General features: G+C 46.2%; 1 protein-coding gene and 1 long non-coding RNA gene across 2 annotated transcripts; both read right to left on the reverse strand.

The window, feature by feature from the left end:
* Positions 1–845: 845 nt before the first annotated feature.
* On the reverse strand, positions 846–63,846 carry LOC116974691 (deleted in malignant brain tumors 1 protein-like). Its single transcript, XM_033023411.1, has 21 exons — positions 63,778–63,846; positions 62,848–63,062; positions 62,142–62,261; positions 58,631–58,776; positions 48,357–48,671; positions 41,750–42,064; positions 39,836–40,150; positions 36,141–36,455; positions 34,217–34,531; positions 33,633–33,947; positions 31,900–32,214; positions 23,567–23,881; positions 15,418–15,732; positions 14,330–14,644; positions 13,242–13,556; positions 8,476–8,790; positions 7,395–7,709; positions 5,115–5,429; positions 3,086–3,400; positions 902–1,023; positions 846–869 (listed from the first exon to the last, which is right to left on the reverse strand). Exons 1-21 carry the CDS (start codon positions 63,844–63,846, stop codon positions 846–848), a joined length of 5,421 nt encoding a protein of 1,806 aa, XP_032879302.1.
* A 24,826-nt stretch (positions 63,847–88,672) lies between these two features.
* Positions 88,673–94,644, reverse strand: LOC116973974. The gene is made up of 3 exons (XR_004412227.1): positions 94,369–94,644; positions 91,491–91,619; positions 88,673–88,910 (listed from the first exon to the last, which is right to left on the reverse strand). It is a non-coding gene; the product is annotated as an uncharacterized LOC116973974 (long non-coding RNA).
* Positions 94,645–144,179: the final 49,535 nt, after the last annotated feature.

Genomic DNA, 144,179 nt, shown 5'->3' on the forward strand with positions numbered 1-144,179 from the left:
AACTTCTACCGCAGCACCATCGAGAGCATCCTTACCAACTGCATCACAGTATGGTATGGCAACTGTTCTGTCTCCGACCGGAAGGCATTGCAGAGGGTGGTGAAAATTGCCCAACGCATCACCGGTTCCTCGCTCCCCTCCATTGAGTCTGTCCAAAGCAAGCGTTGTCTGCGGAGGGCGCTCAGCATCGCCAAGGGCTGCTCTCACCCCAACCATGGACTGTTTACCCTCCTACCATCCGGGAGGCGCTACAGGTCTCTCCGTTGCCGAACCAGCAGGTCCAGGAACAGCTTCTTCCCGGCGACTGTCACTCTACTCAACAACATATCTCGGTGACTGCCAATCACCCCCCCCCCCCCCGGACACTTATTATTATTGATTCAAATCATTTGCTATGTCGCTCTTCCAGGGAGATGCTAAATGCATTTCGTTGTCTCTGTACTGTACACTGACAATGACAATTAAAATTGAATCTGAATCACTTCGTTCTTGTACATTTAAGCTACATCTGCCATTTCTCTGCTCTAATACCCAACTAATCTATATCCCGCGGCATCCATTCACAACCTCCCTCACTGCCCACAACTTCATCTCATTTTCATGTTGTCTTTATTTATGGATAACATCACTTTCGGTTTCAATGTAAAATTCTTGACCCGAGCAATGAAACCCACTCCTCAAGGAGGGACCGTCCCCACCCACACTCACCTGAGCAGGAGACTTCAGCGTACTCTCCGTGTGTGCAGTTATTCACCCTCCATGGGCTGGCAGGACACTGGTCGAGGGCAGGCTCTGTCCCGTTACACGTCACTTCATTCAGCCAGATGTTCTCAGTGGCCTCTCCGTTAGAGACAGCTGCTGTTACTAACCTGGCCGGCCCACAGTTCAACACCCTGCAGACCACATTCCCCGCATTGAAATCCCAACTCCTGCCGCAGACGGTGACCCAGGTGGAGTTATGATAGACCTCCACTCTCCCGGAGCACATGTTGTTCCCATTCACCAGACGGACGGGCACCGGACCTGCAACAGAGGGGGGATGAGGTTAAATCTGCTGCAGGATTGCATGTGATTTTCAGCAGGGTAGCCAGCAGGTCACTTTCCGCTCCTCACAGCGCAAGTGACAGTAGGATGCTGCACAACCACTCGAGAGCAAGACCACCCTACAAAACCTGATTCTTCCACAAACCTCGATTCCCACTCTGTGTCACACTGCATAGGAGAAGGCCCTTCAGCTCAAGTCACCCAACCTGACCAAGATGCTCCCTCTACACGTAGAAACATAGAACCATAGAAAATAGGTGCAGGAGTAGGCCATTCGGCCCTTCGAGCTTGCACCGACATTCAATATGATCATGGTTGATCATCCAACTCAGTATCCTGTACCTGTCTTCTCTCCATACCCCATGATCCCTTTAGCCACAAGTGCCACATCTAACTCCCTCTTAAATATAGCCATTGAACTGGCCTCAACTACCTTGTGTGGCAGAGAATTCCACAGGTTCACCACTCTCTGAGTAAAAAATGATTTTCTCATCTCGGTCCTAAAAGACTTCCCTCTTATTCTTAAGCTGTGACCCCTAGTTCTGGACTTCCCCAACATCGGGAATAATCTTCCTGCATCTAGCCTGTCCAACCCCTTAAGAATTTTGTAAGTTTCTATAAGATCCCCCCTCAGTACATCAGTTCCCTTTCCTGCATTCTGTCCATATCCCTGCAAAGCTTTACTATTCATTTATCTGTTCAGATGTCTTTTAAATGTTGCACCTGCCTCAACCACTTCCTCTGGCAGCTCTGTCCATGCACCCACTGCCCTCTGTGTGTTACGTCTCAGGTTCCTATTAAATCTTTTCCCTTTCACCTTCAAATTATGTCGTCCCACTCTCATGCCCTGGGACATATATTGTGATCAACACAAAAAGCTAGAGCAACTCAACGCGCAGACAGCATCTCTGGTGAGAAGGAATAGGTGTTTTTTAAGGTCGAGACATTTTTAAGTCTGAAGACGGGTCACGAACCGAAGCCTATTCCTGTTCTCTGGAGAAGCTGTCTGATCCGCTGAGTTACACAAGTTTTTTGTGTCCATCTTCGGTTTAAATCAACATCTGCAGTCCCTTCCCACACATATTTGTGATGTCCACGTTATCTGAGCCCCTTGTGATTTTATGAACCTCTTTCAGACCCTGGTCCCTTCGCACCAGCTTATCTGGTCTTTCCACTCCCTCTGATCTGCATGAATTTCCCCTCGGATGCTCCAATTCTCTTTCATATCTCGAGTGTGTCAATAAGGGTGGGAGTCTAGGGAGTTTATGGGAATGTGTGGAGAGTGATCTGAGATTAGTATGAGTGAATGGGTGATGATCAATTCGGATTCTGTGGGCCGAAGGGCCAGTTTCCCTGCTCTATCCTCCTGTTTGCCATCTATTAACTTCTCTTATTTTATGCAGTGACTCCCTATAACTCAAACCTTTCACTCTTGGTAAAATCCTCCTGAATCTTACCTGGGCCAGATATAGAATGAGGTTATATTCAGAATCAAGTCAACAAAAGCTTCTGAGACTGGTGAAAGGGGAGGTGAGTCTCTGTAATATGATGTGGTGCCAGGAGTGAGAGGGGAGTGGATTAGACAGTGGGAAATTAATAGTTGAGGAAATTTCATATTCTTCCACCTAGTCACCCAACTGCATCAACGCTTCAGAGAAAACACTCCACATTCATCCCCAATCTCCATGTAACAAATACTCTTCATTGGAGGCAACATCCTCAACAAGCTCTTGTTAACCTACGCTATCCCTGTACATCAATGCTCCTGAGGGTCCTGCCATTTACAGTGTACTTTCCAGGTGCATTTGGTCTCTTGCAATGCATCACTTCATTCTTGTACATTTAAGCTCCATCTGCTATTTCTTTGCTCTCATACCCAACTAATCTATATCCCGCAGCACCCATTCACTGCCCACAACTTCATCTCATTTTCATGTTGTCTTTATTTATGGATAACATCACTTTCGGTTTCAAAGTAAAGTTCCTGACCCGAGCAATGAAACCCACTCCTCAAGGAGGGACCATCCCCACCCACACTCACCTGAGCAGGAGACTTCAGCGTACTCTCCGTGTGTGCAGTTATTCACCCTCCATGGGCTGGCAGGACACTGGTCGAGGGCAGGCTCTGTCCCGTTACACGTCACTTCATTCAGCCAGATGTTCCCAGTGGCCTCTCCGTTAGAGACAGCTGCTGTTACTAACCGGGCCGTCCCACAGTTCAACACCCTGCAGATCACGTTCCCCGCATTGATATCCCAGCTCGTGCCACAGACGGTGCCCCAGGTGGAGTTATGATAGACCTCCACTCTCCCGGAGCACATGTTGTTCCCATTCACCAGACGGACGGGCACCGGACCTGCAACAGTGGGGGGATGAGGTTAAATCTGCTGCAGGATTGCATGTGAATTTCAGCAGGGTACCCAGCAGGTCACTCTCCACTCCTCACAGCGCAGGTGACAGGAGGATGCTGCACAGCCACTCGAGAGCAAGACCACCCTACAAAACCTGATTCTTCCACAAACCTCGACTCCCACCCCAACAGACTCTGTGTCACACTGCACAGGAGAAGGCCCTTCAGCTCAAGTCACCCAACCCGACCAAGATGCTCCCTCTACACCAGTTCCTTTTCCTGCATTCTGTCCGTATCCCTGCAAAGCTTTACTATTCATTTATCTGTCCAGATGTCTTTTAAATGTTGTTTTTGTTGCACCTGCCTCAATCACTTCCTCTGGCAGCTTTGTCCATACACCCACTACCCTCTGTGTGTTACGTCTCAGGTTCCTATTAAATCTTTTCCCTTTCACCTTCAACCTGTGCCCTCTATGTCGTCCCACTCTCATGCCCAGGGACATATATTGTGACCGACACAAAAAGCCAGAGTAACTCAGCGGGCAGGCAGCATCTCTGGTGAGAAGGAATAGGTGATTTTTACGTCAAGACCCTTTTTCAGTCTGAAGACAGGTCACGAACCTAAGCCTATTCCTGTTCTCTGGAGAGGCTGTCTGATCCGCTGAGTTATACAAGCTTTTTGTGTCTATCTTCGGTTTAAATCAACATCTGCCGTTCCTTCCCACACATATGTTGTGATATCTGTGCCCCTTGTGATTTTATGAACCTCTTTCAGACCGTGGTCCCTTCGCTCCTGTTTATCCAGACTTTCCACTCCCTCTGATCTGCATGAATTTCGTCCCGGATGCTCCAATTCTCTCACATATCTCAGCTGATTGAGTTAATCGTCTGGCGTTAATTCCCCAAGTGTGTCAGTAAGGGTGGGAGTCTTGGGAGTTGACGGGGATGTGTGGAGAGTGATCTGAGATTAGTATGAGTGAATGGGTGATGATCAGTGCGGAGTCGGTGGGCTGAAGGGCCAGTTTCCCTGCTCTATCCTCCTGTTTGCCATCCATTAGCTTCTCTTATTTTATCCAGTGACTCCCTATAACTCAAACCCTTCACTCCTGGTAAAATCCTGCTGAATCCTACCTGGGCCACATATAGAATGAGGTTAGATTCAGAATCGTCAACAAAAGCTTCTGAGAGTGGTGAAAGGGGAGGTGAGACTGTAATATGACGTGGTGCCAGGAGAGGGGAGTGGATTAGACAGAGTGGGATATTAATAGTTGAGGAAATTTCATATTCTTCCACCTTGTCACCCAACAGCATCAAAGCTTCAGAGAAAAAACTCCGCATTCATCCACAATTTCCATGTAACAAATACTCTTCATTGGAGGCAACATCGTCAACAAGCTCTTGTTAGCCTACACTATCCCTGTACATCACTGCCCCTGAGTATCCTGCCATTTACTGAGTACTTCCCGAGTGCATTTTGTCTCTTGCAATGCATCACTTCGTTCTTGTGCATTTAAGCTCCATCTGCCATTTCTCTGCTCTAATACCCAACTAATCTATATCCCGCTGCATCGATTCACAACCTCCCTCACTGCCCACAACTTCATCTCATTTTCATGTTGTCTTTATCTATGGATAACATCACTTTCGGTTTCAATGTAAAATACCTGACCCGAGCATGGAAACCCACTCCTCAAGGAGGGACCATCCCCACCCACACTCACCTGAGCAGGAGACTTCAGCGTACTCTCCATGTGTGCAGTTATTCACCTTCCATGGGCTGGCAGGACACTGGTCGAGGGCACGGTCTGTCCCGTTACACTTCACCCCCTCTAGCCACATGTTCCCAGTGGCCACTCCGTTGGAGACAGCAGTTGTTACTAACCGGGCCGTCCCACAATTCAACACCCTGCAGACCACGTTCCCCGCATTGATATCCCAGCTCTTGCCGCAGACGGTGCTCCAGGTGGAGTTATGATAGACCTCAACTCTCCCGGAGCACATGTTGTTCCCATTCACCAGACGGACGGGCACCGGACCTGCAACAGAGGGGGGATGAAGTTAAATCTGCAGCAGGATTGCATGTGATTTTCAGCAGGGTAGCCAGCAGGTCGCTCTCCGCTCCTCACAGCGCAGGTGACAGTAGGATGCTGCACAGCCACTCGAGAGCAAGACCACCCTACAAAACCTGACTCTTCCACAAACCTCGACTCCCACTCCAACAGACTCTGTGTCACACTGCACAGGAGAAGGCCCTTCAGCTCAAGTCACCCAACCCGGCCAAGATGCTCCCTCTACACAAGTTCCTTTTCCTGCATTCTGTCCATATCCCTGCAAAGCTTTACTATTCATTTATCTGTCCAGATGTCTTTTAAATGTTGCTTTTGTTGCACCTGCCTCAATCACTTCCTCTGGCAGCTCTGTCCATGCACCCACTACCCTCTGTGTGTTACGTCTCAGGTTCCTATTAAATCTTTTCCCTTTCACCTTCAACCTGTGCCCTCTATGTCGTCCCACTCTCATGCCCTGGGACATATATTGTGACCGACACAAAAAGCTAGAGTAACTCAGCGGGCAGGCAGCATCTCTGGTGAGAAGGAATAGGTGATTTTTACGTCAAGACCCTTTTTCAGTCTGAAGACAGGTCACAAACCTAAGCCTATTCCTGTTCTCTGGAGAGGCTGTCTGATCCACTGAGTTACACAAGCTTTTTGTGTCTGTCTTCGGTTTAAATCAACATCTGCAGTTCCTTCCCACACATATGTTGTGATATCTGTGCCCCTTGTGATTTTATGAACCTCTTTCAGACCGTGGTCCCTTCGCTCCTGTTTATCCAGACTTTCCACTCTCTCGGATCTGCATGAATTTCGTCCCTGATGCTCCAATTCTCTCACATATCTCAGCTGATTGAGTTAATCGTCTGGCGTTAATTCCCCAAGGGTGTCAGTAAGGGTGGGAGTCTTGGGAGTTGACGGGGATGTGTGGAGAGTGATCTGAGATTAGTATGAGTGAATGGGTGATAATGCGTGCGGAGTCGGTGGGCTGAAGGGCCAGTTTCCCTGCTCTATCCTCCTGTTTGCCATCCATTAGCTTCTCTTATTTTATCCAGTGACTCCCTATAACTCAAACCCTTCACTCCTGGTAAAATCCTGCTGAATCTTACCTGGGCCACATATAGAATGAGGTTAGATTCAGAATCGTCAACAAAAGCTTCTGAGACTGGTGAAAGGGGAGGTGAGACTGTAGCGGTAGACAGATGGCACAATAGGCTAAGTGTTCGGCTGGCAACCGGAAGGTAGCTGGTTCGAATCCCGCTTGGAGTGCATACTGTCGTTGTGTCCTTGGGCAAGACACTTCACCCACCTTTGCCTGTGTGTGTCCTTGGGCAAGACACTTCACCCACCTTTGCCTGTGTGTGTGGATGTAATTATGTGAAGCACTTTGGGGTCAATGCAAGTTGACTAAAAATGTGCTATATAAATAAAGAAATGTAATGTAATATGACGTGGTGCCAGGAGTGAGAGGGGAGTGGATTAGACAGAGTGGGATATTAATAGTTGAGGAAATTTCATATTCTTCCACCTTGTCACCCAACAGCATCAAAGCTTCAGAGAAAAAACTCCACATTCATCCACAATTTCCATGTAACAAATACTCTTCATTGGAGGCAACATCGTCAACAAGCTCTTGTTAACCTACACTATCCCTGTACATCAATGACCCTGAGGATCCTGCCATTTACTGAGTACTTCCCGAGTGCTTTTGGTCTCTTGCAATGCATCACTTCGTTCTTGTACATTTAAGCTCCATGTGCCATTTCTCTGCTCTAATACCCAACTAATCTATATCCCGGTGCATCCATTCACAACCTCCCTCACTGCCCACAACTCATTTTCATGTTGTCTTTATTTATGGATAACATCACTTTCGGTTTCAATGTAAAATTCCTGACCCGAGCAATGAAACCCACTCCTCAAGGAGGGACCATCCCTACCCACACTCACCTGAGCAGGAGACTCCAGCGTACTCTCCGTGTGTGCAGTTATTCACCCTCCATGGGCTGGCAGGACACTGGTCGAGGGCAGGCTCTGTCCCGTTACAATTCACTCCATCCAGCCAGATGTTCCCAGTGGCCTCTCCGTAGAATGCACCTGTTGTTACTAACCTGGCCGTCCCACAGTTCAACACCCTGCAGACCACGTTCCCCGCATTGATATCCCAGCTCCTGCCACAGACAGTGCCCCAGGTGGAGTTATGATAGACCTCCACTCTCCCGGAGCACATGTTGTTCCCATTCACCAGACGGACGGGCACCGGACCTGCAACAGAGGGGCATGAGGTTGAAATTAGTCAAGTTCTCAAAACTCACCACATAACTCTCCTTTAAACCTTCTCCTTCTCACCTTAAACCTGTGAAATTTGACAAATCCATCCCAGGAATAAAGATCTGACTGCCTCATAAATCTCATTTAAACCTTCCCTGTCTTACCTGGGCCAGATATGGAGTGAGGTAAGATTCAGAATCAAGTCAACAAAAGCTTCTGAGACTGGTGAAAGGGGAGATGAGTGTGTAATATGACGTGGTGACAGGAGTGAGAGGGGAGTGGATTAGACAGGGTGAGATATTAATAGATGAGGAAATTTCATATTGTTCCACCTAGTCACCCATCAACATCTGCGCTTCGGAGAAAACACTCCACATTCATCCACAATCTACATGTAACAAATACTCTTCGTTGGAGGCAATATTCTCAACAACCTCTTGTTAACCTACGCTATCCCTGTACATCAATGCCCCTGAGGGGCCTGCCATTTACTGTGTACTTCCCGAGTGCATTTGGTCTCTTGCAATGGATCACTTCGTTCTTGTACATTTAAGCTCCATCTGCCATTTCTCTGCTCTAATACCCAACTAATCTATATCCCGCTGCATCCATTCACAACCTCCCTCACTGCCCACAACTTCATCTCATTTTCATGTTGTCTTTATCTATGGATAACATCACTTTCGGTTTCAATGTAAAATTCCTGACCCGAGCATGGAAACCCACTCCTCAAGGAGGGACCATCCCCACCCACACTCACCTGAGCAGGAGACTTCAGCGTACTCTCCATGTGTGCAGTTATTCACCTTCCATGGGCTGGCAGGACACTGGTCGAGGGCAGGCTCTGTCCCGTTACACTTCACCCCCTCTAGCCAGATGTTCCCAATGGCCACTCCGTTGGAGACAGCAGTTGTTACTAACCGGGCCGTCCCACAATTCAACACCCTGCAGACCACGTTCCCCGCATTGATATCCCAGCTCTTGCCGCAGACGGTGCTCCAGGTGGAGTTATGATAGACCTCCACTCTCCCGGTGCACATGTTGTTCCCATTCACCAGACGGACGGGCACCGGACCTGCAACAGAGGGGGGATGAAGTTAAATCTGCAGCAGGATTGCATGTGATTTTCAGCAGGGTAGCCAGCAGGTCGCAGCTACCCTGCTGGCCAAAGCTTTCTTATTCATTTATCTGTCCAGATGTCTTTTAAATGCTGCTTTTGCTGCACCTGCCTCAAACACTTCCTCTGGCAGCTCTGTCCATGCACCCACTACCCTCTGTGTGTTACGTCTCAGGTTCCTATTAAATCTTTGCATTTTCACCTTCAACCTGTGCCCTCTATATCGTCCCACTCTCATGCCCTGGGACATATAGTGTGACTGACACAAAAAGCTAGAGTAACTCAGCGGGCAGACAGCATCTCTGGTGAGAAGGAACAGGTGACTTTTAAGGTCGAGACCCTTTTTCAGTCGGAAGCCGGTTCACGAACTGAAGCCATTTCCTGTTCTCTAGAGAGGCTGTCTGATCCGCTGAGTTACACAAGCTTTTTGTGTCCATCTTCGGTCTAAATCAACATCTGCAGTTCCTTCCCACATATATGTTGTGATGTCCACGTTATCTGTGCCCCTTGTGATTTTATGAACCTCTTTCAGACCCTGGTCCCTTCGCTCCAGCTTATCTGGTCTTTCCACTCCCTCTGATCCGCATGAATTTCCCCCCCGGATGCTCCAATTCTCTCTCATATCTCAGCTAATTGAGTTAATCGTCTGGCGTTAATTCCCAGAGTGTGTCAATAAGCGTGGGAGTCTGGGGAGTTGACGGAAATGTGTGGAGAGTGATCTGAGATCTGAGATTAGTATGAGTGAATGGGTGATGATCAGTGCGGAGTCTGTGGGCTGAAGGGCCAGTTTCCCTGCTCTATCCTCCTGTTTACCTTCTATTAACTTCTCTTATTCTATCCAGTGACTCCCTATAACTCAAACCCTTCACTCCTGGTAAAATCCTCCTGAATCTTTTCAATAGACAATAGACAATAGACAATTGACAATAGGTGCGGGAGTAGGCCATTCAGCCCTTCGAGCCACCACCGCCATTCAATGTGATCATGGCTGATCATCCCCAATCAGTACCCCTTTCCTGCCTTCTCCCTATATCCCCTGACTCCGCTATCTTTAAGAGCCCTATCTAGCTCTCTCTTGAAAGCATCCAGAGAACCCGATTCCACCACAGGCTCACCACTCTGTGAGAAAAAGTGTTTCCTCGTCTCCGTTCTAAATGGCTGACTCCTTATTCTTAAACTGTGGCCCCTGGTTGTGGACTCCCCCAACATCGGGAACATATATCTCCTGCCTCTAGCGTGTCCAAACCCTTAACAATCTTATATGTTTCAATGAGATACCCTCTCATCCTTCTAAACTCCAGAGTGTACAAGCCCAGCTGCTCCATTCTCTCAGAATATGACAGTCCCGCTATCCTGGGAATTAACCTTGTAAACCTACGCTGCACTCCCTCAATAGCAAGAATATCCTTCCTCAAATTAGGCGATCAAAACTGTACACAATGCTCCAGGTGTGGTCTCACTAGGGCTCTGTACAACTGCAGAATGACCTCTTTGCTCCTATATTCGATTCCTCTTGTTATAAAGGCCAACATGCCACGGCCTGCTGTACCTGCATGCTTACTTTCATTGACTGATGTACAAGGACCACCAGATCCCGTTGTACTTCCGCTTTTCCCAACTTGATGCCATTTAGATAATAATCTGCCTTCCTGTTTTTGCTACCAAAGTGGATAACCTCACATTTATCCACATTAGACTTCATCTGCCATGCATCTGCCCACTCCCCCAACCTGTCCAATCACCCTGCATTCTCATAGCATCCTCCTCACAGTTCACACTGCCACCCAGCTTTGTGTCATCTGCAAATTTGCTAATGTTACTTTGAATCCCTTCATCCAAATCATTGATGTATATTGTAAATAGCTGCGGTCCCAGCACCGAGCCTTGCAGTACCCCACTAGTCACTGCCTGCCATTCTGAAAGGGACCTGTTAATCCCTACTCTTTGTTTCCTGTCTGCCAACCACTTCTCTATCCATGTCAGTATTCTACCCCCAACACCATGTGCCCAAATTCTGCCCATTAATCTCCTATGTGGGACCTTATGAAATCCTTTCTGAAAGTCCAGGTACACTACATCCACTGGCTCTCACTTGTCCATTTTCTTAATTACATCTTCATAAAATTCCAGAAGATTAGTCAAGCATGATTTCCCCTTCGTAAATCCATGCTGACTCGGACCAATCCTGTTACTGCTAACCAAATGTTCGGCTATCTCATCTTTTATAATTGACTCCAGCATCTTCCCCATCACTGATGTCAGGCTAACTGGTCTATAATTCACTGTTTTCTCTCTCCCATCATTCTTAAAAAGTGGGATAACATTAGCTACCCTCCAATCCAGGAACTGATCCTGAGTCAATAGAACATTGGAAAATTCTCACCAATGCTTCCACGATTTCTAGAGCCACTTCATTAACTACCCTGGGATGCAGATCAGCAGGCCCTGGGGATTTATCAGCCTTCAGTCCCATCAGTCCACCCAACACCATTTCCTGCCTAATGTGGATTTCCTTCAGTTCCTCCGTCACCCCAGACCCTTTGGCCACTACTATATCAGGAAGATTGTTTGTGTCCTCCTTAGTGAAGACAGATCCAAAGTACCTGTTCATCTGCCATTTCCTTGATCCCCATAATAAATTCACCTTTCTCGGTCTTTAAGGGTCCAACTTTGGTCTTAACTAATTGTTTTCTCTTCACATACCTAAAGAAGCTTTTACTATCCTGCTTTATATTCTTGGCTAGCTTACCTTCGTACCTCATCTTTTCTCCCCGTATTGTCTTTTTAGTTATCTTCTGTTGTTCTTTAAACATTACCCAATCCTCTTGCTTCCCGCTCATCTTTGCTACGTTATACTTCTTCGCTTTAATTTTTATACTGTCCCTGACGTCCCTTATCAGCCATGGTCGTCCCTTTCTCCCCTTGAAATCTTTATTCCTCCCAGGAATGACTGATCCGGCACCTTCTGTATTATTCCAAGAAATACCTGTCATTTTTGTTCCACTGTCATCCCTGCTAGTGTATCTTTCCGGTCAACTTTGGCTAGCTCCTCCCTCATGGCCCCATAGTCCCCTTTATTCAACTGTAACACTGACACCTCCAATGTACCCTTCTCCCTCTCCAATTGTAGATTAAACCTGACCATGTTATGGTCACTGCCTCCTAATGACTCATGAACCTCGAGGTCCTTTATCAAATCCGGTTCATTGCATATCACTAAATCCAGAATTGCCTTCTCCCTGGTAGGCTCCAATACAAGCTGAGGTCATCCAGCTGCTTCTCCAGTGCCCCAACACGGTCCTTTAGGAGCTGAAGCTGGATGCACTTGCCACAGATGTAGCAGCCAGAGGATTCATCTGTGTCCCTGGGCTCCCACATTCTGCAAGCCTCACACTGTTTCATCTGCCCTGACATGTGTTCACCACGCTCCGTCCTCTCGAGCTTTATGCGTAGCGTCCTCTCCTCAGCCTCCTCTCCTCAGCCTCCTCGCCGAAGACTCTCGAGCCAAAAACTCGCACTTTACTCACAAGGCCGCTCCCTCACTGCCGCTCCCTTAGATCCATCTTGCTTATATCCATGCTTATATGTTTTCTGCACCCTTCGAACTACCAGACTACACACAATACATGACGTACATCGGAACAGGTTCATCGGCCCACAATGCCTGTGCACAAATGTGATGTCAATATAAGCTATTCTCCTCTGCCTGCACATGGTCCATATTCTTATTCCCTCCATATCCATCTGCCTATCTAAAACCCTCTTGGTGAACTTCTGCTCCCTCTCCAAAGCTTCCACGTCCTTCCTGTAATGGAGCGAACCGGAATATAACAGAATACTACAAAAGTGGTCAAACTAAAGCCTTACAGAGCTACATTCAAACCTCCCACCTTTTCTAGTCAAAGCCCTGAACGATGAAGGCAATTGTGCCAAATGCTTTCTTCTCCACCCTGTCTGCATGTGTTGCTACTTTCAAGGAATCTAGTACTTGTAGCCCTAGGTCTCTCTGTCTACAAACTTTCCCAGGGCCCTGCAATTTACTCTGTAAATTGTTCTCTGCTTTAACTTCCCATAATGCATCAGTTTGCACTTGTCACAATTAAACTCCATCTGCCGGTCCTTGGCCCACTTTCCCAATGTAGTTTTAGCTTTTAGTTTTAGAGATACAGTGAGGAAAAAGTGTTCTTCTTCTTCATTCACTGATCTGAATCCATAAACATGCCTATATTTCATTCGAGGCGCACATGAAATAGACAAATATAATCCCCTGCATTCTGGAGTTCTATAGTCACAGCAAGACAGTGAACCAAGCTGTAAACCAAGATGATAAGACTGGAGGGATGAGAGCACAAATATACAACAAAAGTTCAGTAGAAGGTTTGCAACCTTGCCTCACCACCCTCACTCACCTGAACAGGAGACTCCAGCGTCCTCACTGTGGTTGCAGTTATTCACCCCCCATGGGCTGGCATAACACTGGTCGAGGGCAGGCTCTGTCCCGTTACACTTCAGCCCATTCAGCCAGATGTTCCCAGTAGACTCTCCGTAGAATGTACCAGTTGTTACTAACCGGGCCGTCCCGCAGTTCAACACCCTGCAGACCACGTTCCCCGCATTGATATCAAAGCTCCTGCTGCAGACGGTGCCCCAGGTGGAGTTATGATAGACCTCCACTCTCCCGGAGCACATGTTGTTCCCATTCACCAGACGGACGGGCACCGGACCTGCAACAGAGGGAGAATGAGGTTGAAATTAGAGTCAAGTTCTCAAAACTCACCTCATAAATCTCCATTAAACCTTCTCCTTCTCACCTTAAACCTGTGCCCTCTGGTATTGGACAAATCCATCCCTGGAATAAAGATCTGACTACCTCGTAAATCTCCTTTAAACATTCCCTGTCTTACCTGGGCCAGATAGGGAATGAGGTTAGATTCAGAATCAAGTCAACAAGTGTTTCTGAGACTGGTGAAAGGGGAGGGTGAGTGTGTAATATGACGTGGTGCGAGGAGTGAGACGGGAGTGTATTAGACAGGGTGGGATATTAATAGTTGTTGAAATGTCATATTCTTCCACCTAGTCTCCCATCAGCATCTGTGCTTCAGAGAAAACACTCCACATTCATCCACAATCTCCAGTTAACAAATACTCTTATTTGGAAGCAACATCCTCAACAAGCTCTTGTTAACCTACACTATCCCTGTACATTAATGCCCCTGAGGGTCCTGCCATTAACTGTGTACTTCCTGAGTGCATTTGGGCTTTTGCAATGCATCCCTTCGTTCTTGTACATTTAAGCTCCATCTGCCACTTCTCTGCTCTGATACCCAATCTATATCCCGCAGCATCCGTTCACAACCTCCCTCACTGCCCACAACTTCATCTCATTTTCATGTTGTCTTTATTTATGGATAACATCACTTTCGGTTTCAATGTAAAATTCCTGACCCGAGCAATGAAACCCACTCCTCAAGGAGGGACCATCCCCACCCACACTCACCTGAGCAGGAGACTTCAGCGTACTCTCCGTGTGTGTAATTATTCACCCTCCATGGTCTGGCAGGACACTGGTCGAGGGCAGGCTCTGTCCCGTTACACTTCACCCCATCCAGCCAGATGTTCCCAGTGGCCTCTCCATAGAATGCACCTGTTGTTACTAACTGGGCCGTCCCACAGTTCAACACCCTGCAGACCACGTTCCCCGCATTGATATCCCAGCTCCTGCTGCAGACGGTGCCCCAGGTGGAGTTATGATAGACCTCCACTCTCCCGGAGCACATGTTGTTCCCATTCACCAGACGGACAGGCACCGGACCTGCAACAGAGGGGGATGAGGTTGAAATTACAGTCAAGTTCTCAAAACTTACCTCATAACTCTCCTTTAAACCGTCTCCTTCTCACCTTAAACCTGTGCCCCCTGGAAATCGACAAATCCATCCCAGGAATAAAGTTCTGACTACCTCTTAAATCTCCTTTAAACCACCCATGTCTTACCTGGGCCAGATAGGGAATGAGGTTAGATTCAGAATCAAGTCAACAAAAGCTTCTGAGACTGGTGAAAGGCGAGGTGAGACTGTGTAATATGACGTGGTGCCAGGAGTGACAGGGGAATGGATTAGACAGGGTGGAAAATTAATAGTTGAGGAAATTTCATATTCTTCCACCTAGTCACCCATCAGCATCTGCGCTTCAGAGAAAAAACTCCACATTCATCCACAATTTCCATGTAACAAATACTCTTCATTGGAGGCAACATCCTCAACAAGCTCTTGTTAACCTACGCTATCACTGTACATCACTGCCCCTGAGGGTCCTGCCATTTACTGTGTACTTCCCGAGTGCATTTGGTCTCTTGCAATGCATCACTTCATTCTTGTACATTTAAGCTCCATCTGCCATTTCTCTGCTCTAAGACCCAACTAATCTATATCCCGCTGCATCCATTCACAACCTCCCTCACTGCCCACGACTTCATCCAATTTTCATGTTGTCTTTATTTATGGATAACATCACTTTCGGTTTTCAAGTAAATTTCCTGACCCTAGCATGGAAACCCACTCCTCAAGGACCATCCCCACCCACACTCACCTGAGCAGGAGACTTCAGCGTACTCTCCATGTGTGCAGTTATTCACCCCCCATGGGCTGGCAGGACACTGGTCAAGGGCAGGCTCTGTCCCGTTACACGTCACTTCATCCAGCCAGATGTTCCCAGTGGCCTCTCCGTAGGATGCAGCTGTTGGTACTGACCGGGCCGTCCCACAGTTCAACACCCTGCAGACCACATTCCCCGCATTGATATCCCAGCTCCTGTTGCAGACGGTGCCCCAGGTGGAGTTATGATAGACCTGCACTCTCCCGGAGCACATGTTGTTCCCATTCACCAGACGGACGGGCAGCAGATCTGCAACAGAGGGGGGATGAGGTTAAATCTGCTGCAAGATTGCATGTGAATTTCAGCAGGGTAGCCAGCAGGTCGCTCTCTGCTCCTCACAGCGCAGGTGACAGGAGGATGATGCACAGCCACTCGAGAGCAAGACCACCCTACAAAACCTGACTCTTCCACAAACCTCGACTCCCACCCCCAACAGACTCTGTGTCACACTGCACAGGAGAAGGCCCTTCAGCTTGTTGTGTTTGAGGGCTAAATAATTCACAATCTATACTTGGTGTACAGAACCCGAAGTGTGTTTATTACAAGCCTAACATGGTTGCTGCAAAGCCCCTGTAGATCTCCCAGGGAACCCCCTTAGGAAACTTTCAACTCGAGGCAGCGCCCTCTAGTGGTGACTCTAGGACACAACACATTTCCCTCCTTATAAATGAATGTTAACATGTAAGTCCCGTTACCCACCAAAATATGTCCATATGCAATCAGTCCAACATAACAGCTCTGTCCACATAACGTTTAAGGCTTCACAGCTGATAATCCTACAGATTTTGAGGTCTCCTCTGTCGCTGAGAGCGTCGAGTGGGAATAGACTGCTCTGCTGTGTGCTCTGCTGATCACTGTCTTGATTGGATATTGGGAAAGGAAAAGTGTCCAATTCGTCTTCTTCCTGTCCCTGTCTAGTTGCAATTAGACGCCTCGCGTTCCATCTGGTGTTATCTTGGAGGAGGTACGCGTTCTCGCCGAATCTCCGTTTCATCTGTATCGGCTTGGAGAGTGCGGTTGCAAGCTCATGTTGTCTGTTAGGCTGATTCGTACCCAGTCGCCGACCTTGTACCCCGGCACTCGTACTCTTCATTTAGCATCACAGTACGCTTTCCCTTTTGCTTGTCTGTGAGCTATCATTTCTGCCCTCGCTCTTGTGCTCTGCGGGCGTATTCCCAGTCAACGTATGTGGTGTGGATCTGTAGGATCGGAGGAGAATATGGATTGTTCGAACGTTTTCCCCTCTGACATGCTTGCTTTTATGCTTTCCTTAATGCGATTGAATCATTCAACCCCGCCGTTCCATTCGGGGTTGTATCTCGACGTCCACTGATGTTGAATGTCGTAGCTCGCGAGGAAAGTGGAGAACTGTTCAGATATGAACTGAGGGCCGTTGTCCATCGTTATGACCTTCGGCAGTCCCCACTTAGTGAACAGCTTTTTGAGAATCGTGATGATTGATCTTGTCGTGACTGAGAGAGTAGTTGCGATCTCAGGCCACTTGCTGTGGAGATCGTGTACTACAAGTAGAAACCGCTGGCTTCTTGGCGCAGCTTGCACCTCTCCGAAGATATCGAGTTGCAAGTGCCTCCATGGTTTGTCCGGCCATGGGATTGGCTGAAGAGGGGCAGGACATGGTCTTGTTGCTTTCTCACTAATTGTGCATGCTTCACAATTTTTAACGAAACCTTCTACGCGACGATCTATTGCTGGCCACCACACTGCCTGGCGACACCGTTGTTTCATCTTAACAATGCCCGGGTGTCCTTCGTGTGCCAGTTGTAACACGCGGTGTTGCAGTGATTTGGGTATAACCACTCGAGTTCCGCGCGTGACACATGTATCGTCAACCACAGCCACTTCGTGGCGTACCTGGTAGTATGGAACCAAGTCGTCTGCTATCTCCTTGGGCCAGTCTGTCCTGTGATACTGGCAGACGATTTGCAGTGTGCCGTCAGCTGTCGACTCTGCTTTCATCTCTCCCCGCATCACGAGATTAGCCATCGCGTGCAAAATTACCGTGAGAACGTATTCATCGATGTCGCTTGAAGCGTCGCTATCGCGTGTGCTTGCGGGTGTCGCCGTTGGGACGCGACTGAGCATGTCTGCGATGCGATTGTGTGAACCTGCGAGGTATTCTACTTTGAAGTTGTACTGGTGAAGGCGATCGGACCATCTGTCGATCCTGAGCGGACGGTGTCCTGAGCTTGACGTGTCCAACAACGTAGTTAGCGCTTGGTGATCTGTACGGAGAGTGAATGGTCTCCTGTATAGGTATACGTGCCAGTGTTCACACGCGTAGATGCACTCTAATGCTTCGCGTTCCCCGGTGGAGTACTTGCGCTCTGTGGCAGTCAAGGGACGGGACGCGAATGCGATCGTTCGTTCGCTTCCATCGATACTCTACAAGAACACTGCTCCGATCGCTATACCGGAAGCATCTGTTGTGACGTACGTTTCCGCACTTGGGTCGAATTGTGCGAGATGCTATTTTTTCTTTCAGCGTGTTGAACGCGAAGTCCAGCTCATCCGTCCATTCCCACTGTGTGTCCTTCGGTAGCAGCTTCTGTAGCGGTTCTGCAATCTGCGCGTACTGCAGCACAAACTTACGGTAGAAGTTGGTGGTGTGCAGAAATGAAGCTAGCTTTTTCACGTTAGTTTGAGCGGGGATCGTGCTGATGGCTTGGACATTGTCCTGAGTAGGCTCAACTCCAGATGCTGTCACTCTGTACCCGAGAAAGTAAATCTTGGATGCTGTAAATGTGCATTTTGCTGCGTTGAGCGTCAAGTTGTGTTGCGCAAGACGAGCTAACACTGCATGCAGTCGTCGATTGTGTTCCTCCTTGTCCCTTCCATGGACCACGACATCATCGAGGAGATTGAGTGCTCTGTCAATGCCTGTCAGAACTGACGACACGATTTTTTGAAATGCGCTGGGCGCTGAGCACAGTCCATACGGCATCCTACGGTACTGAAATACTCATTCATGTGTAATGAATGCTGACAAATGCCGACTGCGTTCTGCTAGTGGTACCTGAAGGTAGCTTTGGTGCATGTCCAGTTTTGTGAACACCGTTGAACCGTGGAACGACGCAGCTAGCTCTTGTATTGTTGGCAGAGGGTATTTGTCCGGAATGATGGCTTTGAGATCGATGCACAGCCTGAGTTCACCGTTCTGGCGTCGCACGATGACCAGATTCGATATCCAAGGGGATGAATCGATGCGCTCAATGATACCATCCTTTTCGAGTCGTTTCAGTTCTGTTGAGACTTCCGCGCGAACGGAAATTGGTAGACGCCATAGGCGTTGTGAAACCGGCCGGACTGATGTGTTTACACGACGTGCGTCGCAGTACCGTTTAACTATCCCAAAACCCGAGAAAAGAGAGGGCTACTCATGTCCTTAGTCCGCGTCGCTGATCACATTGATGTTCATGCTGGTTGAATCCTGAAGCTTGAACACTAGTTGATCAAACAAATTGACTCCCATCAGACTCTTTCCTTCTGCGACGTAGAATGTGAAGCTATCGAGCTTAACTCCTTTGTAGCAGACAGGAACTGTCACTAGCCCTCTCGTGGGTATGGTTGAACCATCATAAGCGTGAAGAGTGTCCCTCGGGGAAGTGGGTAATCCGAAAAGTACCTTTCGTAGAGGTCGAGGCTCAAAATTGAAACCTTCGCCCCCACATCTATGAGGAGCCATACCGAGGTCTCAGTGATCTCGACCTTGCAGTCTTTGAAAGTCCCTGTTGACCGAACATCCTGGTCAGCCTTGTCCTTTATGGAGTATACATCGTGTCCACCCGGAGATGCATCGTCTACTTGGCAGACCGATGACGCCTTCTCCTTTGATGACCGGCATACTTTCTCAAAATGATTTAGCTTTGAGCACGTGTTGCATCGTTTACCGTATGCTGGACATTCCCCGGGAGCGTGTGTCCGGCCACAATTCGGACACTGCTTGTTTGAGCGACCATGTCTTGATTGCCTCTGAATGCCCTGCACTGGTGCTGTGTTCATCTGATGGGATGCAGGACTAAATGATCCCTCTGAGCATGCCATCTGCTGTTGTTTGAGCACCTCGGCGTTATGCATGGCACTTTCAATTTGCACTGATAACGCTTGTGCCTTTTCGAGTGTGAGATCATCATCCCCCATGAGAAGGCGCTCTCTAATCCTAAGGACCAAAGTCTTTTCGATCAGCTGGTCGCCCACCAGCTCATCCGTCAGTGCTCCAAATTTAGCACATTGGTCTTTGGGATGAAATATTTGCCCAGTGCATTAACAGCAGTACTGTACTCATTCATTGCAGCACTGTCGAGCTGCGCGAAGATTCTCCGTCCCTCCGTTCCGAGGCAATGCAGCAGAATCGCTCAGCAGCTGATGTCCGAAATTGCCATCCCGTCCAGGCCACTTGCGATCAGGTAAGTCTTGAAACTTTCATACCAGCATATCCATGGTACCGGAGGCTCTCCTGGAGTTTCCAAGAATGGAGATGGGGCAGCGAGGGTTAAACCAGCCATCCTCGTCGCCAGATGTTGTGTTCGAGGGCTAAATAATTCACAATCTACACTTGGTGTACAGAACCCGAAGTGTGTTTATTACAAGCCTAACATGGCTGCTGCAAAACCCCTGCACATCTCCCAGGGACCCCCCTTAGGAAACATTCACCTCGAGGCAGACCCCTCTAGTGGTGACTCTAGGACACAACACAGCTCAAGTCACCCAAGCCGACCAAGATGCTCCCTCTACGCCAGTTCCTTTTCCTGCATTCTGTCCGTATCCCTGCAAACCTTTCCTATTCATTTATCTGTCCAGATGTCTTTTAACTGTTGCTTTTGTTGCACCTGCCTCAACCACTTCCTATGGCAGCTCTGTCCATACACCCACTACCCTCTGTGTGTTGCGTCTCAGGTTCCTATTAAATCTTTTCCCTTTCACCTTCAACCTGTGCCCTCTATGTCGTCCCACTCTCATGACCTGGGACATATATTGTGATCGACACAAAAAGCCAGAGTAACTCAGCGGGCAGACAGCATCTCTGGTGAGAAGGAACAGGTGATTTTTAAGGTCAAGACCCTTTTTCAGTCAGAAGACGGGTCACGAACCGAAGCCTATTCCTGTTCTCTGTAGACAGACTGTCTGATCCGCTGAGTTACACAAGCTTTTTGTGTCCATCTTCAGTTTAAATCAACATCTGCAGTTCCTTCCCACACATAGGTTGTGATGTCTACATTTCCTGTGCCCCTTGTGATTTTATGAACCTCTTTCAGACCCTGGTCCCTTCGCTCCAGCTTATCCGGTCTTTCCACTCCCTCTGATCTGCATGAATTTCCCCCCCGGATGCTCCAATTCTCTCTCATATCTCAGCTAATTGAGTTAAGCTTCTGCCGTTCATTTCCCGATTGTGTCAGTCTGAGGAGTTGACGGGAATGTGTGGAGAGTGATCTGAGATTAGTATGAGTGAATGGGTGATGATCGGTGCGGAGTCTGTGGGCTGAAGGGCCAGTTTCCCTGCTCTATCCTCCTGTTTGCCATCTATTAACTTCTCCTATTCTATCCATTGTCTCCCCATAACTCAAACTCTTAACTCCTGGTAAATTCCTCCTGAATCTTTTCTGCACACTTTGAACTACCAGACTACACACAATACATCACGTACATTAGAACAGGTCCCTCGGCCCACAATGCCTGTGCCCAAATGTGATGTCAAGATAAGCTATTCTCCGCTGCCTGCACATGGTCCATATTCTTATTCCCTCCATAGCCATCTGCCTATCTTGGTGAACTTCTGCTCCCTCTCCAAAGCTTCCACATCCTTCCTGTAATGGAGCAAACCAGAATATAACAAAATACTACAAAAGTGGTCAAACTAAAGCCTTATAGAGCTGCATTCAGACCTCCCACCTTCTCTAGTCAAAGCCCTGACTGATGAAGGCAATTGTGCCAAATGCTTTCTTCGCCACCCTGTCTGTCTGTGTTGCTACTTTCAAGGAATCGAGTACTTGTAGCCCTAGGTCTCACTGTCTACAAACTTTCCCAGGGCCCTGCAATTTACTCTGTAAATTGTTCTCTGCTTTAACTTCCCATAATACATCAGTTTGCACTTGTCACAATTAAACTCCGTCTGCCGATCCTTGGCCCACTTTCCCAATGTAGTTTTAGTTTTTAGTTTTTAGTTTTAGAGATACAGCGAGGAAAAAGGCCCTTCAGCCCACCGTCCACGCCAACCAGTGGTCGCCTATACAATAGTCCTGTTCTACACACTAAAAGCCAATTAACCTACAAACCTGCAGTCTTTGGAGTGTGTGAGGAAACCGGAGCACCCGGAAAAAACCAACGTGGTCACATGGAGAACGTGCAAACTCCGTACGGACAGCACTTGTAGTCATATCACTGAAAACAACAATGTACTGGGCTTGTTCTTTTTCACACACGCAATGCCAGATGTGGTGGTGAAGGCAGATGCTAAAGTGACATTTAAAAGACTTATAAACCGTTGCTTTTAAACTTTTTTTCTGATTTACTTTAATAAAGATAGCTGTTTGTAATCTGGTGTTCTTCTTCATTCACTGATCTGAATCCTTAAACATGTCTATATTTCATTAGAAGCGCACAAGAAATAGACAAATGTAATCCCCTGCATTCTGGAGTTCTATAGTCGCAGCAAGACAGTGAAACAAGCTGCAAACCAAGATGATAAGACTGGAGGGATGAGAGCACAAATATACAACCAAAGTTCAGTAGAAGGTTTGCAACCTTGCCTCACCACCCTCACTCACCTGAACAGGAGACTCTAGCGTTTAGACAGGTTGGGATATTAATAGTTGGGGAAATTTCATTTTTCTCCAAAAGTCCCCCCTCCCCCCACTGGCCAGCAATATTGGAGTTGGTGGAGAGGTGGAATATTGCGTTGGGGGACGAGCCCTCCCGTCTGAACATGGGACCCAACGGGTCCCACTTAGTCGAGTTAATATTATTATCATACCTTTAGATGAAGGGATTAAAAGTAACATGAGCAAATTTGCAGATGACACAAAGCTGGGTGGCAGTGTGAACTGGGAAGAGGATGCTAGGAGGTTGCCGGGAGACTTGGACAGGTTTAGTGAGTGGGCAGATGCATGATCTTCGATCTATCTGTACTTAACTAAAACTCTCATCTGTCCTCTTCTGTTTTTTTATGTTTTTTTTTTAATTTGCCCTAAAACGGCACCCGATATCGCTATGATTTTTCGGCATCTTACTCACCGTTTTCCTGTGCTCCCAAGCACATCAAATTTTGTTCCGATCAGTGCAATATTACAAAAGTTATGAAGGTTTAAAAATCATAAGATCAGCAGATTGGTCCTCTCTCCTGTCAGTCGCCAGGACGGCAACGCCCCTTCCGGCACCTGCTGTCAATCACTGGGGCGAAGAGAATAAAGCCCAGGAGGCCTGGCTGAGTCCGTGAGTGAGTCCAGAAGCCGTGAGTGAGTGAATCCAGTAGCCGGGAATGAGTGAGTCCAGAACGCGGGAGTGAGAGAGTCCAGAAGCCGGGTGAGTGAGTGAGTGAGTCCAGAAGCAGGGAGTGAGTGACTGAGTCCATAAGTGAGGAGTGAGAGCAGGGCGATTGAAGGAGCAGGGCTTTGGTGGGGCCTGGCTCTGGTGGGGTCGGGCACTGGCAGGGCCGGGTGCTAGCGGGGCACACCACCCCTGCCCACACAGCCCCAACCCCCCCCCCCCCCTCACACACCCTCCCCTCACCAGTTGCAGGCCAAGGCAGCAGTAGGCCATGGCAGCACTCCCCCCCCCCCCCAGCACCTGCCTGAAGCAGACCATCCTTCAGCTACAGAATGTTCTCTCCAGCCCCCACCTGAAGCCACCCCGTCCCCAGCTGCAGGACTAGCCCAAGAACAGTCCATTCTGCCCACAGTGTTCATACTAGCCCTCCAGAGGCCACAACACCCACATTAGCCCTCCAGAAAGACACCGCACTGTCCCCCACCTGAAGCCCTCCCCTTCCGCTGCTGCAGGCTGCTACCTCCCACCAATCCCCGCCTGAAGCCCACTCTGCTCAGAGAGTACCAGCCCCACCCACACTCACCTGAGCAGGAGACTACAGCGTACTCTCCGTGTGTGCAGTTATTCACCCCCCATGGGCTGGTAGGACACTGGTCGAGGGCAGGCTCTGTCCCGCTACACTTCACCCCATACAACCAGATGTTCCTAGTGGTCTCTCCATAGGACACAGCTGTTGTTACTGACCGGGCCGGCCCACAGTTCAACACCCTGCAGACCACATTCCCTGCATTGATATCCCAGCAACTGCTGCAGATGGTGCTCCAGGTGGAGTTATGATAGACCTCCACTCTCCCGGAGCACATGTTGTTCCCATTCACCAGACGGACGGGCACCGGACCTGCAACAGAGGGGGGATGGGGTTAAAATTAGACATAACTTCTCAAATGGTGCTGAGAATTAACAAAGTGACAGTTTCGACTGTGTAATATGACGATGCTGGCAGTGAGGTGAGTGGGACAGATAATGGTCGAGGAAACTTCATAAACTTCTATCTGGTAACCCCTCAGCCTCCAGTGATCTGGAGAAAAGACTCTGAATTTCCCCACAATATCCTAATAGCTAATATTCTCTATTCAAGGCAACATCTTGAAACTTTTGTTAACTTAACATACAACTCCCTATCTATCCTGTAATGGGACAAACTGCAGACAATTCTCCAAATGTCATCTCACCAAAGTTTTATACAACTGCCAATGATGTCCCATCATTCATATTCATTACCCTGACCCATGTAGGCAATCACACCGTATGCTTACAATGACATCCTATCTACTTCTGTGTCACTTTCAATGAAGTATGGACTTTCCGCCATGAATTATGAAAGGGAAAGATTCCCAGTGACCTCTCCGTAGGAGACAAATTGGAAAAATAAGGCTGGAGTTAACGGAATAAAGAGTAGAGGAAAAGTTGAGAAAGACACCAGAATTAAATGGACAGGAAGCTCACAAAGGGATAGGAGAGTATGGCCAAGAGAAATAGGAATCGATGTGAAAGGCAAGGTGTGTAATGGATTAAAAGTATTATATATGAATGCACAACATATAAGAAGTAAAGAGGGTGAGCTTGTGGCTCAGTTAGAGATTGGTAGATATGATATTGTGTGGATTACAGAAACATGGCTGTAGGAGGATCGGGCCTAGGAACTGAATATCCAGGGTTGTATGTCCTATAGAAAGGACTGGCAGGTGGGCAGAGTTGGGGTCGTTCTGTTGGTGAACGATGAAATTCAGTCCCTTGCGAGTGGTGACATAGGGATTGATGAGGTAGAGTCACTGTGGATAGACTTGAGGAATTGTAAAGGTAAGAAGAGACTAATGGGAGTTATCTACAGGCCCCCAAACAGTAGCCTGGATATGGGGTGCAAGTTGCAGCAGGAGATAAAATTGGCATGCAACAAAGGTAATGCCACTGTGGTTATGGAAGATTTCAAGTTGCAGGTTGACAGGGTAAATCTGGTTGGTTCTGGACCCCAAGAAAGGGAGTCTGTAGAGTGCCTCCGAGATGGATTCTTACTTAGAGCAGCTTATACTGGAGCCTACCAGAGAGAAGGCAATTCTGGATTTAGTGTTGTCTAATGAGCCGGATTTAATAAGGGAACTCAAGATAAAGTAACCGCTAGGAGGTAGTGACTATAATATGATAAATTTTAATCTGCAATTTGAGAGGGAGAAGATTGAATCAGAAGTGTCAGTATTGCAGCTGAACAAAGGGGCTATGAAGGCACGACGGTCGACTGGAAAAGGATCCCAGCAGGAATGACGTTGGAACAGAAATGGCAGGAATTTCTAGGCATAATCCAGAAGATACAGGATCATTTCATTCCAAAGAGGAAGAAAGATTCTAAAGGGAGTAAGAGGCAACCGTGGCTGACAATGGAAGTTAGGGATTGAATAAAACTAAAAAGGTGAAAACATTGCAAAGAGTAGCGGGAAGCCAGAGGATTGGGAAACTCTCAAAGGACAACAGAGGGTAACAAAAAGGGCACTACGGGGTAAAAGATGAAGTACGAAGGTAAGCTGGCCAAGAATATCAAGAAAGATAGTAAAAGCTTCTTTAGATATGTTACATAGAAACATAGAAACATAGAAAATAGGTGCAGGAGTAGGCCATTCGGCCCTACGAGCCTGCACCGCCATTCAATATGATCATGGCTGATCATCCAACTCAGTATCCCGTACCTGCCTTCTCTCCATACCCCCTGATCCCTTTAGCCACAAGGGCCACATCTAACTCCCTCTTAAATGTAGCCAATGAACTGGCCTCAACTACCTTCTGTGGCAGAGAGTTCCAGAGATTCACCATGTTAAGAGAAAAAGATTAGTAAAGACAAATGTGAGTCCCTTGAAGGCAGAAACAGGTGAAATTATTATGGGGAATAAGGAAATGGAAGAGGAGTTGAAAAGGTGCTTTGGTTCAGTTATCTCTGTGGAAGACACAAGCAATCTTCCAGATGTACTAGAGGACAGAGCGTCTCGGGACACAGAGGAACTGAAAGAAATTTGCATTAGGCGAGAAATAGTATTGGGTAGACTGATGGCACAAAAGGCTGATAAATCCCCAGGGCCTGATGGTCTGCATCCCAGGATACTCAAGGAGGTGGCTCTCGAAATCGTGGACGCATTGGTGATCATTTTCCAATGTTCTTTTGATTCAGGATCAGTTCCTGTGGATTGCAGGGTAGCTAATGTTATCCCACTTTTCAAGAAAGGAGCGAAAGAGAAAACGGGGAATTATAGACTTGTTATCCTGACTTTGGTGGTGGTGAAGAAGCTGGAGTCAATTATTAAAGAAGTAATAATGGCGCATTTGGAGAGCAGTAAAAGGATTGATCCAAGTCAGCATTGGCTTATGAAGGGGAAATCCTAATTGACTAATCTTCTGGGATTTTTTGTGGATGAAGGAGAGCCAATGGACGTCGGATATCTGGACTTTCAGAAAGCTTTTGATAAGATCCCACACAGGAGATTAGTGGGCAAAATTATTGCACATGGTATTGGGGTAGGGTATTGACATGGATAGAGAATTGGATGGCAGACATGAAACAAAGAGTAGGAATAAACAGGTCCCTGTTAGAATGGCAGGCAGTGGCGTGTGAAGTGCCGCAAGGCACGGGGCTACGGCCGCAACTATTTACAATATACTAGACCAAGTGCAGACCCATTGTGTCTGCTCCACCAACGCACCCGTTCCCTACCCGTAGCCCTCACCGGAGGCGTGGTCCTACAATTCAAACTGTTCCTGAATAAATATTCCAGCACTATCCTTGCCTCCCTCAGCAGTGCTCTTGAAAATAAATTCCATTGCATTTGGCTGCATGTTGCAATAGCAATTCGCCTTCCCCTGCTAGTCTATCCATGTGACATCATCAGTTGAAGCTGCCATTGTGACGTCATCAGTTGAAGCTGGTCGGTTTGAAATTCAAAGTCTTTTGACTTTGCTAGACATTTAATCAGTAGTGATTCGAGAATAAGTTGAGAAATAAAGCTTAAAATGTTCAGCTAAGGTGTTTCCAAACCATGACAGGAAATATATCGTTGCTGCGCAGTGTTTTGCGAAGATGTAAAGATAACCACATATACACGCACATATACACACACACATACACACACATATATACACTAACAAGATCAGACTTTTAATAAGTATGATATTATATAATTAAAAGTCTCATCTTGACCCTGTCTGAGCTGGTGTATTGATTTTAGAAAAAACGCTGCCATATATTGCAATGATAATTGGCCATCTAAAAGCCCTGTACCACTGTACCGAGTTCATTCAAAGAGTTCTCCCGCATTTTGCCCTGATTCGAACTCGAAGATTTACGGTAATGGCCACTCATCGGTACGCCTAGAGAGGGGGGGGGGGGGAGTGAGGGCAGAGAGAGAAGGGGGGGGAGAGGGAGGGGGAGAGAGAGGGGGAGAGAGAGGGTGGGGGGTGGGGAAGGAGAGGGGTTAGGGAGAGGGAGGGGAGGGGAGAGGAAGGCGGAGAGGGAGGGAGGAGGGGAGAGGGAGGGGAGCGTAGCGGGCGGGTTCAGGGGGAGAGTGAGGGAGAGGGAGGGGAGAAGGAGGGGGGGGGGAGAGGGAGGGAGGGGGGAGCGAAGCAGGGGAGACAGGGAGGGGGGGGGCCAGGGGGGGGGGGGAAACCGCCTTGCGGGGACGGACCCACTTCGATCGGCAAGGAAACGTATGGAGTTGTGTGGGGTTGACCCCGACATCGCGCAGGGGTCCAAAATCCACACACACACACACACACACACAGAGTTTAAAAGTAAACTCGACCAAGTGCAGACCAAATTGGGTCTGTTTCCCAACCGCGCTGTGGGCGGGGGGGGGGAGACGGGATGCGGGGAAGAGAGCGAGAGGGAGGGAGGGGAGAGGGGGAGGAGGAAAGGGGAGAGATTGGGAGGAGAGGAGAGCAGGCTGGGGGAGAGGGAGGGGGAGGAGAGTAGGGAGTGGGAGTGAGAGAGCGGGGAGGGCAGGAAGGGGGGGAGAGGGGTAGGGGGGTGGGAAGAGGTCGGGACGGGATGTTAGAGGTGGAGAGAGGAGGTGAGGGGAAGGGGAGAGAGGGGAAGGGAAGAGAGGGGGAGAGAGAGGGAGGGGGGCGGGAGAGAGGTGGGGGAGGGAGAGGGGAAGAGTGGGGAGTGAGGGGAGAGGGGGGGAGCGGGGAGTGCGTGCAAAGAGAGAGTGGAAGGGTGTGGGGGGAGAGATGGGGGGTGAAGAGGGGTGGGCAGAGAGGGGGAAGAGAGGAGGTGGGGAGGAGGAGGGAGAGGGGTGAGGAGAGAGGGAGGTGCAGATGAGGGAGAGAGGGGGGAAGGGGAGGAGGAGAGGGAGGTGGGGGAGGGGGTGAGAGGGAGGAGGGGGGAGGAGGAAGGAGGAGGGAGAGGGGGAAGGGACGAGAGGGGAAGAGTTGTGTGAGGGCGGGGGAGAGTGGGGAGGGGGAAAGTGGGGAGGGAGGGGGAGAGGTGCAGAGGGGGTGTGGGTGGAGAGAGAGAGGGGGAAGGGATGGGAGAGGAGGGGGTGAGGGGGAGGAGGGTGGGAGAAGGGTGGAGAGGAAGGGGGGTGAGGAAGGGGGAGAGGGGAGGAGAGAGAGGGGGAGGGGAGTGATCGGAGAAAAGGGGGGTGAGAGGGGGTAGGGAGAGGGGGGAGAGAGGGTGTATGGAGGGGGGAAGGGGGGAGAGAGAGGGGAGAAAGGGGGGAAGAATGGGGAGGGAGGGGGAGAGGGGTAGGGGGGAGAGAGGTGCAGAGGGGGAGTGAGTGGAGAGAGAGGGGGGGATGGGATGGGAGACGACGGGGTGAGCGGGAGAGGAAGGGTGGGAGGAGGGGGAGAGGAAGGGAGGAGAGGAAGGGGGGAGAGGAAGGGGAAGAGGGAGCGTGAGGGGCGGAGAGGGAGCGGATGGGGAGAGGGAGTGGGGAGAATTTGAGGAGGGTGCGCGTCGTCATAATCTGCCCACTGTGCCGGGGAGAGAGAGAGAAAAGGAGAGCGAGAACAGGGCCGGTCGATGGAGAGAAGGGGGGGGGAGAAGGGAGGGAGGAGAACTGTGCGCTTCAGACGCCGAGTACGGGGAGGGTTGGAGCGGGGTGGAGAGGGGGCGGAGTGGGGGCGAAGTGGGGGAGATGAGGGGGTGAGGAAGGAGAGGATGGGGGAGAGAGGTGGGGGGGGGGGGTTGGAGAGGGCCTGCAAGAATCGAGCCGCAGGCTGTGAACGCTCGTTCTCTCCAAAGATCCTATAGTCGCTTAGCCGCTATGGGATGTTTGGTTATTTCTGCGCAATTTGAACAGCGGGGAGGGTTGGAGCGGCCGATGGAGAGAAAGGGCAGTGAGAGAGGGGAGAGACAGAGAGAGGACAGAGGCATCGTTTGGAGAGCCCTGGTATACAGTCACCGGTTTGGCACCATTTCCGATTCCCAGTTGCAGAGGTGTTGACCTGACCATGAAGGTCTGTTTTCTGGGGGGGAGTGCGAGGGCAGAGAGAGGGGCAGAGAGAGAGAGAGAGAGAGGGGGGAGAGACAGAGAGGGCAGAGACAGAGAGAGGGGTGAGACAGAGAGACAGCTGGCGTGCGTGGGGCGGCTTCTTTTTGGCCCCGGTCACGGCCCCATCCCAAACCCTGGGTTTGGACACCACTCCAGCTGGTTAGAGAGTGTGAGGCCTCGCATCGTCGGCCAAGCGAGGATGTGGACGGGTGTGGACCCCGAGCAAGCCCGCGGCGGGCGAGGTTCTGCAGAACTTTCTCAATATTTCTGAGCTCCATGGGCTCCCATACTCGGCGCTTCAGACCCTTAGTATGGGGAGGAGGGGGAGAGGGCGGAGTGGGGGCGAAGTGGGGTGAAGTGCGGGTGAAGGGGGGGAGAGGAGGGGGAGAGGAAGGAGAGGATGGGGAGAGAGGTGAAGTGGGGGGGAAAATCTTGGAGGGGGGAGGGGGGTGTTGTTACCGAACTGAACTCACTGGGGAATGAAGCGAGTGAAAGCTGCGGTTAGAGAGTGTGAGGCATGGCATCCTCGGCACTTCTGAGACGTTGGCTCTGTCCCGCTGGCTGTTCCCCCGCTGCTGGAAAAGCAGCGGTTGAAGATGCGATGTTTGGCTTGAGCCAGCATGGCAGGCAAAAATGGTGGGGTCTTTGGAGGAGAGGCAGGCGTCAGCAGCCGTTATGGTCGCTGGCCAGCAGGAGGCGACAAAATGAGTCGGGGGGGGGGGGGGGGGATTTTATTTTTAAATGGGTACATAAAAAAGAAAAAACGTTTTGAGGAGTGCAAAATCGGATGTAAAAGTGAATGAGGTAGCGACATGGAATAAATGACGGAGTTTAATGACGGAGTGCTGGCGTAGCAGTGAATCAAAGGCCGAATCTGGCACCCATAAACACACACAGCCAGAAACACACACACACACACACACAGTTTTAATATATAAAGATAGATAGATAATGAGCAGTTAAATGAGAAACAATGAAATTCAATGCAATAAAAATAAAGAAATTAACAATGAAATTCAATCAAATGTTAATGTAAAAAAATTAAGATTTTAAATGAAATACACTCTTTAAGATTTATAATGAGCAAGCAAAGTCAGAATGACGGTTGGTAAAGAATTTGAATAACCACTGAGCGTTCAGATGCTGCGAGCGTCTCATGCACCAAAGCTGTTGGGGGGGAGGAGCGTGCGTCGTCACACACACTAAGCACCCGCCCACACAAACAGCGGGTCCTTTGTAACATGTTAGTGAAGACTCTGGAGTTCGGGGGGAGCAGCGTGTGTCGTCACACACACTAAGCGCCCGCCCCCATAAACAGATGAGAGCGTCTACTTGAATGGAGAGCGCGTGGCCGCTCCCACAAACAGTCACACACACTAAGCACCCGCCCTCACAAACAGATGAGAGCAATGGGGGTGAAGGGGGTGAGAGGAAGGAGAGGATGGGGGAGAGAGGTGAAGTGGGGGGGGGGGGGGGGTTTAGAGTGTACGGGCTGGCGGATGGGTTGGAGTCCAGCAGCGCCTATTGTAGCAGTTCAGGCAACAGCCGGCGTTCTGCTCTGTCTGGGGGGAGAGGGCGAGTGGGGGTGAAGGGGGAAGAGGAGGGGGAGTGGGGGTGAAGGGGGGGGAGATGAGGGGGAAGGGAGAGAAAGGATGGGGGAGAGAGGTGGTGGGGGGGGTTGGAGTGTGCGGGCAGGCGGGCGGGCTGGTGTCCAGCAGCGGGAGCCATGGCGCGAGCGTACTTGGAGGCATACTGGAGGCAGATGGGCCTGGATTGGTCGGCATGTGTGCATTTTGATATCGCAGCTGGTAAGAGCCGTTTAGATCTTAAAGATTGAGTGAGTGGGAGGGGGGGGGGAAAGGATTTTATTAAAAAATGTACATAAAATTGTCTAAATGAAATGAGGAGTGGATTTGCGAATGTAAAAGTGAAATCGCTAGCGAAATGGAAAAAATCTCGGCGTTTTTGCGTGTGGTTTTGGCGGACCAAGGCCAAAAATCTAATCTGAAAATATCTGAAAATCGAATCTGATATACATCCACAAATAAACACACACACACACACACACAGTTTTAAAAGTATATAGATAGATAGAAGAACCGTTGCTTTTAAACTTTTTTTCTGATTTACTTTAATTAACATAGCTGTTTGTAATCTGAAGTGTTCTTCTTCATTCACTGATCCGAATCCTTAAACATGCCAACATTTCCTTAAAGGCGCACATGAAATAGACAAATGAAATCCCCTGCATTCTGGAATTCTATAGTCACAGCAAGACAGTGAAACAACTGTAAACCAAGATGATAAGACTGGAAGGATGAGAGCACAAATATACAACCAAAGTTCAGTAGAAGGTTTTCAACCTTGCCTCACCACCCTCACTCACCTGAGCAGGAGACTCCAGCATCCTCACTGTGGTTGCAGTTATTCACCCCCCATGGGCTGGCATAACACTGGTCGAGGGCAGGCTCTGTCCCATTACATTTCACCTCATCCAGCCAGATGTTCCCAGTGGCCTCTCCGTAGAATGCACCAGTTGTTACTGACCGGGCCGTCCCACAGTTCAACACACTGCAGACTACGTTCCCCGCATTGATATCCCAGCTCCTGCCGCAGACGGTGCCCCAGGTGGAGTTATGATAGACCTCCACTCTCCCGGAGCAAATGTTGTTCCCATTCACAAGACGGATGGGCACCGGACCTGCAACAGAGGGAGAATGAGGTTGAAATTAGTCAAGTTCCCAAAACTCACATCATAACTCTCCTTTAAACCTTCTCCTTCTCACCTTAAACATGCGCCCTCTGGAATTTGACAAATCCAACCCAGGAATAAAGATCTGACTACCTCGTAAATCTCCTTCAAAACTTCCCTGTCTTACCTGGGCCAGATATGGAATGAGGTTAGATTCAGAATCAAGTCAACGAAAGCTTCTGAGACTGGTGAAAGGGGAGGGTGTGACTGTGTATTCTGACGTGGTGCCAGTAGTGAGAGGGGAGTAGATTAGACAGGGTGGGATATTAATAGTTGAGGAAATTTCATATTGTTCCACCTAGTCACTCATCAGCATCTGCGCTTCGAAGAAAACACTCCACATTCATCCACAATCTACATGTAACAAATACTCTTAATTGGAGGCAACATCCCCACCAAGCTCTTGTTAACCTACGCTATCCCTGTACATTACTGCCCCTGAAGGTCCTGCCATTTACTGTGTACTACCCGAGTGCATTTGGTCTCTTGCAATGCATCACTTCGTTCTTGTACATTTAAGCTCCATCTGCCATTTCTCTACTCTAATACCTAACTAATCTATGTCCCGCAGCATCCATTCACAACCTCCCTCACTGCCCACAACTTCATCTCATTTTCATGTTGTCTTTATTTATGGATTCATAGCAAAAGGATTTGAGTAAAGGAGCAGGGTGGTTCTACTGCTGTTGTACAGGGTCTTGGTGAGACCACACCTGGAGTATTGCGCACAGTTTTGGTCTCCAAATCTGAGGAAAAACATTCTGGCCATAGAGGGAGTACAGAGAAGGTTCACCAAACTGATTCCTGGGATGGCAGGACTTTCATATGAAGAAAGACTGGATAGACTCTGCTTGTACTCGCTAGAATTTAGGAGCTTGAGGGGGGATCTTATAGAAACTAACAATATTCTTAAGGGGTTAGACAGGCTAGATGCAGGAATATTGTTCCCGATGTTGGGGAAGTCCAGGACGAGGGGTCACAGTTTAAGGATGAAGGGGTAATCCTTTGGGTCCGAGATGAGAAAAGCATTTTTCACACAGAGAGTGGTGAATCTCTGGAACTCTCTGCCACAGAAGATAGTTGAGGCCAGTTCATTGGCTATATTTAAGAGGGAGTTAGATGTGGCCCTTGTGGCTAAAGGAATCAGGGGGTATGGAGAGAAGGCAGATACAGGATACTGAGTTGGATGATCAGCCATGATCATATTGAATGGCGGTGCAGGCTCGAAGGGCCGAATCGCCTACACCTGCACCTATTTTCTATGAATCTATGAATCTATAACATCACTTTCGGTTTCAAGTTAAAATTCCTGACCCTAGCATGGAAACCCACAACTAAAGGGGGGGACCATCCCCACCCACACTCACCTGAGCAGGAGACTTCAGCGTACTTTCCGTGTTTGCAGTTATTCACCCTCCATGGTCCGGCAGGACACTGATCGAGGGCAGGCTCTGTCCCGTTACACTTCACCCCATCCAGCCAGATGTTGCCAGTGGCCTCTCCATAGAATGCACCTGTTGTTACTAACTGGGCCGTCCCACAGTTCAACACCCTGCAGACCACGTTCCCCGCATTGATATCCCAGCTTGTGCCGCAGACGGTGCCCCAGGTGGAGTTATGATAGACCTCCACTCTCCCGGAGCACATGTTGTTCCCATCCACCAGACGGACGGGCACCGGACCTGCAACAGAGGGGGGGGGGGGGGGGGTGAGATTAAATCTCACTTCATTCTTGTACATTTAAGCTCCATCTGCCATTCCTCTGCTCTAATACCCAACTAATCTATATCCCGCAGCATCCATTCACAACCTCCGTCACTGCCCACAACTTCATCTTATTTTCATGTTGTCTTTATTTATGGATTACATCACTTTCGGTTTCAATGTAAAATTCCTGACCCTAGCATGGAAACCCACTCCTCAAGGAGGGACCATCCCCACCCACACTCACCTGAGCAGGAGACTCCAGCGTATTCTCCGTGTGTGCAGTTATTCACCCCCCATGGGCTGGCAGGACACTGGTCGAGGGCAGGCTCTGTCCCGTTACACGTCACCCTATCCAGCCAGATGTTCCCAGTAGCCTCTCCGTAGGAGACAGCTATTGTTACTGACCGGGCAGTCCCACAGTTCAAAACCCTGCAGACCACGTTCCCCGCATTGATATCCCAGCTCCTGCCACAGACGGTGCCCCAGGTGGAGTTATGATAGACCTCCACTCTCCCGGAGCACATGTTGTTCCCATTCACCAGACGGACGGGCACCGGACCTGCAACAGAGGGGAAATTAGGTTAAAATTCAATTTAAGTTGTAAAAACTCACTTCGAAAATCTTCGTTAAATCATCCCTTTCTCATCTTAAACCTGTGCCGACTTGTATTTAACATTTTCATCGCAACTCAAGTCAAGTCAAGTCAACTCTCGAGCTCTGTGCAACAGCTGGCACCAATTTCCACAGACATTTTCATCCAGTCTCTGCAAATCTGTACTGTCCCGGCCATCTTTAAAGTCTCCACCCTTGTCCCTGCACCCAAAAACTCATGGATTACTGGTTTTAATGTCAACAGGCCTGTCGCACGGACCTCTGTAGTAAGGAAGAACCTAAAGAAAGACGTGCTGGCCAAGCTGAAAAAAAACCCTGCTGGACCCTCTGCAGTTTGCATACCGGGCCAAAAGATCAGTGGATGACGCAGTCAACCTCGGCCTGCACTTCATCTTCCAGCACCTAGACCGCGAGGGAACCAATGCAAGGATTTTGTTTGTGGATTTTAGCTCTGCATTCACCACCACTGTGCCAGAGCTACTACACTCCAAACTCACCCAGTTGACTGTGCCTGAACCCCTCTGTCAGTGGATCACCAGCTTCCTGACAGGCAGGAAACAGCATGTGAGGCTGGGAAAGCACATCTCGGACCCGCAGACACTCAGCATAGGAACACCGCAAGGCTGCGTACTCTCCCCTCTCCTCTTCTATATCTACACCAATGACTGCACATCCACTGACTCCTCTGTCAAGCTTCTCAGGTTTGCAGATGACACAACCCTGATTGGACTGATCCAGGATGGGGAGGAATTTGCCTACAGAAAGGAAGTAACACAGCTGGCATCCTGGTGCCTTCGTAACCACCTTGCGCTCAATGCTCTTAAGACAGTGGAATTGATAGTAGACTTTAGAAGAGCTCCCCCTCCCCTCCCCCCATTCACCATCAACAACACCACAGTTACAACTGTGGAGTCCTTTAAGTTCCTTGGACCCATCATCTCCAAGTACCTTAAATGGGTGGCCACCATTGACTCCACAGTCAAAAAGGCCCAATAGAGGATGTACTTCCTGCAGCAGCTGAGGAAACACAATCTGCCACAGGGAATGATGGTCCAATTCTATAGGGCCATCGTAGCGTCTGTTCTCACCTTCTCCATCATTGTCTGGTTTGGCTCAGCCGCCCAGCACGACATCCAGAGGCTGCAACAAACCTTCCTTCCATTGACAAACTGTACACTGCAAGGGCCAGGAAGTGAGTGGGTAAGATCATCTCTGACCCCTCTCACCCTGGCCACAAACTCTTTGAATCACTTCCCTCTGGAAGGCGACTCCGGACTGTCAAAGCCACCACAGCCAGACATAAAAGCAGCTTTTTTCCATGAGTAGTAGCTCTACCCAATAACCAGACATCTGTAGCCTCCTTTTGCTCGGGTATTTTATTTAATTCACATGTTTAAACTCTAGTGACATATTCTTAATGTTTTAATGTTTTATGTTTTATTGTTAATGGTTTACTATATGTCGTATTGTTACTTGCGAGCGGAGCACCAAGACAAATTCCTTGTATGTGTACATACTTGGCCAATAAACATTAATTTATTCATTCATTCACTCACCTGAGCAGGAGACTCCAGCGTACTCTCCGTGTGTGCAGTTGTTCACCCCCCATGGGCTGGCAGGACACTGGTCGAGGGCAGGCTCTGTCCCGTTACACTTCACCCCATCTAGCCAGATGTTCCCAGTGGCCTCTCCATAGGAAACAGCTGTTGTTACTGACTGGGCCGTCCCACAGTTCAACACCCTGCAGACCACGTTCCCTGCATTGATATCCCAGCTCCTGCCACAGACGGTGCCCCAGGTGGAGTTATGATAGACCTCCACTCTCCCGGAGCACATGTTGTTCCCATTCACCAGACGGACCGGCACCGGTCCTGCAACAGAGGGGGGATGAGGATAAATTTAGATTTAAGTTGTTAAATCTCACCTCGTAAATCTCCTTTAAACCTTCTCCTTCTCACCTTAAACCTGTGCCCTCTGGTATTTGACAAATCTATCCCAGGACTAAAGATCTGAAAGTCCACTGTGTGTATAATTCTCATTAATTAAAAAACGAGAGGTTGAATCAATTACTCCAGGGAACACAATTCAAGTTTATCCAACTTCTCAAATCATTGGATTGCAGAGACTAAAAGGTGATGTTATAGACATGTATTAAATCTTGAGGGTAATTGATAAGCTTAACGCGCATCAACATTTCCCCAGTATAGAGGAATGAAGAATCAGACCAGATAGGTGTGAGGTGAGAAGAGTTGGATTTAATACAAACTTGAGGGGTATCGCTTTCAATCAGAAAGTATGGGTACATGGAATGAGCTGCTACAGGGGGTAGTTGAGGCAGGTACAATAACAGCATTTAAATAAAGGTAAAATGGGTATAAAAGTTTTACCAGCTTTGAATTGGAAGGTGGCATTTTTAAAGAAGATTTATCTGGCAGTTTTTTTCAGAAAACTGATATCCTATATGTCGGCGAGACCAAGCGCAGGCTCGGCAATCATTTCGCTGAACACCTCCGCTTAGTCCGCCTAAACCTCAATAACCTCCTGGCAGCTAAACACTTTAACTTCCCCTCCCATTCACACACTGACCTTTCTGTCCTGGGCCTCCTCCACTGCCATAGTGAGGCCCAATGCAAAATGTAGGAACAGCACCTCATATTTCGCTTGGGCAATTTACAGTGGTATGAATATCAACTTCTCTAATTCAAGTAACCCTTGCTTTCCCTCTTTCTCCATCCCACCCCATCCGAGTTCTCCGACCAGTCTGACTGTCTGGGACTTTCTGGAGCGCTAGTATGGGGATTGTGGGCTGAAGCGACTGGTTTCCAGAGGGCTAGTATGGACATTGTGGGCCAAATGGATTCTTGTGGTGACAGCTCAGTCACTCAAGCATGATGTGTTGGCAGCTCACTCGGGGCTGGTGGGCGGGCAGTTGACGCACGGCCATTCCTTGCAATTCCATTTCAAGCAGGGTGCAAGGCCACCAAATTCAAATGCAGTTTCAGGCCACTTCAAGCAGAGTGCAAGGCCACCAAATTCAAGTGCAGTTTCATGCCACCAAGCAGGATGCAAGGCCACCAAATTCAAGTGCAGTTTCATACCATTTCACGCAGGGTGCAATGCCACCAAATTCAAGTGCAGTTTCATACAATTTCATGCAGAGTGCAAGGCCACCAAATTCAAATCCAGTTTCATATCTTTTCATGCAGGGTGCAAGACCACTCCATTCAAATGCAGTTTCATACCATTTCAAGCAGGGTGCAGGGCCACCAAACTCAAGTGCAGTTTCCTACCACTTCAAGCAGGTTGCAGGTCCACCAAACTCAAGTGCAGTTTCAGGCCACTTCAAGCAGAGTGCAAGGCCACCAAATTCAAGTGCAGTTTCATGCCACCAAGCAGGATGCAAGGCCACCAAATTCAAGTGCAGTTTCATACCATTTCAAGCAGGGTGCAATGCCACCAAATTCAAGTGCAGTTTCATACCATTTCAAGCAGGGTGCAATGCCACCAAATTCAAGTGCAGTTTCATACAATTTCATGCAGAGTGCAAGGCCACCAAATTCAAATCCAGTTTCATATCTTTTCATGCAGGGTGCAAGACCCCTCCATTCAAATGCAGTTTCATACCATTTCAAGCAGGGTGAAACCCCCATAAAACCACCATAATACCACACAAAACACCACATAAACACCACACTCACAGTTCAGTAGACATTCAGTGTGTTCATTTGATTCACAGCTCAGACCGAGTCGAGACAGAATTCCTCCTCATTGGCTCCAAAGCCACACTCAGCAAAACCAATAACCCCACTCTCACCATCGACGGCACCACTGTCTCCCCATCTCCCCAGGCCCCCAACCTTGGCGTGATCTTTGATGCCACCCTCTCCCTTGAGCCTCACATCCGCCATGTCATTAAAACCTCCTTCTTTCATCTCTGCAACATCGCCAAACTCAGACCCTCTCTCACACCTCCCGCTGCTGAAAGACTCATCCATGCCTTCATCTCCTCCCGACTGGACTATTGCAACTCACTTCTCCTTGGCATCAGCTCCACCGACATCAACCGACTCCAACTGGTCCAGAACGCAGCCGCCCGACTCATCACCCACACCAAATCCTGGCATCACATCACTCCAGTCCTCAAACAACTTCACTGGCTTCCCATCTCCCACCGGATCACCTACAAAATCCTGGTCCTCACCTACAAAGCCCTCCACCATCTGGCCCCCCCCATATCTCACTGACCTCCTCTCCCCCTACCAACCCTCACGGTCCCTCAGATCCACATCAGCCGGTCTCCTCTCCATCCACAAGTCCAACCTCCGCAGTTTTGGGGACAGAGCCTTCTCCAGGGCAGCTCCCAGGCTCTGGAACTCCCTCCCCCAACTGATCCGCAATTCCGTGTCCCTCACCATCTTCCAGTCCCGCCTCAAGACCCATCTCTTCACCTCTGCCTATCCTTAGCCCCATGTCCCCCTCCCTTTTCATCTGTGCATTAATTGCCTCATATTGTGTTTTGAATTGAATTCTGTCTTTACTTTGTGTACTAGTCATGTCTCTACTATTTATTTCATTCCCCTTACATGTTTTTCCTCTACCTGCTAAATTTTTGTAAGGTGTCCTTGAGACTCTTGAAAGGCGCCCATAAATAAAATGTATTATTATTATTATTATCTCTGCCACCCACATCTTGCAGAGACTGAGCCACACCCACACTTCAGGGTTTTATAGTTCCTCCCCCTCCCACCGGAAGGGGCGTGACTTTCATGGCGTGATTGAGAGGAGAGAGATTCTCCACATTTATTTAAACACTAATAACACTTTTATTTTTCATTGATGCGAGGAATCCTCTGCACCTGATGAGCCAAAAATGGCCAAATATCACAGCCGTAAGTGGTAGCAATTTATCTAAAATCAATATAAAGTGCAAACAGGAAATTGTCCAGTTACCACCACCGACAACCATTTACAGTGAAGCATTTCGAAGCAGTTACCACCACCAACAACCATTTGCAGTGCAGCATTTGGAAGCAGTTACCACCGCCAACAACCTAATTTAAACTTATCTATGATCCATTGCTTCCTATCACAACCTTCCTCACAGTCCACAACTACACTCATTTTCCCCCTTATCCTAAACCATTTGAGGAAAACACTCAAGAACCAATGGAACGTTAGTTTCAGGTTTAAACCCCCAACACTCACACAAAGCCCACTCTGCTGAGAGAGTGCCAGCCCCACCCACACTCACCTGAGCAGGAGACTCCAGCGTACTCTCCGTGTGTGCAGTTATTCACCCCCCATGGGCTGGCAGGACATTGGTCGAGGGCAGGCTCTGTCCCGTTACACGTCACCCTATCCAGCCAGATGTTCCCAGTAGCCTCTCCGTAGGAGACAGCTATTGTTACTGACCGGGCACTCCCACAGTTCAAAACCCTGCAGACCACGTTCCCCGCATTGATATCCCAGCTCCTGCCACAGACGGTGCCCCAGGTGGAGTTATGATAGACCTCCACTCTCCCGGAGCACATGTTGTTCCTATTCACCAGACGGACGGGCACCGGACCTGCAACAGAGGGGAAATTAGGTTAAAATTCGATTTAAGTTGTAAAAACTCACTTTGAAAATCTTCGTTAAATCATCCCTTTCTCATCTTAAACCTGTGCCGACTTGTATTTAACATTTTCATCGCAACTCAAGTCAACCCTCGAGCTCTGTGCAACAGCTGGCACCAATTTCCACAGACATTTTCATCCAGTCTCTGCAAATCTGTACTGTCCCAGCCAGCTTTAAAGTCTCCACCCTTGTCCCTGTACCCAAAAACTAATGGATTACTGGTTTTAATGACAACAGGCCTGTCGCACGGACCTCTGTAGTAATGAAGAACCTAAAGAAAGACGTGCTGGCCAAGCTGAAAAAAAACCCTGCTGGACCCTCTGCAGTTTGCATACCGGGCCAAAAGATCAGTGGATGACGCAGTCAACCTCGGCCTGCACTTCATCTTCCAGCACCTAGACCGCGAGGGAACCAATGCAAGGATTTTGTTTGTGGATTTTAGCTCTGCATTCACCACCATTGTGCCAGAGCTACTACACTCCAAACTCACCCAGTTGACTGTGCCTGAACCCCTCTGTCAGTGGATCACCAGCTTCCAGACAGGCAGGAAACAGCATGCGAGGCTGGGAAAGCACATCTCGGACCCGCAGACACTCAGCATAGGAACACCGCAAGGCTGCGTACTCTCCCCTCTCCTCTTCTATATCTACACCAATGACTGCACATCCACTGACTCCTCTGTCAAGCTTCTCACATTTGCAGATGACACAATCCTGATTGGACTGATCCAGGATGGGGAGGAATTTGCCTACAGAAAGGAAGTAACACAGCTGGTAACCTGGTGCCTTCGTAACCACCTTGCGCTCATTGCTCTTAAGACAGTGGAATTGATAGTAGACTTTAGAAGAGCTCCCCCTCCCCTCCCCCCATTCACCATCAACAACACCACAGTTACATCTGTGCAGTCCTTTAGGTTCCTTGGACCCATCATCTCCAAGCACTTTAAATGGGGGGCCACCATTGACTCCACAGTCAAAAAGGCCCAACAGAGGATGTACTTCCTGCGGCAGCTGAGGAAACACAATCTGCCACAGGCAATGATGGTCCAATTCTATACGGCCATCGTAGCGTCTGTCCTCACCTTCTCCATCATTGTCTGGTTTGGCTCAGCTGCCCAGCACGACATCCAGAGTCTGCAACAAACCTTCCTTCCATTGACAAACTGTATACTGCAAGGGCCAGGAAGCGAGCGGGTAAGATCATCTCTGACCCCTCTCACCCTGGCCACAAACTCTTTGAATCACTTCCCTCTGGAAGGTGACTCCGGACCGTCAAAGTCGCCACAGCCAGACATAAAAACAGCTTTTTTCCATGAGTAGTAGCTCTACTCAATAACCAAACTTCTGTAGCCTCCTTTTGCTCGGGTATTTTATTTAATTCACATGTTTAAACTCTAGTGACATATTCTTAATGTTTTAATGTTTTATGTTTTATTCTTAATGGTTTACTGTATGTCGTATTGTTACTTGCGAGCGGAGCACCAAGGCAAATTCCTTGTATGTGTACATACTTGGCCAATAAACATTAATTTATTCATTCATTCACTCACCTGAGCAGGAGACTCCAGCGTACTCTCCATGTGTGCAGTTATTCACCCCCCATGGGCTGGCAGCACACTGGTCGAGGGCAGGCTCTGTACCATTACACTTCACCCCATCCAGCCAGATGTTCCCAGTAGCCTCTCCGTAGGAGACAGCTATTGTTACTGACCGGGCAGTCCCACAGTTCAAAACCCTGCAGACCACGTTCCCCGCATTGATATCCCAGCTCGTGCCACAGACGGTGCCCCAGGTGGAGTTATGATAGACCTCCACTCTCCCGGAGCACATGTTGTTCCCATTCACCAGACGGACGGGCACCGGACCTGCAACAGAGGGGAAATTAGGTTAAAATTCGATTTAAGTTGTAAAAACTCACTTCGAAAATCTTCGTTAAATCATCCCTTTCTCATCTTAAACCTGTGCCGACTTGTATTTAATATTTCCATTGCAAGTCAAGTCAAGCCAACTCAAGTTTACTCGTCACATACACATACGAGATGTGCAGTGAAATGAAAAGTGGCAATGCTCGTGGACTTTGTGCAAAAAACAAACAAACAAACAAACTACAAACAGAATGGAACAGAATCACATATTCTTCTACATATTAAATATTGTGGGCGGAAGGAAAGAGGGAAAAAAACAGCAATTTTTAAAAAAAACTATAAAAATAACAGTAGAATGGTACAGTAAAGTTAGTCCCTGGTGAGATAGGAGTTTACAGTCCGAATGGCCTCTGGGAAGAAACTCCTTCTCAACCTCTCCGTTCTCGCAGCATGGCAACGGAGTCGTTTGCCTGACCGTAGCAGCTGGAACAGTCCATTGCAGGGGTGGAAGGGGTCTCCCATGATCTTATTGGCTCTGGAGTTGCACCTCCTGATGTATAGTTCCTGCAGAGGGGCGAGTGTAGTTCCCATAGCGCGTTCGACCGAACCCACTACTCTCTGCAGAGCCTTCTTGTCCTGGACAGAGCAATTCCCAAACCAGATTGTGATATTTCCGGACAAGATGCTGAATTTCCTCAATTGCCTGAGGTGGTAAAGGCACTGCCTTGCCTTATTCTAAGGAATAAAGATCTGACTGCCCACCCTGTCTACGCTTCCCATTAATTTATAAACAATTATCAGGTTGACTCAGCCTCCGGACAACACAATTCAATGTTATCCAACCTTTCCTCGGAGTTTATACTACTTCTAGACAAGAGGATAAGGGGTTATTTTATGGACACGTATAAAACCTTGAGGAATTGATCGGGTGACTGCACATTATCTTTTCCCCAGTATAGGGAAATCAGGAATCTGGGAAGACAGGTTTAAGTTGAGAAGAGGAAGTTTAAAAAATAACTTGAGGGGCAACTCTTTCAAGCAGAAAGGGATTGGTACATGGACTGAGCTACCAGAGAGTATAGTTGCTGCAAGTACAATAACAACAATTAAAGCTCTGAACTTCTTGTGCTGCCACATTCAGGGAGCTGTAGATGTGTTTCCCAAGATCCCCGTGCACATCAGTTCTGTGAAGGGTACTAGCATTTATTGCTCGTACCCGGACCGGACAATGTTACCGCCTCTACCCTCGAGCTCTGTGCATACAGCTGGCACCAATTTCCACAGACATTTTTTTTTTTTTTTTTTTTAATAATCTTTTTATTAGAGGCAGGTACATATCATATTAAAAACATTTCATGTATCTCATTCCTACATTACTAATATTATCGATTGATATTAACTTTGCTTCTAGTATTTCATTTTTATATAGATAGAAAATAAGAAAGAGAAATAAAAAAAAGAAAAAGCATGATAAAGAAGAATGGAATAATTTACTAAAAATACAACATTGGAGATAAGTTCGTAAATTATAAAGTATAACTTTTCATCTAATCCTTAATTCGAGTTTCAGTCAGGTTCCTGTGCCGAACCAGTCTGCCCCTTCAAGTAGTCAATGAATGGAGATCATACTCTGATAAAAAGTTCTTGTTTGTCCATTAAGACAAGTCTGATTCTTTCCAAATGTAAGGTCTCTGACATTTCCACAATCCACATTTTATTTGTGGGGGTTATAGGACCTTTCCAAAATTTTAATATTAATTTTTTCCCAGTTATTATACTATAGTCGATAAAGTTTATTTGGGTTGTTGTAAGTGTTAGGCTTTGTTCTGATATTCCTAGTTAGTTTTAAATCGGGATCCAATTGAGTGTTGACAACTATAGATATTATTTTTAAAATGTCCGTCCAGAAGTTTTTGATTTTTATACAATTTGCGAATGTGTGAGTTAGGTTAGCCTCTAAATGTTGACATTTATCACAGATAGGGGAGACATGTGGGAAGATTCTATTTAGTTTTGTTTTGGAGTAATGTAATCTATGTAGTACTTTAAATTGTATTAAAGAGTGTCTGGCATTTAATGAACATTGATGTATATGTTGTAAACTTTCATCCCAAATATCTTTCGTTATTGGTTAGCTTAGTTCATTTTCCCATGTTTGTCTATATAAATCCATCGGTGGTATCTCACTATCTAATAGGATATTATAAATATGAGATTAATTTATCTGTATTAGGATGTTTATTCAAACAATCATCAAGAATTTCTGGATCTCTAGTTCTAAGGTTTTGTGTATTTTATTTAACATGATCTCTAAGTTGTAAATATCTAAAAAAATCATTTGAGTGGAGTCCATAAGTATTTTGTCGCTCCTGAAATGAAAGAAAGATGCCTTTCTTATAAAGTTGTCCCATCCTTTTAATTCCATAATTTTTCCATTGTATGAAACCTTTATCCAACATAGAATGTTTAAATGAGGGGCTGTTCACGATGGGGAGATAGAGTGATAAATTATCCAATTTTAAGGTCTTTTTTAATTGTTTCCAAATTCGCATACCACTGTATATTATAGGATTTTCCCTGTAAGTTTTTTTATTCAATTTTGAGGTAACAAACAGAATCTAACCAATTTCAAAAGGTAAACAATCTTCCTTTTCCATCTTTAACCAATCTGGTTGTTGGTCCATTTCTTCCAGCCAAAAGTTCATATTTTTAATATTAACTGCCCAGAAATAAAACATAACATTCGGTAAAGCTAAACCTCCATTTATCTTTGATTTGCATAAATGTTTTTTGACTATTCTATGATCCTTATAATCCCAGATAAAATCAGTGACGATGGAGTCCACCTTTCAAAAAAATATATTTCGGGGATTGATTGAAAGAGGTATAATAATTGCGGTAAAAAAATCATTTTTATGGCATTAATTCTACCCAACATTGAAATAGGGAGTGTTTTCCAATACTGAATATTCTTGTGTAGTGTATTCAATAAAGGGGGGAAATTTAATTTAAATAATGAGGCATATGTCTTAGTGACATAAATTCCTAGATATTTTTCATTAACTATTTTAAACGGGTATTGGTGTATTATATGTGGATTGAGTTCCATTATTGGCATGATTTCGCTTTTAATCCAATTAATTCTGTATCCGGAAAACAAACCAAATTGAGTTATTAGATTTAATAAGTTTGGGATACCAATTTCTGGTTTTGTAATGTGAATTAATACATCATCTGCATATAAAGACATTTAATTCACAGTGTCTTTAGTATTATACCTGTATATTTCTGGATGGGCCCCTAACACTTTCAGGAAGTGGCTCAATAGCGAGTGCAAATAATAATGGAGATAACGGGCATCCTTGTCTACAACCTCTAGATAAATTAAATTTAGTTGATAACATTTGATTTGTTAATATTTTAGCTGTTGGGTTAGTGTATAAAATATTTACCCATGTACAGAACATGTACAGACCCATGTACAGAACAGAACCCAGTTGAAAATTTTCCATCACCGAAAATAGACAGGGTCATTCAACCTGATCAAATGCTTTCTCAGCATCTAGCGAAATTATTACTAGGTCTACGTTAGTGATTCTCTTTGAGTATATTATTATAAATAATCATCTCAAATTATAAGATGAGTAACGTTTCGGGATGAAGCCTGTTTGGTCAGGGTGTATTAATTTATTAATCACTGTATCTTTGTGCTAGGATTTTAGTTAATATTTTCTGATCGGTATTTAAGAGAGCAATTGCTCTATATGAGCCTGGGTCTTCAGGGTCCTTATCTGTTTTTGGTATAAGTGTTATTATAGATTCGTTTAAAGTTTCTGGCAGTTTCTGTTCAGTACATTTTCCAGTCTCTGCAAACCTGTACTGTCCCTGCCTGCTTCAAAGTCTCCACTATTGTCCCTGTACCCAAAAAGACAAGGATTACTGGTCTGAATGACAACAGGCCTGTCGCACTGACCTCTGTAGTCATGAAGTCATCTCAAGTTTGCAGATGACACAACCCTGATTGGACTGATCCAGGATGGGGAGGAATCTGCCTACAGACAGGAAGTAACACTGCTGGCATCCTGATGCCTTCGTAACCACCTTGCGCACAATGCTCTTAAGACAGTGGAATTGATAGTAGACTTTAGAAGAGCTCCCCCTCCCCTCCCCCCATTCACCATCAACAACACCACAGTCACATCTGTGGAGTCCTTTAAGTTCCTTGGAACCATCATCTCCAAGCACCTTAAATGGGGGGCCACCATTGACTCCACAGTCAAAAAGGCCCAACAGAGGATGTACTTCCTGCGGCAGCTGAGGAAACACAATCTGCCACAGGCAATGATGGTCCAATTCTATACGGCCATCTGTCCTCACCTTCTCCATCCAGAGGCTGCAACAAACCTTCTTTCCATTGACGAACTGTACACTGCAAGGGCCAGGAAGCGAGCGGGTAAGATCATCTCTGACCCCTCTCACCCTGGCCACAAACTCTTTGAATCACTTCCCTCTGGAAGGCGACTACAGACTGTCAAAGCCGCCACAGCCAGACATAAAAACAGCTTTTTTTCCACGAGCAGTAACCAAAGCCCTATCTTGCAGGGACTGAGCCACACCCACACTTCCGGGTTTTATAATTCCTCCCCCCTCCCACCAGAAGGGGCGTGGCTTTCATGGCGTGATTGACAGGATTCTCCACATTTTTTAAAAACACTAATAACACTTTTATTTTTCATTCATGGGAAGAATCCTCTGCTCCTGATGAGCGGAGGGGGACTGAATAAAATGGCCAAAATTCACAGCCGTAGGTGGTAGTAATTTATCTAACATCAATATAAAGTGCAAACAGGAAGTTGTCCAGTAACCACCACCAACAACCATTTGCAGTGCAGCATTTCAAAGCAGTTACCACTACCAACAACCATTTGCAGTGCAGCATTTCGAAGCAGTTACCACCGCCAACAACCATTTGCGGTGCAGCGTTTGGAAGCAGTTACCACCGCAAACAACCATTTGCCGTGCAGCAATTCTAAGCAGTTACCACCGCCAACAACCATTTGCATTGCAGCATTTGGAAGCAGTTACCACCGGCAACAACCATTTGCAGTGCATCATTTGGAAGCAGTTACCACCGGCAACAACCATTTGCAGTGCAGCATTTCAAAGCAGTTACCACCGGCAACAACCATTTGCAGTGCAGCATTTCGAAGCAACCACATTTTCATTTTCAAACCGCATTAAGAGCACTCACAGTTGAGTAGACATGTGTTCAGTGTTATTCACAGCTCAGAGAGACGTGACCCTCTTGCTTCCGCCATCTTGCAGAGACTGAATGAGGCACAACACTTCTGGGTTTATAGTCCCTCCCCCCTCCCACCAGCAGGGGCAGCAGAGAGAATGTCAACATTTTAAAAACATTAATAACTATTTTATTTTTCATCGATGGGAAAAATCCTCATGTCCTACGCAGCAGAGGGGCACTTTGAGTAACGGCCAAAAATCACAGCCATAAGTGGCAGTTTTTTTTTCAAAAATCATGAAAAAGCAAAACAGGAAGTGGCCATGGGTGGCGATGGAAGTCAATTCAACAGCAACATTTAAGATGCATTTGGACAATCAAGTGCAGGCAGGGGTGGAGGGACAGGGGGTCACGAGCAGCCAGATGTATCATGGACTGCAAGAACCATCCCAGTGTTGCATTTTCTCAATATCTTTCTTTACTACAGTAGCCCCATGTGCATCAGTGCTCCCAAGGGTCTTGACATTTACTGTACTCTTCCCTCTTCCATGTGGTCCCACACTTGTCCAGATTAAACTCCATCAGCCATTTCTCTGCCCGTATTTTCAACGCATTATTCGTTTATTTTAGGGATACAGCGCGGAAACAACCCTACCACCCACCGAGTCTGCGCCAACCAACGGTCACCCTGTACACAAGCACCATCTTACACACTAGGGAGAAGGTACAATTTTTACCGAAGCCAATTAACCTACAATACGTCTTTGGAATGTGGGAGGAAATCGGGAAAACGTGCAAACTCCATACAGACAGCACCCGTAGTCGGGATCGAATCCGGGTATTTGGCACTGTAAGACAGCAACTCTACCACTGCACCACTGTGCCCCCACTGAATCTATGTCCTGCTCACAACCTTCCTCATTTTTCCACAATTTTCTTATTCTCTGGAAAGCAATTCCTGGACAAGCCCTCAATAACCAAACGAATACCTGTTTCAGGTTAAAATTGCTGACCACACACAATGCCCACACCCCGAGCGCTATCTACACTCACCTGAGCAGGAGACTCCAGCGTACTCTCCGTGTGTGCAGTTATTCACCCCCCATGGGCTGGCAGGACACTGGTCGAGGGCAGGCTCTGTCCCGTTACACGTCACCCCATCCAGCCAGATGTTCCCAGTGGCCTCTCCGTAGGAGACAGCTGTTGTTACTGACCGTGCCGTCCCACAGTTCAACACTCTGCAGACCACGTTCCCCGCATTGATATCCCAGCTCCTGCCGCAGATGGTGCCCCAGGTGGAGTTATGATAGACCTCCACTCTCCCGGAGCACATGTTGTTCCCATTCACCAGACGGAGTGGGACAGAGGCTGGAACAGATACAGGGTCAACAAAGTAATTCAGCAAAACTTCACTCAGCAATAACTGCAAGGATTTAGAATCACAATGTTATACATCATAGACACAGATACTTTGATGCTCCATGTCCATGGTGATCATCAAGTAGAAATTCCTGAGAGCATGTTTAGATGGGCAGCTTGGTTGTCATGAACAACAAATTTGCTGTCAATGTCAGCAAGACCAAGGAACTGATTGTTGACGTCGGAAGAGAAGGAATGAGGATCCATAAACCTGTCTTCATGGACAGAACAATTCCAGGGTGTGCATATCTCTGAAGATCTGTCCTGGACCCAGCACATTAATGCTATCATAAGCAAAGCCTATCAATGCCTCTACTTCCTCAAGAGATAAATGAGAATTGGTATTTCAGCAGATTCTCTCTTCAACCGCGACATGTGTACGGTCGAGACCATATTGATTTGTTGTATCATGGCCTGATTCGGCAACTCTAATGCCCAGGAACAAAGAAGTTGCAAAATATGATGAACACTGCCCAGCCCATCACAGATACTGACCTCCCCACCATCGAAGGGATCCACAAGAGTCACTGCCTCAAACACGCAGCCAGCATCATCAGAGACCCACGCCACCCTGGCCACGCTAAATTCCACCCCTGCCATCAGGTAGACATTGCAGGAGCCTGAAAACCGTGACCTCCAGGCTGAAGGAAATGTTTCTTCCTTACGCCCATCGGACTATTATACACTACAACATCCAAATAAGATCCAACGTATATAGCCTCGGGACAGTATTTTTAACCTTATACTACCAATGTCTATTTATCTATTTATTTATTTATTTATCCGTTTGTTTTTTCTATATATACTGGATTTATTGGTGTTGTTTATTATGTGTTTTGCTGAGTAATATGTTTACATATCTGTTGCGCTACAGCAGGTGAGAATGTCATTGATTAGTTTTAGACAATAGGCGTAAGTGTAGGCCATTTGGCCCTTCAAGAACTAACTGACAGGGACACACAGAAAGAGAGAGTATCAGTAGGGTGAGAGAGGTTGAGGGAGAAAAATGTGTGTGTGAGAGAGAGAGAGAGTAGGAATTAGAGAGAGCAGGAAATTGACATTAAAGGAGAGCAGAGTGAAGGGATTAGTTTAGGTTGGAAAATGTGGAGAAAGTAGTGCAGTGAGATTGGGATCAATACAGGGCTGGGGGAGAGAGCGGGCAATGGGGTTAGTTTGGGGATTAAGCAGAGCTGTGGGAAGAGAGTGCGCAATGGGGTTAGATTGCGTGTGATACAGGGCTGTGGGAAGAGTGGAGTGGGGCAGTGGAACTAATTTGGGGATTGACACAGGGCTCGTGGGAGAGCATGGCACAGTGGGAATTCTTCAGGATTGATACATGGCTGTGCGGAAAGTACAGTATAATGGGATGATTTGGGTGTGATACAGGGCTGTGAAGAGAGAGTGGGCGGTAGGATTAATTTGAGGATCAATACAGGGCTGTGGCAAGAGAGTGTGGAATGGGATTACTTTAGGGACCGAGTGGGCAGTGGGATTCATGTGAAATTGATACAGGGCTATGAAGAGAGCAGAGCAGTGGGTTTAGTTTGGGGCTTGAATCAAGACTCTGGGGAGAGGGCAGGGCTGCGGGATTAGTGTGGGAATGATACAGAGCTGGGGGGGGGGGGGGGGGAGCTGTGGGATTAGTTTGGGATTGATACTAACTTTTGATGAGAGAGAAAGGCATCGGGATTAGGATTGATACAGAGTTTAGTTTAGTTATTTTTTAGTTTAGAGATACAACTCGGAAGCAGGCCCATCAGCCCACTGACACCATGCTGACTAGCGATCCCCGCAAACTAACGCTACTGTACATACACAGGGGATCATTTACAATTTTACACAAAGCCAATTGGTCTACAAACCTGTATGTCTTTGGCATGTGGGTGGAAACCGGAGCACCAGGAAAAAGCCCACGCAGATTATAAAGTCATAAGTGATAGGAGCAGAATTAGGCCAGTCGGCCCATCAAGTCTACTCCGCCATTCAATCATGGCTGATCTATCTCTCCATCCTAATCCCATTCTTCTTCCTATAACCCCTGATACCCGTACTAATCAAGAATCTATCTATCTCTGCCTTAAAAATATCAATTGACGACCTCCACAGCCTTCTGTGGCAAAGAATTCCACATTCACCACCCTATAAAGAAATTGCCCTTCATTTCCTTCCTAAAGGAACGTCCTTTAATTCTGAGGCGCAGACCACTAGTCCTACAATGTCCCTCTAGTGGAAACATGTGCATTTATGTAAACAACTCATGGTGTACGGACGCTGTTATGACTGGTAGTCACTGCTCTGCTGACCTGGAATACCTGATGATAAAGTGCAGGCCCTTCTATCTGCCTAGAGAATTCACATCGACTGTTATCACTGCAGTCAGGGCCGGCGGGGCCCAATTGGGAACAATTTTGGTGAACCCCAGATTCCCAGCCAAGGTCTGTCAGCCCAGTTATTTAGTATATATTATGAAATTGTACACTGTGTGAATGTCTCCTGCTCCCTCCCGTTTGACTGTCAGTAGCTCCGCTGGCTTCCAACATTTACCGTAGCTGCTAATTATATGATTGGACATAATGCCCTTGGAGACAGCAGTTGATTGGACGGGAATTTTAAGGCAAGCTGGTTGGTGATTGGATGCAACACCCTTAGAGACAGCGTTTGATTGGCCGACAAATAAAATTGTCAAATAGGAAAACAAAAATCGCTGGTCGGTGCGAACTCAGTGGACTATCTGGTTGTATCTCCAAACTAAACAGTATAACATGCAGGTATATTCATTTAAAATTAAATTCAGTGATTATTTCACATGATTTCTCACTGTGTAAAGCTCAATATCTGATCAATTTCTGTTTAACACGTTTGGTCTGCCGTGAACATTTTTCTCTCCCAAAACAGTTCATATCTAGCAAACCGATCAACGAACCAGACAGCAGCTGGCCGCAGTCATAGAAACATAGAAACATAGAAAATAGGTGCAGGAGTAGGCCATTCGGCCCTTCGAGCCTGCACCACCATTCAATATGATCATGGCTGATCATCCACCTCAGTATCCCATCCCTGTCTTCTCTCCATACCCCCGGATCCCTTTAGCCACAAGGGCCACATCTAACTCCCTCTTAAATATAGCCAATGAACTGGCCTCAACTACATTCTGTGGCAGAGAATTCCAGAGATTCACCACTCTCTGTGTAAAAAAACGTGTTTCTCATCTCGGTCCCCTTTATCCTTAAACTGTGACCCCTTGTTCTGGACTTCCCCAACATCGGGAACTATCTTCCTGCATCTAGCCTGTCCAACCCCTTAAGAATGTTGTAAGTTTCTATAAGATCCCCCCTCAATCTTCTAAATTCTAGCGAGTACAAGCCGAGTCTATAGATAGATAGATAGCCTTTTTATTGTCATCCAGACCGAAGTCTGAACGAAATTGAAGCAGTCATACATACAATACAATACAATAAAAAACAACAATAAACACATATTAACATCCACCACAGTGAGTCCACCCAACATCTCCTCACTGTGATGGAGGCAAAAGTCTTAGGGCTGCAGTCTCTTCCCTCCTCTTCTCCTTCTGCGCGGATTGTATCCAGTCTTTCTTCATATGAAAGTCCTGACATCCCAGGAATCATTCTGGCGAACCTCTGTACTCCCTCTATGGCAAGAATGTCCTTCCTCAGATTACGAGCCCAAAACTGGACGCAGGTGTGATCTCACCAAGACCTCCTAGTTAATGGGGGTTTAAATGGTTTAGAGATGTTTAGAGGGCTTCAAATGGGTTCAGGTGTGTTTAGAGGGGCTAGAAGGGGTTTAGAGCTGTTCAGAGGGACCCAGAGGGGTTTAGAGATGTTATAAGCCCCCCGTGAGAAATTGTATTTCTCTGAAATTGAAGATAGACATAAAGCTGGAGTAACTCAGCAGGACAGGCAGCGCAGCGACTCTGGAGAGAAGACCCTTCTTCAGACTAAACTGAACTCTCGTCGGTGAGAGTACTTGTGATTGTCTGAAGAAGGGTCTCGACCAGAAACGCAACCCTCTCCCCAGAGCCGCTGCCTGTCCCGCTGAGCCACCTTCAACTTCAGAGCCAAACAAAAAACACAGAGTGCTGGAGGAACTCAGCGGGCAAGGCGGCTGCCTCACCCGCTGGGTTTCTCCAGCATTTTTGTCTACTGCAAAACGTCAATGATTCCGGGAATGCCGAGGTGACAGGGTGAGAGAGCTAGAGAGAGACGAATTGGGAACGGAAGAGAGCGTGCGAGAGAGAGAGGGAGGGAGGGAGCAAAACACAGAGAGACACAACGTGGGTCGGTAGGTGAATGACTAACCTGCACACCAGGAAGAAGCCGGGGCCCTCACTCATGATGGTGAGTTTAAAGAAATTCTCAACGTGTCATCGATCTACATTCCTCAGTAAATGTAATTGTGTTTTAAACAAGTATTAATGACGCCGCGTGAATTTTATTCAAAGGAACACGGCGTCATTAATACTTGTTCAAAACACAATAACATTTACTGAGGGATGCGGATGGATGCATTGATGACATTGCATAACAACGTGTTAAGTACTTGCTAACGTGCCAACAGTACTAGTTAACAAATCGTTTGTGTCTGATGACCGTGCAGCGGTTGTTATACACAAAGATCCTACAGTGGAGCTCTGCTACAAGATCTTTGGTTATACATGTTCGTTTAAAAAAAAAAATCCGGATGGCGAATAAAAAAAAAACAACTTTATTTAACAAAGAGAATTCGTATTTCCGTACGAAATACGGAACATTAGTGCGGGACCCCCCTTAGGCACGGGGCCCAATTGGGAGCAATCGGTCAAACTGGCTTAAGGCCGGCCCTGACTGCAGTCTATGTACCCCCGGACGCTAATGCGAGGCTAGCAATGAAAGAGCTGTTAGCTGCTATCAGTAAACAACTAACTGCACACCCAGAGGGGGCTTTTATTGTTGCGGGTGATTTCAATCACTCCAACCTTAAAACTGTACTCCCCAGGTTCCATCAACATGTCTCCTGTCCAACCAGAGGAGACAATATTCTGGATTTAGTGTACACTAACATTGCTGAAGCCTACAAAGCCCTCGCATTCCCCCACCTGGGACAGTCTGACCACCTCTCTCTGTTCCTGCTCCCCAAATACACACCTCTCATCAGACGTGTGAAACCAACTGTGAGGACAGTGAAGGTTTGGCCTGAAGGGGCTGTCTCTGTACTACAGGAGCAGTTTCAGCAAACAGGCTGGGGTTTGTTTGCCACCCAGGCCACCTTTGACTCTCAAGTGGACATTAATACATGCACCTCATCTGTTCTGGACTACATAAAATCCTGCACCAACAACGTCACAACCCACAAACAAATAAAGACCTTCCCTAATCAGAAGCCGTGGATGAGCAGAGAGGCCAGACACTTGCTGAAGGCTCGCGATGCCGCTTTTAGATCTGGTGACGCTGAGGAATACAGCTCATCCAGGGCCAACCTGAAAAAAGGAATCAGGAGCGCAAAACTCAAATACAAACGGCAGATCGAGGAGCATTTTCAAAACAACTCCGACCACAGACGCATGTGGCAAGGCATCAAGTCCATCATGGACTACAACAAAGTTAACACCCCCCCCCTACCCCCCCCCCAGTCAACGCCTCCCTTCCTGACGAGCTAAACTATTTCTATGCTCGTTTTGATCGGGACAATAAAACACCAGCCATCAAAGCTGCCCCATCCCCGAATGAACAACCCCTCAGTCTCTCCACCTCTGCTGTACAAGGCGCACTGAGCAAAGTGAATGAGCACAAAACTGCCGGCCCCGATGGCATCCACGGGCGTGTGCTCAGGGCATGTGCTGGACAACTATCCCTGGTCTTCACTGACATTTTCAATCTGTCACTGGCCCAGGGTGTCATCCCTACTTGGCTCAAGACCGCAACAATCGTGCCAGTGCCCAAACAGTCAGCTTCAGGGAGTCTCAATGACTTTCACCCAGTGGCACTCACCCCGTCATCGCAAAGTGCTTGGAGCGACTGATCCTGGCTCACCTCAAATCCAGCCTCGCTCCCACACTGGACCCCCATCAGTTTGCCTATCGGCCCAACAGGTCTACAGAGGACACCATATCTGCGGCTCTACACTCTGCCCTGACCCACCTGGAGAACAACAACTCCTACATCAGGTTGTTGTTCATCGACTTCAGCTCCGCATTTAACACTGTCATCCCCGCCAGTCTGATCACCAAACTCAGTGGACTTGGCATCACCACCTCCCTCTGCAACTGGACACTGGATTTCCTAACCAACAGACCCCAGTCTGTTAGGATCAACAACCTCACCTCCTCCACTCTGACACTGAACGTGCCACAGGGCTGTGTGCTCAGCCCTCTCCTCTACTCCCTCTTCACCCATGACTGCGTCCCTATGTATGGCTCCAACGCCATCATAAAATTCGCTGATGACACCATGGTGGTAGGACTGATCAGGGACAATAACGAACCAGCCTACAGGGAGGAGGTCCAGAACCTGGCAGCCTGGTGTGCCAACAACAACCTCATCCTCAACTCAAAGAAGACAAAGGAAATCATCGTAGACTTCCGGAAGACCAGAGGTGGCAGACATACCCCCATCCACATAAACGGGAATGAGGTGGAGCGCGTCTCCAACTACAAATTCCTCGGGGTACATATCTCAGAGGATCTGTCTTGCTCCCTCAACACCACCAAACTGATTAAAAAGGCGCAGCAGCGCCTCTACTTTCTGAGGAGGCTTAAGAAAGTTCACCTGTCCCCCCAGATCCTGTCCAACTTCTACCGTGGTACCATTGAAAGCATCCTGATCACCTGCTTCACGGTATAATAATGGATGGGATTTATATAGCGCCTTTCTAGATACTCCAGGCGCTTTACATCGCATTATTCATTCACTCCTCAGTCACACTCGGTGGTGGTGAGCTACTTCTGTAGCCACAGCTGCCCTGGGGCAGACTGACGGAAGCGTGGCTGCTAATCTGCACCTACGGCCCCTCCAACCACCACCAATCACTCACACACATTCACACACAGGCAAAGGTGGGTGAAGTGTCTTGCCCAAGGACACAACGACAGTATGCACTCCAAGCGGGACTCGAACCGGCTACCTTCCGGTCGCCAGCCGAACACTTAGCCCATTGTGCCATCAATTAAAAAGGCGCAGCAGCGCCTCTACTTTCTGAGGAGGCTTGGTATGGTACGGTATGGTACAGCAGCTGCACAACAGCTGACAGGAAGGCACTGCAATGGGTGATGAACACCACCCATCACATCATCGGTGCCCCGTTCCCTGCCATGGCTGTCCTCCACCGCACACGGTGTCTGAGACGGGCTGGGAAAATCATTAAGGACCCCTCTCACCCTAACCATGGACTATTTGCCCTCCTCCCATCAGGGAGGCGGTACAGGAACCTCAGGTCTCGCACCAGCAGGCTGAGGAACAGCTTTTTCCAAAATACCATTATCCTGCTGAACTCACAGGCCCGACGCTAGCTATCTTTTATACCCTTTTATCTGTATATATTTATTTACCTATGTACTAGATTAATTTACCCACATTGTACATATTGTTTTAACCAGTATTTTACTACTTTGCACTCTGATTAGATGCTAAACTGCATTTCGTTGCACCTGTACTCGTATTTGTGCAATGACAATAAAGTTGAATCTAATCTAATCTAATCTAATCCTCTCCAGATCTACTATCCAAGCCTTTCACTATTCGGTAAGTTTCAATGAGGTCTTCCCTCATCCTTCTAAACTCCGGCGAGTACAGGCCCAGTGCCGTCAAACAATACGTTAATCCACTCATTCCTGGGATCATTCCTGTAAACCTCCTCTGAACCCTCTCCAGAGACAGCACATCCTTCATCAGATATTGGGTCCAAAATTGCTCACAATACTCCAGATGCAGTCTGAACAGCGCCTTATAGAGGCTCAGCATTACATTTCAGTTTTTGTATTCTAGCCCTTTTGAAATACCTTCTAGCACACAGGGAGAACGTACAAACTCCACACAGACAGCACCCATAGTCAGGATCGAACCCATGTCTCTGGCGCTGTAAGGTAGCAACTTTACCAATGCTGCACTGTTTTTCCAAACCCTGTGAGCTTGGGGCGGGAGTTACCGATTAGAAAGGAAAGTTACAGATATAGGAACAAGGAACTTTACCACTGTTGTGGGGCGAGAGCAGGATAGTGGGATTAATTTGGGGACTGATTCAGGGTGTGAGGAGAGAGCGGAGCAAAGGGATGTTTGGGGAATGACAGAGAGATGTGGGGAGAATGCGGGGCAGTGGGACTGGGAGTGATGCAGTGTTTTACGGAGAGAGCAGGACAGTGGGATTAATGTAGGGATTAATACAGAGCTGTGGGGAGAGAGGCAGTGGGATTAGTGTGGAATTGATACAGGGCTGTGTGAGTGAGCGGGGCAGGGGAATTAGTTTGGCGATGTGAGGAAAGAGGAAGGCAGATTAGAGAGGGGGAAGAGAGAGACAGGAGGGAAAGAGAGAGTGAGGGGAGGGGGAGAGAGCGGGAAGAGAGAGAGGGGAGGGGGAGAAATGGGGGCAGAGAGAGAGGGGAGGGGGAGAAATGGGGGCAGAGAGAGAGGGAGGGGGCAGAGGAGATGGGAGAGGGAGAGGGGCAGAGAGATGGGAGAGGGAGAGGGAGAGGGAGAGGGAGAGGGAGAGGGAGAGGGAGAGGGAGAGGGAGAGGGAGAGGGAGAGGGAGAGGGAGAGGGAGAGGGAGAGGGAGAGGGAGAGGGAGAGGGAGAGGGAGAGGGAGAGGGAGAGGGAGAGGGAGAGGGAGAGGGAGAGGGCAACCAAGAGAAAACAGAATATGCGGCCACTGTTTGACAGATGAGGTTGAAACAGAGGTGCATTTCCTCCTAAAATGGAAAAAAAATTGACAAAACAAGGAAAGCATACTTTGACAAATTCAGTGTGGCAACCCCTGATTTTAAAGAACTAGATGATACATCAAACCTAAGAATAATCCTTGGCGAAGGAAATACGGCACATCTTGGTGCACAATACGTAACAACATGCCATAACTTGAGACACGGTGAATGACCAACATGCACATATGTACGCACACACTAATTGACATTAACTAACATTAAGAAATTAATATTGAATTGCTAAACTTGCTATTGTGTTGTACTGCTTACAGCTGCAAGAACGTGTAGCAATCAATAAAGGGCTATAGGCCTATTGCGAGTTTATGTACAGGGACATATCTATCCATGCACTGTATACTTGTATTTATACTTATGCATTTTAAATATGTATGTCATGTTTTATACTTTGGCAATATAACAATGTTATTTTTATCATGCCAATAAAGTTTTTAAATTGAATTGAAATTGAATTGAATTGAATTGAGGAAGAGGGAGGGGGAGAGGGAGGTGGAGAGGGAGGGGGAGAGGGAGGTGGAGAGGGAGGGGGAGAGGGAGGTGGAGAGGGCTGGGGAGAGGGAGGGAGAGAGGGAAGGAGAGAGGGAGGGAGAGGGAGATGGAGACAGGGAGAGGGAGGGGGAGAGGGAGGGAGAGGGGGAATGAGAGAGGGAGGGAGAGGGAGATGGAGAGGGAGATGGAGAGGGAGAGAGAGAGAAAGAGAGGGGGGAGAGGGGGGAGATGGAGAGAGGGAGAGAGGGAGAGAGGGAGAGAGGGAGAGAGAGAGAGAGAAGGGGGAGAGGGAGAGAGGGAGAGACAGAGAGAAGGACAGAGACAGACAGACAGACAGAGAGAGGGGGAGAGTGAGGGAGGGAGGGAGGGAGGGAGAGGGGGAAGTGTGTTGAGGTATTGGAGCAGGATCACTGCTCCCTTCCACTGCCCAGGGCAGCGTGAAGCTGAGTTTGTCGGGACGAACTGAGGAAGGGTACGAGGGTGACTTACGGTTCCCTGTGACCCAGGCGTGGAGCAGCAGAAGGGTGAAGCAGCGCACCAGATCACGGGGCTGCTGTACCGCCATGTCCATCGCTGCCTCCTCAGCACACTGTGGCTCACCCCCGGGGACTGAGGCTTCTTTTAACTCCCACAACCTGGACATTTGCATGGGAGTGACGGAGGTGGGGCACAGTCTGAAGCACAACACTAACTCCCTGTTCAAATGGCAGTGGGCAGACCTATTGGTTGTTGTAAATCAGTGATCACTCCATCCCCAAAACCAGTGTCCGGGAGCGGGAACCCCCTTCTCTACCTCTCCCTAAACCAGGGGTCAATGGGCAGTGAGGGGGAACAGGACACTGGCTCAATCCCCTTCGGTCTCTCTTACCTTAGGGTCACTGGGCAGTGAATAGGAACAGAAGCCCTTGCTAATTCACTCACACTCTCTCACACACTATCTCACATACTCTCTCATGCTCTCTCTCTCTCACTCACTCTCTCACTCACATCCACTCACTCTCACTCACGCTCTCTCTCACGCTCTCTCTCGCACTCTCTCACTTGTACACTCTCACAATCTCTCACACATACACTCACTCACTCACACACACTCTCATTGTCACAGTGGATGGGAGGCCCTTGCTAATTCACTCTCTCACTGTCTCTCTCACTCTCTGTCTCTCTCACTCTGTCTCTCCCTCTCACTCCCTATCTCTCTCACTCCCTGTCTTACAATCTCTCACGCACTCTCATAGAAACATAGGAACATAGAAAATAGGTGCAGGAGTAGGCCATTCGGCCCTTCGAGCCTGCACCGCCATTCAATGTGATCATGGCTGATCATCCAACTCAGTATCCTGTACCTGCCTTCTCTCCATACCCCCTGATACCTTTAGCCACAAGGGCCACATCTAACTCCCTCTTAAATATAGCCAATGAACTGGCCTCAACTACCCTCTGTGGCAGAGAGTTCCAGAGATTCTCCACTCTCTGTGTGAAAAATGTTTTTCTCATCTCGGTCCTAAAGGATTTCCCCTTTATCCTTAAACTGTGACCCGTTGTCCTGGACTTCCCCAACATCAGGAACAATCTTCCTGCACCTAGCCTGTCCAACCCCTTAAGAATTTTGTAAGTTTCTATAAGATCCCCCCTCACTCTCCTAAATTCTAGCGAGTACAAGCTGAGTCTATCCAGTCTTTCTTCATACTCTCATCTCTCCGTCTCTCTCACTCCCTGTGTCTCTCACTCTCCCACTTGCAGACCCCGGCGTCACTGGGCAGTGATGAGGAACAGGAACCCTGGCTGATTCAGCCCACACTCCCTCTCTCTAGCCCAGGAGTCCACGGGCAGTTATGGAGAGCAGGATCCTTGGATGATTCTTTCTCTCCTGTCAGGGGTTACTGGACTGGAACAACACCGGACAGAGTAACCCAGGATCAATGGGCAGCGATGGGGAGCAGGAATATGGGCTAGATGTTGGATGACTGGAGGGTGGCTATTGTGAATCTATTTAAGAAGGGCTGCAAAGAAAAAGCCTGAGAACTATACACCAGGGAGCCCAACATCCATGTTACAGGAGGGGATTCTGGAGAATCAGATATATTTGGATTTGTATAGATTTGCATTTGGATAGATGGGCTGATTAGATATAGTCAGTGTGGTTTTGCACATTCGGGATCGCGTCTCACTAATTTGATTGAGATTTTGAAGAGATAACCTATAATATGGACAAGGGCAAGGCCACAGCTATTGTCTAAATGGACTTCAGCGACATCTTTGATAAGGTTCCTCAGGGTAGGCTGCTCTGTAATGTTGGATCGCATGGTATCTATGGAGACCCGGCTGACTGGACACAGAATTGCTTCATAAAAGGAAGTTGAATTCAGTTCAGTTCAGTTTCATAGAGTCATAGAGTGATACAGTGTGGAAACTCGCCCACACCGGCAAACAATGTCCCAGCTAAACCAGTCCCACTTGCCTGCGCTTGGTCCATATCCCTCCAAACTGTCCTATCCATGTACCTGTCTAACTGTTTATTAAACGAGGGGATAGTCCCAGCCTCAACTACCTCCTCTGGCAGCTTGTCCCAAAAACCCACCACCCTTTGTGTGAAAAAGTTACTCCTCGGATTCCTATTAAATCTTTTCCCTTCACCTTGAACCTATGGTCTTCGATTCCCCTATTCTGGGCAAAAGACTGTGCATCTACCCGATCTATTCCTCTCATGATCTTATAAACCTCTATAAGATCGCCCCTTATCATCCTGCGCTCCATGGAATAGAGACCCAGCCTACTCAACCTTTCCCTATAGTTCAGACTCTCGAGTCCAGGTAATATCCTTGTATATATTCCCTGTACCCTTTCCAGCTTGACAACATGAATGAATGAATACGTTTATTAGCCAAGTATTCACATACAAAAAATTTGCCTTGGTGCTCTGTCCGCAAGTGACAACATGACATAGTGACAGTTAGGAATGACACATAAAACAGTAAACATTAATAATGAAACATTATTGATTAAACATGTGAATTAAATAAAATACCAGAGCAAAAGGCGGCTACAGATTTTGGGTTATTGTGTAGAGCTACCACTCGTGAAGAAAAACAGTTTTTATGTCCGGCTGTGGCAGCTTTGACAGTCCGGAGACGCCTTCCAGAGGGAAGTGATTCAAAGAGTTTGTGGCCAGGGTGAGAGGGGTCAGAGTTGATCTCACCCGCTCACTTCCTGGCCCTTGCAGTGTACAATTCGTCAATGGAGGGAAGATGCAGCCAATAACCTTCTCAGCTGATCGGACGATTCACTGCAGCCTCCGGGTGTCATGTTTGGTGGCTGAGCCAAACCAGACCATGATGGAGATGGTGAGGACAGACTCTACGATGGTCGTATAGAATTGGACCATCATTGCCTGGCAGATTGTGCTTCATCAACTGCCGCAGGAAGTACATCCTCCGTTGTGCCTTTTTGACTGTGGAGTCGATGGTGGCCCCCCGCATTAAGGTCCTTGGAGAACTTCAAAAACTCCACAGATGTGGTTGTGGTGTTGTTGATGGTGAGTAGGGTGAGGGGAGGGGAGATCTCGTAAAGTCTACAATCAATTCCACTATCTTAGGAGCATTGAGCTCCAGGTTGTTGCGACATGGCTGAACATGATGCCAATCTAAAAAAAGTACTACACCATGCTAAAGACATCCATCTCAAGCTCAACCCTCTACAATGCAGATTTCGTGTCACAGAAGTCAACTACATCGACCATGTTTTCACCAGTGATGGTCTCAGACTGGACCCATCCAAGCCCACTGCCATCAACGAGATGCCAGTTCTCACTGACGTTACGAGTTTATAGAGATTCCTGGGAATGGTCAACTACATGGGGAGATTCTTTCCCAACCTCAGCGATATATCTGTCCCCCTGCGGGAACTGGCTCACAAGAACACTGCCTGGTCCTGGTAACCAGAGCACCAAAGAGCTTTCGAAATCCACAAGTTGCAACTGGCCGGTGCTCCAACCCTCGCCTACTTTGCTTTAAGGTTGCCAGCGACACTCACATGTGTCGCATCCCAATATGGACTTGGCACTGCTTGCCTACAGACTTCCACTGCCGGTGACTGCAGACCTGTTGCTAACGCCTCCCGTACCCTGACAGAAAGTGAACAACATTATGCCCAGATCGAAAAAGAACTGCGCCGTGGTTTTTGCCTGCACAAAATACTTTATTTTTGGCAAATCTGTGACTGTGGAAACGGACTCACCAGCCGTTGAACAAACCCATTCACGCCGCCCCGGCTCGCCTGCAATGGATGATGATGCAGCTACAGCATTTCGATTTCACTATAGTCTACAAAAAGGGCAAGGACATGCACATAGCTGACACGCTATCAAGAGCCCCACGCAAAAACAGCCCTCAGAACAAGATCAGTTCACAGTAATGATGGTGTCATACACAGAAACATAGAAACATAGAAAATAGGTGCAGGAGTAGGCCATTCGACCCTTCGAGCCTGCACCGCCATTCAATATGATCATGGCTTATCATCCAACTCAGTATCCTGTACCTACCTTCTTTCCATACCCCCTGATCCCTTTAGCCACATACCTACTGAATGCCGAAGCAGACTGCCAGAGCACACGGTTGCCGATGAAACGTTACAATTACTGTCTTCAGTCATCCGGGCTGGCTGGCCGGATAAACAACACAGTACCCCACGCTGTTCGCCCATACTACCTAGTTCGCGAGGAATGGTAGTACAGGATGGGGTTATAATCAAGGGTCAAAAAGCAATCATCCCAGCTGTTCTTCAGGACAAGTATTTTGGCGTTGTCCACAGGGGCCACCCCGGTGTGGAAGGGTCCCTCCAACAAGCGCAGAGCATGTTTTACTGGCCTGGTATGACTAAGTACGTACGCCAAAATGTCGAAGTCTGCGCTGTCTACAACAGCCTAGCACCACACTAACAGAAACAACCTTTACTCTCACACCCTGTTCCTCCTCTGCCGTGGTCCATGGTCGCTACCGACATATTCGAGTGGCATGGAAAACTCTATCTGGTTCTCGCTGACTCGTATTCGGGCTGGTTCGAAATTGACCTACTCCAAACCATCACATCCGACGCAGTCATCCAAAAGTTGTAACTGCACTTCTCCATGCACGGTGCCCCTGCACGTCTCCTGTCTGATAACGGCAGTCAGTTCACCAGTCAGTGTTTAAAGAACTTTGCTCAATGATGGGATTTTCGCCATGTTACCAGCAGCCCTGAATTTCCACAGCCAACGGCCTCGCAGAACGGGCAGTCTGTAGCGCAAAACAATTAATGGAGCGCTCACACCTTGCTAAATCTGACATATATTTGGAGCTGTTCAACTTAAGGAACATCGCCCGTGACCCAATACTGGGGTCTCCAGCCCAACGCCTGATGTCTCATCAATCCTGTGCTGCCCTGCCTATGCCCCAGCAGTTGTGCAGCCACAGGTCCATTCACCTCCTGTTGTCCATAAACAACTCCAGCTGAAATGGGACGCACAAAAACAATATTTTGACAAGTCCAGTAAACCACTTAAATGTCTCTCTAGTGGGCAAGTCGTTCGCCTTCAGACCGACAAGGGCTATGGTCGTTTGGGCCACATTCACAGCCCTGACAACGAACCGCGCTCGTACCTGGTAAGCGCCGATGGAGGCCTTTACAGATTCAACCGTCAACATCTCCTTCCTGTGAAGGAACCACATCCTGCGGCTCCATATCGAGAGGTCACGCATCTGATGTACCCTCATACTGTCAGGCTGACTCCTCTCTTGCGCTCAGCTGCTGCAGAGCAACCACCGACCGCGCCCCCTGCAGCCTCACCACAACGTTCGGCGCCCCACTCACCGGCTTCGCCGCCTCCAGTCTGCGGGTCTCCGGCACCGTCCCCGGTCACGTCCCTGGTGAAAGGAGGAGACGCGGATCTATACCGCACGCATCCGGGATGGGTCTGCAGGCCGCCCCTTAAATATGGAGATTTTGTGTAACCATCTATACGTCCCTGTATGCGGTATTAGCGTTTCGGGCACTGTATTATTTAGCCATTACGTGTTAGTGTGTTTCTGCTTATTGGCTTGCATTTAATTGTGCTTCATTTCATTTCTACAACGAAAGATGTAGATTGGTTACTTCACACTAACCAATTGTAGTGCCTTATTAGTAGAAGCTTCGCGCATTATGCTGTTTATATTATCAGAACTCAGCTGATGCTGGCATGAGCTTGTGTTGCTACACTTGCTATAACAACATGCTGAAGTGTACTGTAAGTGATCTTTAATAAAGCTATGTTGCACCATGTTGTGCGAACGACTGGGTCATTTGCATCTCGGTGCTTCGGTTTCCTCCCACTCTCCAAAGACATACAGGTTTGTAGGTTAATTGGCTTTGATACAAGATTGTAAATTGTCCCTATTGTGTTGGATAGTGTTAGTGTACGGGGTCATCGTTGGTCAGCATATACTCTGTGATGTATCTATAAGGTGTAAAGTCTCAATCTCTAAAGTCCAAAGCAGCATGAGCCCATTCGGCCCATTGAGTCTACTCCACCATTCGCTGAGTTACTCCAGCACTTTGTATCCGTCTTTGTTATAAACCAGCATCTGTTTCTACTCCAAATACAGCCTAACCAAAATCATGTTCATACATCATCGGAGCAGAATTGGGCCATTCAGCCCATCAAGTCTCGTCCACCATTCAATTATGTCTGATCTATCTTCCCTTCTCAACCCCATTCATCTGCCTTTTCCCTGTAGCCTTTGACATCCTTATGCCCCTGTCCCACTTAGGAAACCTGAACGGAAACCTGAACGGAAACCTCTGGAGACTTTGCACCCCACCCAAGGTTTCCATACGGTTCCCGGAGGTTGCAGGTGGTTGCCGGAGGTTGCAGGTAGTGGAAGCAGGTAGGGAGACTGACAAAAACCTCTGGGAACCGCACGGAAACCTTGGGTTTGGCACAAAGTCTCCAGAGGTTTCCGTTCAGGTTTCCTAAGTGGGACAGCGGCATTACTAACCATGAACCTGTCAACCCCGCTTTAAGAATGCCCAATGAGCCGGCCTCCACCACCATCAGTGACAATGAATCCCACAAATTCACCACCCTGTGACGAAATAAATTCCTCCTCATCTCTTTTCTAAAGTTATGTAATTTAATTCCGAGTTCCCTCTGGCATAGACTCTCCCACTAGTGGAAACATCCTCTCCACATCCACTCTATATAGGCCTTTCACTATTCTGTATGTCTCAATGAGGTGTCCCCTCATCCTTCTAAACCACAGTGAGTAGAGGTCCAGAGCCATCAAATGGTCATCATATGTTAAGCCAATCATCCCTGGGATCATTCTCATAAACCTCCTCTGGACCCTCACTTGTTGTCAGCACATCCTTCCTCAGATACGTGGACCAAAACTAACCACAGTATGACAAATGCGGGCCGACCTGTGCTTTACAAAGTCTCAGCATTACATCCCTGCTTTTACATTCTAGAGTAGAGGGATCTAGGAGTACAGGCACACAGTTCCCTGAAGGTTTCGTCACAGTTAGGTAGGCTGGTGAAATATGATACATTATGACAGGCAGAACCTTTTCCCAGGGTGGACATTTCAAAGACTGGACGACAGGGGTTAGAATGAGTGGGGCAAATTTTAAAGAAGATGCATGGGACAAGTTTTTTTACACTCAGAGGGTGGTTGGTGCCTGGAACTCGCTGCCAGTGTTCTGGTGGTGGCAGCTACATATTTTTAGTAAAACAACATAGAAACAGGCCCTTCGGCCCACCGAGACCATGCTAATATCAGAGGATATTTTTAAGGCAGAGATAGGTAGATTCTTGATTAGTACAGGTGTCAGAGGTTATGGGGAGAAGCAGGTGAATGGGGTTAGGAGGGAAAGATAGATCAACCATGATTGAATGACAGAGTAGACTTGAAGGGCCGAATAGTCTAATTCTACTCCTGTTCCTTATGACCTAGTTCACACTAGTTCTATGTTATCCACTTTCACACACACTCCTTACACACTGGGGACATTTTTACAGAAGGCCAATTCATCTACAATCCCACATGTGTTTGGGACATGGGAGAATACTGGAGCATCCGGAGGGAACTCACGCGGTCACAGGGACAGCTTGCAAACTCCACACAGAAAGCACCCAAGACCAGGATCGAACTTGGGTCTCTTGTGCAGTGACCCACTCTATCAGCTGTGCTAGTGTGTTGCCCCAAGATATTATAGTGGTATTAATGAGGGTTTTAGATATGAACAGGGGTATGTATGCATTGACTGGAAGGATATCAATGACAAACAGGCCGAGGTGATTAGCTTAATTTGCATGATGTTTGACATTGTTGACAGAAGGGCCTGATCCTGCAATGTACTTCTCTTCGTTCTAGGTTACAGAGCTGTGGTTCGGTACAGGGCAGTGGCTTTTTGTATACAGTTTGAGTGGGGGGGGGTGGGGGGGGGTCAGTGGTATTAGTTTAGATTTGATACAGAGCTGTGGGGAGAGAAACAAGTGCATCAGATTAGTTTGCATTTGATACGTCTTTGTGGAGAGAGAGGGGCAGTGGTGTTAGTTTGGGGATTGATAAGGGGGTGGTGCGAGTGCGGGGCTGTGGGATTACACTGAGGTTGATACTGGCTGTGCAGAGAATGAGTACATGGAATTAGTTTGAGAATTATTCAGGGTAGGGATGTAAAAACCATCCCTCAGGCAGTCTGACTGTCCCTGGTTCCATTTTATCACTGTTTGCTTCGTTGTCACCTTCTCCTAGCTAACAATAATTTATTCTCCATTTTCCTTGATCTCCATATCTTTTGATGTATCGTTTTAACTCCTCAGCCTTTCTTATCTCTAGTCTCCCTCCCCCACTCGTGGGAGAGTCTTGAACCAGAGACCGTAGTCTCAGGATAAAAGGATGTACCTTCAGAAAACAGATGAGGAGGAATTTATTTTGTCAGAGGCTAGTAAATCTGTGGAATTCGTTGCCGCAGCCGAATGGCTTAATTCTGCTCCTATAATTTATTAAAATCTGAGCTAATCTAACTTTGTATCCTGTGGGTGAAATTGAGAAGAGTTTCTGCTCTCTATTTGCATCTTTGGGAGAGTGAATTATGAACCCTGAGCACAAGGAAACAAATCTGCCTGAGCGATGGTTTTTACATCCCTTCCCTGAATAATTCCCAAACTAATTCCATGGACTCATTCTCTGCACAACCAGTATCAACCTCCGTGTAATCCCACAGCCCCGCACTCGCACCACCCCCTAATCAATCCCCAAACTAACATCACTGCCCCTCTCTCTCCACAAAGATGTATTAAATCCAAACTAATCTGATGCCTTTGTCTCTCTCCCCCACTCTAATCCCAGTCTCCTGCCTTCTCCCCATAACCTCTCTGACACCTGCACTAATCAAGAATCTATCTCTGCTTTAAAAATATCCACTGATATTAGCATGGTCTCGGTGGGCTGAAGGGCCTGTTTCCATGCTGTTTTACTAAAACTAAGTAGCTGCCACCACTACAACACTGGCAGCGAGTTCCAGGCACCAACCACCCTCTGTGTAAAAAACCTTGTCCCGTGCATCTTCTTTAAACTTTGCCCCACTCATCCTAAAGCCCTGCCGTCCTGTCTTTGAAATTTCCACCCTGGGAAAAGGTTCTGTCTCTACCCTGTCATAATGTAACATACTTCTTTCAGGTCTCCCCTCACTCCTGTGAAAACAATTCAAATTTAATCAGCTTATAACTTATACCCTTAGTCCAGGCAGAATTCTGACAAACCAGACACTTTAATCCCATTCCCACATTGACCTTTCTGACCTAGGTCTCCTCCATTGTCAGAGTGAGGTTAAACACAAATTGGAAGAACAGCATCTCATATTTCGCTTGGGCAGCTTACAGCCCAGGGGTATGATAATTGATTTATCTCACTTTAGGTAGCCCCGTCATTCCCTCTCTCTCTATCCCTTCCCTAAGAAGGGTCTCGACCTGAAACGTCACCCATTCCTTCTCTCCAGAGATGCCACCTGTCCCGCTGAGTTACTCCAGCTTTTTGTGTCTATCTTACAATTCTGACAAACCTCTTCTGCACTTTCTCCAAGGCCTCCACATCCTTCTTGTAATGGGGTCACCAGATCGGCACACAATTCTCCAAATCACCTAACCAAACCTGTAAAGCAGTAACATGACTTCCTGACTCTTGTACGACTGATGAAGTCAGGCATGTTATCCGCCTTCTTCACCACACTCTGCATTTGTCATAGACACAGAACTATGCAGCAAGGGAACAAGCTCCTCAGCTAAACTCGTCCATGCCGACCAAGATGTCCATCTGAGCTAGTCCTAAAGTTTAGTTTAGAGATATAGCATGGAAACAGGCCCTTTGGTTCACCGAGTCCGCACCGACTAGTGATCACCCCGTTCAGCATCCCTACCCAACACACTAGGGACAATTTACTATTTTTCCCAATGCCAATTAACGTACAAACCTGTATGTCATTGGAGTGTGGGAGGAAACTGGAGCACCTGGGGAAAACCCACAGGGTCACGGGGAAAACGTGCACACTCCGTACAGACAGCACCCGTAGTCAGGATCAAACCTGAGTCTCTGGTGCTGAGTAACTTTTATTTGATTTGACAGATTTGACACAGATGTCTACAAATGCTGGAAACTGGAACTTACCATTGCTCCATCCCTATTCATGTGCGCTTTGCCCATATCCCTCTTAACCTTTCCTATCCATGTGCCTGTCCAAGTGCCTTTTAAATGCTGTTTTAAAACCGCTGTCAAAAACCTCCTCTAACAACTTGTTCCATATACCCACCATATTCTGAGTGACAAGGTTGCCCCTTGGGTTCCTCCGATCTTTCCTCTCTCATCTTAAAGAAAGAACTGCAGATACTGGAAAAATCGAAGGTAGACAAAAAAGCTGGAGAAACTCAGCGGGTGAGGCAGCATCAATGGAGCAAAGAAATATGCGATATTTCGGGTCGAGACCCTTCTTCAGACTGATGTCGGGGGGAGGGGGGAGGGGGGAAAAAGAAAGGAAGGTAGAGACAGTAGGCATGGGAGAGCTGGGGAGGGGAAGGAAGGAGAAAGCAAGGACTACCTGAAATTGGAGAAGTCAATGTTCATACCACTGTGGTGTAAACTACCCGAGCAAAATATGAGGTGCTGTTCCTCCAATTTGCAGTGGGACTCACTCTGGCCATGGAAGAGGCCCAGGACAGCAACGGAGGAGGCCCAGGAAGCAATCGCCAAGCCAGTGCTTGGTCTCACCGATGTAGAGCAGTTGACACCTGGAACACCTCCAACAGGATCCCACCACTGGCCGCATCTTCCCATCTCTTCCCCTTTCCGCTTTCTGCAGAGACCTTTCCCTCCGTAACTCCCTGGTCAATTTGTCCCTTCCCACCCAAACCACCCCCTCCCCTGGTACTTTCTGTTGCTCCACTTGTCGCTTTACCTCCCCGCTCGACTCCATCCAAGGACCTAAGCAGTCTTTCAAGGTGAGGTAGAGGTTCACCTGCACCTCCTCCAACCTCATCTATTGCATCTGCTGTTCCAGGTGTCAACTGCTCTACATTGGTGAGACCAAGCGCAGGCTTGGCGATCGCTTCGCCAGACACCTCCGTTCAATCCTCATAAACCTACCTGATCTCCCGGTTACTAAACACTTTAATACCCCCTCCTATTCCTACACTGACATTTCTGTCCTGGGCCTCCTCCATTGTCAGAGTGAGGCTCGGCGCACAGTCCGATATCAAACACAAACCTAATCCCACTGGCCCGCTCTATTTCGACAACCTGAGACAAGTGTAGCAACAGGAAGTATAAGCTATCCAAGCAAAATATGAGGTGCTGTTTCAATTTGCGCCGAGCCTCACTGACAACGGAAGAGGCCCAGGACAGAAAGGTCAGTGTAGGAATGGGAGGGGGAGTTAAAGTGTATAGTAACCAGGAGATCACGTAGGTTTAGGCGGACTGAACGGAGGTGTCGGGCGAAGCGATCGCCAAGCCTGCACTTGGTCTCACCAATGTAGAGCAGTTGACACCTGGAACAGCAGATGCAATAGATGAGGTTGGAGGAGGTGCAGGTGAACCTCTGCCTCACCTGGAAAGACTGCTTGGGTCCTTGGATGGAGTCGAGCGGGGAGGTAAAGAGACAAGTGTAGCAACAGGAAGTACCAGGGGAGGGGGTGGTTTGGTTGGGAAGGGACAAATTGACCAGGGAGTTACGGAGGGAAAGGTCTCTGCGGAAAGCGGAAAGGGGAAGAGATGGGAAGATGTGGCCAGCAGTGGGATACCGTTGGAGGTGTTCCAGGTGTCAACTGCTCTACATCGGTGAGACCAAGCGCTGGCTTGGCGATTGCTTCCTGGGCCTCCTCCATGGCCAGAGTGAGTCCCACTGCAAATTGGAGGAACAGCACCTCATATTTTGCTCGGGTAGTTTACACCCCAGCGGTATGAACATTGACTTCTCCAATTTCAGGTAGTCCTTGCTTTCTCCTTCCTTCCCCTCCCCAGCTCTCCCATGCCTACTGTCTCTGCCTCTTCCTTTCTTTCCCCCCCCCCCTCCCCCAACATCAGTCTGAAGAAGGGTCTCGACCCGAAACGTCGCTTATTCCTTTGCTCCATAGATGCTGCCTCACCCGCTGAGTTTCTCCAGCTTTTTTGTCTACCTTCGATTTTTCCAGCATCTGCAGTTCTTTCTTTAAGATGAGAGAGGAAAGATTGGATGAACCCAAGGGGCAACCTTGTCACTCAGAATGTGGCGGGTATATGGAACAAACTGTTAGAGGAGGTTTTTGACAGCGGTTTTAATACAGCATTTAAAAGGCACTTGGACAGGTACATGGATAAGAAAGGTTAAGAGGGATATGGGCAAAGCGCACACGAATAGGGATGGAGCAATGGTAAGTTCCAGTTTCCAGCATTTGTAGACATCTGTGTCTACAATTGAAAACATATTCATACCAAATCTGTCAAATCAAATAAAAGTTACTCAGCACCAGAGACTCAGGTTTGATCCTGACTACGGGTGCTGTCTGTATGGAGTGTGCACGTTTTCCCCGTGACCCTGTGGGTTTCCCCCAGGTGCTCCAGTTTCCTCCCACACTCCAATGACATACAGGTTTGTACGTTAATTGGCATCAGGAAAAAATTGTAAATTGTCCCTAGTGTGTTGGGTAGGGATGCTGTACGGGGTGATCGCTAGTCGGTGCGGACTCGGTGAACCAAAGGGCCTGTTTCCATGATATATCTCTAAACTAAACTAAAGGACTAGCTCAGATGGACATCTTGGTCGGCATGGGCGAGTTTAGCTGAGGAGTTGGTTTCCTTGTTACGTCGTTCCCTGTCTATGACAAATACAGAGTGTGGTGAAGAAGGCCGATAACATGCCTGCCTTCATCAGTTGTCAGGGTCAGGAGGTCATGTTACTGTTTTACAGCTTTGGTTAGGTGAGTTGGAGAGCTGTGCGCCGATCTGGTGACCCCATTACAAGAAGGATGTGGAGGCCTTGGAGAAAGTGCAGAAGAGGTTTGTCAGAATTGTAAGATAGACGCAAAAAGCTGGAGTAACTCAGCGGGACAGGCGGCATCTCTGGAGAGAAGAAATGGGTGATGTTTCAGGTCGAGACCCTTCTTAGGGGAGGGATAGAGAGAGGGAATGACGGGGCTACCTGAGAGAAATCAATTATCATACCACTGCGCTGTAAGCTGCCCAAGCGAAATATGAGATGCTGTTCTTCCAAATTGCGTTTAGCCTCACTCTGACAACGGAGGAGACCTAGGTCAGAAAGGTCAGTGTGGGAATGGGAATTAAAGTGTCTGGTTTGTCAGAATTCTGCCTGGACTAAGGGTATAAGCTATAAGCTGATCAAATTTGAATTGTTTTCACAGGAGTGAGGGGAGACCTGAAAGAAGTATGTTACATTATGACAGGGTAGACAGACAGAACCTTTTCCAAGGGTGGACATTTCAAAGACAGGACGGCAGGGCTTTAGGATGAGTGGAGCAAAGTTTAAAGAAGATGCACGGGTCAAGGTTTTTTTTACACAGAGGGTGGTTGGTGCCTGGAACTCGCTGCCAGTGTTGTAGTGGTGGCAGCTACTTAGTTTTCGTAATCCAGCATGGAAACTGGCCCTTTGGCCCACCGAGACCATGCTAATATCAGTGGATATTTTTAAAGCAGAGATAGATAGATTCTTGATTAGTACAGGTGTCAGAGAGGTTATGGGGAGAAGGCAGGAGAATGGGGTTAGAGTGGGGAGAGAGACAAAGGCATCAGATTAGTTTGCATTTGATACGTCTTTATGGAGAGAGGGGCAGTGGTGTCAGTTTTCTATTTATTTATTTATTTATTTATATCGAACAGAATAAAAGAGTAAAAAGCAAGTGTGAAACAGCATACAAAAAACAAAACAAAAATATTTATAAAGTGTCATAAACAATATCTATAAATAAATGAAATCATGTGTCTGAAATGGAGCAGGAAGAAGCCAAAGCTTATGAATTCCCACCCCTTATTCAACTGTTTGTAATTATCTTATACAAATTTAGCAGCTATATGTACACCATATGTACACCAGCCACTATATGTACACCAAATTATTTACATTTGAACACTAATCAAATATTTACAAAGCCATACAAAAAATAAATAAATTAAAAAAAAAGAAAAAAAAAGAAAAAACCCTCATATACTATAGTATCAGTCATATATACAACCCATCACTATAATCACCCTTCCTAATAAATCAGTATAACAAATATCCCACTCACAATCACCTATCCTCATCCCAATATCCTTTTAAACGTGTATTTGTACATCTTTTTAAACTGAATTATGCTTGTGCTAAGTTTTATCTCCTGTTCCAGACCATTCCACAAATTCACACCACAGATTGCTATGCACATACTTTTAAGAGTTGTTCTGACATTGGGTTTGGGGATTGATTAGGGGGTGGTGCGAGTGCGGGGATGTGGGATTACACTGAGGTTGATACTGACTGTGCAGAGAATGAGTCCATGGAATTAGTTTGGGAATTATTCAGGGAAGGGATTTAAAAACCATCCGTCAGGCAGATTTGTTTCCTTATGCTCAGGGTTCATCATTCACTCTCCCAAAGATGCAAATAGAGAGCAGAAACTCTTCTCAATTTCACCCACAGGGTACAAAGTTTGATTAGCTCAGAGTTTAATAAATTATAGGAGCAGAATTAAGCCATTCGGCTGCGGCAATGAATTCCACAGATTTACTAACCTCTGACAAAAGAAATTCCTCCTCATCGGTCTTCTGAATGTACATCCTTTTATTCTGAGGCTACGGCCGCTGGTCCAAGACTCTCCCATGAGTGGGAGAGCGAGACTAGAGACAAGAAAGGGTGAGGAGTTAAAACGATACATCAAAAGATATGGAGATCAAGGAAAATCTAGAATAGATTATTGTTAACTAGGAGAAGGTGACAACGAAGCAAACAGAGATAAAATGGAACTGGGGACAGTCAGACCTGTCAGAGAACTGGTTAGCACGAGGGATGGAGAGAGAGAGAGGGAAAGCAAGGGTTACTTGACGTTAGCGAAGTTAATATTCATACTGCTGGAGTATAAGCTACCCAAGCAAAATATGAGGTGCTGTTTCAATTTGCGCCGAGCCTCACTCTGACAATGGAGGAGGCCCAGGACAGAAATGTCAGTGTAGGAATAGGAGGGGGTATTAAAGTGTTTAGTAACCGGGAGATCAGGTAGGTTTATGAGGATTGAACGGAGGTGTCTGGCGAAGCGATCGCCAAGCCTGCGCTTGGTCTCACCAATGTAGAGCAGTTGACACCTGGAACAGCAGATGCAATAGATGAGGTTGGAGGAGGTGCAGGTGAACCTCTACCTCACCTTGAAAGACTGCTTAGGTCCTTGGATGGAGTCGAGCGGGGAGGTAAAGCGACAAGTGGAGCAACAGAAAGTACCAGGGGAGGGGGTGGGTTGGGTGGGAAGGGACAAATTGACCAGGGAGTTACGGAGGGAAAGGTCTCTGCAGAAAGCGGAAAGGGGAAGAGATGGGAAGATGCGGCCAGTGGTGGGATCCTGTTGGAGGTGTTCCAGGTGTCAACTGCTCTACATCGGTGAGACCAAGCACTGGCTTGGCGATTGCTTCCTGGGCCTCCTCCGTTGCTGTCCTGGGCCTCTTCCATGGCCAGAGTGAGTCCCACTGCAAATTGGAGGAACAGCACCTCATATTTTGCTCAGGTAGTTTACACCACAGTGGTATGAACATTGACTTCTCCAATTTCAGGTAGTCCTTGCTTTCTCCTTCCTTCCCCTCCCCAGCTCTCCCATGCCTACTGTCTCTGCCTTCCTTTCTTTTTCCCCACTCCCCCCTCCCCCCGACATCAGTCTGAAGAAGGGTCTCGACCCGAAATATCGCGTATTTCTTTGCTCCATTGATGCTGCCTCACCCGCTGAGTTTCTCCAGCTTTTTTGTCTACCTTCGATTTTTCCAGTATCTGCAGTGTTTTCTTTAAGATGAGAGAGGAAAGATCGGAGGAACCCAAGGGGCAACCTTGTCACTCAGAATATGGTGGGTATATGGAACAAGTTGTTAGAGGAGGTTTTTGACAGCGGTTTTAAAACAGCATTTAAAAGGCACTTGGACAGGCACATGGATAGGAAAGGTTAAGGGGGATATGGGCAAAGCGCACACGAATAGGGATGGAGCAATGGTAAGTTCCAGTTTCCAGCATTTGTAGACATCTGTGTCAAATCTGTCAAATCAAATAAAAGTTACTCAGCACCAGAGACTCAGGTTTGATCCTGACTACGGGTGCTGTCTGTACGGAGTGTGCACGTTTTCCCCGTGACCCTGTGGGTTTTCCCCAGGTGCTCCAGTTTCCTCCCACACTCCAATGACATACAGGTTTGTACGTTAATTGGCATTGGGAAAAATAGTAAATTGTCCCTAGTGTGTTGGGTAGGGATGCTGAACGGGGTGATCACTAGTCGGTGCGGACTCGGTGAACCAAAGGGCCTGTTTCCATGCTATATCTCTAAACTAAACTTTAGGACTAGCTCAGATGGACATCTTGGTCGGCATGGACGAGTTTAGCTGAGGAGCTTGTTCCCTTGCTACATAGTTCTGTGTCTATGACAAATGCAGAGTGTGGTGAAGAAGGCGGATAACATGCCTGACTTCATCAGTCGTACAAGAGTCAGGAAGTCATGTTACTGCTTTACAGGTTTGGTTAGGTGATTTGGAGAATTGTGTGCCGATCTGGTGACCCCATTACAAGAAGGATGTGGAGGCCTTGGAGAAAGTGCAGAAGAGGTTTGTCAGAATTGTAAGATAGACACAAAAAGCTGGAGTAACTCAGCGGGACAGGTGGCATCTCTGGAGAGAAGGAATGGGTGACGTTTCAGGTCGAGACCCTTCTTAGGGAAGGGATAGAGAGAGAGGGAATGACGGGGCTACCTGAAGTGAGATAAATCAATTATCATACCCCTGGGCTGTAAGCTGCCCAAGCGAAATATGAGATGCTGTTCTTCCAATTTGTGTTTAACCTCACTCTGACAATGGAGGAGACCTAGGTCAGAAAGGTCAATGTGGGAATGGGATTAAAGTGTCTGGTTTGTCAGAATTCTGCCTGGACTAAGGGTATAAATTATAAACTGATTAAATTTGAATTGTTTTCACAGGAGTGAGGGGAGACCTGAAAGAAGTATGTTACATTATGACAGGGTAGAGACAGAACCTTTTCCCAGGGTGGAAATTTCAAAGACAGGACGGCAGGGCTTTAGGATGAGTGGGGCAAAGTTTAAAGAAGATGCACGGGACAAGGTTTTTTACACAGAGGGTGGTTGGTGCCTGGAACTCGCTGCCAGTGTTGTAGTGGTGGCAGCTACTTAGTTTTAGTAAAACAGCATGGAAACAGGCCCTTCAGCCCACCGAGACCATGCTAATATCAGTGGATATTTTTAAAGCAGAGATAGATTCTTGATTAGTACAGGTGTCAGAGAGGTTATGGGGAGAAGGCAGGAGACTGGGATTAGAGTGGGGGAGAGAGACAAAGGCATCAGATTAGTTTGGATTTAATACATCTTTGTGGAGAGAGAGGGGCAGTGATGTTAGTTTGGGGATTGATTAGGGGGTGGTGCGAGTGCGGGGCTGTGGGATTACACGGAGGTTGATACTGGTTGTGCAGAGAATGAGTCCATGGAATTAGTTTGGGAATTATTCAGGGAAGGGATGTAAAAACCATCGCTCAGGCAGATTTGTTTCCTTGTGCTCAGGGTTCATAATTCACTCTCCCAAAGATGCAAATAGAGAGCAGAAACTCTTCTCAATTTCACCCACAGGATACAAAGTTAGATTAGCTCAGATTTTAATAAATTATAGGAGCAGAATTAAGCCATTCGGCTGCGGCAACGAATTCCACAGATTTACTAGCCTCTGACAAAATAAATTCCTCCTCATCTGTTTTCTGAAGGTACATCCTTTTATCCTGAGGCTACGGTCTCTGGTTCAAGACTCTCCCACGAGTGGGGGAGGGAGACTAGAGATAAGAAAGGCTGAGGAGTTAAAACGATACATCAAAAGATATGGAGATCAAGGAAAATGGAGAATAAATTATTGTTAGCTAGGAGAAGGTGACAACGAAGCAAACAGTGATAAAATGGAACCGGGGACAGTCAGACTGGTCAGAGAACTGGCTAGCAGGAGGGATGGAGAGAGAGGGAAAGCAAGGGTTACTTCAAGTTAGAGAAGTCAATACTGCTGGGGTGTAAGCTACCCAAGCAAAATATGAGGTGCTGTTTCAATTTGCGCCGAACCTCACTCCGACAATGGAGGAGGCCCAGGACAGAAAGGTCAGTGTAGGAATGGGAGGGGGTAGTTAAAGTGTTTAGTAAACGGAAGATCAGGTAGGTTTAGGCGGACTGAACGGAAATGTTGGGCGAAGCGATCGGCGAGCTTGCGCTTGTTCTCGCCGATATACAGGAGTCCACACCTGGAACAGTGGATAGAGTAGATGAGGTTAGAGGAGGTGCAAGTAAACCTCTGTCTCACCTGAGAAGACTGTTAGGGTCTTTGGATGGAGTTGAGGGAGGAGGTATAGGGACAGGTGTTGCATCTCCTGAAGGTTGCAAGGGAAAGTATCTGGGGAGGAGGTAGTTTGCGTGGGAAGGAACGAGTTAACCAGGGAGTTGCGGAGGGAAAGGTCTCTGCAGAAAGCGGAGGAGATGGGAAGATGTGGCCAGTGGTGGTATTCCTTTGGAGGTGGCAAAAATGTCAGAGGATGATGTGTTGTATGCAACGGCTCATAAGATGGAAGGTCAGGATAAGGGGGACTCTGTCCCTGTTGCGACTGGGAGGAGGGAGAGCAAGAGTGAAGCTGTGGGCCCTAGTGAGGGCCTCATCTTTGAATGAAGAGGGGAACCTCATTCTCTAAAGAATTCTATGGAACTCCTCGTCTTGAGCTCAGATGCGGCGTGGACGGAGGAATTGGGAGTAGGTGATGGAGTTTTTGCAAGAGGCAGGATGGGAAGAAGTGTAGTCTAGATAGCTGTGGGAGTAAATAGGTTTGTAATTGATGTCAGTCGATACTCTATCTCCTGTGATGGAGACGGTGAGATCAAGATACGGTCGGAAGATGTCGGAGATGGTCCAAGTGAATTTCAGAGCAGGATGGAAATTAGTAGTAAAGTTAATGAAGTCAGTGAGTTCTGCATGGGAGCAGGAGTTAGCACCGATGCAGTCGTCAATCTAGCTTTCACACCTTATCTCTGTGTCTCCCTCTCAGTCTGAAGAAGGGTCTCAACCTGAAACGTCACCCATTCCTTCTATCCTGAGATGCTGCCTTGTCCCACTGAGGCTTGTTTGGAGATTAAAGGTGTTTGTGGGCTGTGGTGAGAGAGCGGGGCAGTGGGATTAGTTTGTGATTGAAACTAGGTTGTCGAAATAGAGCGGGCCAGTGGGATTAGGTTTGTGTTTGATATCGGACTGTGGGCAGGGCAGTTGGTTTGGTTCGGGGATCGATACAGGACTTGGGGTGAGCGTGGCAGTGTGATCAGTTTGGGAATTGATACAGCAGTATCGGGAGCAAACCGGAGATCGGAATTAGTTTGCGGATTGAAACGGAGCTGTGCAGAGGTAGTGGGACAGTAGATTAGCTTTGGAATTAATACAGGGCAGCGGGAAGAGAGCGGAGTTGTGGGATTGATGATGGCATGTGGGGAGAGAGAGTGAGGAAATGCGATTAGATTGAGATTTATACACAGCTGTACCTAAAATAGTTCAGGGGTATTCGTTTAGGATATATTCAGGGAAGTGGTGTGAAAATTATTCCTCAGGCATCTGTCCAAACAAGTGATTAACCTTCTCGTGTTCAATAACAATGTTGTTTCACAAAGATGCAAATACACAGTGTTTAGTATCTCTTAGTTTCAGCCACAAAGCACAAAGTCAAATTAGTTGAATAAAAACGTTGGGCAGGAAGATATCAATGCATCCGCTTGTTCTCACCCATGGCTGTCGGGAGCCTCATTTCCTTATTCGCCCTCCATCTCCAACCCAGAGCTCGTTGGGCAGTGACTTGGAGCAGGAAACGTCACCCAGTCTGGTCTATTTTTTCTTTCCCACCCGCCCTCCTCTCTCCATCCCTTCTTCCCTCCCTCCCAACATTCCTCCCCATCATGGACATTCCTTGCCGGCCTTCTACATTCTCTGGACATTATTTGCAACTGCCGGCAAGACATCAACCATCTTGACTTCTATACTCCCCTTACCCGCTCCACTCTCATCCCTCTGAACACACAGCCCTCTGCTCACCACAACATTCCCAAAACCTGCTGACAAGGGAGGTGCTATTGTAGTCTAGCGTGCTGAGGCCAGACGCCAGCTCGCAGACACCTCCCCATACCAATCCCTTAACCATGGCTCCATAGACTAACACCAGGCCCAGACTCTTTGCTTTCATCAACTCTGGCAATCTGCCCTCCACGGCCTCCAACCTCATCAACCGATCATTCCTTGGATTCTCCTCGCTTCCCATAAACCAAGAAACAGCACTATTTACTGTGCGCTCCACTGGGATCTCACCTATGGCCAGAGAATAGACCAAGATCTCCTGCAGGCCTCCTGCGATCTCTTCTCTTCCCTCTTTCAATAATTTGGGATAGATGCCATCGGGCCCTGGGGATACAACCTCCTTAATGCATTTCAAGATGCACCTGCACATCTCCCCCCTTCTTAAAGCCCTGTCCCAGGGTGCGAGTTCATTCCAAGAGCTCTCCCGAGTTTAAAAAAAAAAATCAAACTCGTGGTAAGCACGGAGAATGAAGGTAGCGGGTACGTCGGAGCTCAGCGACGTCTCTTAGCGCTAACGGCAGGTAAGACTCGGGAAGACTTGCTAACGGCAGGTTAGCACGGGAAGACTCGTGAAGATTTTTCAACATGATGAAAAATGTCTACGAGAGCCCCCGAGTACCGATGAGTGGCCATTACCGTAAATCTCCGAGTTCGAATCAGGGCAAACTCAGGAGAGCTCTTGGAATGAACTCGTACTGTGGGACAGGGGTTTTAATCTTACTCTACTATTTTACATGAGTATTCTCCATACTGAATGAGCCTTCCATATCCTTCTTGCAGGTGAAAACAGCTGCAAAACATTTACTTAGTACCTTGTCTGCAATCCTTGAACACCAAACACAAACTCTCAACTTCATCCTTCAGTGGTTCTGTCTTCTCCCTAGTCAACCTCTTGTTTTAAATGTAAAAAAAGATGACATTTTTATTCATCCGACTCATTGAATTCAGTTCCCGGCCCCCATTTTTCCTGCAAATCCCTCACTGAGTTCTTATGTCCTTGGTTCTTAATTTCTTTCAGGCCCTGTCTGATTCCATCCTCTTAATTCTTATGTGTGTTTCTCTTTCTTTTTGACCAAATTTACCATCTCTATTGTCGTTCAAGGTTCCCTTACTTTGCGATCGTTTCGCTGAACACTTGCGCTCGAATGCCCAAGGCCTCTAGGATCTCTCATGTACTAAGCATTTGAACTCCCCTTCCCACACTGACCTTTCTGTCCTGGGCCTCTTCCATTGCCAGAGTGATGCCACACACAAACTGGAAGAACAGCACCTCATGAACTGCTTGTGTGGCTTATAACCCAAAGAAGTGAAGATTGAATTCTCCAATTTTGGGTAAATACATAACCCTGCCCTTCCCCCTACTTCCACTGTATAACCCCCATCCTTACTTCACCACACCCTGCCCATCTCCCCTATGCCACACACGGGACTAACACTTATTTCTCCCCTCCTCCCCCCCCCCCCACCTCCTCCATCTCCATTCCTTAAAATTCATAAAACCAAAGCTTTTGTCTCACAACTTCTGTCTTTTCATCTCTGGGTCGTCCAACCATCTATCTATCTCTCACATAACCCTCCTCATCTGTGTCAGCTTATTATTTGCCAGGCTCTCTTCCAGCTTTCCTCTCTCCCCCCCCCAAGCAGTCTAAAGAAGGGAGCTGCTGTAATCCAGCATTGGCAGTTTCTGGTTTCTGATCGTGCTTTGGAAACCAGTGAGCCACAACATGCAAATAGCAGGCACTGTTCACAGTTTCACCCACAAAGCACAAGGGGACATTGTCCTGGAACAGCTCACCAGGAAGCTGGGCAGGAATACATCATAAGACACTCCCCTCGCTTTGACTCATTGGGGAGGGACTTTGATGACAATAGACAATAGGTGCAGGAGTAGGCCATTCGGCCCTTCGAGACAGCACCGCCGTTCAATGTGATCATGGCTGATCATCCCCAATCAGTACCCCGTTCCTGCCTTCTTCCCATATCCCCCGACTCCACTATCTTTAAGAGCCCTCTCTAGCTCTCTCTTGAAAGTATCCAGAGAACCGGCCTCCACCGCCCTCTGAGGCAGAAAAATCCAGACGCACAACGCTCAGTGAGAAAAAGTGTTTCCTCGTCTCTGTTCTAAATGGCTTACCCCTTATTCTTAAACTGTGGCCCCTGGTTCTGGACTTCCCCAACATCGGGAACATGTTTCCTGCCTCTAATGTGTCCAAACCCTTAACAATCTTATATGTTTCAATAAGAATCCCTCTCATCCTTCTGAACGCCAGAGTGTACAAGCCCAGCCACTCCATTCTCTCAGCATATGACAGTCCCGCCATCCCAGGAATTAACCTTGTAAACCTACGCTGCACTCCCTCAATAGCAAGAATGTCCTTCCTCAAATTAAGTGACCAATTGACGATGAAGCCACGAGAGACTTGGGTGGTCCCATAACTGTTGCTGAGGGCCAAGCAGCCATCACATCGCTGCAAAGCGGAAAGTCACCCGGCTCTGACGGCTTCACTGTAGAATATTACAAAGCTTTCTTTGATCTCCTCGCACCAGTCCTGAGAGCTATGTACAATGAGGCATTTTTACATCGTCGCCTACCGCCCACCTTGTCGTGGGCTACTATCTCCCTAATTCTTAAAAAGGAGAAAGATCCCCTGCTTTGTAGTAGCTATAGACCAATTTCACTCCTGAATGTGGACTTCAAAATCCTCTCTAAAGCCCTTGCGCTCCGTCTTCAACGAGTGATGCCCTCTATTATCTCGTTAGACCAAACAGGGTTCATACCAGGCCGACAGTCTTCCCACAATACTAGGCGTCTCCTTAACATCATCCATTCACCGAGTAGTGAGACCCCAGAGATAGTGGTCTCCCTCGACGCCGAAAAAGCTTTCGACAGGGTCGAGTGGAGGTACCTATATGAGGCGATGGACAGGTTTGGCCTCGGTAACAGTTTTATTCTTTGGGTCAGTCTATTATACTCGTCCCCGGTTGCCTCAGTACAAACAAACGGCACACTGTCACCCCACTTCCCCCTTCAGAGAGGTACCAGACAGGGTTGCCCGTTATCACCACTTCTGTTTGCTGTCGCGATAGAACCCTTGGCGGTTTGGTTACGCTCAGAGAAGGGCTTTAAAGGTATTACACGGTTCGACACAACTCATAAAGTCTCATTGTATGCGGATGACCTGCTCCTGTACATCTCGAACCCAGTCAGCTCTCTCCCTGTGATTACGAATATTTTAGAACGGTTTGGCGCGTATTCTGGTTATAAACTTAACTACCAAAAGAGTGAGCTATTACCGATTAACTCATTGGCTAAGCAGCTCCCTCGCTCTTTAACCTCATTCAAATGGGCGGAGGACGGGTTTCGCTACCTCGGCGTCTTTATCACAACACCATTATCTGATATGTTCCGCACAAACTTTCTGCCTCTGGTTGAGAAAGCTGAAAGAGATTTTGACCGCTGGTCAGTTTTACCGCTATCCCTCGTGGGCCGGATAAATCTGGTCAAGATGGTCGTCCTACCCAAATTCCTGTATCTTTTCCAGCACGTCCCTATACTTATCACTAAATCTTTTTTTGATAAATTAGAAAGGACAATATCTAAATTTTTATGGGGTAGCAAACCGGCTAGAATCCGAAAGGCGATACTGCAGTCTCCTAAGAGTGACGGAGTGACGGCGGTTTGGCACTTCCTGACTTTAGGCGATACTATTGGGCAGCTAACTTGCAAAAACTCCTGTATTGGATGAATGATGATTGCGACCACCTACCGACCTGGGTACACATGGAAAAGGCGAGTTCACATCTCCCGTTGCGGTCTGTCCTATGCTCCCAACTCCCCCTTCCTATAACATATGTGGGTGCAGGCCCAATTGCGTCCCTCTCGCTCAAGATATGGAGTCAACTCAGGAAAAACTTCGGCTTACAAGGCCCTTCCATCTTGACCCCACTGCTTAAAAAACACATCTTTAAACCTTCAAGTACAGACCACGCATTCAAAACCTGGCACAGCAACGGTATCAGTAGTATCAAAAACCTATACAAGGATGGCATCTTTTCGTCTTTTGCAGAGCTCTCGTCCAACTATAGCCTCCCAAACTCCCACCTTTTTCGTTTTTTCCAGATTAGGGATTTTGTGAAGAAGACATTCCCCCATTTCCCAAATCGCCCCCCTGAAACCCTGACCGATACCATCTTAGCTCTAGATCCCAACCGGAAGAAATGCATCTCTGTTTTGTATAACTTGTTAGGGTCGGTTATATTGAAACCTCATACCTCATTAAAAGCTGCGTGGGAGGGTGAGCTGAATACGAAACTAACAGACCAGCAATGGGACTCTGCCTTGGATTTGATCCATTCTTCCTCCATATGTGCCCGTCATGGCCTAATCCAATGCAAAGTCCTTCACAAAGTCCACTACACAAATGCAAGATTATCTAGAATTTACCCCGCTGTTAGGGACACCTGCAACAGATGTAATCAATCTCCTGCCAACCATAGCCATATATTTTGGTCTTGCCCTAAGCTAGCAGCCTTTTGGAGGAGTGCTTTCGACTTGATAAGCAGAGCCTACGGCCAGACTATTCCTCCAAACCCACTGTCAGCCATTTTCGGTACCCCTTCCAACACCAACCTCTCTGTTGCGGTGGAACAGGTTCTAGCTTTTATAACCTTGTTAGCCCGGGGACTGATCTTGCTTAACTGGAGGCTCACCTGTCCCCCGACACACGCCCGCTGGATTAAGGAGGTGCTTTACAATTTAAAGCTTGAAAAACTTAGGTTCTCTCTCAAAGGCTCTACCAAGACATTCCTAGATACATGGAACCCTTTCTTGGAAATTGTTAACTCTCTCAACTTGTCCCCGGACTCGGAAGAGGACTGAGTGCTCTCCACCATTGTTCTGCTCTACTGCAGCTGCTCTCCCCTTAACCCCCCCCCCCACTTGTTTATTTAATTACTTACTTATTTACTGTTATTAGTGACCCCCTTTTTTTAAAAATTATTTTTATTTATTTTTATTTTTTATTTTTTTTTAGTACTTTTTGTTTCGTTTATCTTACCATATTTGTGTGGATGTGTATGTATGTGAGTGTTGTTTGTCCCCGTTTGGTTCCGACCTGATTCGGGTGGGTTGAAGGTGGGTAAGGGTAAGGGCTTTGAGGGTCGCCTACATACTGTTGCACAATTATGCCTTGACTGTCACTATCTGTTATCATTGTATGTATGCAAATTGCTGTGAAATTCAAATAAAAATATTTAAATCGAAAGTATCCAGAGAACTGGCCTCCACCGCCCTCTGAGGCAGAGAAATCTACAGACGCACAACGCTCAGTGAGAAAAAGTGTTTCCTCGTCTCTGTTCTAAATGGCTTACCCCTTATTCTTAAACTGTGGCCCCTGGTTCTGGACTTCCCCAACATCGGGAACATGTTTCCTGCCTCTAATGTGTCCAAACCCTTAACAATCTTATATGTTTCAATAAGAATCCCTCTCATCCTTCTGAACGCCAGAGTGTACAAGCCCAGCCACTCCATTCTCTCAGCATATGACAGTCCCGCCATCCCAGGAATTAACCTTGTAAACCTACGCTGCACTCCCTCAATAGCAAGAATGTCCTTCCTCAAATTAAGTGACCAAAACTGCACACAATACTCCAGCTGTGGTCTCACTAGCGCCCTGTACAACTTCAGAAGGACCTCTTTGCTCCTATACAAGACTCCTCTTGTTATAAAGGCCATGTGGGACCATATCAAATGGTTTCCGCAGGTCCAGGTACACTACATCCACTGGCTCTCCCTTGTCCATTTTCCTAGTTACATCCTCAAAACATTCCAGAAGATTAGTCAAGCATGATTTCCCCTTCGTAAATCCATGTTGACTCAGACCGATCCTGTTACTGCTATCCAAATGTGTAGCTATTTCATCTTTTATAATTGACTCCAGCATCTTCCACACCACCAATGTGAGGCTAACTGGTCTATAATTCCCTGGTTTCTCTCTCACGCCTTTCTTAAAAAGTGGGATAACATTAGCTAACCTCCAATCCACAGGAACTGATCCTGAGGCAATAGAACATTGGGAAATTATCACGAATGCATCCACGATTTCTCGAGCCACTTCCTTAAGTACCCTGGGACGCAAACCATCAGGCCCTGGGGAATTATCAGCCTTCAGTCCCATCAGTCTATCCAGACTTTGGTCTTAACTAATTTTTTCCTCTGCATATACCTGAAGAAACTTTTACTATCCTGCTTTATATTCTTGGCTAGCTTACCTTCGTACCTCATCTTTTCTCCCCGTATTGTCTTTTTAGTTATCTTCTGTTGTTCTTTAAACATTACCCAGTCCTCTTTCTTCCCATTCATCTTTGCTATGTTGTACTTCTCTTCTATTTTTATCCTGTTCCTGACATCCCTTGTCAGCCACGGTCGCCCCTTACTCCCCTTGGAATCTTTCTTCTTCCAAGGAATGAATTGATCCTGCACCTTCTGTATTATTCCTCGAAACACCTGCCATTTTTGTTCCACTGTCATCCCTGCTAGTGTATCTTTCCAGTCAACTTTGGCCAGCTCCTCCCTCATGGCCCTGTAGTCCCCTTTATTCAACTGTAACACTGACACCGGTCTACTCTTTTCCCTCTCCAATTGTAGATTAAACCTGACCATGTTATGGTCACTACCTCCTAATGGCTCATTAACCTCAAGTTCCTTTATCAAATCCGGTTCATTACATAACACTAAATCCAGAATTGCCTTCTCCCTGGGAGGCTCCAGTACAAGCTGCTCTCAGAATCCATCACGAAGGCACTCTACAAAGTCCCTTTCTTGGGGTCCAGCACCAACCTGATTTTCCCAGTCTATCTGCATGTTAAAATCTCCCATAACAACCACAGCATTACTTTTGCTACATGCCAATTTTAACTCCTGATTCAACTTGCATCCTATGTCCAGGCTATGGTTTGGGACCTGTAGATAAATCCCATTCGGGTCTTTTTACCCTTACAATTCCTTAGTTCTATCCATACTGACTCCACATCGCCTGCTTCAATGTCACCCCTTGCAAGGGACTGAATTTCATTCCTCACCAACAGATCTACCCCACCCCCTCTGCCCACCTGTCTGTCTTTCTGATAGGACGCACACCCTTGAATATTCAGTTCCCAACCCTGGCCCTCTTGCAGCCATGTCTCTGTAATTCCCACAACATCAAATTTACCAATCTAACTGAGCCTTAAGCTCATCCACTTTATTTCTTATACTTCGCACATTCATATACAAAACGTTGACCTCTGTATTCACATCCCCCTTTGCACCGCTCGCAATTGGCCCTGACCTTACTCTTTTATCCCTTCCCAAACTTTCCTTCCCATAAATTCGAGAATCTTTTGTAACTTTTCCTGTAGCCACTTCCCCTTTAACTCCATCTTTAATCTCCCAATTTGTCAATCCCTCCCCCCCACTATTTAGTTTAAACCCACATGTGTAGCCCTAACAAACCAGCCTGCCAGAATGTCGGTCCTCCTCCAGTTAAGGTGTAACCCGTCCCTTTTGTCCAGGTCACTCCTACCCCAGAAGAGATCCCAGTGGTCTATAAATCTAAATCCTTGCTCCCTGCACCAGCCCCTCAGCCACACATTCAGATCCCCTATCTCCCTGTTCCTGTCCTCACTAGCACGAGGTACCGGAAGCAATCCAGAGATAACCACCCTAGAAGTCCTGCTGTTCAGTCTTCTTCCTAACTCTCTGAACTCACGTTCCTCCTTCCTCTTCTTCTTCCCGTTATCGTTTTTTGCCTACATGCACAACTACTGCCGGCTGTTCACATTCTCTCTCGAGGATGTTCTGAATTTGGCTCATGACATCCTGAACCCTGGCACCAGGGAGGCAACAGACATTCCTCACTTCTCGTCTGCCACCACAGAATCTCCTTTCTGCTCCTCGGACAATGCAGTCACCCACCACTAAGCCTCTGCCCGTCACCGGTCTCACCTGTCGAGTCCAATCTCTAGGATTGGCGCCACCGACATGTCCGCCACTCGGACTGGAAGCATCGTCTCCCCCGACAGTTCCCAAGAGGGTGTACCGGGTTTCATTAGGCACAGCCACCCGAGTCTTCTGCACTCCACGATTTCCACCCTTTCTCTCCGTCACACACCTTGGTTCTTCCCATAACCTCATCGTGACTACCTCACTGTAGGTCCTGTCCAGGAAACTCCCATTTTCACAGATGGCCCTGAGGTCATCCAGCTGCTTCTCCAGTGCCCCAACACGGTCCTTTAGGAGCTGATGCTGGACACACTTGTCACAGTTGTAGCAGCCAGAGGCTCCATCTGTGTCCCTGGAATCCCACATTCTGCAAGCATCACACTGTCTCATCTGCCCCGACGTGTTCACCGTGTCCCGTCCTCTCCAGCTTTGTGCGTAGCCTCCTCTCCTCAGCCTCCTCTCGAGCCAAAGACTTACACTTTTCTCACAAGGCCACTGCCTCACTGCCGCTCCCTTAGAGCAGCCTTGCTTATATTGACTGATAAGTTGCCTAATTTTCCAATTTACAAACCAAATTCCTCAGTTTTAAACTGTTTTTCCCCTGTGACTTACTCACCTGCTTCTCTTTGATTGCTGCTTGTCCAAGATCCATGTAAGCACTGCGCCCTGGCTGACACTCCCCTCTCTGTGACCCCAGGGTCACTGAGTAATGCTGGTGACAGCATCCCTGGATGATTGCTTCCTCCATCTCTACCCTAGGGATCTTCGTGCAGTGATCGGGAGCTGCAACGTTGGACGATTCCAACATTCTCTCTCTAACCCAGGGGGTCTCTCTCTCTCTTTCCTTTATTCCTTTAGCCCTAAAAGCTAAATCTAACTCTCTCCTGAAAACATCCAGTGAATTGGCCTTCCTTGCCTTCTATAGCAGAGAATTCCACAGATTCACAACTCTCTGGGTGAATAAATGTTTCCTCATCTCAGTCCTAAATGGCCTCCCCCTTATACTTAAACTGTGACCCCCGGTTCTGGAAGCGTGGTCTCACTCTGTACAACTGTAATATTCGCTTCACATCCCTCAATGACCCATTCCCCGTGATCCTCCGGCTATGAATTATCGAGATCTCTCGGTTGATAGTGGTTCCCAAGCAGGCCAAGCGTTAACTGGGCGACCTCGAATATAGTAACTTCATCCATCACTCGGGGTTTTTCGACGGGTGAAATCATCTCAACGTCGAAGGTGTCATAATATATGACATTTTTTCAGTCATGGCAGCTCTCATTCTTCTCAACTCCAATAATATAATATAATTTCTTTTGCTGCGTTACATGACCACCCACTCAGCCCATGAATTAGCCCAATGTCCGATGTTAGGATTATCCTCTCTAAAGGAAGGGGCATAGAACTGTGCACACGAGTCCAGGTGTGGACTCACGCTGTACAATTGTAACATCCCTTTCCTATTACTAAAGACCAACCTTCTTGCAATGAATGTGTAGGAAGGAACTGCAGATGCTGGTTTAAACCTGTTCCTTTTCTCCAGCGATGCTGTCTGACCTATTGAGTTACCAGATTTTTGTCTATATCTTCTTGCAATAAAGGCTGGTTTATCATTTTCATTCCTGACCATTTGCTGCACCTCCTTGGTGTTGTGGTTGGTGAACAAGAACAGACTGGACTCGGCACACGGAGGATTTACAGACAGCTGGTTTAAACTGACAGAAAAAGCTCGAATTGTAATCTGCACGTAGGCCCAGAGAATGGAAACCTCAATACAGGCAGTGAATGGAGGGAGGACACTCGCCGGTCTCACATCCACCATCGCTGTTAAATTGCTGCGTGAAGCGAGGACAACCCGGAATAGCGTGGGATATGGAGGTGGATCCGTTCACAATTTGAACCGGTTGCACAAGCCGAAAGCACAAAGTGGTTCTGGAATGAGAAGCACGCGGCACACCCTCAGTTAATGGTTGATTTACTGTATTTGGCAGCAGTGGACAGCCACTGGAAAGGAATTTGTCCAACAAAGTCTTGGAAGACCAAGATTATATTCCCATTCCCACACTGACCTTTCTGTCCTGGGCCTCCTCCGCTGTCAGAGTGAGGCCAACACAAATTGGAGGAACAGCACCTGAGATTTCGCTTGGGCAGCTTACAACCCAGCGGTATGAATATTAACTTCTCTAATTTTAAGTAATCCTTGCTTTCCCTCTCTCTCCGTCCCTCCCCCTTCCTAGGTCTCCGACCAGTCTGACTGTCCAGCTGATTACCTTCTCCGAGCTAACAATGCTCTACATTTTCCTTGATCCCCGCCCGCTTTAATGTCTCGTTTTCACACTTTACCCGTCCATATCTCTGCGTCTCCCTCTCCCGGGACTGAACGGTCTCGACCCGAAACGTCACCAATTCCTTCTATCCAGAGATGCTGCCTGCCCCACTGAGTTACTCCAGCATTTTGTATCTACACAAGATCAGTTCTACATGGAAGGCTGGCCCAATGCTTGTAGCACGTGTAAGTAAGGGTCAATTTTGATAAATTGCCTCTGTATTTGTCCTGGTAACAGGAGTGGAGATGCTGTTCCTTTGATTGGAAATCTAGTGGCCAGTGCATGCGTGCGGGGACCACTACAGTTTGTTATATACCTTAACATAAAGGTTATATATATATATATATATATATATATATATATATATAACCTTTATATATATAACCTTCCCACATATATAATTTCACCCTGTATACAGCAGACTTTAACTATAAGTCTGACACATGCCACGTACAGAAATATTCAGATGATACAGCGATTGTGGCATGTGTAAGGAACGGGCAGGAGGAGGAATACAGGAACTTGACCAGTTCCTTTTGTGCCTGGAGTGAAGAGAACTGTCTCATCCTGAACACAACTAAGACTAAAGAGATTGTGGTTAACTTTGGCAGGTCCAAGCTCCCCCTTCAGCCGGTCAACGCTGCAGGGGCTGACATTGAGGTGGTGCAGACATATAAATACCTTGGAGTGCACCTTGATAACAAACTGGACTGGTCTGTCAACTCTGACTCCCTCTACAAAAAAGGTCAGAGCAGACTCTTTTTCCTCAGAAGGCTCAAATCCTTCAATGTGTGTAATGAAATGCTGCACATGTTTTACAACACTGTGGTTGCAAGTGTTATTTTCTACGCTGTTGTCTGCTGGGGCAACAGCATTAGTGCAAAAAACAACAAGAAGCTGGTCAAACTGGTTAAACGAGCTAGCTCAGTGCTGGAGGGGAGAGTAGACTCTGGGATGGATGTGCTTGAGAGGCGTATGAGGCACAAGGTGCAGGTCATCCCGAAAAACCCCGGGCATCCCCTCCATGTAATTCTGGAGAGTCAAAAGAGCACTCGGAACAACAACTGGCTCCTCTCCCTGCCCTGTAGAACGGAGCGGTTCAGGAGATCCTTCATCCCTGCAGCCATTAGATTTTATAATTCGGACCGCTAGGCTGTAGGGGGATGCATTTTGTAATTTTTAATTTTTAATTGTTAATTATTGATCTTTTTAAGTATTTATTGCTCTCAGGTAGTGTCCACATTGTATTCTATGTATTTTCTGTCTGCGTTCGTTTTGAATCTGTGGGTTTGTTGGTTGGGGGCTTCTGGACATCTGAATTTCCCTGAGGGGATCAATAAAGTATTTATTATTATTATTATTATTATTATTATTATTATTATTATTATTATTATTATTATTATTATTATTATTATTATTATTATTATTATATATACCTTTAGATAAGAAAGCAGAAAGTATGATGTGTATATTGAGGGACATCACTACGATTGGTAGTTTCATTGAAAAGGGGGAAAGTACTCGGTGTAAAGAATGATAGGATTGGGCAGAGAAAATGGCAAACGGAATTTAATCCTGACACAGGGGAGGTATATATATTGTGAGGACTATTATGGTCGGTCATGGTATAATAGTAAAGCCAGCTGAAGCATTGCGGAACAGAATGGCCTCTGTGATCACAGCCCGATATCCCTGAAGGTGGCAGCACAGGTCAGGGCAAGATTGGTTGTGCCCTAGTTTTATTTTAGTTTAGTTTAGGGCGGAAACCGAATCAGCGCCGACCAGCGATCCCCGCACAATTAAGGACAATTTACACTAATAATAAGCCAATCAACCTACGTCTTTGGAGTGTGGGAGGAATACAAAGAAAACCCACGCAAGTCACGGGGGAACGTACAAATCCAAACAGACAACACCCGTAGTCGGGATCGAACCCGGGTCCCTGGCGCTGTAAGGCAGCAACTCTACCGCTGTGCCCTGTTCTGTCATCCCCACGACGAAGAAAATATGCATGAGTGCGCACATGAGAGGGGCGGCATGGGATGAGAGGGAATGGGAAAGGAAAGATTACACATGGGAGAGTGGATGGAGAGGAGGGATCGAGGGAGTGGCGCTGAGAGAGGAGCGGAGAGAGTGTTGTAGTGGGGACGGGGGGGGGGGGGGGGGGCGAGGGCAGTGGTCGCACCTGGACTGGATCGGTGAGGGTCGTGCGCTCCGAACGCCTGCACCTCGCACAGGGTGAGAAAAACCCCACACCTCGGCACAGTAGAAGCTGGCGGTGTTTCCGGTGGGGATGTAATTGATCTTTGCGCAGCTGGGAAAAGAGAAAGGAAAACATTTACAGGTTACAATAGATAGAACGGCATTCTCGTCGTGGACTGTGGTGATGTGCAATCAATAGTCTACATTTCCCATGATGTATCAAAGAGTGAAATACTTAATGGCAAATACAGAGATACATGGGATTATGTGTGGGAAAGAACTGCAGATGTTGGTTTAAATCGAAGATAGACACAAAATGCTGGGGTAACTCAGCGGGACAGGCAGCATCTCTGGAGAGAAGGAATGGGTGGCGTTTCTGAAAAAGGGTCTCGACCCGGAATGTCACCCAATCCTCTCTCCAAAGATGCTGCCTGGGTGTGTCTGCATGGGTATTATCTCTGGCAGTTCATTTGATTTTCTAATTTTCGACTGAGACAGCAGTTTACACGTGACAAAAGAAGGGTCTCGACCCGAAACGTCACCTGTTCGTTTTCTCCTGAGATGCTGTCTGACCTGCTGAGTTACTCCAGCTTCTTGTGTCTATCTTCGGAAGTATACGGTTGCCAGTTACCTCACCAATGGGTAGTCAACCTGAGCCGAGGACACGGGATGTCTGAAATCACCAGAGATTCCACACACTGACAACTTACACGGCGCCCTTAACTCGGGCACGTCCAGAGAGACGGTAATAGTGGATCTTCTGCCTCGCTATCCCGTCACCTCATCCCTCCGGCCGATTCTATCCTGTCGCCTGATGTGCCGCCCAATCACCCACTGAATTGTGCAGTCGTGATGTGTTGTTTGACCCAACATACCAGCCTGAAGCAGGTGCACTTTTACACTAATCTAAATGTTTAGCATTCGATACATAACCTTTCATGTGTACGTCCACATATTTCCAACGCGTCGTGAGGCGCTGCCTCCATCATTCCCTCAGACAGTGCGCTCTTGATCGCAATCAGTCTCCCCCCCCCCCCCCCCCCCCCATCACGAGAAGAACTTCTTCCTCAAATCAGCTAAATCAGTTCTCCCTTACACCAACCCCAGGACCTCTCGTTTTAGTACATGTACAATGGACAAAAGCTTCAGCGGTGCAATCTTTCTATTATGCCTCTCATCATGTATTTCTTCACCAAGTCCCTCCCATCTCAGCCTCCTCTGCATCAAGGAAAATAACCCCAGCCCGTCCAGTCCCTCCTCTCAGCTGAGAGGTTCCATTCCAAGTAATTCTTGGAGAATTGGATCATCTTCTCCTATATTATCACATCTGTCCCGCAATCAGCCACATAAATCGGCATACAATACTCCGCTGTGGCCTAAATAATATTTTATTACCAACACCTCATTGTATTTTATGCCCCACCCAATGAAGGCAAGTGAATTAATTTACCACCGTATCCATCTGTGCTGGATCACAGGATAGCAAAACACAGTAACTGGTCCTTTAGACCACCATATCTGTGCCAAACATGATACAAGTCTAAGTAATCTAAGCGGCCTGAACAGGTATGTATCCTATTTATGCATCTGTACAAATCCCCCTGTCCCACTTAGAAAACCTGAACGGAAACCTCCAAAGTTTCCGTGCGGTTCCCGGAGGTTCTCGGAGGTTTTTTGTCAGTCTCCCTACCTGCTTCCACTACCTGCAACCTCTGGCAACCACCTGCAACCTCCGGGAACCGCACGGAAACCTTGGGTGGGGCGCAAAGTCTCCAGAGGTTTCCGTTCAGGTTTCCTAAGTGGGACAGGGGCATTACAATCATATCTGCGTTTACCACTGCGTGGACGTCCTCCCTCTTATCTGAACCTCCTCTCATCCCTGTCCTGTCATATTTGGCACTCGCACCCTGGAAATACATCACTGAGGATCTACCTGATGAAAACCTCTCTTACTCTATACACTTCTCTCAGGGCACCTCACAACCTTGAGTATTCTAAAGAAACATATAACATTCTTAAGGGATTGGACAGACTAGATGCAGGAAAAAATGTTCCTGATGTTGGGGGAGACCAGAACCAGGGGTCACGGTGTAAGAATAAGGGGTAGGCTAATTAGGACTGAGATGAGGAAAAGCTGTGAATCTGTGGAATTCTCTGGATGTTTTCAAGAGAGAATTAGATATAGCTCTTGGGGCTAACGGAATCAAGGGATATGGGGAGAAAGCAGGAACGGGGTACTGGTTTTGGATGATCAGCCATGATCATATTGAATGGTGGTGCTAGTTCGAAGGGCCGAATGGCCGCCCACTCCTGCGCCTATTTTCTATGTGTCTATGTTTAATTACTTCTCTACCACTGACGTAAGGCTCACCGACCTGTAATTTCCTGATTTGTCCATCTAATCATTTTTTAAACAGAGGAATGACATTGCCTGTTCTTCATTCATTTGTGACCTCTCCTGTGGCTAAGATTCCCTTTCACCACCTCAGTAATGTCCATTCTTACCTCTCTGCTGTCCCCTGAGGGGCTTATCCAATCTAATGTACCTCGAGACCCCCTGCTTCTTCATCTCCACAAGCCCTAGAATATCAACGCACACCTCTCTTGGAGTTGCGTAGAGTCTGAAAAGGGGTATGTGAGGGGGTTTGTGTAGGAGATGGAGGGAGTCTCTGTTGGGGTGGGGTGTATCTATGTGTGGCGGTGGGGAGGTGGGTGTGAGCGTAGTTTGGGGCTTCTGTGGACCTTGTCCGTGCATGTGTGGGGTGTGGGCGTGGGGACGGGACGTGTCTGTGTGGGACTGGGGTGGGGGGTGTCTGCAGTGTCCACGTTGGGATGGGGAGGGGCAGGGCGCATCCACTCACAGAGTGTTGTTGTTCCCGTTGTTCTCCAGCGAGCCTCCAATGCGGATCTCGGCTCCGTTCAGTCTGTTGGTTCTGCGGTTCACATTGATGATGTTGACGATGAAGAGCCGGTAGTGTTTCTGCAGATCCACTCTCCACCAGGGGCAGCACTGTCGGCCGGTGCAGCTACACGACGAGTGACTTAGCTCATGTCAAAGTTTCCATCTATGGCGTTGTTTGCGGCACCATAATGTGGGTAAGTGGTCGGCTGAGTGGCCCAAACTGCAGCAATTACATTTTTTGCGGAATAAAACTCCAAGTCAAACATCCATATAAAGAGGAGCAATCAACTGCTAACCACTTAGCGGATATAATATTTATAGAGGCATAGAGTCATACAACGTGGACCCTGGCCCTTCGGCCCAACTGGCCCACACCCACATGTCCCACCTACACTAGTTCCACCTGCCCGCTTTCGCCCCATGATTCAAACCTATCCTATTCATGTACCTGTCCAACTGTTTTATAATGTTGGGATAGTCCCGGCCTCAACTACATCCTCTGGCAGCTTGTTCCATACATGCACAATCCTTTCTGTGAAAATTTACCCCTCAGATTCCTATTAAATCTATTCCCCTTCATCTTAAATGTATTTCCTCTGCTCCTCGATTCCCCATCTCTGGGCAAGAGACAGTGCGTCTACCCGATCTATTCCTCTTGTGATTTTATACAACAAACCACCCCCTCATCCTCCTGTGCTCCAAGGAATAGTCCCAGCCTACTCAACCTCTCCCCATAGTCCTGACAACATCCTCGTAAATCTTCTCTGTTCCTCTTCCAGCTTGAAATCTTTAATATAACATGAAGCCCAGAACTGAACACAATATTCTAAATGCGGCCTCCCCGACTTATACAACTGCAACATGACCTCCCAACTTCTTTACTTATTTATTACACTCCAATATGTTACACTCCAGGATTTTAGAAGATGACCATAACACACACACCATTCCCAAAGCAACTGCCTTTGATTCTGTGGGCATAAATCACCAGGTTATAGAGACATTGGGCTGTACATCATAGCAGCAAGCCATTCGGCCCTGCGAATCAGTGCTAGCCAGCTCCGGGCATTTGCCGGCCTTAATCGCCATCATTTTTCCCATCAACATATTAATTTCCTTTGATTGTTTGGTTTGGTTGATTAATTTCCCTTCTTTGCTCAGTCACTGGATCCCCGATTATGAAATATTTTTCTGGGAAACTGTCTGCACTCTCCAATGCGAAGTTGGAACCAAAGTGCCATTGGCCTGTCATTTAAAAAAATCTTGATGACTCACATTTTACATTCTGTTTCATGGTACCTGCATCTTTAATCCCCAACTCCATCCCCTCCACCCCCTTCCCCTTGTTAACATGTTTGCCCCTATTGTTGAACTGGAAATTACGCCAATCCTTAGACCTGCTTCTTTTTTGGCATCTTCATCAGAATCCGCATCGCATGCAGGATCAGTCAACGTGGATAGGCTGGGCTGATAAGCTGGTTTCTGCGCAGTGTTTGTCTGAATCTGTGACCCCATGTATCATTTGGAAATGTAGTCAGGACAATGGCAGATGCTATTCAATCCAGACGGGTGAAATCGGTAATGATAGTAGATAAGAAATGGCAGCATCCACAGTGGATTGATGTACAGAGGGCTCTTATGCTGCAAATCCATAGCTTCCTAAAAGGCGAACCACAAGTGGACAAGTCGGCAAAGATGGTGCTTGGCTTGTTTGCTTTCATCGGTCAGGACATTGAATATCAAAGATGACACGTTATGTTGCAGTTGTATAAACCTTAGTTGGGTCACATTTGGAGAATGGAACTGGTGGCCCAATTACAGGAAGGTGTGGAGGCTTTGGAGAGGGCAGATAAGCGGTTCGCCAGCTTTTGACGATACAAGTGATAGGAGCCAAATTAGTCCATTTGGCCCATGTATACCCCGCCATTCAATCATGGCTGATTTATCTCTTCCTATTAACCCCATTCTCCTGCATTCTCCCCATAACCACTGACACCCGTACTAATCAAGAATCTGTCTATATCTGCCCTAAACATTTCCAGTGACTTGGCCTGTGGCAATGAATTGCACAGATTCGCCATCCTACAGGAGAGTCATGTCTAGGTATTAAATATAAGGAGAGTTTGGACAAACTCAGATTTATTTTCCCTGAAGCACCAGAAGCTGAGCGACGACCTGACAGAAGTATTTAAAAGTATAGATAGGGTAGCAGTTTTCTTAATAGGCAAATGTCAAATACCAAAGGGAGTAGTTTTATGTTGAGAGGTAAAGATTGGAAGAGATTTGCAAGGCAAGGTCGTTTTACTCATACACTAAAGCCTACATGGGTCACGTGGGCAATTGAAATAGTCGAGGTAGATACAGAAACATTGAGGAGACATTTAGACAGATACAGGAAAACACGGGGAACGGAGAAAGACGGACAATGTGTAGGTAAATGAATTATTTATGATGGCATTATTCTCGGCACAGACGGGGAGAGGCCTGCTCCTGTGGTACGCTGTGTTGTTCTACATTTATGTTCCTTTTTTTTTATATAATCAAAAAATGTATTCAATTATTAAAAAATAATATTTACACTACAATAAAACAAGCCAGAACCCATCACCATATTACAATACAAACATGTATCCATAATAAACTACTATACAACTATGTTACAATCCTTATTGAGGATACATTCAAAACCCTGCGGAGCCCAGTGGTCCCGGAACTCCCTCAGGGTGCCCGTAGACAGGGCGCATTCCCTTTCTAACCCCACCCGGGCACGGACGTAACCCCGGAAAAGGGGCAAGCAGCTGGCTCGGGTAGAGCCCTCCACCGTCTGGCGCCATGACTCGCGGATGGCCAGCCAGGCCAGGCCCAGGAACAACCTAACCAGGACATCTTCAGCCCTAACCTCTCCCCTACGCACAGGGTGTCCAAAGATGAGGATGGTGGGTGAAAAATGCAGCCAGAAGGCAAGGAGCAGCCCCTTTAGGTATTCAAACAGTGGCTGCAGCCTGACGCACTCCATGTACACGTGGTACACAGACTCTTTCAGCCCGCAAAAGTGGCAGGCGGCTAGCGAGTCTGTGAACCACGAGAGAAACAGGTTGCAGGGAACACCTCGGTGCAAGACCCTCCACCCCAGGTCTCCAATGTAGAGGGGGAGAATCCCTGCGTAGAGGGACATTTATGTTCCTTTGGGGACAATTCACATGGCCGTCCGAAGTGGGGGGTGCGCTGGGTGCGACTGCACCCCCCTTTTTTTCCCTTAAGAAAAAAGTCACCCAGAAACGGCCAGTTCTCTGTTCTCTCGTCCCCGGGCGGGAGTGGCTGAATCTGAACCCAACGGCTGTAACCCCAACACCAGTCACCGCTGCGGCGGAGCCTGCTGCCCTCGCCTCCCCCCGCCGCCGGGGCCCAAGCCATCTTTCCCCCACACCACCCCCGCTGACCCTCGCTGGGCCCACGCCACCCCCCCTGGGCTCATGCCACCCCCGCTGAGCCCACGCCACCCCCGCTAGGTCCACGCCACCCCCGCTGGGTCTACGCCATCCCTGCTGGGCTCATATTAAACAATATCAAATAATATCAAACAGGTGGGGGGGGGGGGGGGGGGGGGGGGGGGGGTGCTGGGGGCAAATATGCGTCAAGCCGATAGCCTAATCGTTAAAGTGTTAAAAGATAGCCTAATCGATAAAGAGCTGAGAAGAGGAATCAGAGCTGACAAGGAAAGATACTCTGAAAAGTTGAGGAGCAAGTTCAGCTAATGACTCTTGTTCAGTTTGGAAAGGCATACAAGAAATCACCAGCTATAAGAGGAAAGCCCCCCGCTCTTTGAACAATCGTCAGCTGACGAACAACCTGAATGAGTAATACTGCAGGCTTGAAAATCAGAAACGTAACCCTGAAACCCCCTCCCCAACAAACACAGCCAGACCCCTGTCTGCAAAGAATGGACCCGGCACCCTCTCCTTCCCATTCACCACTTCACACCTACTTAAGGCAAGACTCCAGTATGAAAAAAGTGGAACCTTTCCCACCCCACCCAACCACTTCACACCCACTCACAGCCTGACCTCAGTCTGCAAAGACTGGGCCCTTCTACACCCACCCCACTCCAATCACCACTCCACTCCAATCACCACAGGTACCCATTGACTGCACCTCCACAGACACCTCTGTCAAGCTTCTCAAGTTTCCAAATCAGTTCCTGATTGGACTGATCCAGGATGGGGATCTCTGTACTCTTTTCAATTTGACATATTTCCTATAACATGGTGCCCAGAACTGAACATAATATTCTAAATGCGGTCTCACCAACGTCTTATACAACTGCAACATGACCTTCCAACTTCTATACTCAATACTCTGACTGATGAGGGCCAAAATGCCAAAATGCAACCATCAATTATTCCTCTGCCCACCTGGCTAATTGATCCAGATCCTGCTGCAATCTTTCACAACCATCTTCACTATCTGCTAAACCACTCACTTCTGTATCATCAGCAAACTTGCTAATCTTGCCCTGTTCTGTGACGTTTCAGAGTGCTGGAGTAACTCAGTGGGTCGGGTGAGTATAGAAGTTGGGAGGTCATGTTGCAGTTGCATAAGAAGTTGGTGAGGCCACATTCAAAGTATTGTGTTCAGTTCTGGGCACCATGTTATAGGAAATATGTCATCTAACTGGAAAGGGTACAGTGAAGATTTATGAGGACGTTGCCAGGACTAGAGGGCCAGAGCTATAGGGAGAGGTTGAGTAGGCTGGGACCCTATTTCATGGAGCACAGGAGGCTGAGGGTTGATCTAATAGAGGTGTATAAAATCATGATTTGAATAGATATGGTTGAGTCTTTTGCCCAGAGTAAGTGAATCGAGGAGCAGAGGACATAAGTTTAAGGTGAAGGGCAAAAGATTTAATAGGAATCTGAGGGGTATGTTTTTCACACAAAAGGTGGTAGGTGTATGGAACAAGCTGCCAGAGGAGGTAGTTGTGGCAGTGATTATCGCTATATTTAAGAAACAGTTAGACAGGTACATGGATAGGACAGGTTCGGAGATATATGCATCAAACGTGGGCAGGTGGGACTAGTGCAGATGGGACATGCTGGGCCGAAGGGCCTGTTTCCACACTGTACCACCCTATGACTATCTTTCCCTCTCAAACCCATTCTACTACCTTCTCCCCATTACCACTGACACCCCTATCAATCAAGAATCTATCAATCTCCTCCTGAAAAATGTCCATTGACTTGACCTCCACAGCTGTCTGTGGCAATGAATTCCACAGTTCACCACCCTCTGACTTAAGAAATTTCTGCTCATCTCCTTCCTAAAGGAATGTCTTTTATTTCTGAGGCTGTGGCCACTGGTCCTAGACTCTCCCACTAATGGAACCATCCTCTCCAAATCCACTCCATCCAGGTTTTTACCAGGCTGGGACAGACGGCAACAGCTTCACACCATGTCCCAAAGCTTGTGTCCTGTCCTGCATCACCCAAGGCAGCAGAGACGTTATAGGAGAGGGCAAGCACTGTAACAAAGTAGCTCACGATGGTTTGGGTAACATTCAGGAATGTCTATGCATGGCACATCATAAATATTACTGAAGAACGGTCTTGACCCGAACTATAATCTATACCTTTTCTCCAGAGATGCTGCCTGACCCACTGAGTTACTCCAGCACTCTGTGACATGTCACCTATCCATGTTCTCCACAGATGCTGCCTGACTCACTGAGTTACTCTAGCACTCTGTGATATGTCACCTATCCATGTTCTCCACAGATGCTGCCTGACTCGCTGAGTTACTCCAGCATTCTGTGAAACGTCGCCTATTCATATTCTCCGCAGATGCTGCCTGACCCGCTGAGTTACTCCAGCACTTTGTGACTATTTTCCCTTCACCCATCTGCCCAAGCCCACTCTCCCCCTCCTTTCCTATGTTCCTTTCCACCCATAAACCTCTCTCTGCCTTTACATTTCACTCCTCTTTCAAATCTGCTCTACTTATCTACATGCATTTTTCTTCTTCACTTTTTAGTCATAGAATGATGCAGTGTGGAAACAGGCCCTTCAGCCCAACTTGCCAACACGGACCGACGTCCCATCTACACTAGTCCCACTCACACGCGTTTGGCCCATATCCATCTAAATCTGTCCTATCCGTGTACGTGTCCAAATGTCTCTTAAACATTAGGATAGTCCCAGTCTTAACTACCTCCTCTGGCAGCTCGTTACATACACTCAGCACCCTTTGCGTGAAAAAGCTACCTCAGATTCCTGTTAATTTCTGAAATATTGGTCATAAATTTGGTGCAAAAATGCTCCAAAACAAGGCTCAGAATGGATCAGAGCATCTAACCCCCCTGAGCTTCCAGGGCCCTTAAGCGGGCCCTGGACCCCAGCATCGAGGGACTTCACGCTTCGCGCTCGTGATGTGTGCAGCGCACACATTATTTCACATTAAGTTTTTTGTAATCCTGTCATGCCACCCCACCTTTTTGAAAAGCTTCGTACGGGCCTGATTCATGCACCATGCCGCTCAAACGGTGTTTATCCAGATTAAAGACTGCTCCCCCTGAACACTTCGAAAGCCCACAAACGCGGCAAAGGCAGGAAAAGCACAGATTCCAACAGGACCCCCCCCCCCCCCCCCCTCCCCGGTCTACCCCACCACAGTTTTACTCCATCTCATTCCATCTGTCTGGCTCAACAGAGATACCCACCATAAGCTGAGAATCTGCCACTTCTGTCTGGCCTGAACCACACCGACACTCTGTGACAGGAAGGAAATACTCAAATGTTCAAGTCCGATCCCTGTGCCGTTGTGTTGCCGTGTTTGCGCGGAGTGGAACCAGATCGGGGAAGGTCTTATTACCTTGTGGCTTTGCGAAGTGTGGTGCCGCACAGAGAGAAGTGAAGAGAAGCAGGCAACGGGCCTTCATCCTGCAAGGGTCCCAAAGGCAGAGGAATGTGATTCAGGCTTGGGGGGGGGGGGGGGGGGGGTAAGGCTCGAACACTTTATTAACGGAACAAAGCAACACGAGAAGGCACCATATTACACTCGAAATTCTACGAAAGAGCTCTCGCAAATTACCAGCGACCTTGCCCGCCCCCTCCCCGGCTTTTGAAGTTTCTCCTTTCTCTTGGGACAGCCCAGTGGCGCAGTGCTTGAGTGCTAGTGTACAGTACGGGTACAGTGCTGCTGACTCACAGTGCCTGGTGTGACGCAAAATGCTGGAGTAACTCAGCAGGTTAGGCAGCATCTCTGGAGAGAGCGAATGGGTGGTGTTTCGGGTCGAGACCCTTATTCGACCATTTCTTCTCTCCAGAGATGCCGCTTATCCTACGAAGTTACTCCAGCATTTTGTATCTATCTTCGGTTTAAACCAGCATCTTCAGTTCCTTCCTCCACTGTATCCGGGTTCGATGCACATCTCACAGTACTGCAGGAATTGAGTTGACACGTTTTCATCGCTGACCGCGTGAGTTACCACCGGGTGTTTCGATTTCCTCCCATCTCCCAACAACATGTGGGTTGGTGAGTTAATTGGTCATTAGACACCATGGTTTATATTAAATCACCTTTGAGAACAGAAACTTAAGCGACTGCAGATACGGGGATCTGGAGCCATAAAAACAAATGCTGGACGAACTCAGCAGGTCGAGCATTAACCGAGGGGAGATAGAGTCGCGGGGTCTCAATCCAAATGTTTAGACTTCAGATACAGAGTGAAAACAGGCCCGTCGTCCCATCGAATCAAAGCCGGTACACTAGCACTATTTACAATTTACAGAAGCCAATTAACCTAGAACCAGAAGATAGACACAAAAAGCTGGGGTAACTCAGCGGGTCAGGCAGGCAGCATCTCTGGAGAAAAGGAAAAGGTCACGTTTCGGGTTGAGATCCTTCTTCAGACCTAGACCCTGTACGTTTTTAGATAGTTGAACTTCCTTTGGCCTAAACAGATGCTGCTCGACCCGTTGAGTTCTCCCAGCGATTAGTTTTTTCCTTGAATAACGTCCGGATAGATCTCTTTGTGAGGTCCGGCTTTATCCTTCACTGCTTGGAGGATACGGATTGCACTCGCTGCATCATTTAATGGCCAGCATGCTCTCAGAGCTGGTTCAATAATTTTGGGTCCAGACACCAGATCGTATCCAATGAAAGTGTTCATTCCTTTACGGAGCTCCCAATCATCGATGTCAGACTTGTTGTGAAGTTCATCACCCAGCGGGCATTACAACTCCTCATCCGTCTCCTGCTTCCCGTGTGACTACCTTGGTGCAGCAAGGCTCGGAACATGACTGCTCGCCGGCTCCACGCTCCTCAGGTGATCGCCGCCGCCGACCCCCGCCCGACGGACAGTGCTGAGGGAGCGCTGCACCGTGGCAGAGGACGAGCAGTACTGACCGTACTTCCCATTATTATAACAAGAGCAGGCTATTCAGCCCACAATGTCTGCACCGGGCATGATGCCAAGACAAACTCCGATCTGCCTTCACGCAATCCATCTGCCTCTATTCGCTGCTTATACATGTGCATGTACAAACGACTCCTCGAGGCTATTATCATGTCTCCCTCTAGCAACACTCACGGCAGTGTGTTTCAGGCATTCGCCGCCCACTGTGTAAGCACAACCAACCCCACACATCCTCGTTAAGCTTTACCCATCGTATAAAACTATGTACCCACATAATTGATATTTCCATCGTCGGAAAAAGTTATTTCTGTCTACCCTGTCTATATCTCTCATGATTTTACACGCCTCTATTAGGACTTTCCTCAACCGCCTGCATTCAAAAGAAAACAAAATCCAAGACTGACTAATCTCTTTGTTGCTAATACCCTCGAATGCATTCTGGAATACATCCTCTACCCAAAGCCTCCACATACTCCCTGCCTTAAGGCTCACGGACGTATAATTCCTTACATTCTCCCCACGTTCACAATGGAACAAAAATAGTTACTCCGACATCTCTCTCACACGTGGCTAGAGCAGACGCAACCATCTTCGTAGAGGCTCTTACCATCTATTTTGCGTCACTTACTCAATAACTTTGATAACATCTTACACTGTCCCCTGGTTGTTTTAGTGATATCAATGGCAGAAATTGTGGATGCCAAATCTGTTCTCTCCTCCAACCAACTCGCCCAGGTGCGTGTCACATATAGAAAGTCAAACAGAAAGTCAAACTGAAACAGGCCCCTCCACCCACAATGACTGTACCGAACATGATGCCAAATTAAACAAATCTAATTTTCTTACACTCCATCTTGTCTCAATTCCCTACATATCCATGTGCATATCGATATGCCTCTTAAACACCGTTTTCAATCTAATCCATTCCTCACTTTCCCACCCCCTCGGTTCTAAGCGCCCACCATCCCCTTTGTATAAACCTTGCCCCATACATGGCGTTTACATTTACCCCCGTCTGAGCCAAAAGCTGTGCCCTCTAGTCTTTAACCATTTCCATCTTGGGAAAAAGAATCTGATTGTCTGCCTTCCCTGCGCTTCTCACGACGTTGTTCACTTCGGTCAGATCTCCCCTCAACCTGCGACACTCAAGTGTGCCCATTGTGTCCTTACAGCTATTGCCCTCTAAAAAAGACAGTATTCTGTTTGTTCTCTTTTACACCATCTCCAAACCTCCCTTGTCTTTCTGCAATGCAGGATAGGGTATCCAGAACCACACACCACACTGCAAATCTGGTCTTATGAAGCTGCAATATGACTTACTCAATGCCCGATCATGCCCATTGTTTATAATCTATCCACCAAAGATCTTATAGCGGAGCTTTGGTCGCAACTTTTAGCTCCGCTCCTGTAAAATCGCGATTTTCCGCGTTAAAATCGGGTCAGGAGGTCGAGACCAATTCAAAAAACTCACCGGAGCCCCGGGACGTCGCGCTGATGACGTCATCAGTAAGCGATGTGATTTAAACGGAGGATAAAGGATTTAAAATGAAACAAACGTCTCCAGCTCAGAACCCTCAGAGAACAATCTCAAAACATCTGCTGAAAACACAGAAAACTGAACAACAGACCTCTGAAGTGGATTCTGGAATGGCTACAAGAGCCAAGACTGAGATGGCTATTAAGGAGAAAAATGAAATGGAGGAGATAAAGAACTCGGTAAGAGAACTGAGAAAGGATATTGAGGCTGGAAACTCAAAAATGATGGGAAATATGTCGAACATTAATGCTGGTAATCAAAAAGTTATTGACTGCATTGGCATTATACAAAAACGAATTGAGGATGTGCATTGTGAGATTCAATAATCACAAATGCTCTTGAGACAAATTCAGACAAAGAAGTGTTTTTATTAATTTCATATTCTGCAGAATAGGTGCCTCTCCACCGATGTCCCCTAGAGGCACACCGAGGATCGGGATGTCTTTTATCTTTATACATTTCTTTTCATTATTATCACATTCTCATCTCTCCCCATTGAGCTTCTTCCAATCATAACATAAAGCCCAGATTCCCACGAGAACGTCGTGGAACGCCCACCCAACGTCAAAGGCACCTCCCCTATCATGCATCGCATGTGCATTTAAATTAGGCATCTTGTCATAGTGGGTGTGAGTACATTTTCATGGCATCCCATCAAGTAAGCGCAGTACAGAGCAGCTCATGCCCCTCCCCCAGTCCCCGTTATGTTCTTGTGTGACTGTGGTTATCTTCTGACTCTCATCCTTGAAATGTCACCATCTGTACTTGCTGCTATTATCTAGAATTTCTCTCTGTTCTTTATATTGTTACTTTCTATTCTACCAGCAGTCTGGTTTCTGCTGACACCTTATTTCTTTCTAAGTTATATTTCTATCCCTAGTCTAAATCAACTATGTCTGTTAACCCTTTTCTCACAATCCATCCTCTTTCTTTTTGCTACGCACCCTTGATTTACACTATCTCCTCCTTTTCTAATGCTAGCAGAAGATTCTTCACCTCCCTATCCTCCTCCCGTTGGTCATACTGTGTTCTGAAGGCCATTATGGTGGCAGCACTGTTCTTCGTCAGGGCTGTTTCTATCAATCGCTGAGCCAATCCCCGTACGCAGGGAATGATACAACATCCGAACAAACACAATAACCCTACTATGACTATTACTGATGTTAGGGCAGATGTAAAGATGTGCTTCCATTTCCCAAACCAGGAGTCTAGAAACCCGGTCCAGGAGGTGTCTACTCCAGAGTTCTCAGCCAATTCGATAGACAGAGAGGTGAGACCTGCTAGGGCTCTTGACACTGACCCATCCGGAGCAGTGTTGTTGGGGATGTATGTGCAACATTGTTCACCAAACATTACACACACCCCTCCCTTCTCAGCCAATAGCATGTCCAAGGCCATGCGATTTTGCCAGGCCATTTGGCTGGTAGCTGTCAGTTGTTCCGCTAATCCTTCAACTGCTTCTCGAGTGTAATTTATAAAGCGTTGTTGATTGTAGTATAAGTAGTTGATCCAGTCCACATTTTTATTAATTGTGGACCACCAGAAGAGCATGGACTCAAAGCCCGCAGCTATCTGATTTCTGGCTTTAAATTCATCGGGTACCCCTCTTGGCACCCCTATCGCATCTATATAGATGTGTGTGTCGAATGATCCTCTCACCTTTCTCTTTTGTCGTCGGCTTCCTTCATCGAGTTCTACAGCATGTTCTACTGCTATGGTGAAGGGCATCATCAGTTGTATGAGGGTACAGGTTCCCGTCCATGACCCTGGTAACCGGGGCCACAGGGTATTCTCCCCGCACCACCACCAGACATCGGCTCTACTGACTATCTGCTTGTTCAGCCAGGAGCTATTGAACAGTGGCCCCTGTTCCTCAGCCGTTATATTATACGTCTTATTACAGTTGAGCACCTCCCCCATGTCCTGTCCCTCTGGGTTATTTCTTGTATAGCACTCAAACCCCTCCTCCCCAAAAGGAATGGTAAATGGAGGAGGTCGAGGGTCTTCCCTTCGGCCCTTCGTATTGTTGTTGCTGGCTGGAAATAGGTAATGATAACTCTGGCATATCACATTCTTTGGTAAGAGGGGATTCGTGAATAGCTGTAGTATACATGTCATAGCCCTAGGTGTTCTATCCCAATTCAGGGGAAATGGTACTGGGACCAGCTGAGGCCTAGCTCCTGCGCAGGCGTAACAATTGGTTCTTTGTATACTTCTGGCTGTGTACATCATCCAGGCAAGCCAGGTGTTGGCTCCTTTTCCCCCTGTTGGTATTCCTTTCTTATATAACTGCCTTAATCCTGTTTCTCCTGCTACTATCATTATCTTCAGATCCTTAGACTCATCTTCCCTGGTGACATTGCTGACTACTGGTGGTGCTGGTGTTGCCCCGGGATCCCTATTCTGACTGTCATCTATCTTGAACACCTCTCCCCTATCCTCGTATATTACCATCTTCCCATCTTGCTTTACTTTTATTTCAAACTTCAGACAGGCGTCTTTCCCTGTTTTATCTGCACATATCCAATACCTACCACTTTCCTGTATTTGGACACTCTGTATGCTCACATATACGCGTCCTGGCAATTTCTCGTTCGGGTTTTGATATACTCTCCACCTATCAGTTTGATAGGTGGTCCGATGCCACCCATATTTTGATGAAGTAAACACCGCGTGCCAATCTTTACAGGGATGGGTGCATACATACATTCTATAGCCGCACCACCATTTTCCTTTACATACATTAAATGGGATGGTGGTGGACCTTCTATTCTGTGGTATTGTGATTGTATTTGTATTTGTATTTATGCATGTTACATTACTTACAAGTTGGGTAACCACCCAACACACGACCCACCAACACGAAATCTTCATTTTTCCTGCGGGTTCTTGGTAAATATTAAAGTCAATGGTTCTTTTCCTTTGCGCACAGTCCACGGGCTGATATCGTCTGGTGGGGCCTCCACAGGACCCTTAACTCGACTTGCGTGTGTCCACCCTTTCTCTTTTGTTCGTACTGCTGTCTCCGTGATTAGTAACACCAGGTAGGGTCCAGTCCACTTAGGTTGCAGCTTTTCTTCTTTCCATGTTTTTATTAATACCCAGTCTCCAGCCTTGACTGAGTGAATCGGAAAGTCCAGTGGTGGGCTCTGGGCCAGCAATCCTTTAATTTTTAGTTCTGCAAGAGATTGGGACACTGCCAGTAAATAGTTCCTCAGGAACACATCGTTCCCTTGTATTGTTGGGACTCCTTCTATCTTCCCTAAGTATGGGAGCCCGAATAACATTTCATATGGTGATATCCCTATGTCTTTTCGAGGTGCTGTTCGGATTCTCAACAGGGCTATCGGGAGGCACTTAGTCCAGGGGAGTCCCGTTTCCTCTATCAACTTGGTGATTTGGGTCTTTAAGGTGCCATTCATTCTTTCCACCTTTCCTGAGCTCTGGGGATGCCATGGTGTATGCAATTTCCATTCTATTCCCAGTGCTTCACATATCATTTCATGTGTTTTGGAGGCAAAATGGGTCCCTCTATCTGAGTCTATTGTTTCCACAATCCCATATCTGGGTATAATTTGTTCTAATAATATCTTGGCTACCGCCTGTGAGGTGGCAGTTGCCGTGGGGAATGCCTCTACCCATCTGGTGAAATGGTCCACTACCACTAACAGGTACTTCCATGTTCGTACCCGGGGCAGCTCGGTAAAATCTACCTGTATTCTTTGGAAGGGCCTAACTGCTAATGGTTGTCCTCCTCCTGGGACTGCTCTCATGATTTTCTTATTAATTCGCTGACATATTACACAGCCCCTTATGACTTGTTTGGCCATGGTGAATATCCCACAGCAAGCGTAGGTTCTGAGGAGGGTGTCACAGAGGGCTTGTGTTCCCCAATGGCTTTGTCCATGTAATCTCCCTAATAACTCCCTCATTATTTCTTTGTTCAATAGCTGCTTTCCATTTGGTGTCCACCATTTCCCATTTGAAGTACGCTGAGCCCCCATTTCTTTCATGTTTTCCTGTTCTTTCTCACTAAAGATAGGTATCTTTTCCTCTGGTTCCCTTAAAGGTATTAGTGACTTCATTTCTACCATCTGTTCTGTGGCTGCTCTTTTTGCAACCCCATCCACTGCCCTATTTCCTCTGGCCTCCAGGGTGTTACCCTTCTGATGCCCTGCCACATATGCTATGGCTATTCGTTCTGGTTTTTGCAAGGCTTCCAGTGTCTGTCCTACCAATTGCTCATGCGCTAATTCTTTACCTCGAGTTGTTATCATTCCTCGCTCTTTCCAGATCTTCCCTAAGGTGTGTACTACTCCAAAAGCGTATTTTGAATCGGTATATACTGTCCCTTCCTTCCCCTCCAATAATTCTAAAGCTCTCATTAATGCATATAATTCACAAGATTGAGCTGACCAACTACCAGGCAGCCTGCCGCTTTCAATTTCCTCCATCGTTTCCCCGTTCACTATACCGTACCCACTATGTCTTTTTCCATCTATGCACCTGGAGGATCCATCTATGAACCACCGGCTGCCCTCAGCCAGAGGTTGCTCTTCTAAGTCTTCTCTACTTTTTGTCTGTAAATCTATTATTTCACTACAGCAGTGTACTGGGCCCTCTTCCTTGTCACCCTGTTTCTCCGCTGGATACAGGAATTGGGATGGGTTAAGGTTCTTATCCGTAATTATCATCAAATCATCTTTTTCCATCAGGATGGCCTCATACTTTAAAAGTCTAGAGTCTGTTAGCCATCTGCTGGATTTCTGAGTGAGTATGGTTCTTACTGTGTGTGGTGTAGAAACAACCAGAGTGCCTCCAAAGGTTAATTTCCTACTCTCTTCCACCAATATTGCGGTAGCTGCTACTGCTTGTATACATCCCGGCCATCCCCTGGAGACTGGATCTAATATTTTCGAGAGGAAGGCCACTGGCTGTCGATTTCCCCCTCTTTCCTGGGTGAGTACCCCTAGTGCCACCCCCTTGTCTGAATTTACAAATAGGTGGAAAGGTCGTTCTACTGAGGGCAGAGCCAACACGGGAGCAGTAATCAAACTGTTCTTTAATTTCCCAAATTCCAACTCCTGTTCTGGGGTCCACTGAACTTTGTCTTTTTCTTCTCCCAATTTATCATATAGGAATTTCACTTGTCTGGAGTAATCATCTATCCACAGTCGACAGTATCCTATCAATCCCAGGAATTTTCGGATCTCTTTCTTATTCTTTGGTAGTGGTACTCCCGTGATCCCAGCTATCCTTTCGGGGTTTATTCGTCTCTTTCCTCCACTCATCAGATGTCCCAGATATTTTACCTCTTGTTTCACAAATTGAAGCTTGTTACGGGACACTCTTAACCCCTTCCTTCCCAAGAAGTTTAACAGGCTTATTGTGGCGTCCCTTACTTCATCTTCTCTCTCTCCTGACAAAAGGAGGTCATCCACATACTGTAATAGTTGCGTTTCCCCGTGTCCTGGGAAATCCTCCAATACCTGCTCTAAAATTTGGCCGAATAAATTTGGTGATTCTGTAAAACCTTGAGGGAGCACCGCCCACCGGAATTGTTGCTTTCGCCCGGTTTTTAGGTTCTCCCACTCAAAGGCGAATAAGTCTCTACTCTCTGTTGCCAGCGGACAGCTCCAGAAGGCATCCTTTAAATCTACCACACTAAACCATTTGTGGCTTGGGGGTATCCATCCCATGATGGTGTAAGGGTTAGGTACTACCGGGTGTCGGGCTTGGACCACCTTGTTCAGTTCCCTCAAGTCCTGTACAAGTCTAAACGTCCCGTCGGTCTTTCTGACTGGTAGGATCGGAGTATTGTAGGGGGACATACATGGTTCCAATAACCCGTCCTCTAATAAATTCTCAATGATTGGTTGTAAGCCTTTTCGTCCCTCGGTCGAAATGGGGTACTGTCTTACTCGTACTATGTCTGCACCATCTTTTAATGCTATTTGAAGAGGGGGTATTTGCAAACCTCCTCTGTTTCCTTCCTTGGCCCATACTTGATCATTAATTCTTTGCTCATCCTCCTCTGTTAGAGCATACAGCTGAACCACTATTCTTCCTTCTATCGGTGCTGTACCTATTCCCAATTGTATTTGTAAATCCCTGCCCATTAAATTTACACCAGCCTGAGGGTCTAAGATCAGGTCCTCTACTGCCTCCCGGTGTTCATACCTTACATTTACTCCTCCTATCTCGGGAGCTACCATCACAGTTCCCCCAACCCCGGTAATTTTTATTCTCCCTTGTCCTGCCTCCATACCTGCAGGTACTTTGATTACACTTGATCGCTCCGCTCCTGAATCTACCATAAACACCATATTCTCTCCCTGGGGTCCTAGCTTTAAATTTACCAGAGGTTCCCTTCTGTAGCCCCCTAACCCCAGGGACGGGAACCCCTGACCCCCCTATTCATTTTCCATCATTCTGCACGTGCGAAACTCCGCTATAAGCTCAGGGCATTCCCGTTTTAAGTGTCCTTCTCTGTTACAATAATAACATCTTCTAGGTCCCACCCTCCAACGTGGTTCCGTATTTGTCTCTTCCCGACCCCTGTTGTATCCTTCTCCCTCTCTTCTGCCGTATCCTTCTCTCTCTCTACCTCGGGAGTAATTCCCTCTCCTACCTGTACCTACTTGTTCCTTAACATCTACCACTCGCTTTACAGCCTGCATCATAATCGTTGCCTCTCCCTTCTGTTTTATCTCATCTCTCCGCACGTACACTTTCTGGGCCTCTGTAAGCAACTGAGGTAGTGGTTTCTCATTCCAGTCATCCATCTTTTCTAATTTCTTCCTTACATCAGGCCAGGATTTGGTCACGAAATTGGCCCTAAGCAATTGTTGTCCTGCCCCTGAGTCCGGGTCTATTCCAGAATACTGTTGCATGTTCTTCCTAAGTCTCTGAAGGAACACTGTCGGGGCCTCATCTTTCTGCTGTCCGTTCTCAAATGCTCGTTCGAAATTCTGTCCTTTGGGTACTGCCTCTCTTATCCCTTTTATAATTATATCCCGCAGGTCCTTCATATTCCTTCGTCCTGCTGCTGTTCCCTTGTCCCAATCTGGCTCTTGTACTGGGAATTTATCTGCTGCCGCTGCATTCTGCTGCCCTGGAGGGTTCTCCTGTTCCCACTTTTTCATTGCTGCTGCCCTAATCATTTGCCTCTCCTCCGATGTGAAGAGATTCCCCATAATGGCCATCAACTCCTCCCATGTATAAGTGTTTGGCCCAAGGAATTGATCTAACTGCTCTGCCAGACCTAAAGGATCCTCTAGGAGGCTTTTCATTTCTCTCTTAAAATTCCTCACTTCAGTACTAGTTAAGGGGACATTAACAAACCCCATTCCCCCTTGGGGTCCTCCCATGGGTACCTCTCTTAGAGGTCTAATTTTTACCAAACCTCTTTTTACTCTGTCTGACCTTCTGACTCCCTCTCCTGGTGACGGGGGATTTAATTCATCTACCCCGACCGCCTCCTGTCTCTTTATTCTTTTTTCTTTTTCACTCCTGGGGTCCGGTAGGTCACTACCGGTATCATCACTGTCAGTAACATCATCATTAAATTCTTGTTTTACCCTGACCTTTCTCTTTACCACCAGAGCGGACCCGGGTGTCACCTTTTCCACTCCCGTCGCCACGAGTGGGGGCGGGGGTTGAATTGACGGCGCTACTTCGGGTAATTGATGTACATAGGGAGGAGCTAGGTTCTCCAGTAAATTCCATGAGGGTGCAGAGGAATTTAACTGTTCAACCTCTTCTTTTAATTTCAACAAATTACATCCTGTTTCCCATACCGCGGCATACGTGGTTTCTTCTATCATTGGATTGGGTTTATTTTTCACATATACATTCAATGCCTGCTGTACCCAATCCTCATCTGACCCATCCTCTGGCCACCAGACCGAAGCTCCTTTTATCGGGTGTTTTGGCCATTCTAAATAACAATACCTTATCATTATTGTCTTCTCCAACCCCTGGGTATTTCCTGCCCCCCAGCGGTTCAGCATTCGCCCCAATGGACTATTGGGCAGAATGCGGGGATTTGGCTTACGGCCTTTCCCCTCCCTTTTAGGTTTTTCATTTACATTTCCCATTCTCTCGATCGGAATACCTCTCCGATCTCTTATCAAATTGCCCAGGTAATACTATAATAGTAAAAGTTTCTTACCGGGGTCTATGCACAGAATCACTCGATTTTCGCGATCTCCTATCACTCTCACTTCTTTGCCGAGTCTCTGTTTGGTCCGGATACTACTGCTCAAACAGCTGACGGCAAGCAAGGAGTCTGAGACCGCTGAATTCAGCAGGGTGCACCTTCCCTTCGTCCGTCTACTCCCGTCAGCTGTCTAGAGTATTGGATCTCGGAAACGAGCCCCCAAGTTGTGAGATTCAATAATCACAAATGCTCTTGAGACAAATTCAGACAAAGAAGTGTTTTTATTAATTTCATATTCTGCAGAATAGGTGCCTCTCCACCGATGTCCCCTAGAGGCACACCGAGGATCGGGATGTCTTTTATCTTTATACATTTCTTTTCATTATTATCACATTCTCATCTCTCCCCATTGAGCTTCTTCCAATCATAACATAAAGCCCAGATTCCCACGAGAACGTCGTGGAACGCCCACCCAACGTCAAAGGCACCTCCCCTATCATGCATCGCATGTGCATTTAAATTAGGCATCTTGTCATAGTGGGTGTGAGTACATTTTCATGGCATCCCATCAAGTAAGCGCAGTACAGAGCAGCTCATGCCCCTCCCCCAGTCCCCGTTATGTTCTTGTGTGACTGTGGTTATCTTCTGACTCTCATCCTTGAAATGTCACCATCTGTACTTGCTGCTATTATCTAGAATTTCTCTCTGTTCTTTATATTGTTACTTTCTATTCTACCAGCAGTCTGGTTTCTGCTGACACCTTATTTCTTTCTAAGTTATATTTCTATCCCTAGTCTAAATCAACTATGTCTGTTAACCCTTTTCTCACAATGCATGAAGAGCTAACGGGGAGAATTAATAAAGGGGAAGAAGAATCTAAGAAGAAGTTTGAGGCTGTGCATGTAATTGTTTCTTCACATGTAACTGCAATGAAAGACATGGAAACAATTGTTGATCAAATGGCTGGAGATATGCAGGGAATGAAGCTAGAACTAGACAGCCTCAAGAGTCAACAGGCGAAAGTCTCAGATAAATGTCTTGATCTCGAAGCTCGCTCAAGACGCCAAAATTTACGAATACTGGGAGTAACAGAAGGGGCAGAGGGAAACAACGCCCGTGAGTTCACTGCCAACTTAATCAAACATGTACTCAATTTACCTGTGGAACCGGAAATTGAAATGGCACATCGAATACCTAGATTTAAGCCAAGATCACAAGCAGATCCAGCCCACCCACGACAGATCATAGTCAAACTCCGGGACATTTCAGCACTTGAAGAGCTGATGAAAAAAATCAAATATGGAGTGAAGATGACGTTTGGAAACGACTCTATCAAACTCCTCCGGGATTATCCCTATGAGATCGTGCAAAAGAGAAGAAAGTTCTCACAGACAAGACAGATTCTCCATGGAGTTAAAGATGTCAGATGTGGCATTTTTTATCCGGCCAGGATGCGCATTACTTTCAAGGGAAAAGAGAAAACTTTCACTAATTCGGACGCACCTTATAAATATGCCCAAGAGATTGTGGCAGAAACAGAAGATTAATCAAGGCAGCGGGACGATATGGACAAATTCTTTCCTTTTATTACTTCACAGAGAACACCTGAAAATAAGGGAAGAAACACCATTCTCTAAAAGTTTAAAATGGAAGAGCATTTCCACGTGCGCTGGTCTGGACACCTTATCTCCTTTGGACGCTTTGGAATTCAACTCAAGGACATTCTTTGTTCAAAATGAAGGATAGATTGATAAGCAACGCAGAGACGAACAGCAGAGCCGAATGTGGAAAACATCACAAGGACAAATGGCGGTTTAAGATCTTAAAATAGCTTTACAAAATATAGAGAATTAACAATAATTAACAATACTAATATAGAAATATAAATGGATACTAACCTGAACTATATAATGGGCAAAATGTAATAATGTGCTAAAAAGACTGACTAGCTCGTATATAGAGATAACAAATTTTAGAATTAAAGTAGATAATACTGAAAGTTTAAGTGCTATGTAGTTCGTGTGGGGAAGGGAGGAGACTCAGGCACCTGGCATAATTCCAGGAGCCTGTTTCTGGTTAACCCTTACAGCTAACAGCTTACTATTATCAAAGGTATAACTAATTATAAATAATTAGTAGATGAAAGTGTTAGATATATAAATTTCACAGTAACTGAACACAAGATCTGATAAGTCTGAATGAAATATATATATATATATATATATAGTGTAATTGGGTGAAATATAACTGATTTTGAAATGGTACCGCCCTCCTAGGTTTAGAGTAATAAAGGGAGCGGAGCTAATTGTATAACATCAACTTCGGAAGTCGAATAGATGTCGAATGTCACAGACGGGTGGGACACTCACTACAGTGTCGAATACTCCAGACACTAATTTTACTTGTTCAAATTTTTTTTAATCACAATATGTCACTACTATGTGTTTTTTTTTTCAAGGACAATCGCAAAAGGGATTTACCAAGGAAGTTAGTAATATAAGCGTCCCCCAAATATCCAGAGTCCTGAGGTATGGATGCACCATAATAAATAAGGGTATTAAAATCAGAGAAAATGCAAGATGATAAACAAAAGAAAATGGGAGGAATCACACAGTGTAGCTGGAATATAAGGGGTATTAATGAACCAATTAAAAGAGGCAAAATACTAGCTCAGTTGAAATCATATAACACGGACATTACTTTTCTACAAGAAACGCACCTTAAACATCAAGATCAGATGAGATTGAGGGCGAATTGGATAGGCCAAACATTTCACTCCTCATATACTTCGAAATCCAGAGGCACCGCAATTATTATTCGCAAAGGAATACCATTCAAATCAAAGAACATTATATCAGATAAGGAAGGGAGATATCTTATAGTTACAGGAGAGATCCATGCTACGCCAATCACTTTGGTAAACATATATGCGCCCAATTTTGATAATCCTCAATTTTTTAATAAAATCCTGAATACAATCGCAGAATTTAACTACCAAAATGTTATAATTGGAGGAGACTTCAACTGTGTTTTAGATCCGTACTGAGATAAATCGATGCAAAAACAAAGAGGTAATATGAAATCTAAAACTAGTGAACTCTTAAATACATGTATAAAAAATACAAATATAGCAGACGTCTGGAGGATCGCGAATCCAACTGGAAGGGAATACTCGTTTTATTCAATGGTACACAAAACATACTCACATATAGACTACTTCCTAGTAGATACAAAACTAATCCCTTATACTATGAACCCTAAATATCACACCAATACGATTTCAGATCACGCCCCGCTAACTTTCGTTTTAAAATTAGAAGGAATGTCTATGAACAAATCGTTCTGGAGGTTTAACTCGCAAATTCTGAAAGACCCACAAGGTAGTATATATCTAAAAAAACAGATGGACCTATTTTTTGAGACAAACGATACACCAGATATATCGCCCACTTTACTATGGGAATTCTTCAAAGCATTTATTAGAGGAGTCATTATCTCGTATCAAGCTTTTCAAAACAAAAAGAATAAGAATGAACAAAGACAATTAGAAGAACAAATCAGACAACTAGATATAGATAATGCTAAAGATCCAACTATGGATAAACATAATAAAATTTTAATACTGAAATTTAACCTAAATAAATTATTGTCAGAGAATGTTATAAGATTATTCCAAATTACAAAACAAGAACATTTCAAATTGGGGGATAAACCCCAAAACAGGGGAATTATTAACACTACCTAATGATATGTTAAGGGACAGAAGTTTAGGGGTAACATGAGGGGGAACTTCTTTACTCAGAGAGTGGTAGCGGTGTGGAATGAGCTTCCAGTGGAAGTGGTGGCGGCAGGTTCGTTGGTATCATTTAAGAATAAATTGGATAGGCATATGGATGAGAAGGGAATGGAGGGTTATGGTATGAGTGCAGGCAGGTGGGACTAAGGGAAAAAAATTGTTCGGCGCGGACTTGTAGGGCCGAGATGGCCTGTTTCCGTGCTGTAATTGTTATATGGTTATATCAATAAAAGATTTGCTCAATTTTACAAGAATTTATACACATCGAAAACGCTAATAGACAATAATAAAGTTTCAGAATTTTTGGACAATTGTAACCTTCCAAAACTAGAACTGAAGGAACAAGAGGAACTGGGAGCACAAATTACATCTAAGGAAATAGAAGACACAATAAACACACTTAAGAATGGAAAAACACCAGGACCAGACGGATTCAGTAATGAATTTTATAAATGTTTTTACGACATAGTTACACGTCTACAGAAAATGTATACATACGCTTTTAAAGAACAAATCTTACCTGAAACACTAGCAGAATCAACGATCACATTAATACTTAAAAAAGATAAAGATATAGAAGAACCAGGCTCATATAGAGCTATTGCTTTGTTAAATACGGATCAAAAAATATTAGCGAAAACACTAGCTAGAAGACTAAGTCAATATGTTAGTAAATTAATAAATGAGGATCAAACGGGATTTATACCTAAGAGACATTCATTTAATAACCTGAGACATCTGCTTAACATAATGCACTCTCACAAACCTCAAGAACAAGAGTTATCTATCATTTCATTGGACGCAGAAAAAGCGTTTGATCAAGTAGAATGGGATTATATGATTAAAGTATTGCAAAAATTTCAAATGGGAGAGAACTTCATCGCATGGATAAAATTATTATATAACAAACCCACAGCTAGAATATTAACTAATAATATACTATCTACGAAATTCCAATTATCAAGGGGCAATAGACAAGGATGTTCATTATCACCGCTGTTATTTGCTCTGGTAATTGAACCTTTAGCTGAAAAAATCAGAACACACCCGGATATTTACGGTTATAATACAAAATATTCAAATAACAAAATATCCTTATACGCAGACGATGTACTACTGTATATCACAAAACCCCAAATCAGTATACCAAACATATTAAATCCAATTGAGGACTTTGGATCTTTCTCAGGATACAGAATAAACTGGAACAAAAGTGAAATTATGTCGATAAAACCGAAAGACTCAACACATCTCTTGAAATTCCGCTTTAAAATAGCCACAGAAAAATTTAAATATTTAGGAATTGAAATCACTAGAAATTATCAGGCTATGTTTAATGCCAATTATAGCCCCTTACTTAAGAAACTAAATAATCTAATCAAATTCTGGAAAACGCTCCCGATGTCTTTAACAGGTCGAATAAATGCTATAAAAATGATCTTTTTACCACAAATCCTATATTTATTTCAATCAATACCTATATATCTTCCAAAAAAGTTTTTCAAAAACTAGACTCAGACATTACAAATTTTATATGGGATTATAAATCCCACAGAATACAAAGATTCACAAAATTAATTAAAATAAAACTTGTACCAAAAGCAGAATGGATCATTTTTGGAATATCGGAAGGTAACCCCGAACTAAACGTGTTTCAAAAGAACTTACTTAATTACGGGCTAATAATGGGGAAAAAAGCTTATACTCAAATTTTGGAAAAATGCTCCAATACCAACAATAAAAATGTGGATTTCAAACATGTTCGAAACACTACACCTGGAAGAGATGAGACTCCTCCTAGCAGGCAAAGCAGACCACTTCCAAAAGACGTGGTCTGCATTTATGGAACTATTACAAGCATAAGGTGCAATAGTAATTTAAAATATAAATGGTACCAGGATCTGGTAATGGGTACAAAGAGCACACCTTAGTAAACCAAAAGAGATGGGTGGTCTAGCCCTCCCTAACTTTATGTACTATAATTGGGCAGTAAATATTAAAAATATGATTCACCTGCTGGACAACTCTGCCCAGCAGGTGGAATGGATTGTAATGGAGAGAAAGGACTGCTCTCCGTGTAATACAGGAGCGACTCTCCTCTCACCAATGAATCTGAATAACAAAAATTATAATAAAAATCCAATGATACATAGCACAATTAGAACTTGGAAACAACTAAAACAGAATCTAAAATTAAGAAATCTATCTCTTTTAATGCCAATAGTCAATAACCCGTCGTTTAAACCTTCAATTATAGATAAATCATTTACACAATGGGAAAGAATGGGAATCAAAACGCTCGGAGACGTGTATGAATTAGGAAAATTATTATCATTTTAACAATTACAACTGAAATATAATTTGAAAAATAATCAATATTTTAAATATCTTCAAATCCGTGACTATCTGAAAAAATACACAAAAGACTATCATAACATGCCCCCAGACTTATTGGATGAAGCCATGAAGACAAAGGCTGAATCAGCAAATCTAATATCATACTTATACAACATTATTTTAAATATAGAAATAGCTACAACCGATGGTATTTGAAGAGACTGGGAACAAGAACTAGCTATAAAAATTTCAAAAGAGAGCTGGGATAAACACTTACTATATGTGCATAAATGCTCGATCAACGTACGACATACTCTAATTCAATTAAAAACATTACATAGACTATATTATTCAAAAACTAAAATAAATAAACTTTTCCCCAATGTCTCACCCATTTGTGATAAATGTCAGTCACAAGAAGCTACCATAGCGCACTCTTTTGTTTTTTGTATAAAAATCCAAAAATTCTGGAACGAAATATTTGCAATCTTCACAAAATTAATTAAAATAAAACTTGTACCAAAAGCAGAATGGATCATTTTTGGAATATCGGTAGGTAACCCCGAACTAAACGTGTTTCAAAAGAACTTACTTAATTACGGGCTAATAATGGGAAAAAAGCTTATACTCAAATTTTGAAAAAATGCTCCAATACCAACAATAAAAATGTGGATTTCAAACATGTTCGAAACACTACACCTGGAAGAGATGAGACTCCTCCTAGCAGGCAAAGCAGACCACTTCCAAAAGACGTGGTCTGCATTTATGGAACTATTACAAGCATAAGGTGCAATAGTAATTTAAAATATAAATGGTACCAGGATCTGGTAACGGGGGGGTATAAAATAAAATAAAAAAACACGGTTGGTATATCCTTTTTTGCGGAGTTTTGTGTTATAATAGAGCGATTGTTTTTCCTTTTTTTTCTTTTCTTTCTAGGGTCTATTTCCTTTCTTTACTTCCTTCTCTAACTTCTTCCCTAAGGGGCTTTCTTTTCCCAACACTTTTCTGTACCTTCACGATTCTTGCTCACTTTCCTTACTTCTTTTATTTCTACCTATTTTAAAGCTCGAAAAATGAAGTGGTACAACAAATGTGATAAAATATATGTGATGTGTATTACTGTAATTTACTGTACTTCTAATTTAAAAATAAATAAATTAAATAAATAAATAAATAAATAAAGTTAAAATGACAAAAACACACAATAAACACAAATTTAACATCCACCACCATGAATTCACCAGGCACCTCCTCATTGTGATGGAAGGCAAAAGTCTTAAAGTCTTTGTATCTTCCCTCCTTGTTCTCCCTCTGTGCCGAGGCGATCCAGGCTTCGATGCTGCCTGATCCGCTGAGGTTTTCCAGCATTCTGTGTTTTTCCTACAGTTTTCTATGACTTTGGGCAGACTTTGTCGTATTGTATTCAATTCTGGTTGACCCATTACAGAAAGGATTTGGTGTGGGTGCAGAAATCTGCCAGAATGCCACCTTGAATGGAAGAAATTGTCCATAAGGTGTGGGAGAACAAACGTGGATTGTCTTCTCTGGAAGAACGTCCATGGTTGATATCAATTTAAACAGTCGTGAGACGCATCGACAGGGTAGACAGTCAGAATCTTTCCACAGGAATGAGCAGTCAGAATAACAGAAAAACAGCATCCCATAATTCACTTGGGCAGCTGACAACCCAGTGGTATGAGTCATGATTTCCCTAACTTCAAGAAACCCCTACACTCTTCTCTCTCTCCATTCCTCCCCCACCCAAGTCACACCAGGTTCCCGTTCTCACCTAGCACACATCTAACAATCGCCTGTTTCCTTTATCATCGTCACTTTTTTTGCATATCTTTAATTTATCTATATAACTAAAAGTCTCATCTTGACCACCAGGGGCGCCGGGGAGATGGCAACCCTGCCGGCAGTCTGTTCGTTTTTCATCTTTTGTAATTTTTAGCATCAAGGGCTCGCAGCCTCGGGAGAGGCTAGTCGGGAGCTCCTACGCCGCAGAAGGTTCGACCAGCCCCGACGCGAGGTTCAATCGCCCGGTGCGGGGCTGACAACCCCCCGATGCAGGAGCTGAACGCCTCGACGTGGAGGGCCCAAACGCCGCCGGCTAAGGGAGTCAAGACCATCCTCTCAAAGGAGGGCTCGGGGCCCCCGACCGAGGAAGATAAAAGGGAAGGACTTGAACTTTATTTCGCCTTCCATCTTAGTGAGGAATGTGTAGGAGTCACTGTGGTGGATGTTCATGTTAAAATGTGTTTTTGAGTGTTGCTTTTAATTGTATGACTGACCTGGCATGTGAAATTCCTCGTATGTTGCAAAACATACTTGGCGAATAAAATCTGATTCTGATTCTGATTCTGATTCTGATTCTGGTTCTGATTCTGATTCCTGTCTGCGCTGTATAGATTGATTTTAGAAAAAACGCTACCCTATATCGCAATGATATTTGGCCATCTTACTGAGTCCTCTTCCGCTGAGGCAGCCCACAGGATTTTTCTGATCGATGAATAATAAGAAAGTTATGAGTGTTTAAAAAAACTTGATATCAGCTGATTGGTCCTCTCGCCGGTGAATCACCATGATGAAGGTAACGCCCATTCCAGGGGTGGACAGAACTATAAAAACCCCGGATGCCTGGACGTGAGTCAGCCACTCTGGAAAATAACGAGGGATAGGCCACAACTATGATTCTAAGCTGTGAATCAACTGAACTGTGAGTCTGCAATGTACTTGCATTAAATGATTTGTTAGCCCTTCATGACAATGCAATGAGTTGTTTGGCCTGCCCTGCCTGTGCTTGAAACTGCAATGCAAAATGGGAAATGAAATGGCAATAACCATGAGTTGTTTGGACTGCCTGCCCATGCTTGAAACTGCAATGCAAAATTGGAAATGAAATGACAATGCCATGAGTTGTTTGGCATGAGTTAATACTATTTCTGTAGTCTTAGGCATAGATTTACAACCTCATCCTATTACTGCAATTTTTGGGCTACCAATGTTTCATTTGTCCCGTTCCGCCCATCGGTTGATTGCTTTTACCACATTAATCGCCAGAAGATCTATTTTATTTAAATGGAAAGACTCAAACCCTCCGACCACACTCCAGTGGTATTCGGAAACGATATCATGTTTAAATTTAGAAAAAATCAGGAGTGACATTGTTGAACCCTTGGTTAAATTTGATAAGACTTGGGGAAAATTTATTGAACATTTTCATACAACATAAATTGCTCCCTCTTTAGCCATTAAAAACATTTATTTTACCTCTATTGGGTGGAACGGACTTGACGACAAACAGACTTAAATTGTTGAAATTCTCAGTTCAGATTTGGTTTTGCTTTGCTTTGTTTTTTTAATCTATTTTATTTTTATTTGTATTTTATTATTATCAATTTTTCTTTTTTTTTCTTTCTTTAGTTTAGGGGGGTTTTGTGTTTTTTCCTTTTTTCTTTTACTTTTTGTCTTTTTATCTTTGTGTTTTTTTTTAACATTTATAAGTTTCCTATTAAAGATTTAACTATGTGTACATAGAGACCGGGAGGTCTATATTAATTGTGTATTTTGACACTGGTCTCATATTAGGTAATACCTGTTATTAATGTAATCCTGATCCCTATGTATCAATACCATTGTTATGTTTATCATTATACTTTTTGCTCTGTTTTTTATGTTTTATTTTTGCTTTTTTTGGAAAAAAACAATAAAAAGATTTTAAAAGAAAAGAAAGAAATGACAATGCCATGAGTTGTTTGGCCTGCCCTGCCCGTGCTTGAAACTGCGATGCAAAATTGGAAATGAAATGACAACGCCATGAGTTGTTTGGCCTGCCCTGCCCGTGCTTGAAACTGCAATGCAAAATTGGAAAATATATGACAATGCCATGTTGTTTGGCCTGCCCAATCCTGTGCTTGAAACTGCAATGCAAAATTGGAAATGAAATGACAATGCCATGAGTAGTTTGACCTGCCCTGACCGTGCTTGAAACTGCAATACAAGATTGAAAATGAAATGACAATGCCATGAGTTGTTTGGCCTGCCCTGCCCTTGCTTGAAACGGCAGTGCTAAATTGAAAATGAAATGACAATGCCATGAGTTGTTTGGCCTGCACTGCTCGTGCTTGAAACTGCAATGCAAAATTGAAAATGAAATGACAATGCCATCAGTTGGTTTGCCTGCCCTGTGCTTGAAATGGATTGACCTGACTTGAAATGGATTGACGTGACTTAACTTGAAATTGATTGACTTGACTTGACTTGAAATGGATAAACTTCACTTGAAATAGATTGACTTGACCTGAAATGGATTGACTTGACTTGACCTGAAATGGATTGACTTGACTTGAAATGTATTGACTTGACTTGAAATGGATTGACTTGACTTGAAATGGATTGACTTGACTTGACTTGAAATGGATTGACTTCACTTGATTTGACTTGGAATGGCTTGACTTTACTTGACTTGAAATTGATTGACTTGACTTGAAATGGATTGACTTGACTTGAAATGGTTTGACATGACTTGAAATTGATTGACTTGACTTGGAATGGAATTACTTGACTTGTAATTGATTGACTTGACTCGCCTTGAAATGGATTGACTGTACCTGACTTTGGAGCCTCAGAGGCTCGGCCGCGGGCCAGTGGACGACATCGTCGGGAGCTCGCAGGTCACAGGTTGGAGACCTGTTTTTCCGGAGCTCCCGCAACAACAGCTTCGTCCGCTGGACTTGAGGGCGGCAGCTTTACATAGAAACATAGAAACATAGAAATTAGGTGCAGGAGTAGGCCATTCGGCCCTTCGAGCCTGCACCGCCATTCAATATGATCATGGCTGATCATCCAACTCAGTATCCCGTACCTGCCTTCTCTCCATACCCTCTGATCCCCTTAGCCACAAGGGCCACATCTAACTCCCTCTTAAATATAGCCAATTAACTGGCCTCGACTACCCTCTGTGGCAGGGAGTTCCAGAGATTCACCACTCTCTGTGTGAAAAAAGTTCTTCTCATCTCGGTTTTAAAGGATTTCCCCCTTATCCTTAAGCTGTGACCCCTTGTCCTGGACTTCCCCAACATCGGGAGCAATCTTCCTGCATCCAGCCTGTCCAACCCCTTAAGAATTTTGTAAGTTTCTATAAGATCCCCTCTCAATCTCCTAAATTCTAGAGAGTATAAACCAAGTCTATCCAGTCTTTCTTCATAAGACAGTCCTGACATCCCAGGAATCAGTCTGGTGAACCTTCTCTGCACTCCCTCTATGGCAATAATGTCCTTCCTCAGATTTGGAGACCAAAACTGTACGCAATAGTCCAGGTGTGGTCTCACCAAGACCCTGTACAACTGCAGTAGAACCTCCCTGCTCCTATACTCAAATCCTTTTGCTATGAAAGCTAACATACCATTCGCAGCTTCGACCACCCCGGGCCGCAGAGTTTGAACCGGCCCGTTCGCGGAGCTCGGATTCAGTCGCGGGACTGACTTACCATCACCCGGCGGGGTCATAACATCGGAAGCCTGGATCGCCTCGGCGCAGAGGGAGAACAAGGAGGGAAGAGACAAAGACGTTTGCCCTCCATCACAGTGAGGAGGTGCCTGGTGAACTCACTGTGGTGGATGTTAAATTTGTGTTCATTGTGTGTTTTTGGTATTTTATTATATGTATGACTGCAAGGCACGAAATTTCGTTCAGACCGGAAGGTCTGAATGACAATAAATGATACTTTACTTTACTTGATTTGACTTGGAATGGATTGATTGACTTCAAATGGATTGACTTGACTTGACATGAAATGGGTTGACTCGACTTGACTTGAAATGGACTTGACTTGCCCCTCCCCCCACTGACCACCAATATTGGAATTGGGGGACCAGCCCTCCCGTGTGAAGCTGGGACTCAACGGGTCCCACTTAGTCTAGTTTGTTCTATATCTCTCTCCATCACTATATCTCTTGTTTTCCTTTCCCCTGACTAGTCTGAAAAAGGTTTCGCCCTGAAACGTCGCCCATTCCTTCTCTCCAAAGATGCTGCCTGTCCCGCTGAGTTACTTGCAGCATTTTGTGCCTGTGTCAGTTCCAAGTGCGAAATTCTGAGAATGTACGTCGGTGTTGTAATTCATATTTGCTAGCTAAGTTCACTAAATTCAATATTTTATATCATTTGAACGGAACACGTCAGATTAAAATGATCTATTGATTCTGATTCCGTGGACGAAAGTCGCACAATAACCTTCTTCAGACAAGGAACCACATGGCCTGAGACGGTTCCCCGCAATTGGAATCGCGTTGCTGAATGAAGCAACGTGAAGAACGCCAGCTAAAGAATGTACAACGGAGCCAAACAATATTTCTGTTTTGCCTGAATGATGTTTCCAGCTGGAATCCGTTTCTATCATCCGGTTTTCGCGCCCAATGGCTTTTGCGATCAATGTCAGAACTGGATATATTTCGTCACAGCAGGCGTCATGATCGTCTGTTGTAATCACTTAAAACATCTCTATTATTAACTGTGTTGAAATCTCGGTGTCCCAATGGATGTGTCAAAAGGGTATAAAAGTTTGGTGAAGGGAGATCTCCTAATTTTATCCGGTGATATTGCTTGCAATATAACGGAAAACGTCATTCCACGTTGAAAATGGTGCACATATACTTCCGTGTGGAGAAAATATTGTACATGATCATTGCAGTAACGGGAGTAACCGGTAAGTACGCGCAATACTTTGTGTCACACCGCGAGTGAATGTATAATGAAAACAAAGAAACTACAGAACAGCGTATATTTCGGTTATGGCCCATGTGAACATCCACGGATTTCTACCTAGAATTAAGCCGGAAACACGAATTGCATGAAACTTAAAGAAGAATTACACATATCAGCAAATAAATCCCCGGGATCTGAAGATGAGCATCCCAGTGTGAAGAAGGGTCTCGACCCGAAGAAGTCGGAAGAAGGGTCTCGACCCGAAACGTCACCCATTCCTTCTACCCAGAGATGCTGTCTGTCCTGCTGAGTTATTCCAGCATTTTGCGTCTATCTGCAATGTATTTCAGCAACTCCAGTTCTTTCTACACGATGCAGTGCGCTCTCTGGGTTTATCCTTCCAGTTTCTAGATTATGGAATGTTTGCAATTTGGAGATGTTCGATGTAACGCCGCTATTTAAAGAGCAGCACGATAGAAAATATGTAAATGCAGAACGATTCAGAGCCGAGGGGACTTGCTTAAGACTATTGTAATGGTAGAAATAAACCAGACGTCTAGAATACAGCTATGGTTGATGTTAACGTGGGTTTTTGAAAGGAAGATGATTTTAACGTCAAACCGACGTTTCCGTCTTGAGGGTTTAACTGCGAGACTTGAAAAGAGAGGTATGGTTTAAATGGATTGTTGGTACAACACATTGTTATGAATTGATGGATACAAGGCGCTGGAGTAAGTCAATGGGTCGAACATCATCTCTGGACAACATGGGCAGGTGACGATTGGGGTCGGGACCCTTCTTCAGACTGAAGAAAGGTTTCGAACTGAAAAATAATTTAACCTTCTCCAAACATGCTGCTTGACGGGCTCCCACAATATATGTCTTTTTTGTGTAAACGAGCATCATCAGTTACTTGTCTCCACGTTATGCATTAATGTTTTTACTGCGGGCCTACAAAATATGCAGTCAGTAATTGCATTATCTGTTCTCTTCTCTTTCTCCAGTGAATTTAGTGGCGATTGTGACCCTGTCCCTGGGAAAATGTGGCCTCTCCACCTGCACCACTCGCTACCTTGTGGCTATGGCAGCGGCGGATCTACTGGTTATTATTTTTGAAGTTATTTTCTATCAGATCAAATATCATTATTTCCCCATGGGTTTCCTGCACACGACGCCGATATGCAGTATTAGCCGTATGCTTACATATGTAGCTATAGACCTTTCTGTCTGGTTCACTGTTACTTTCACCTTTGATCGATTTGTCGCAATTTGTTGCCAGAAGCTGAAAACAAAATATTGCACCGGGAAAACTGCAGCTGTGGTTCTCTCAACAACCGGCGTTCTGCTCTGCCTGAAAAACATCCCCATCTATTTTACCTACGGCCCGAAGAAGATTGTCGACAACATACCTTGGTTCTGTAATCCAAAACCAAGTTATTTCAGTGAAACCGGTTGGGTGGTATATGATTGGATCGATACGATTTTAACTCCATTCTTCCCCTTCTCTGTAATCCTGCTGCTCAACGCTCTGACAGTCAGGCATATTTTAGTGGCCAGTCGGGTCCGCAGGGGGCTGAGAGGTCAGAGCAAGGGGGAGAACTGCAGTGACCCGGAGATGGAGAACAGGAGGAGGTCTGTGATTTTACTACTGACTCTTTCCGGCAGCTTCATCTTCTTGTGGCTGACGTATGTTGTGAATTTTATTTATTATCAGATCGTCGGAACAATATATGAGCCGAGTGAGGCTGAATACACCTTTGCCCAAGTCGGAAGGTTGCTGAGTAATGTCAGCTGCTGCACCAATACATTCATCTACGCGGCGACCCAGTCCAAGTTCAGAGAGCAGATAAAAAGCGCGGTGAAATATCCAGTCACGTCATTGCTTCGTTTTATTGAGTCAGCTGTCTTCTACGCACAACGCTAGACCGTTACGTTTCCAGGTCGCGATATTGTACCACCACAGCTAGAAGCTACTGATGTTGCCACTTTCACAAGGAGGTCCGTTTTATTTCCAGGGAGGTGGAGGCGGGAATAAAGCTTTTATTCCCAGGGAGGTCGGCATTTGTCCAAATATCTGCCTGTATCCAAAGTCCTCTTTGCCCGTGCTTACCTATGACCTGCCGAGTTTTGTCCTGCCCCTCTACACTTCCTGTGACCTGCCATACCTTTTCCAACCCACCCCTGTTATGCATTAACGCTTTGCTTGACCCGAGTAACAATTAATGCTTCATAATCGGGACGGTCGCAGTGGCGACTCCGGTACTCTGGGGCGACTCACCACGACCCAGCTATCATAATGTAGATTAATGCATTGGATAAAGAAAGTGAAAGTAATATTAATAAATTTGGTTGCGCGCGAATGAATGAGATGAGGAGCCGTGTGAAGGCGCGGCGATGCTTGGAAGCGATTTCGTAGTTTGAATTATGTTGTAGCTTGATGTGTGTCCATAGGTATTCATCCATTTTAGTGAGATAGACGATATTATTTAAGTGGCTTCGGAATATTGGTAAAGGACCTGGGTATCCATGAACGCCAGTCACCGAAAAAATACCCGGATGTACAACAAACTGTTCAAACGACAGAAAGTACTTTGTCATCCATGGCAAGGATTTTCAGAAGAGGTACAAACATGTCTGACTGAAATGACGTTGTTCCTTGGGAAGTCTGTGCTTGGGATATTATCTGTAATTCGCCCGTTTCTCAGAAAATATGTATAATCATGGGTAGTGTGCCTGTCGCACAGGCGACTTGTTAGGCGACTTCAAGTGACTAAAGCCCCAGTCCAACTTGGGGGACCTCCACCGCGACCTCTGTCGAGTTTGCCCTCGACCCATATTCGCGGCAAGGTCGCCACGAGGTCGTAGGAGGTCTTCGTCACGCTCCTTCATGGTCGAGAGTGGTCTCCGCGTAGTCGAGGCTTCAGATAGGTCGCGGCCTATTTTTCAAAATGTTAAAAATTGACCGGGACTAAATATAGGTCGCCGTGGGGAAATTGATATTTTTAGTCATAGATCTAGTCGAAGCTCGTCGTAGTAGGTTGTGATGCTAGTCGTAGGTAGTCGAAGGTGGTCAAAGGTTGTCGAAGATAATAGCTCCGGGGTGAAAAAAGGGTCAGTACTAAAAAAAAGGTAATTTAAACAGCAGAACGTCACCTTTCACCTCAAGACATGTTCATTCATAGCTGGAGAGTTATTTTGGAGAGGAGACTTGTGTTTTAGAGATGGCACCAAAAAGGCAACAGCGCAAGGGGAGGGCACAACCCTAAAAAAAAACTGCCATGCAGATGTTGCCCACCCAGGAGGAGGAGTGGCAGGAGGTGATGCCACAGGAGGTGATAGTGCAGGAGGAGGTAGCCATGCACGAGAGACCCCTGGAGGAGGAGACCAGGGTGATAGTATATGTCCCCACCACCACCCCATCCTTCGCTACCTCATTTGAAGGCAGCAAACAGCCCTTTCTTCTGTGTCTGGCACAGCATGAGAGGCAGATGCCCCATTGGTGGTGAGGGAGGGCTGGAGGAAGGTTTCCAAGAGGTCACCGGAGGTTTTGGTCACTCTCCCTAATGGGCAAAAGTGGTTTCCGTGTGGTCGAGGCTTCATCTACGTTGCTGCTATTTTTTCATCATGTTTAAAACTGGCCTTGACTAAAAATAGGTTGCCGTTTTAAAAATCGATGATTTTATAGTCGCAGGTCTAGGCGAAGCCGGTTTTCTTCATAGGCGAGGACGGTTTTCAACATATGCGTGGGAGGTGGTAGGAGGTTGCAGGTCACCTCGACCTTGATTTTTTTTTGGGTGGCGGGCAAGGTCACCAGAGGTTGCAGGTTGCTGTTTAGGTCTCCTAAGTGTGACAGGGGCTTAGCCCTACACCTTCACCAGGCAGCAGGAGTAATTGAGGAATGGTTCCTGCAGAATTCCATCCTTTACCAAAAGGAAAATGAGGGGTACAGGGACAGGGACAAGAATGGCATGTTTGCCAACCACTGCCCCACATGTGTGCTTAAAATGCCATCTTTTGTCAAAGCCCAGTGCCACTCTCTTCCAGTCATCTGGTGTACTGGGACAGTTCATCACATCATCTCCATTCACCCATTGAGACCTCTTCTTGTGATTCCTCATCACCCTTGCTCTTCCCCTTCTGCCTTTCTTAAAAGGCTGCTGAAGCAAAAGGGCTACTGCAAACAGCAGTGGTTGTATTTTTACTAACATCCTCCAAACTAGTTCCTTGCTTGCATAGCTCAGAATGATTTAAAAAGAACTGGGAGGCATTTTTTAGTGAGAAAAAAATGCAAACATGATATCATTTTATCAAGTGATCATTTGAGCTGGTCGTTGTTGGTTTTCGGGTTGTGCTCATTCACGGACCAATTTGCCAGAGACCATCCTCGAGGAAAACATACATGGTTGAAGCCAAGCTTCAACATAGTCGAAGGAGATCGAAGGCGGACTTCTTCCTAGTCGAGGGAGGTCTTCAAAATAGTCGTAGGAAGCCGCACACATAGTCGTGGAAGGTCGTAGGAGGTCGTAGGTCACCACGACCTTGATGTTCTAAGTCGTTAAGGGTGCCAGAGGTCGCGTTGGAGGTCTCCTGCAAAATGTAGTGGTGGGAATTGGAGCCGAGGTCGAAGATGAGCCATGTTCTCAGTGAAGTACTGCCCCATTGGAATTGGTTGCCGCTCCTAATTATTGGCAAACAGAGGAGGGGGGAGGAAGGAGCGAGGAGTCTGTCTGCGTCCCTCCACGCATCTTGAGATTGCAATGGCGCCAACGACCTCTGGTGAAACTATCTCAGATACAGTGTGATCCCAGAGCTCTATGAACACAGCACTGGAAGAGAGGTAAAGGGAGATACAGAACGAGGGTGAGTGCCGGGCGGGTCCGCATTAACCAACCTGATCTCCCTGTGGCTCAGCACTTCAACTCCCCCTCCCATTCCGAATCTGACCTTTCTGTCCTGGGCCTCACCCATGGCCAGAGTGAGCACCACCAGAAATTGGAGGAGGAGCACCTCATATTCCTTGGGCAGTTAGCACCCTAGCGGCGTAAACATTGACTTCTCCAATTTCCGTTAGCCCTTGCTGTCTCCTCCCCTTCTCAGCTCTCCCTCAGCCTTCGGGCCCCTCCTCTTCCTTTCTCCTTTCTTTTCCCTGGCCCCCCCCCCCCACCCCATCCTACATCAGTCTGAAGAAGGGTATCGGCCCGAAATGTTGACTATTTCCTTCGCTCCATAGATGCTGCTGCACTCACTTAGTTTCTCCAGCACTTTTGTCTACCTTCGATTTTCCAGCATCTGCAGTTCCTTCTTAAATGGTAATACAAGCAGCATTTAGAATGCACATAGTATACCTTCCGTACAGGGCAATGAGATTGGCAGTTATAATAATACAAACCCATTATAGGGCACACCTTCAAATGGAAACTGATCGCAAAACTTACGTGAAGGTACGTAGCAGCGTGTTGCTGCTTCAGGCTGCCTACCAATGAATGGTTGTTCGAAAACATTTGCGGTGCATGCACAAATCTGCCAAGGTCATACAGACTTATTACCAAATGCATAAACAGCACCAGTATTTCAAGAAACTACGCTGGTCCGCCACTGCTGTACAGCAATGATACCGGGCTTGCCAGATAAGAGATACCCACGTGAGAAATTATAATAGTTTGAGAAAAGCAGTGGTTTGTATTCGGGCCTTCTACCGCAGGGTCAAAGCCTGAGAATTAGTTGAAAAAATCAAGGCAGCACGCCATATTAATTCATTCTTAATGATGTGCATTGGAAGAAAACATTTCTTGATTCCAAAGGCGGCTTTAGTCACTCTGCAAGCTTCATTCCGTGGGAACAGATCAAGGGTACGCTACAGAGCTATACGACAAGCAGTCATTTTGATCCAGAGATGGTAAAAAGCATGCAAAATAGGGCACTCCCAGTTTGTGCAACACCAGTCAATGAGGAATGCAACCATTACCATTCAGGCTGCCTAAATGGGTATGGTGGTTAGGCAGTGGTTTAAGCAAAAGTGGGCTGCTGTAAAACTTCAGTCAGTACTCTGTATGATTTGGTATAAGAAAGACTTCCTCAAACTGAAATATACAGCTTTTGTAGTGCAGTCTCACTACTGTGCTTATGAAGCAAGAAAATTATACAGAGCACAAATCAAAACCACTGTTGTATTGCAAAGACAATATAGATCCTACTTCTTGATGAAGAACCAGCGATGTGACGTCAGAAGACAAATAGATGAACGACAGAAAATGCTTAAATGATACAAAGAACGGTTAAACGGTTACAATGAGTAAAAAGCTGCTAATACAAAAGTCTAAACAAGAGAGGCTTGCTGGTCGAGACAAAAGTATGCAGGATCGATTGCGACTAGGACACTTCACTACAGTTCGGCATGGCGCCTCCTTCACTGAGCAATGGACAGATGGTTATGCATTTCAGAATCTTAATAAACACCAAGAGTGGATAAATATGCAGCACGACGAAATTGAGCGACAGAGGAAGCTGCTAGCCAAACGAAAACCTGCAGCCATGAGTCAGATGCCACCTACAAATAATGAACAGAAACAAAGGAAAACAAAGCGAATATATGAAGCAGAAAATGAAACGTTAACTTAAGCAGAATATCAGGAACAGGAAGAAATTTTCAAACTAAGATTAGGACATTTAAAAAGGAAGATGCAGAGATACAGGCAGAGCTAGAGCGATTAGAAAGAGTTTTCAACTTACACGTAAGGGAACAGAAAATGATAACACAGAAAGCAAGGTGTAATGTATTTTGGTTTAAGGAAGTTGGGTTGAATGAAAAAAATATAAGTACTAAGTCTCAATATGATTATTACGGTTATGAGGATGTATTGTAAGATGACTTTAATAATACAATTTTGGAATAGTGTATTAATCAATTATATTTTAGGTAAAGAGCATATACCGTGAAGGTGAAATTGTATTACCTGCCACCAAGTTAAAGGGGGAGGAGTGTTGTGTATTAAATAAAAATTGTGTTACTGTCTCCAAGTTAAAGGGGTAAAAGTGTTATATATGAAATATAATTCACATATTTGATGTTTTGCGCAATGGTACGCATGCGCAGGAGAGGCTCATCGTGCCGTTCAGAAGAAATAAGTTTTAGTTTACTCTCGTGTCCGAGCCTTATTTAAAGTCAGTTTTCAGCACCGAATACACAACAAATGCGTATGTACAGGCTCTGGTAGGAAGGAACTGCAGATGCTGAACATAGACACAAAATGCTGGAGTAACTCAGCGAGACAGGCATCAGCTATGGATAGAAGGAATGGGTGACTTTTCGGTCGAGACCCTTCTTCAGAGTCTGAGAGTTCACCCATTCCTTCTACCCAGAGATACTGACTGTTCCGCTGAGTTAGTCCAGCATTTTGTGTCTATCTTTGGGCAACAACATGAGCTGTCTACATTAAACGGACCCGTATTCACAATAATACACGGACACTTTATTACGTGCACCATCGTTCACTGCAGTCTCATTCTGACAGTCTCTCACAAACTTTCTACGAGACCATCTTTCAACGGGACCATGGTCCGCACCCTCTCACTAAACCACGTTCACGCTCAGCCCACTACCGCGTCAGTTCTTGCCTTGAAATCACACTGCCTCTTCCTTAAACGTTGGCAGCGACCAAGGCTCCCCCGTCTTATCGGCTGGAGAATGCCGCCGGCTCTCCAGAATTGAGGGAATGAATATCACCCGATCTCAGTCCTAAACGCATTTTCCTTAATCCCGACGATACGACTCCGCCTTCCCAATCAGTCCCGCCCAACCTCGTACCCAGTTTAGCGAAGGAATCATCACCGATACACAAAACATACTAATCAGCATTTAGTAGGAAATAGAGCAGAGCACCCATCGCCGGATTAAGTCTACTAAACCCTTGGTGTACTCGACCCATGATTATACATCCTTTCTGAGAAACAGAGACGAATTACAGATAATATTCCAAGCGCAGCGTCCCCAAAGAGCAACGTCATTTCAGTCAGATATCTGTGTTTCTCTTGTGATAACCCTTGCCATGGATGACAACGTGCTTTCTGCCGTTTGAACAGTTTGCTGAACATCCAGATATTCTTTCGGTGACTGGCGTTCATGGATACCCAGGTCCTTTACCAATACTCCGACGCCACTTCAATAATATTGTCTATCCCACTAAAATAGATGAATACCTAGGGACACACATCAAGCTACAACATAATTCAAACTACGAAATCGCATCCAAGCATCGGCGCGCCTTCACACGGCTTCTCATCTCATTCATTCGGGCGCAATCAAATATATTAATATTACGTTCACTTCCTTTATCCAATGCATTAATCTACATTGTGATAGCTGGGCCGTGGTGAGTCGCCCCAGAGTACCGGAGTCGCCACTGCGACCGTCTCGATTACGAAACATTCATTGTTACTCGGGTCAACCAAAGCGTTAATGCATAACGTGGTAACATGTAACTGTAGATACTCTGTTACACAAAAAAGACAGATATTGTTGGAGCCCGTCAAGCAGCATGTTTGGAGAATGTGGGTAGATGTTCTTTCGGGTCGGAATCTTTCTTCAGCCTGAAGAAGGGTCCCGACCCCAATCGTCACCTGCCCATGTTGGCCAGAGATGATGTTCGACCCATTGACTCACTCCAGCGCTTTGTATCCATCAATTCATAACAATGTGTTGTACCAGCAATTACAATTAAGTCTCATGCAGAACCATATCGGAGGACTTCAGACAATCCATTTTCAACCATACTTCTCTTTTCAAGTTTAGCAGTTAGACCCTCGAGACGAAATAGTCGGTTTGATATTAAAACATATCTTTATTCCCAAAAACCACGTTAACATCAATCGTAGCAATATTCCAGACGTCTGGTTTATTTCTACCATTACAATAGTCTTAAGCAAGTCCCCTTGACTCTGAATGGTTCTGCATTTACATATTTTCTATCGTGCTGCTCTTTAAATAGCGGCGTAACATCGGACATCTAGAAAACTGGAAGGATAAACCCAGAGAGCGCACTACATCGTGTAGGAAAGAACTGGAGTTGCTGATATACATTGAATATTGATACAAAATGCTGGAATAATTCAGCGGGACAGACAGCACTTCTGGATAGAAGGCATGGGTGACGTTTCGGGTCGAGACCCTTCTTCAGACTTTCTGAGCTGACTACATCCAAGGCTTCTTTCCACGGCACACTGAGATGCTCATTTTCAGATCCTGGGGATTTATTTACTTACTACGATTTGTGATATGTGTAATTCTTCTTTAAGTTTCATGCAATTCCTGTTTCCAGATTAGTTCTAGATCGAAATCCGTGTATGTTCGCATGGACCACAATCGAAATATTCGCTGTTTTGCAGTTTCTTTGTTTTCATTATACATTCAATCGCGGTGTGACACAAAGTATTGCGCGTACTTACCGGTTATTCCCGTTACTGCAATGATCATGTACAATATTTTCTCAACGGGGAAGTATATGTGCACCATTTTCAACGTGGAATGACGTGTTCCGTTATTTTGCAAGCAATATCACCAGATAAAATTAGGAGATCTTCCTTAACCAAACTTTTATACCATTTTGGCACATGCACTGGGACACCGTGATTGCAACATAATAGAGATTTAATTAAAAAAAACATGATTACAGCAGGCGATCATGGCGCCTGCTGTGACGAAACATATCCAGTTCTGACATTAAATCGTGAAAGCCGTAGGAAGGGAAAACCGGATGACAGAAACGGATACCAGCTGGAAACATCATTCAGGCAAAACAGATATTGTTTCGCTCCGTTGTACATTATTTAGCTGGCGTTCTTCACGTTGCTTCATTCAACAACGCAATTCCAATTGCGGGGAACCGTCTCAGGCCATTTGGTTCCTTGTCTGAAGAAGGTTATTGTGCGACTTGCGTCCACGGAATCAGAATCAATAGATCATTTTAATCTGACGTATTCCGTTTAAATTATAAAAATTATTAAACTTAGCTAGCAACTATGAACTACAACACCGACGTACACTCTCAGAATATCGCACTTGGAACTGACACAGGCACAAAATGCTGGAGTAACTCAGCGGGACAGGCAGCATCTCTGGAGATGGGCGATGTTTCGGGTGGAAACCTTTTTTAGACGAGTAATGGGAAAGGGAAACAATAGATATAGATAGTGATGTAGAGAGATATAGTACAAGTGAATGAAAGATATGCAACAAGTGACGATGATAAAGGAAACAGGCCATTGTTAGATTGTGCTAGGTGTGAACGGGAACCTAGTGTGACGGTGGGGGTGGGGGGGGGGGGGGGACGGAGAGAGAGAGAGAGAGTGCAGGGTTACTTGATGTTAGAGAAATCACGACTCATGCCACTGGATTATCAGCTGCCCAAGCGAATTATGGGATGCTGTTCATTTGTTATTCTGACAGATCATTCCTGTGAAAAGATTCTGACTGTCTACCCTGTCGATGCGTCTCACGACTGTTTACATTGATATCTGGTCTTCCATCAACCAGCGACGTTCCAGAGAAAACAATCCAAGTTTGTTCACCCACACCATATAGCCAATAGCTTCCAATCCAGGTAGTATTCTGGCAGATTCCTGCACCCACTCCAAATCCTTTCTGTAATGGGGCGACCAGAATTGAACACAATACGACAAAATCTGCCTAACCAAAGTCATAGAAAACTGCAGGAAAAACAGTCACTGCTGGAATAAGCATCCGGGGAGAACATAGAGAGGTGAAGTTTCGTGTTGGAAGCCTTCTGCAGTCTGATTGCATGGCTGGGGGGGGGGGGGGGGGGAGATAAAGCAATATCTTCCAAAGTTTCAGTCCGGAAATTTGTTCTTAATACTTTACGCATTTCCACTAAATGTGTAAGATTGTCTGTGTGTGTGTCTGTGTGCGGGTGTGTATTTCTGTGCGCGTGTGTGTCTATATGTGTGTGTGTGTGTGTGTGTCTGTGTCTGTGTGCGTGTGTCTGTCTGTCTGTGTGCGTGTCTGTGTATATGTGTCTATGCATGAGTGTGTGTCTATGCATGTGTGTGTGTCTATGCATGTGTGTGTGTTTATTTATTTGTCTATGTGTATGTGTGTGTGTGTCCATGCATGTGTGTGTATGTGTGTGTTTGTGTCTATATATTTGTGTGAATGCTTGTGTGTACGCGTGAGTGTGTGTGCGTGCATGTGTGTATGTGTGTTTGTGTGACTGTGTGTGTGTGTGTGTGTGTGTGTGTGTGTGTGTGTAAACAGGAAGGTGCTTGTCCAGAGCGGTTTTCAGACGGAGCATGGAGATATTGAATCTTGTCACTGTTTGGTTAACGCTTATATAAACACTAACTCGAAAGCTCTTATGGGTGTGGTGGTACAATATCGCGACCTGGAAACTTAACGGTCTAGCGTTTTTCGTAGAAGGCAGCTGACTCAATAAAACGAAGCAACGACGTGGCTGGATATTTCACCGCGCTTTTTATCTGCTCTCTGAACTTGGACTGGGTCGCCGCGTAGATGAATGTATTGGTGCAGCAGCTGACATTACTCAGCCATCGTCCGACTTGTGCAAAGGTGTATTCAGCCTCACTCGGGTCATGTATTGTTCCGACGATCTGATAATAAATAAAATTCACAACATACGTCAGCCACAAGATGATGAAGCTGCCGGAGAGAGTCAGCAGTAAAATCACAGACCTCCTCCTGTTCTCCATCTCCGGGTCACTGCAGTTCTCTCCCTTGCTCTGACCTCTCAGCCCCCTGCGGACCCGACTGGCCACTAAAATATGCTGGACTGTCAGAGCGTTGAGCAGCAGGATTACAGAGAAGGGGAAGAATGGAGTTAAAATTGTATCGATCCAATCATATACCACCCAACCGGTTTCATTGAAATAACTTGGTTTTGGAGTACAGAACCAAGGTACGTTGTCAATAATCTTCTTCGGGCCGTAGGTAAAGTAGATGGGGATGTTTTTCAGGCAGATCAGAACGCCGGTTGTTGCGAGAACCACAGTCGCAGTTTTCCCGGTGCAATATTTTGTTTTCAGCTTCTGGCAACAAATGGCGACACATCGATCAAAGGTGAAAGTAACGGTGAACCAGACAGAAAGGTCTATAGCTACATATGTAAGCATACGGCTAATACTGCATATCGGCGTCGTGTGCAGGAAACCCATGGGGAAATAATAATATTTGATCTGATAGAATATAACTTCAAAAATAATAACCAGTAGATCCGCCGCTGCCATAGCCACCAGGTAGCGAGTGGTGCAGGTGGAGAGGCCACATTTCCCCAGGGATAGGATTACAATCGCCATTAAGTTCACTGGAGAAAGAGAAGAGAACAGAGAATGCGATTACTGACTGCATATTTTGCTGACCAGCAGTATAATCAAACACGAGTTACACCCTGGCCATTTCCTCGTCTCCCCTTCCCCATCAGGCAAAATGTTACAGGAGTGTGAAAACGTACACCTCCAGATTGAGGGGCAGATATTGACCAGCTGTTATCAGGCAACTGAATTACCCTATCACATCCAGAGAGCAATGCTGAACTGCTATCTACCTCTCTGGTGACCCTCTGACCATCCTTGATCGGACTTCGCTGGCTTTACCTTGCACTAAACGTTAGTCCCTTATCACGTATCCAAACACCGTAAATGGCTCGATTGTAATCATGTATTGTCTTTCAGCTGACTGGATAGTACGCAACAAAAGCTTTTTGCTGTACCCCGGTATACGTGACAATAAGCTAAACTGAACTGAGGTCTGAGTACGTTGGAAGTTTTACATGTCAATTCTCAGGGGGAGACGAGCCAGGTCAGTGTTTGCGCATTGATAGAAACTTGAATTATCATTGACCCGGCTCTTTCAGAGTGAAGCGTGGAGTGCAATAGGGAGTTGGTCTTTTCTTGCTGAATGAAGGTAAACATCTAGGGAACTGATGGAAGATTCGTTGGTTTGGATCAGGCATTCACGTGTCTGCGCTGAGAGAAGCGACCGAGTCGGCTGTGTCTCCTCGAGCCTAAGATTGCAAGTATATCGCAACGAAACTTATAAAGATCTTAAAGATTGGTCAGGGCAGTTACAGGGAAGTTACTTCACGGATCCAGAATTCTATTTAAGTCGACGTGGCGCCATTTCGAACAAACATGAAGACGTTTCTTAGATCATATGGATTATGTGTGTGTCGGAAGGAATTGCTGATATGCACAAAACAGTGAAGTAACTTAGCGGGTCAGGCAACATCTCTGGGGAAAAGGAATAGGTGATGTTTCAGGTCGAGACCCTTCTTCAGACTGTTCTGAATTGCAGAAATGCTGGTTAGGAAATAAAGACACAAGTGATGGAGTGTCTCAGTAGGCCCTGCAGTATTTCTGGAGAACAAGGATAGATGACATTTCGGGTCGGGACCCTTCTTCAAACTGAGAGTCAATGGAAAGAGAAACGAGAGACATAGACAGTAATACATAGACGAGATATAGAACACATGAATGAAAATATGGAAAAAAACAAACGATGAGAAGGGAAACAGGCCGTGCGTTGGGTGAAAACGAGTTACAGACAATGAGATTAAACAAGACGACTTTGAAGCTGGTACGAATTGTGTGAAGGAGGGATGGAGAGAGAAGGGATGCACGGGTTACTGAAGTTAGATAAATCAATATTCATACCACTGGGCTGTAAGCTGCCCACGCGCCATATGTAGGTGTTGTTCCTCCAATTTTCATTTGGCCTCGCTCTAATATATGGTTGTGCTCAAGCGCTGCGAACCGCAACATATTCCGAATTTAGTGATTTAGTGAAATGTGGCGGGAATTGGAGCCGAGGTGGAAGATGAGCCATGATCTCAGTGAAGAGCTGACTCAATGGAGTTGGTTGCCGTTCCTTATTGTTGGCAAACAAAGGAGGGGTGGGTGGGGGAGGAACGAGCGAGGAGTCTGTCCGCGTCCCTCCACGCATCTAGATTTTGCAATGGCACCAACGGCCTCTGGTGAAACTATCTCAGACACGGTGTGATCCCAGAGCACTATGAACACAGCATTGGAAGAGAGGTAAAGGGAAATACAGAACGAAGGCCAGATGGGTTCCGGCAAAAGAATGCTTGTTTTACAGGCCTTTTAGGAAGGAACTGCAGATGCTCGTTTACACCGAACATAGACACAAAATGCTGGAATAACTCAGCGAGACAGGCATCATCTCTGGATAGAAGGAATGGGTGACTTTTCAAGTCAATAGGAAATAGACAATAAGTGCTGGGGTAGGACATTCGGCCCTTCGAGTCAGCACCGACATTCAATGTGATCATGGCTGATCATCCCCAATCAGTACACCGTTCCTGCCTTCTCCCATATTCCCTGACTCCGCTACCTTTAAGAGCCCTATCTAGCTCTCTCTTGAAAGTATCCAGAGAACCGGCCGCTTCCGCCCTCTGAGGCAGAGAATTCCACAGACTCACAACTCTCTGTGAGAAAAAGTGTTTCCTCATCTCCGTTCTAAATGGCTTACCCCTTATTCTTAATCTGTGACCCCCTGCTTCTGGATTCCCCCAACATCGGGAACATGTTTCCTGCGTGTGCAAACCCTTGATAATCTTATGTTTTAATAAGATCACCTCTCATTCTTCTAAATTCCAGAGTATACAAGCCAAGGCGTTCCATTCTCTCAGCATATGACAGCCGCTATCCCGGGAATTAACCTTGTAAACCTACGCTGCACTTCCTCAATAGCAAGAATGTATTTCCTCAAACTAGGGGACAAATACTGCAGGCAATACTCCAGCTGTGGTCTCAAAAAGGCCATATACAACTGCAGAAGGACCTCTTTGCTCCTATACTCAACTCCTCTTGTTATGAAGGCCAACATGCCATTCGCTTTCTTCACTGACTGCTGTACCTGCATGCATACTTTCATTGACTGATGAACAAGGACCCCTCATCCCGCTGTCCTTCCCCTTTTCCCAACGGACACAATTTAGATAATAATCTGCTTTCCTGATTTTGGTACCAAAGTGGATAACCTCACATTTATCCACATTAAACTGCATCTGCCATGCATCTGCCCACTCACCCAACCTTTCCAAGTCACACTGCATTCTCATAGCATCGTCCTCACAGTTCACACTGCCACCCAGCTTTGTGTCATCTGCAAATTTGCTAATGTTACTTTGAATACCTTAATCTAAATCATTGATGTATATTGTAAATAGCTGCGGTCCCAGCACCGATCCTTGCGGTACCCCACTAGTCACTGCCTGCCTTTCTGAAATGGACCCGTTAATCCCTACTCTTTGTTTCCCGCCTGCCAACCAACTTTCTGTCCATGTCAGCACTCTACCCCCAATAGCATGCGCCCTAATTTTGCCCACATATCCTACGTGGGACATTATCAAATGTTTTCTGATAGTCCAGGTACACTTCATCCACTGGCTCTCCATTGTCAATTTTACTAGTTACATCCTCAAAACATTCCAGAAGATTAGTCAAGCATGATTTCCCCTTCGTATATCCATGCTGACGGACCGATCCTGTTACTGCTATCCAAATGTGCCGCTATTTCATCTTTTATAACTGACTCCAGCATCTTCTCCACCACCAATGTCAGGCTAAATGGTCTATAATTCCCTGTTTCCTCTCTCCCGCCTTTCTTAAAAAGTGGGATAACATTAGCTACCCTCCAATCCACAGGAACTGATCCTGAATCTATAGAACATTGGAAAATGATCACCAATGCGTCCACGATTTCTAGAGCCATTTTCTTATGTTCCCTGGGATGCAGACCATCAGGCCCTGGGAATTTATCAGCCTTCAGTCCCATCATTCTACCCAACACGATTTCCTGCCTAATGTGAAATTCCTTCAGTTCATCCGTCACCCCAGATCCTCTGGCCACCAGTACACCAAGAAGATGTATTAGTACGTCGAGACCCTTCTTCAAAGTCTGAGAGTTCACCATTTCCTTCTATCCAGGGATGCTGACTGTTCCGCTGAGTTAGTGTCGCATTTTGTGTCTATCTTTGGGCAACACCATGAGCTGTCTGCATTAAACGGACCAAATCAGGTGATCCTCTTCAGTCAGCGACTCACACTAAGCATGTTATTGGAATGACTGATATTCACAATAATGCACCATCGTTCTTTGCAGTCTCATTCTGACAGTCTCTCACAATGATGTATGGCTTCAGAGCAGTCTCTGTGACCAGGGAACTTCTCCAATGTAAACCGCGGAGAAAGCTGCCTGCCATGGGCACGGATAAAGCAGGAAGGGAGTTATCGATATTCTCATCACTCCCATGTGTTGGTCTGTTTTAGATTGTTTACATTTATGAAAATGGCAGCCACGACTGAGGATATTTAACTGGACAAATTGTTATAGACACAAAATGCTGGAGTAACTCAGCGGGACAGGCAGCATCTCTGGATAAAAGGAATGGGTAACCCGCTGAGTTACTCCAGCATTCTGGCTCCATCTTCGGTGAAAACCTGCATCTGCAGTTCATTCCTGGACAAATTGTTATCCCTGGTTAGATCTATGATGCGGCAGCTGGTACCAAAGCAAACTCAATAGTATCTTAAAACGGATACAAATGTAAGGGGAAATGATCCTTGCACTCCCATCCGACATGCTCCATCTTTCAATGTGACCATGGTCCGTACCCACACACTGAACCGCGTCAGTTCTTGCCTTGAAACCACGCTGCCTAGTCCTTAAACGTTAGCAGTGACCAAGGCTCCCCCGTCTTATCGGCTGGAGAATGCCGCCGGCTCTCCAGAATTGAGGGAATTAATATCACCCAATCTCAGTCCTAAACGCATTTCCTTTAATCCTGACGCTGCGACTCCTGTTTACCTCCTGTTTACCTCGCACATAGTTTAGCGAAGGAATCATCACCGATACACACATACCACGCCCATCAGCATTTAGTAGGAAACACAATTTTAAATACAACGTCCTCTCTGTTTGCTCATAGAGCAGCGCTCCCATCGCCGGATTAAGTCTACTAAACCCTTTGCTCACTGGACCCATGATGATACATTCTTTCTGAGAAACAGAGACGAATTACAGATAATATTCCAAGCGCAGCGTCCCCAAAGAGCAACGTCATTTCAGTCAGATATCTGTGTTTCTCTTGTGAAAATCCTTGCCATGGATGACAACGTGCTTTCTGCCGTTTGAACAGTTTGCTGAACATCCAGATATTCTTTCGGTGACTGGCGTTCATGGATACCCAGGTCCTTTACCAATACTCCGACGCCACTTCAATAATATTGTCTATCCCACTAAAATGGATGAATACCTAGGGACACACATCAAGCTACAACATAATTCAAACTACGAAATCACATCCAAGCATCGCCGCGCCTTCACACGGCTCCTCATCTCATTCATCCGCGCGTAATCAAATGTATTAATATTACGTTCACTTCCTTTATCCAATGCATTAATCTACATTGTGATAGCTGGGTCGTGGTGAGTCGCCCCAGAGAACCGGAGTCGCCACTGCGACCGTCCCGATTACGAAGCATTAATTGTTACGCGGGTCAACCAAAGCGTAAATGCATAACATGGAAACAAGTAACTGTAGATGCTGGTTCACAAAACCCCCCCATATATTGTTGGAGCCCGTCAAGCAGCATGTTTGAAGAATGTGGGTAGATGTTTTTTCAGGTCGGAATCTTTCTTTTGTCTGAAGAAGGGTCCCGACCCCAATCGTCACCTGCCCATGTTGTTCAGAGATGATGCTCGACCCATTGACTCACTCCAGTGCTTTGTATCCATCATTTCATAACAATGTGTTGTACAGCAATGTGATTGAATTTAATACAATTAAGTCTCATGCAGAACCATATCGGACGACTTCAGACAATCCATTTTCAACCACAACGTTCGTGTCAAGTCTAGCAGTTAAACCCTCAAGCCGAAATCGTCGATTTGATGTTAAAATATATCTTTATATAATTTTAATAATGTATGACTGATGTATATGAAAAGTTTTTTACTATAATATGTAACTACATTTTATAATATGTCTACTTCTAATAAATAAATTTAAAAAAAAAATATATATCTTTATTTCAAAGACCCACTTTAACATCAACCGTAGCAATATTCCAGACGTCTGGTTTACTTCTACCATTACAATAGCCTTAGGCAAGTCCCCTTGGCTCTGAATCGCTCTGCATTTACATATTTTCTATCGTACTCCTCTTTGAACAGCGGCGTTACATCGAACACCTCCTAATTGCAAACATTCCATAATCTAGAAAACTGGAAGGAAATAACTAGAACTGCTGATATACATTGAAGAATACAAAATGCTGGAACAATTCAACAGGACCGAGAGCATCTCTAGATAGGAAGAATGAGTGACGTTTCCGGTCGAGGCCCTTCTTCAGAGTTTCTGAGCTGACTACATCCATGGCTTCTTTCCACGGCACACTGGGATGCTCATCTTCAGGTCCCGGGGATTTATTTGCTCACTATTTGTGATATGTGTAATTCTCCTTTAAGTTTCATGCAATTCCTGTATCCCGTTTAGTTCTAGGTAGAAATCAGTGTATGTTCGCATGGACCACAACCGAAATATTCGCTGTTCTGCAGTTACTTTGTTTTCATTATACATTCGCTCGCGGTGTGACACAAAATATTGCGCGTACTTACCGGTTACTCCCGTTACCGCCATAATCATGTACAATATTTTCTCAACAGGGAAGTATCTGTGCACCATTTTGAACGTGGAACGACGTGTTCCGTTATATTGCAAGCAATCTCTCCGGATAAAATTAGGAGATCTTCTTTAACCGAACATTTATACCAT

Source organism: Amblyraja radiata, chromosome 6 (assembly GCF_010909765.2).
Source record: "Amblyraja radiata isolate CabotCenter1 chromosome 6, sAmbRad1.1.pri, whole genome shotgun sequence".
Lineage (NCBI taxonomy): Eukaryota > Metazoa > Chordata > Chondrichthyes > Rajiformes > Rajidae > Amblyraja > Amblyraja radiata.

Bases quoted from the DNA above. Each gene is read 5' to 3' on its own strand.
- LOC116974691 (XM_033023411.1), bottom strand. From the start codon at position 63,846: ATGTGGTTCCTTCACAGGAAGGAGATGTTGACGGTTGAATCTGTAAAG. The intron at 58,777-62,141 runs GTAGGCGAGGGT...GCAAATGTCCAG, and splicing joins GCTGGCAACCTTAAAGCAAA to GTTGTGGGAGTTAAAAGAAG. The intron at 870-901 runs GTCTGCAGGGTG...TGGGCCGGCCAG, and splicing joins ATTTCAATGCGGGGAATGTG to GTTAGTAACAGCAGCTGTCT.